General features: G+C 35.0%; 1 protein-coding gene across 2 annotated transcripts; it reads right to left on the reverse strand.

The window, feature by feature from the left end:
• Positions 1-5,761: 5,761 nt before the first annotated feature.
• On the reverse strand, positions 5,762-110,479 carry TUSC3 (tumor suppressor candidate 3). Of its 2 annotated transcripts, XM_056490127.1 has the most exons (10): positions 110,323-110,479; positions 75,688-75,857; positions 67,373-67,490; positions 65,338-65,478; positions 64,649-64,789; positions 55,402-55,491; positions 27,369-27,432; positions 15,623-15,697; positions 13,332-13,422; positions 5,762-6,046 (listed from the first exon to the last, which is right to left on the reverse strand). In XM_056490127.1, exons 1-10 carry the CDS (start codon positions 110,446-110,448, stop codon positions 6,031-6,033), a joined length of 1,032 nt encoding a protein of 343 aa, XP_056346102.1. In that variant the 5' UTR covers positions 110,449-110,479; the 3' UTR covers positions 5,762-6,030. The 2 variants fall into 2 exon arrangements, with proteins under 2 accessions (XP_056346102.1, XP_056346103.1); XM_056490128.1 differs by lacking the exon at positions 64,649-64,789 and having other exon boundaries at positions 110,323-110,469.
• Positions 110,480-144,179: the final 33,700 nt, after the last annotated feature.

A 144,179-nucleotide genomic window follows, 5' to 3' on the forward strand; every position in this document is an offset into this window, starting at 1 on the left:
ATTTTTATTTTTGCCAAGCTGTATCTATTATTCTTTAAGCCTGTCCTCCAGAAACAAATGGGCTGCTGACTGCAGGAAAGTCTCTGGACTGATGGGACTGTACAGCAGAGGCTGATTTTTAGCTTTTCTTCCACTTGGTATTTTATAATGTGCAAGCTGTGGTAAGGAAAGATGATTGTGCTTTGAAGTGCAGGGGGATTGGGCCAGCCCAGCCCTCTTCTGAGAGTGTCACCTTAGAAGGAGCCCAGCAGGGAGGCTGGTAAGGAAAAGAGGTTGTGTGGGTCAGGCAGCCATGGGATATGTGTGCACGAGAGCAGGGAGCTTTGGCCTGGGGCTGGACACCTCTGAGTTTATGGAATTCTCTGAGAAGTGACACAACAATCCAGCTGGGCTCTGTGGCTCTTGATTAAAAGTGGTGAGACAGATTCCAAAGCCTGGAGAAAACAGGGCATCTGAACAGCAATTTTCTGATGAGGGTTTTAAGTGCCATCAACCTGCCCTGGCTCTATCCAAGATGGAGGTGGAGGAAAGAATTGGTTAAACACAGCTGAGGGGAGTGAGAAATTATAGAAAAGGAAAGGCTAAAGGCTGTTCAGCACAGCCCTTACTCCCAGTTTCAAATGCCTTGACTAGGGAAGACTTTTTAAAGGCACAGATAGATGGTCACATCCAAACTTAGAATTGAGTTGATTTATTGGATGTGTTGGTGGTAGATAACCCTCCTGAGGGCAAAAACTGGCTACAACCTTCTTCTAATATTAAAAATAATTTCCACTACCTTTGACCAATGAAAATATTTTCAGAAAAAATACATTTATTTATCTAAATAATTAGATAAATAAATAAAAAAAGTAAATATTTTCATTAGCAATGGAGTCATTTAGTGGAATATTTACCTCCATTCTGCTAAATGACTCCATTGCTAATGAAAATATATACTATAACAAAACAAACTTAAACTGATTAGGACTCTGTCAGCTTTTTAAATACAATAGAAAGCTTCCTGTTGTCTGTTCTTAAAACCAAAGAATGAAACTCTTGCACCAAGTGCTACTGGAGGGGAAACAAATACTTACAGTAGTGTGTGCTCTCCAGCCTGTATAAACTCTTAGTTTGCACTGTTTTTGCCTGAAGCACTGCTTGGTAATGAGTTATCTTGAGGCTTTTTTTTCTCTCTAGAGTAAGACTCCTGGAACAAAAATGTAACTATTAGAAGATAAAACAAAGCTTTCCAACTTTGGAACTTCTAAGGCTTCTTCATTACTTTGTATACTTGTGATGCACTCTTAAAATGCAAGGCAGAAAGGCTAAATACAAACCAGAAAAATATTCCTTATTTCATTCTAGAGGGACCAGCACTGCCTAATGTTATGAAAGTTACTAATCTTAAAATATACAGACCTGTGTTAATGCACAGAAGAAACATCCCTTGAAAATACAGGATGATGCTTCTTTTTAGAAGCATTTATTGTGTTGCAAAAAGAAATGTGACATGAGTAAACAATGCCAAATTTCTATCTGGTGCACAGCAGTATAACTAACTGGGGTAAATGGAGGACATGGAATTTATGCATAAATAAAAACTTAGCATAGGTAACATAAAATGGAAAACAACTCCATAAAGCTCTGTTCCTGTGTCTCCACATGACAATGTCAAAGGAACTCAGACTCGAGATGCTTGATTGACTTTTATGAACGATGAGGGCTCAGTCTGCCACATGACAGACAACAAGCTCTGAAGATGCACAGCTCTCAGTGTATCCACACTTCAGAGAAAAACACAGCATTCCTGTTCATACATGGAGCTCAGGGGAATGTCTGCTCTTGGATTTGAGATGTTCTAACAGGAAGTCTTTTCTTTAAGAACTCATAATGAGGCATTCCTTTGTACATATGTGTGTGCATCTGGAAATGAAAGATATGATGGTCAAAATCCTCTAGGACAGGAATATAGAGGGGTAAATAAAACCTCCAAAGCCTCAACAAGAGTATATAACCTTCAGCTCACACTAGAGAATACATCTATATTACACTTTTTCTCTTTAATATAGTTATTCAGTACTACCAAACAGAGAGAGCAAAATCATACTCAGTTGTTCATGTATTAAAAAGAACTGGAATAATAACTGCCAGAGTTTCTCAAAGGACATCTTAAATCATTTAACTATGAAGTCCTGAATTTGTTTGTGACTCTGCCTGATGAGACACCTGCAATCATGTGGAGGTCATTTCTAGGACCTTAATATGACACTGAACCTTGTTAATGTCACTCAACATCACTGTGGAGAGAGGATTTATTTGGCTTTTCTGAAGAGTATCTGGAGTTAAATTTAATTCAAAAACGAATACTTTTTTTTTTTTTTATTTTTTTCATTTTCTTTGCAACTTCAATTGCGGGATTTTGCTTCTATGAATCTCCTACACTTTGATCCTCAAGCAGGGATTTCTTTTATTAAAAGTTTTTAGGTGTTCACTGCTGCAAACACAAACTAGTGAAAAGTACCTTTAAAAGTACCTTTTTTAGTACCATACTCCTGCTTATTTATTATCTAAGTTCTTTTAAGAGGCCTTGCTTGCTTATCTACACCTGTACCTTGAATAGCTCCATCTTTGGGATGTGTAGATTAGAATTATGTACAGAACTCAACAAGAATCCACAGATTTTGTGTAGTTGTAGTGCTGTCCCCTCTTGTTACCCAAGCTGATGACATCAAACATCTCTTTGGCTGTTAGTGCACACTGACAACTCTGCTAAAATATGTTTAGTTATGACTTTCTTTTTCCTGAGTGTTAGCTGAACAAGGTACGATTTTTTTTTTTTTCTCTAGATGTATTCCCAAGTTTTTACCCATCAAAACATCCTATCAAAGTTTTAGTGGACTTTTCTCCCATCTTTGTACCATAAGCTTATCTGTAATGCAGGTTGCACTGCACATGCATTTTCTACACATCGCTGATGAAGATGTATTCAAGTGGTCTCAACACCAGTTTTCAGGAAGGTTGTATTTCTGACTTTATTGCTGCAAAAAGTGATCCCTAAGCAATATCCTTCTCTTGGTATCTTTTAATTGGCTTTCAAGTCATGAGAAGGACATCTCTTCCAATTCCATCTTAGGTTCTTTAATAGATCCTTACCAAGTGATTTTTTTTTTATCCTTGGGCTTTTTAGACACTATTTTAGCCATCTACAAGCTTTGTGAACTTGAATTCTCCTTTATACAAGTCCTACACCTTTTTCAGATGACTATGTTTATCCTTTCTCTCAGTAAGCTTACTCTTTATTGCCAACTCAACCATCCTATCAGGATTGGAAATTGTTCACTGGTCTGTAGCTTAGCTTTCCCTCTTGACTCTCCTTTTTATAGGTGACAGCTGTGCTGGCAATCTGTCAGTCCTCTGACATAGAGGCAATCTGTAATGATAGGTGAAGGCACCTTGCTCAGCAGTTCTGCAATCTCACATGCCATTTCTTTCAGAGCTCTTTGATAAATGCCATTTGGTCTCAAGATCTTACCAGTACCTAGCTTATCTATTTAAAAGAATTACACAGAATGTGCCAGACCATATTGACCTAAATCTTCTGGCTTAGCTGCTGCAGAGAATTTGGCTTCTCTGTCAGTCTTTATCAATGGATACCTCTTCTAATATCTTTGTCATCAACTCTTGGGCTAGTTCCCTGCTTTGGGTTTACTTTAAGAAATTTGTCCTACCATGCTACCATGATAAGCATAATTTTCAGATAATTTTTTGAGCCTGTTGTTTTACACTTGACCTGTGAGCTGCTGTGTTTTTATTTATTTTTGAATTGTAGCACATATTTTATCGGTGCTTCTAATGAAGTATTAAACAGCCACCAGGGTGTTTGTAGGTGTCTTGCTTTTTGCCTATTGTTTGTTGTTGTTTGGAGGGGGGGAGCATGTAGGTTTGTGTTATTAGCTGCCTTTATTTCTAATATGTTCCAACTTATTTCAGATTTCACTTTGACTTTCCTGTCTTGCAACATTTACTCTACTGTAATGTGGTTGCTGTTATGGAAGTAGATATTCCATGAATACCTCTTACATATGATGTTATCTTCCATGCACTACTCAAGCTGCTGTTTTTGATTTGGATGCTATTTGAGATCTATTAGTTGTTACAGCAGTCATGTGTCACTGGAATGCTTTACCTTATCATAAGCTGAAATATTTAGCCTCATTAGCATGAGGTCTTGAGATCTTTCATTATTACTTCCAGTCTGAAACTTGCAGTTTTTTTCTTTCACTTTCCAGTCACTGTTTTTCCTGTAAGATGTTTGTGCTGTTGCAATTTATGTAATCTTTCCCATGCAGCCCCACTTTGCCACCTGCAAAGTGCCATCTCTAAGTCATGAGCCTGATAACTGTCCTACTGATTTGTTTATTTTCCTACCGGGTCGTTGAATGCTTGTTACACCAGGGCTGTTGTTCAATACTATACAATTTAATTTTTCCATCTCTTTCTCAAGCTTCTAGCATGGACATAAAGCTCTTGTAAATTCTGTCCTGGCATCCTTGCACTGGCAGGTGCCAGTCAACTGGAATCAGAGGCAAGCTGATCTGCCTTCCTGAACAACAGCTGAAGCAGCTCTGGAAAGGCTGCAACCCCCTTCACAGCCCACATCAGTCTGTGAACCAGGTGTTCTGAATTTCAGTTTTTACTTGGCTTCTAATTTTCATATTGCTCTACAACCTTCTAGGGCAACTGTTTTTGTGTATGATATAAGTTGTCTTTTCTCTTTCTTTTTTGTCCAAAAATGTTTCCCAGCTCTTAGCATACCAGTATTTCTGCAGAAGAGATGGGTAAAAGCATTAGATTAAGTGAGTTTTGTAAAGTCTAGACAATCTTATCCCCATATTTAGAGACATTTTTATATTATAAATGAAGAAATTCCTAATGCTACAGACAGTGAATTGGTACTTGGAAAAGCACCGTTTGGAAAACTACCATTAAGGAGGAAAAAAAAGTAGAACTGAGGGAGAGTATCTTGTGACGATTCTTGTTTCCTGAGTCACTGACAATATACTATGTTGGTATACAAGGATTTATGAGTAATTCACATAATGTGAGATGTGAATAGCTAAAAAATGGTATTTTTTAGAGGCATTACTAATTCCTATATAAGCTTTTAGCAAAGCTTGGTAGACACATAAAGCTGGAAACTACTGGAACTCCAGTTTCAACAGACTCACCTGTACCATGTTACAAGCTCATTCAGGATAATACCATCCTCCTGTTGCTACTTCAAAAAGTATTTTTTTGGGCTATGAAATATTGTTGCTCCCCACCCTCCCATTTTGTTACCATAGACTCAGCTTAAAAGGATCTGAATTCTGACTGATGCAAGCCTTCTTGCCTTCCAAATTCCACAACGAATTCCATATGAATTGCATCCCTTTGCATAAGAGAAAGATGAACTTGTAATGTATGTATTCTACACACTGCTGAGTCAGGAATAGGACTCCAAGATGAAAATGTGTACAATACAATTTCATGTTAATGGCTCAGCATGTCAGAGATTATCAGAGACTCTATATAAATGCTCTGTTACAAAGCAAAGTGAGGGTAAGGTGTAGTCATTTAATGATAGTTTCCACCAGGGTATATCTCCTATTAGCAGATAAAGAAGTGATGTTATTTTGCTCAGTTCAAAAACACATCTCAAAACAAACTTCAGGTGAAAAATCTCAGAAATAAGCTTTGAATCCATGTAGTACAGTTAATAAGAGACTTAAACAGAAGTCCATGATTCTGAAATTTATTTAAATTCTTGAGCACACAATATTCATAACATTTTAGCACTTCCCAATGAGATATTTACTATATGTTTCTACAAATTACGCATTCATTGCATAAAACTGCATTCATTTCTCTATCACCATACTATATAAATTATCACAAAAACAGATGAACCAACAAAAGATTCTTGAATACATGTAACATTGGTGGGCTGAAAATAGCAGTCATAGCTTATCTTCATGGTAAGCAGCTCTAAATGAATCCCGCTTGAATTCATTTAATTAAGAAGCTGAAAAGAAAGAAAACATGATTAAATGCTGAAAAATGCATATAAAACATAGCAACAAAATTATTTGAAAATAATAATAACTTCAAAACATTAATTTGAAAAGTCATTTGACATTTGTGTAACAATCTCTTAAGTTTTAATATTCTATTTAGTGATTACTAAGCAAGCATGAAAGTTATCAAATAAAACATAAGTGATTGAAACTTAAATTTGCCTATTTAAAAAATTAAAAAGCAAAACACTCTTCAAACATCTGTTCTCTTTAATCAAGTTCTGCATCTGCTTTTACTACTTGAAGTGAGAAATCTCTCCCAGGGGATGTTTCAGGTTTATTTAAAACCATCTTTTACTGCTGAAGTGGCTCTAGAGTTGGGAGAGTATAGAGCGATTGGCAAGGCTCTGCAGGGCTGCAGACTCTTAAATTCTTAGTATGTTAATAAATTAAGAAGTTTCCAATGATATTGCTGTTTCTTTACACCTGGAAAGAAACTTCGTATTTCTACAATGTAGATACAAATTATGTGTCACACCTTTCTAAGTACTTTGCCAAGTCCCATAGACTGGGAAATGGGAACACAGAAAGACTTGGGCATGACTATGGACTAACTTTACAAACACACAAGCAAGGAACTACTGAATGGAAGTACTGCCTCTAGCTTTGCCTGGTATGTCTTTCAGCTCCTAGATATGCTGTGTTCACTAGCATAGAGGTTGTAGTAATTTCACCAGCTTTTCCATTCATGGCATTAATTAATTAATCATTACAAAACATAAATACAAGTGCCACAAACTTAAACTGTAGCATAAAGATGTTTTACTGCTGCAAAAAGCTGACAATCTCGTTAGGCAAGACATGCAAACCAAGGCAGAACAGATGGCAACAGGCTGGGTGCTGGAGGGTGAAGGGATTAACAATAGGGAAAGCTAGCAAGAACAATTTCATGAAGAGATGAATTGTAGAGGGCTGAAGAGGGAACTAAGAGAATGCTGAGCACATGTGACTAAAAACATAACCCAGCTCTAGATGTACAAGACCATGTATAGGAAAGGATCTGAGAGGAGAAGAGAGAGGACTAATAGTAGTGAAAAAGTTTGGAGAGAAGAGTGGGAATGGATGAAGACTTCAAGAATCAGAGAGATAGCATTGACAGGCTTAAGAGGCATAAAAGACTCAATGATGTAACAGCAAAGAAATACCAATACAGCAGTTAGATCAAGATGCTACTACCACAGCTGTTGATCTTTACTTTTTGTCTGTAGGGGAGCTGCACCTTTAGCAGTTAAGAGACATGATACAGAATATAGGTAAGAGAAGCACTGAAAGTTCTAACACAAGTGTGAGAAAGAAAATTTAAGCAAAGAAAGAAAAATTCTAGGGCAGAAAGCTGAAACACATCAAGGGTGAGAGAGCAGTGGAACAGGCTATCCAGAGAGGTTGTGGAGGCTCCTTCTATAAAAAAAACTGCCTGGAAGTGATCTTGTTCAACTTGTTATAAGTGAACCTACTGTAGAAGAGTGATTCATCTCCAGGAGTCACTTCAACCCAAACCATTCCTTGACTCTATAGACTATAAAAAGCCAAAACACCATGAAAAATGCATAGAGTAGCCACAAAGAAGGAGATGGGAAACGGGCAGTTTCTCAAAAATGAACAGTAACAAACTGGACAGCATTTGTTCTGCAGACAGATCTATCTTTTGCACAACAGGGTGAAGCAGAACAGGAAAGCCTGGATAAACTGTGCCCCTCTAGACATAAACTAAATGAGAATGGATAGAAACAGGTAAAAGGCAAACTGTAAGGCTTACAGGGAAGGCATACATGCAAGAAGAGGCATTTTAAATGGTGATAATCACAGAAGGAAGGTCCTACTGGGAAAAGAGAATTCAAACTTTGCCACAATACGAAGCACATCCTTCTTATGAGACCTGCTATGGGTCCAGACATCTACAATTCAGATCTCCCATGTTTTAAAAGATTAGAAACCAGCACTGCTGTTGACACTTCCCATAAAGAATATAGAGGTTTGTGAATTTTCATGAATTCAGCATGCTGTTAGATAGTTTAGATGAACAGAGGGAGACTCTACTGTGTCGCCTTCCATTTCCATGGGCAGTTTCTTTCCTGAATGACATTATGTTTAGCCACATGAACAGTAGTAGTATATAAAATACTAAATGTAAGGGCTTTGTTTTGACAACTGTGTATTATTGTTTTCCTGTCTTTTAAAATAATCCTGATTTCTCCTGTTTGAAAGAAAGTAGCCAATTTTGCTGGGCACTGTAGATCAATTGTGAATCCTGGCATTTATCAGAAGTAGTTTTACTAATTCATAAACATAAGGTGAATCCATTTAATTGTGCATGAAATATCTAAAAAGCTGTTAGTAGTGCTCATGTTTGTTAATAAATTTAATTTCATATGTCTGTAAATACTATTTGTTCTACCTACTAATATTTTTCCAGTATATAACTATTCTATTTTATTCACTTGCATTTAATTTCAATTTCCATGTTATACAGAATTTCTTTACTGAAACTAATTTAATTACAAGGATAGATGTGTATACAGTGAATGTGAGGATTTTTCAAGCTCTGGGGCATCTTGCAATTTGTGTGTCCTGTTGCATTGACTATCCTTCCCCAAGCAATAAATGAATACTTTATGTATGACTTAACATTTATGGGTTTTTGATGAAAATAAGGCATCTTTTATTTATCATGCTTTGCACAGCTTAGCTCATTTTCTCTCCCAGCCAATAAAGAATATGTATTTTCCATTCCATCAATACATAGTTCAGAAGGCTGATTATTTTTTATGATTTAACTAAAAAAAATTATCACATTACTCTTGTAAATAATACTGAAATATAACGGCTATGAAGGACAATTGGATGATGAAACATTCAACTGCAGAATAGGTTCTAAAAAAATTCAAAAGCAACTTAATGAAAAATTATGAAAACAGAATTTTCAGGTGTTCATTTCATTTAAATTGAGATTAAAACAACAAAAGATAAAGTGTAGGCTTGAAAGAACAATTTAGAGTGTTAGGAGTAATGTGCTAGAAGTTTCATTCAGAAAACAAAGCATAAAAAACAATATAGGACAGTTAATTAGTTGCAGCCAAAGCTAAAAAAGAAAAAAACAAGTAATTTTTTAATATCAGTAAAATTATATTATATAATATAAAATTACATTAATTCTATTATATTAATTATACAATTATATAATTATAACATTCACTTTTCTCTGTGTTCTTTTGAAGCAGTGTTATAAATATATACAAGCCTAAAATTCCCATTAATACAATAGTGTGCTTGTGTACTGATATCTTCTGTTCTTAGAATCCTCCCTCATTCTTTCCCATATTCTGTATGCTTTTTGGGCTGAAACTGCCTAAGGTGTGGTTTCCAGAGATCCAAGCTCTTTCCTGACTAGCAAAGTCAACTTAGAATTCATGGTTTTGGCTCATAGTAAAGAATAGTCTCTGTGTCACTCCCAAGTGTATGAGTTGACAGATGAAATTCTGTGTTGATATAGTGAAATTTTACTGCTCAGTTACTGCGTATCTGGTATTTAATATATAATTTATTCACTTTAAATACTAAGGTGAGAAGGTGTCAAAAAAAATTTTCTAAGATCTACCAACACACTTGTCTTATCCAGAAGGAATTATAGAGAGAAAATGCTCAACAATATAAAATAAAATTATTACATAATCTTTCAATAGTTAATGATATAAATTAAAGTGAGTTTTAGCAAAATGAAAAATTTCATCTTGTTCCCATATAAAAGGTGGATTAGTACAGCCATGAAACAGTCCTGCCATGGCAATAATGGCTCTTGAAGAGAGATTTGCTGCAAGTGAGCTCATCCATCATGATTGTGTTCACTCAGTGAATAACCTTCATGATAACCCCCACTTTGCATCACCTTTCCCAGGTCAATGCTATACGGTATAAAAGTGTTTTACCAGCATATTAATCAAAAAATTTTTTGCCCAACACTAGCCTTCAAGAAGAAAATCCTGTGAAAGAATCAAATCAGAATTGGAAATGCCTGAAGTGGATCAAAACGAGTCTGTCAAAATTACTGTCCCTCCCTATATACATGCCCTCTAAAGAGCACCTTATAGACCACATTAGAAAAAGAAATAATGGTCTTTCTCCAGTTTTTGACTCTGGCTTTATGTTTATCCCCTCTGCTTTGATTTATCTTCACTACATGGAGGTCACTGCAGAAAAGAAGATGCACAGCAGGTTGTGTTACTGTTTTACTTTTTACCAATGCATTATGTTTTACAAAGGACTGAACTGCTTGCTCAGTGCCAGAGAATAGAAACAATTTAGGACATTTGAATTTTTTTTCTTTTTTAAGTAAGATAGTTGAAGTTGATGCTTGAGGTCATTCATATAGCATTAAAGCAACTTCAGTTTTCTTTAACTGTTGCTTTAGGCAGACCAACATAATGCTACTTTTTTTCTGACAGATCATTAGTATGCATTGTTGTTAGTAATGTTAAAGGCAAAGCTTCACTAGCCTGAGGACAATTTATACATAAAGACTGATAGTTTCAAGGTGAAATATACAACTACTGAAAGGAAAAGGATAGACATATTTCACATCTTAAGACATATCTGCACTGGGATCAATTGATGAGGCATGGAACTTCTTGGAAGATCCTAGGGAATTTAGACAAGAAGATTAATGTATTTTAGCATATATGACTGAAGTCAAAATGCACTATACTAAATTAAAAGGGGAAAGAGAAAATAATAGTTTATATACTTGATGCTAAAATTCGTAAGAACTATCCACAAAAAACAAAGAAGTTTATCTAAAAAACTCTATGGGATTGTGATGAAGATGACATGTTGAGACCACTGACATGTCAAAGAATCCAACAGTATGTTTACTTAAAATAACAGAAAATGGGGTCAGAGCTACCCAAGAGACCAACAGAAACATGAGAGATTTAACACTGGAAAAGACCCAATAAGTGAATTACACATCTGTGAAACTAGTAAATGGATTTTGATAATAGCAGAGCAAAAGGATCAGCTCTAGTGATGGTTTCCAATAATTCTGCATTGAGTGAGGATTTAAGATTGAATGATTAATTTATTACCATGAAAACTTGGAACAATCTAGGGCAGACCAACTAAGCCCAAAAGATACTGCTTAATCATGCACAAGCATTAATATATATTAAAAAAAAAAAAAAAAAAACAAACAACCAAAAAAACACTTAGTTAGCTATTAAATGTTTCCTATGTACTTAGGCATATACACTGTTCATTTCTTTATGAATTTACTTGATTTGTAAGTTGTGGTATTGAATTTACTTAGCTCTGTAAGACAGAATTTAGTTAATGGATCTAATAATTTCTTCACTGTAGCAACATGATGTGGCACTACTTCATTTTATCAGGATTGTGATGAATTATTCTTTTCAGCATTGTCCTGGATTTATTTATTTTTAAACCAGTTTTAGCATACTAACAGGTACACTTACTTTTCATAAGCATCATCTATCAAACAAGTTTTTTTTAAATTAAACTTTTAATAGAATTCTGCCCCAAGTCCCAAACCTTGCTGTCCTTCATTCTTAGCTTGCATAATAAGAGAAGTAGGAAATCTACATAGGCCTCCAAATTCTGCTAGACACTCCCGTTAAAAGATATCTGACATTTTAAAGAATTATAGATTAATTGAGCGGACAATAATATAAAATCCACCCCAACTAGTATTTACAGTGAACAGAGGGAAAAGAAAAGAGGGAAAAGTCCTACATTATTTAAATTACATCCCAAAGCTTATAATACCTGATACTGCAATATATACTCAGTGATTAAGTTTGCACTAACACCAATGGTATTGTGTTGGCATGCAAACTCACAGAGCATACTAATGCTCACAATGCTGTTCAGCACCAGACATCCTAGGTACCACAGCAGCCAAAAACCCCTACTACAAACATTCACAAAGGCAATGCAAGGCCTGGCACAGATATATAAGCATGTTGTTAATAGCTGATATGAACATTCCTAAGATGAACAAAAAATGAAACTAGTGCAGCTGTCAGGTTCTCTTTAGTAACTGATAAATTGCATGGCAAGGAACATGCCCTCACCACCTCCTTCTCCATTTAATAAACTTGTTATGAGGAAATGGAAGGGAGCTCAGACCATTGGTTGCCCATCTTTAGCAATGCTTCTCAAGTGAGCTTTGAGCTGCAGATTATACCCATAAATCCTGCTTCTTTAAAGTTTAAGACTTAAGCAGTTAATGGAAGGTAAGAATACCTTACCCTTAGGAAAACTGTATCCTCCCTTTCACCTCAACTCAGTCATGCTAGAAGTAATCTCCAGAGAGGATGCTGAGAGGCAAGACAGACTATGCCAAATGGCAAGCAATTAATTTCACACTGATGAAATTTTGCAGTATGATGCTACTTGGCCCTTTACAGACCTCTTTCCTTAGCAGAGATTACTAAAAAGCAGGAGCATACCTCGTGCATATATTGCAACAGGAAGAATTTCTTTCTTCAGTATAGTGTTATTAAATAATCAAACTAATCTGAAGCGACTTAAATGTCAATAAAACAGCTTAAAGAGACCAATCTCTGCAAAAATGAAAATAGTTCTGAAGTCTTAGAGCAAAAACTAACAGAAAAATTGTAAGGTAATAGCTGAAATGTTACATCTAAGTTGGTTTTACAAGGCTTTTTAGTGGAATATAACACAGAATACAAAACTGGCTGTTGTATTAATCATGTGACTTAATCAGAGAAATCTACTTTTCACTTGTCAGAAAAATTGCAACTGTTTAACTGACAGGTGTATGCATAGAAAAACTATAATCCTTTCTCTCCTTCCTGGTGTGGCTGGCAAAAGAAAAGGGTACTTTTAGTGAAGTCAAATCTTAGCACTGTACAGCGCTTTTGTTGTTTTGTGCCCTGTCTTATGTAAATCTTAGTTATACAAAAATAAGTATCCAATAAAGCCTTACAAACTAAAGCATGCTTTCTTTTTGCATGTTTCAGGGGGCACTGCTTATGTTGTGCATCTGTGCTCAAACTCTTTTAACTGGTCTGCTTTAACAGTCATGCCAATAGTTACATTCCAGACCTTTTTGGTTTGCTTCTTTCTTTCACTCTTTCTGCTTCTACCACCTTCCATTGACTTCAGTGGTAAAGATTAAAGACTGTTTAGCTGAAAGCAATTCTTAAACTTCTACAAAGCTATTACAGTCTATAGGATGAAAATTTAAAGACAGATTACCTGTATGGGTAGCCATGGTATTTGGAGCGAAATATTGACAGCAGGAAGCTGAAGAAAAAGACCACAAGACCAAGGCCTACCAGACATATTACTGGAAAAAAAAAAACAACAACTTTGTTTATTAGCACATAAAAGATTTAAAACTGCAATCCCTACAAATAATATTATTTATGTCAATCATTTATAGAGAATTTTGACACAGTTAAATACAAAATGTTACTGCCTTGACTATTGAAGCCCTATCTTCTGACAGGATTTCAAACAGATATAGAAATAATATTTATGGTTATTAGGAAAAAATAACCTGTCAGGGCAAATGCATTTTCAAGAAAAAAGCAGAAATTTGAAAGTCAAATGCGTGTGGATGCAAACACCTCACTGCTGATAATGGATTTAATAACCCATTAAATTATACATATCAAATATAATGTTATTTCAGGTATTTGCTTGTTCATTTTGGAAAAAAAAATTATATTTAGAAAAATGTCCTTTGACTAATCTTTTCTCTAGCCAACCATCTATGGCTGAAGTAGCAGTAAAGGCAGCTTAGTAACTACTTTATCTAGTTATTAATGGCTAAAAATTGTTCTAAATTCCAAGGCTGGCAGCCAAATCACTTTTTACTTTTTATATTTGCTCACTAGCAATATAAAACTTCAGGTTCTGAAGGTAAAAAACGATGTAGATCTTTTGATGTCTTCCAGGTGATCTTTTCAAAGAATGAACCAACAAACTAAATGCTAAAATTAAGAAACAATATTTGGAACATCTTTTGGCATCCTGTGGAATAAAAGCACAAAACTTTCTTGATTGTGATAGCCCACTCTTGCATAAATATTTTTTTTTAAAAGGGGGACATGTTACAAACTGAGATGCAGCTCATCTACATTAGATAATGTTTTGATTCTAGTGAGCTACATTGATTTTAAAAACTCTTCTTGTACTATTCCTACTTTAGCCAACCCTTTGCCATTTAATTGCAATATTCATGCTTCAAAAGTGTGCTGCCTTTGAGTGAAGGATGAGCAAACGTGAAGCCAAGGAAACTGACAATGATGCATTTTTTCATTAAAACTGACCAAGTGGAAAGTGACATATGTCAACTGGAATATAAAATTTCTACAGTTATTTTGAGAAAACTAGCCATGTACAAACCTAATAAACACACTTCATTATAAAGAAATCACCACTCACAAATATGATTTCCAAGCATGGATGAATAGATTGGAAGCATGAACAGTACAAGGCAGATAGACAGAAAACATTCACATAATGGCCACAAAGAGCCTGAATTTTTACTGCAGTCCACTGATATTTCACTGTGCCTAATTCACAGGCCCAGATCTAGATCATATTCCAGTTAAACTTATGTCACTGTATCCTCTGACACCACTGTTAAAGGTAGTTAATAGAGAAGATATTCAGAATTAATGACACATCTACAGATTGTGGAAGGAAGGAGACCCTCAAACCACTATAGATTAGAGAGATCTAGCTATATAACCAGCTATTATGAAGAGTTCTAGGATGCTTTTTAAGAAAATAATGTAGGAAATCTGGTATCTTCCAAAGACCTTCAATGTCTTATATGAGAAAAATATATTAGGGGATATAAAAGGTGCAAAGGTAGATGGGCATATTTATTTCAACTTATGTCATACTCAGTAAAACCTTGTTTGAGATAACAGTGAGGAAGTTTGATTCTGGATAAAACAGTTTCATATTGTGTGTTCATGTGATTCATTGACAAGAAAATCTCACAAATATTCTGAGTAACAACAAAATTCAGAAAAACATAAAAATTGTACTTCAAGCTAAGTATCTTTAGACATTACAATTAGGATATGTTCTGTATTATACCTACTGCTGGGCTTCCAACTTCCTCTGGAGACACTGGCAAGAGTTCCAAATAAAAGAGTTTTCACACTCTTTTGGATGCTGTCATGTTAAATGCCTAAATTCATTTTGAAAACAGTGTTTCAAAACTCTTGTTCTTTATATCGCTGACTTCTGATAAATTCAAGAGCTAAAAAGCATTTATGCAAGTAGTAGAAATACTGTGTCAAGCTGTAGCTTGGCTGAGAATGCTTAAAGCATATTTTTACAGTTACTACTTCATGTGAATGCAGTTTTACCAACAGAATTTTTATGCTTTCCTCTTTTCCAAACAACTAAAGGTAAACATTGGTTTAAGGTAAAGACCTTCTGAAAACTAAATCATATATTCACTTGTAATTTTGTAGTGTCTTCTAACTGTCTAAGCAGTAGCTTAGCTATAAAGTACAACTTACTTCTCCTTTTTCCAACATCCCCTTTGGAGGTAGCAGCTTCATTCAGGAGCACCATTCCCATGGTGATAGCAGCATCTGTATTATCATTGTCAAGGAAAGCAGCAGATGTGTGGATACCTCAGAAAGCCACAAATGTACATCTATGAACTACAACTTCAAGTTCATAAAACTAAACAAGGTATTGACATATAAATCTGCATATCACAATCTGTAATGTGCTGATACACTCACCTGTGGCAAAATTGCGTAGGATCTTTCTTCCTGCATTCTGGATTTTAAAAAAATGAAAGAACATTCAAGACACTTTAAAGGACAAGTCATCAAGTAGGATGCAAATTCTGGACAGTTATGGAAATAGTCATTCCCCAGCATTTTAAAATATTCTGTATCTTGGTAGCAAAGGATTTTTAAAAATGAAAACGGTAAGATCTAGAAATTATTCACTGCAATTGCACACAATTCACCGGTTATTGGACTCAAACTGAAGCAGTTTGACTGGTTTATCTTTCTCTGCATTTAGATAAGACATTAACTCCCTCTTTAGTGTCATATTGCTTAATAGTTTAGCAGAGAAACATCTCAGAGGCAAAGTCCTCAGTCGCTCTCAGTCTTTTGTTGTCTCATTATAACTGTTACAAATGTGAACGAGTACATAACAATAAAACAATTTCACTAGTCTAGCAAGCTCTTAAGCCATTCTCTTAATTGTTTATTTGAAACCATATAAACAAAAAGGAACGGTTACTACTGTGCATAACATCTGTTCTGAAGCAGAGGCAAGCCTGAATGGCACTCTGAAGCAGGTGTGAATCATGAGAGCCACAGGTCACAATAGCAGGAAACACAAACTTCAACACACTTTACAGATGATCAAATAAGGTTGGAGTTTTCAACATTACTTAACCCAGGACATAATGGCTACAAATTTCCAGAATAGGATGTTATTATTTATGCAGACAATTCAAGAAAATACTTCAAACATGCTAGATCCATAAGTAATAACTGCATCTTGTAACGTTACACTTATACTAATTGTAATATATTAATATTTTTTATTTTAGGAATGTTCAAAATTAGAACAAAATGCTCAAAGACATCTAAAATTTTCATTGTAAAATTTTAATTAAGGTGAGCTTGAGAAAAAGGGTTTAGAACTGTCAATGCTAACACAATTACACTTCATCAGAGATGAGCAGCTGATTCAGGTTTGACTTCCAAATTTTATATACACAAACTGAGAAAAGCCAAATTAAAAATAACAAGATTTTAAAAAGTAAACACCAATGGTTAAAGATGGCAGAAGCAAATAGGCAACATGAAGGAAATATAATTTTTAACATCACCTCTTTGATGCAGACATCTACCTACAGTCCAATATTATGCTCTAATTAAAAACATGCTAATGGTTAAATTCCTCACATATGTACAAGCTGCAAGGCACAGAGCCAGTCTATGAATAATTGGTTATGTTCTAGTCTTCCAAAAGCTGATGACTGCACTTGACAAAACATTTTTTTAAAAAAAGCAAATTATTGTGAAAAAATTAATCTTGGAATCCATGATACAAAAATTGCTTTCTAAAAATTTTACTTGTTAAGACTCAGATTCACGAGCATATAAGACTGGGAATCTCCAGTTCTACTGCTGTGCTTCCAGGAGGGAAAAGGAACTGGAGAGAATGTAATAAGAATCATTAAATTCTTTATTTTGCAATGCTACAAAAGCATAAAGATGAATTAATTTAGACAGCTGTCACAAAAAGGGCTGAGAAAAAAAAATTCAACATATATTTATTAAAGAAAAGTCCCTAAGACAGCATTATCTAGTAACTTTATTTTACTAATTCCTCATTTAGACTTACAGTAAGGTTCTTCTCCTGAGTTTAACAGTCACAGGAAAAAGAAAACAGTCCCAAGATGTAAAGGTAACTCACCAGATCCTCTTGGGGAAGTGTTACTTTTTGCAAAGGTTTTGAAACGACTTGTAAATGTTTTTTTGTTTGTTTGTTTGTTTGTTTGTTTTTTTTCTTCTAGATTATCTCATGCAGTATCAGTACATAATGTGGTTCTTTGCTATTTCCCTTACCTGGCTGCTTCTGAGAAACAAACCAACCACCCACACACTAAAAAGCCGTTTGGGAGACATCCCTTCCGTAACATAGTTCTTATTTTCTTAGCAGACCATGACTTTAATTCACTTTTCTTACCATCAGGAACAACAATCTCACAAAAGTAAGCTGTTTGCTCTGCAACTGAGAATTACAGATCTGTAACCACCTGAATTGTGCTGGGCTTTTTCCCCTCTCTTTTGGAGCTTCACATCATTACCCCTAAAGCTTCCCTCATGCTGTCATTATTTTTACTTCAGTTGTTGCTTTCTAACTTTAGTCATCATTGCTGAGCTTTCAGGCTCATTGGCTGCCTTTTACCTTCAATGGCACCAGCTTCATAGCCACACTCTAAAGCTGCATGGTACTTGCCTCAGCTCTCTGATGATAAAATAAAAATTCAACCTGAGTTGTCATTCCAATACAATAATTAGCTTTTTCCTACAGAATATATAGCTTGTTACAATTTTTCACTCATTTCTAATATTCTATGTTATTCCTTTGCACTACTTCAATATTCTACAATATAAAGCAACAGTCCCAGCTCTGAAAATAATCTTTTACAGTATCTCAATTCTTTAATAGTGCAGAATGTAAAATTTTACAAGTGGTGACTTGGACAGTTTTTCATTTGCAAAAAATGATGCATCGAAAGATGTACTTATTTTCCAATTCCTCTTTATCTGCCTCACTATGCATTATGAAACTATTTTGAAAAGATGAGGGGAATGTGGCACTCAGATAAGCCATGGCAAGCAAATGTTTTAAATTCAGATGCTCATGTTTTCTGATAAATGTATACCTCTACTGACTTTTTTTGGTGTAAATCCTGTTATACACCTTCTCAAATTATTACTGTTTTACATATGAAACTTCTGCCTTTCCTTTTCCCAGCTGATACATGCTGAAATCATATTATTTACATAGGGCTTTTGAAAAGGTGCTGAATTATGATACAGGAAAAACAACAGTTTTAAAGCAGGATGAAAACGACAGAGATTATCACAATTTATAAGCTTATACAGAAAATGATTAGCAGTAACAGAATAAATAATCACCCCCCAAAAAATCAAGATATTTTATCAGAAGTAGGGAAAAAAATAGATCAACAAATCCAAACAAAACAAAACAAAAAATATTGGATCAATAAAATCCAAAATTATAGATATCCTACAAAAATGAAACTAATTGCTAGTCAATTTGGGATACTTATTATTAGCAAAATTTAATTGAAAATTTTATCGCAGAATGCCCAAAAGGAAGAAAACCTGATCATTTCAAAGTTTATTAATGTAATACATAATTTATATCTTTACACCACAAATTTATTCATAATTAGTAGTAAGTGAGGAGTGAAAGAAGGAGAAAAAATAGCTTGGTTACTTTAGTGAAAAAAAGTTTGGTGGTCTCATTCATATTCAGTTGTATTTCTGCCAAGGGTGCAAAATCTGGCATTAGCATTACAAACACATAAAGAAACAACTACCTTTCAAAATGCAGATCACGCACTTGCTTAATAACACATGAGCAAGAAAAACTGGAGAACAAAATATTCATTCACTTGAGCCTGTGCTCAGTTTACTGTTAGCTAAAATGGGGATAGATTATCATGCAATCTTTAAAAATTGCTGGTTCAATTTATCAGACATGGAACAAATAAAAGCACATACTTTGTTGTCAAGGAGTAATATGATCAACAGAAAGATCTACAGTGGTTTTGTCTTCTTTTTTTTTTCTAGTTTTGGTGGGTTTTTTTGTTTTGGTTTTTTTTGTTTGGTTTAGTTTTTTGCTGGGGGGTGATGATTAGAAATTCTTTGCTGGACCCTTACAAGAGGGCTACTATACTGATCATCTCACTGAAGATGGATGATTCCTACATCAGAAGTTAAAAAAGTGGTGAACAGTCTGAAAATTATTTATTTGAATATGGATTTATGGATGAATTGTACACAATCAAACTATAATTAAGCATTTTTAATGGTCTGAAATCCAGTTGTAATGATACTAACAACAACACTGAATATAGTTTTTGTTTAAAACCTTCTGGCTTCAGCTACACTGACTGGTTTTTCAAGAATTTTAGGAAGTATTACACAAGTCTTAGCACCAGAGTTCTTCTCAATTCCTTGAAATATGCATCTCACAACAGTCAAAAAGTCTGCATTTCAACCATTGAAATACCAACTATACTATACCACTTTCCTTTTGATGCTTTTTCATAATTTTAACAGAGCACAGGATAGATTGCATACTAATGTAGAATTTCTTATAGTGAAAGAGTTTATTATTAATTTTATTAGTTTCAGCTTCAATTTATGAACCACAGATAATCTGATGCAACCGTTGCTCTTCTGGTGCTCTTAGACACCTGAGAATGGAAAGGACACATAAAAACATCAGAAGAATAAAAAGATTTGGGATCTGTTTTAATTCAGTCGCAAAATGAAGCACAGAGATACCTAATTAAGTTTGTGTTAAATCACTAATCAAACATTCCGAGTTTTTCAGCCTGATTTACATCCTAATTATTCACACTTAGGATCAGCTAAAACTAACGCTGGAGAAATGATTTTTACATTTATTATTTATTACCTTTTTGGTTGTATAGATTACATCTGATGAAAATTCAGGTTTAGTCCTGTCCATCTTGCAAAGTTTTATAGTGTGGTTTGACCCATACTATCTTTTTCTAGCTTTACTTATTTTTTTTAATCCACTTCTATAAATTTTCAAAGATATATTTCAAATAAATATTTAAATCATAAAACTATAAAAACCTCCAGAACAGGTAGATGTATAACAGTACTTTACTTTCATTAATGTTAAGCATACTAGAGAAACAATTAAATGAGGGAATTTCTTAACAGTTTAATTTAGCTTTTAAACACAGCTACAATTCCTAAAACAAACATAATTTCAGCTATTTTTAAGTATTTATGAGGCTATACAATTTTCTCTCAGTATTCTAACATTGTATTACAAACATCTACCTTATTTTCAAGCATTTTATTTCAAACACTAGACCTAGTATGTTTCATCTCTTTGTTAGCATGCAATTGATACTTGCATGCAGACACTTGCTTTCCCTAAATACCTGTAAATATTTTTGAGAATACCACACATTCTTTTTCTACATAGTAAGTCATTATCAATATGAGTCTATCATTACTCCATCATTACTAGGACCTAGGCAATATTTCTTATTTCTTCTTATTTCTTCTTATTTCTTAGCTGAATGTACTGGAGGACTACTCCATTCAGTAAAGGGTATCTGTGGATCCAAAAGGTAAACCATTTAACTTTGGACTACATTTCTTTTAGCCATTCAAGCAAATATGTTTCTTAACCATTAAAATGTCCATTAAAATAATTAACTGAAGCCTAAAGAAACTCTTAAAAATATCTTTAGCCCGTGGTGAGTGAATGCCTCTTGTGTGGACTAGTAGTCAGCTATTTGCAAAAGGCAAATAAAAATAGGGCAATTGCCAGAGCAGCTGACAGCTAAATTAGCTTTGCAGGGGTCTGTACTTCCATAGGAAAATTTTAACCAGAAATTGAAAATGGTTAAAAATCACTGAAATTCAGAGTTGGTAAGTTCATGCAGAGGACACATGCTATATGTGAAACTACTTCACCAATTGCAGGGTACTGTAATTAGCTGATGAAAGATTATAAATTACGTTCAATGTTGTGTTAACAAATACCCAACTGTAAATTTAAGATCTCTGCATAACTCCCTCACATTTAAGAGACCTTAATGTCTTTACTAAAGGGTCATATTGCAAATTGTTTTAAGGTCAAGCAGTAGGAGACTTAGGTAATATAAAACTGTCTTGATTTTTCTAGCTATGATCTCCTTATGTTTCATTACATTTTGGAGGAATCAGACAGCTTCCAGAGGAAACAGAATAAGTTACAAGGTTAACAGGCAGTACTGATGGCTAATGCAAGTAAATAATAGAAAATGTGCAGGATGTTCTGCTGCTTTGGATGTTGATTTCCAAAGTTAATTAGGAAGCATGCTTAAATATGCTGTAATGTTGCACTTTTAGTCCTAACTTTATCCACCATGGTCTTCTTTCTTTCCTATCCTTAAAATCAGGAATACAAGAATACAAAAATAATCCTGTCTCACTGCTTTATTTACCAACCTCATACACTTTACCACATAATTTCTGGGGAACACACAACTAGTTGTGCATATTGATGCACAAGTGACAGAATCTTACTACTGAGAGCTAAGTGAGTATTCTACTGACTTTTGACTCAAAATTAAAGATTTTTATGCTCAGTGACTCTGACATACAGAAAGTCATCTCTTTACATTCATCCTATGGAAAAGTTTCCTCATACCACAAAGGAACTTAAAACATTTAATTTAAATTCCCTCTGTAGGACAGGAAATCTCTTTCATAATAGATGTCATAATAATGCTACCAAAAATGATTTGGCCCTTTCCCTTTCAATCATTTTCCACTTATGCATCTGTCCCATTAAACTTTGACTTGGGAATTCAAATTAAGAAACTGAAAAGACATTTCCATTTTTTCTTATGTGCATGTGTTTAATCAGCTTCAATGCTAAGTTTAATAGTAACAATGAGAAAACGTACCAGGTTAACCATGACTACTAGTTCCTACAATAATGGTTTAAGTTTATCTCCTGTATAGGAGACAGAATAAATATATAAATAAATAGCTTGCTTAATAACTGAAACTTCTTCAATAATGAAAATATTTACTTTTAAATTTACCCCTTAAAGTAAGAATTCACTATCACTAAAAAAGGAAAAAAACTATGACATATTACATTCAAAGCAGCTGTATTTCTTCAGGGAATGACATAAAAACTTGATGAAAATTCATTAGAAATAATGAGCAGTGTCTACAAAAAGGAGGAATAAAAGAATTTAAGAAATCTTTCAAATACAACACAGCTTATCCAACATTATTATTCCCTATTTTTCTTGCTGTATCTTGACACCCAGAGCAATATTTACAGCAGAACACTGCACACTTCAATGCCTTTTTGGTTATAACAGTCATATACACTATCTGTATTCAACTGTAGTTAATTACAGCAGTAATACTGATTGGGCATTTTACTGCATGTCATTTCTCTTAGGCAATGACAGCTCTTCATTCCAAAGTTATCTCTCTTATGCCTTTATGTCTTAATAACTGTAGCAGCAGTACTTCAATATCCTTGTCTTTAGTTCCTCTTTCCTGTCTCTCCAAGAATGTCACACTACTCAGCATTTAAAAAAATTTTATTAGTACCCGATCATTTCTGCTGACTCCTTTTATCTGTGACCCAATTTCTGTCAGAAGACCTTGCAAGAATAGACACCACAAGACTGGAATGTCTTCTGTGTGGGGAAATATTAGAGTTTTTCAACTTGGAAAGGAGAAAAGAGAAGTATCTTTGGCAATCCCTATAAAGCTCCAAATAGAGTGGAAAAAAGAGAGAGAATGGACTATTTCCCATGACTTATATACTAAAGTCACAAGTACATTTATTGTGCAAATTATAGGCTAAAAATATCCTAAAGGAATAAATTCTGCATACTACATGAAGTTTACACTGAAAATTCATTGCTACAGATATTATCCGATATTTAATTCAAAAAAAGGATTAAAAAGAAGTAAGAATTTATTAATTGATGACTAGAAGCTATAACATTCCTTATGGCAAATCTGGCTCAAAAATCCCTGAATCATTTATTTCATTTGATTATTTTGTTTTGCACGATTTTTCCCTATGTTCTTAAAAATCATTGCTGCACTAATACCTGTGGATGCAAACTGATGATAACTTGAGAAGATGCTAAACTTTATTGCTAAATCAAAATGTGTTTAGATATGTGCTCTTTCTGCATGGTTGAATTGGTTTTCTAGCACACAATTAGACTGTCTTACCAGGACTGCAGCTGTGAATGGTTATTTCTCTGTCTAAACTACATAGTCGTATCTCCTAGGGTCCTTGGAGATGCTCAAATTCTTCAAAAGCAAAACCTTGAATTACAGACTGCACAATGCCTACCATGTTCAAAGCTCCACACAGGTTACTGCTTTTATATAATTTATCAAAACAAAAATTCACTTAAAAAATCTATTCCATGCTCTTATTTAAATAAGTTTTCTTTGTGTCATCTGCCATATTTATTCTACAGCAGTTATAATTCTATTTCTGTAATGACTTTTTGATAAAATTTTCTACTTCAATAGAAAGTCTCTATAGTGAAATAATTCTACAACCCCCCCAAAGTATTATGTATGTTAATTAAACCCAGTTGCTTGAAGCACTGATTTTCAAGCTGATGTGGGGATATTTATTACATAAAACTTCCTTCTCAATTTCATATGATAGCAAGGTTATGTTGTTTCTGGGGAGGATATAAAAATTGGCCAATTTTAAAGAAAACTGAAAGCAGACTGAAAAGACCAGCATATTTTTATGGATATAACCTCAAATTAAATTTATACCTAACTCTCACTCCATGTTACTTTTTCTCTGGAAACAATGATAAAAATATTTTATTTTTGAAAATTTTTTTGAACCTGATGACTTATGGTGAACAATGCAATATAATGTGGCATGTATAAAAGCAAAGCTTGGATTTTGTTTTATTCCTAGGCAATAAAAAGCTAAAATATAGTGGATCTCATACTTCTATTCTACAGTGTTCTGTTCATTTTTTAATGAAAGCTTCACTAAAGCTATTCCACCAATTCTATAAGGCTGGCAAAAGAAATCCAAAGGGAAGCCAAAATGTTATGTCAGACAAGATTGTAATTCATACCAGAATGCACCATGAACTGCAGTTTGGAAGGTTCAGACTGGATGAAAAACAACTTCACATTTGAAACTGCCCAGAGAGATTATGTGATCTCCATACCTGAAGTTTTAAAAAATTGCACCAGACAAAACCAAGACAGACAAGCTCCAGTGTTAGTGATAATTCTTCACTAAGTGGAAGATTGTAGCCTGTGGCCTTCTGAGACCCCTTTCAACCAACACTTACATGATTTCCATGATTATTTCCTGAAATTAACTCTACAAGACAAAAGAAGAGCCAAAGAACGAAACTGAGTAAGAGTCATCTTGTCAGAATAACACAAACTGCTCAAAGACACAGAAGTATATAATATACAAGCACCATGATATCTTGGAGGTATTTTCCAACCTTAATGATTCTCTGATTTCCAACCATGTCTTTTCACCGTTCTCTGCTACATGCTCATGAAGAACTGCAGCCCACAGGAAAGGCTCACACTGGAGAAGTTCATAGAGAACCTTGTCCCATAGGAGGAAGAAAGGGAAGAGTGTGATGACTCCTCATCTGAGGCAATTGTGATGAACTGGACACAACTTCTGTTCTTCATCCACTTGCACCACTGTGGGAGACCAGGCAGATAAATCAGGAGTAAAGTTAAGACTAGGAGGAAGGGAGGAGTGGGGTGAAAGTTGTTTTAAGATTTGTTTTTTATTTCTCTTTACCCTTCTCTGATTTGATTGGTAGTAAGCTCATATAATTTCCCTGAGTCTCTCTCTGTCCTTATCTTGACCCATGAGCCTTTTGCTACATTTTTTCTCCCCTGACCAGCTGAAGAGTGGCCTTGGTGGGCTTCTGTCCAGCCAGGGTCAGCCCACACCTAGTGCCAGTAAAGTTCACCCCCACTACCAGTCCTTGGTGAGTACACTGTACGTTGATATACATACCTGGTAAGTAATCAGTAACTTTGTATAGATTTTACTGAATTTAATTTTGCTTTATAAAACTACTTAAACTGAGTATCTGACATCTTCATAAGTCCTTCTTACTCAAGTCCTAATTATGTAGCTACAGCATGGAAAACCAGATCTTTATATAGAAATCGCCTAGTAGATGGGGTAGAATCACTGTTTAAAACAAAATACAGAAATTAAAAGGAAATTCATGTTTTTTCATCTTAGGTATTAAAAATTCACTTTATAGAGAAATACAACATTGCATTTCAACATCTGGCAAGAAGTGACAAGTTTACTACTACAAAATAAAAAGAAGCAACCAAATGAAACATGTTCATTACTGGAATACTAATGTCCTGTTTAAAATTCAATGCATCTTCTAAAGGATAAAATGAATCTGGCATATTTTTTTCTATTTCCCACATTTTCTAACATTTTCTGAATTTAAAAAAAAAATGAAGAAGCAATTGAGCAGCTCATAATTACTAGCAACATGAAAAGAATAAAGGAATATTAATTTTCATGAGTAACTCTTAAATTCTGTCAAGATTTCATGTGAAACATTTTGTGGAATTTGTGTGTGACCAAAAACTCATCTCAACAGTACTGAGCCATGAAATGAAACCTTAGAGAATTCTTTCTGCAAGTGGCAATGAACAACATCACTGAAAGGATTCTTTGAGACAGCTGCATTAATGTAGCCAGCCAACTTCCTGGTTTAAAGACAGTATCTGCCAACAAAAATATATCAATTTTGTGCCTGAGTCAGAGAAAATATGTCATCAATAAACTTTTTGTTTATTTTTAATATTCTCTAGTTTTGAGGTTTACTTTTCTCATTCTCAAGCAGTCAATGGGATTGTTTTAGAGAACAGATTTAAATTGTGGCAGTTCATGAAAAGCAGAAAACCATGAAAACATAAATTGCAGCTCTACAAAGGAAAGCATAAAGATGATACCAGTAAGATGCACACTCTATCTAATAAATAAGAAAGTTTTCATATGAAATTTGATAGCTGTCTCTGTGTACTTTTTGAAAAACGTGGCATTTAAAGCAATAATCACTGAGTTTTGACTTGGCAGTTTTCAAGTGGAAACTCTACACAGATGGACACTCTACAGCCCCTCCAGGCAACCTGCTTCCAATTTACACTCTTACAGTAAGAAGCATCTTCTTGTCCTCAGACTGATTTTCCTGGTTTTCAATTTTAGTGCCTCTTGTCCTCTCAAAGGGCACTACTGAGAAAGTCTGTCTCCTTTCTCTTCATTCCTTCCAATCAGGTATCTATACACATTGATGAGATCTCCCTGAGAGTCTTCTCCAAGTTAAACAGTTCCAGCTCTTCCAGCCCTTTCTCACAGGATAATCCCCTAATCCTCTTTGTGGCTCTTTTTGAGGTGATGTCAGAAAAAATGTGATTGAGTTATTTGTTTCAAGAAGTAGTAGTAAACTGTTTAGATTAAGTGGGGGAAAAAAATCCAAGGACTATTGGAGGACACATCATCTTCATGCACCACTGGTAAATTTCTGTAAGCCTTTCTTGGAAGTAAAAAAAAAAATAATTATTCTTTCATTGAATTTTTAATTATTCTAAGCAAAAATTAAATAATAAGAAAATTAGTTGTTGCCACTGGAAAGGTAACACTGAAAAGAAAAAGAAATTAAGAATAGCAACCAGGCACAAAACTAACAAAGGAGATAACAAGGTGCACATAGGTGAAAAGCAATGCCAATGTTACTTGGCAGTAAATAGCAACAACAATGAATATTTATTTCAACATATAATAAGTAAGCCAAAATATACCTGCTTAAATGTTCAGTGATATTCACTGCAAGAGCAATTTTATTTAACAGCACACTGTGCCTCATCTTGTTTTTTTAATACTTATCACCAGTTTGAAGGATACTCAGGAGAAGTATAATATGTGACTCTGCCACAAACTGAGCTTGGCTGCTTCCATGTATGTAACTCTGTAAAACAAAAATGAAAAACATTCCTCTTTAAGAAATCCATTGAAAATGGCAAGCCAGATATGTGAGAATAAAACCTGTTTTGCAGAAAAATGCAGACAGCAACAGCTAGAAATTAATAACACAGTTTATGTATGTAGCTTTAGTAAAAAGGAATGCTAAAAACTTAGGCAAAGCACATATATACAGTAAATGTAATGTTTCACAAAAGAAAGCATTGTGCTGGGCTCTTTTTCACACTGCTGCTACTGTGGAATAAGAACATGCATTTATTTACTCAGGTGATACCATTTTTCAGACGGGCGGTGATAAAATCAAGGGCATGCCACAGCATGGTTTTTATAAAAGTGAAAACTGAAGCCTTAAACAAATCATTCTACTTCAGTCTTTCTCAGATTGAGTGAAGTTTCTTCACACAGAATCTATTTTGTCATTCTCCAGTAAGGTACAATTGTGTCCATCAAAGTTCCTAATGCATAAACTACCTTATTTATATGGAAGTGTTGTAAAATAAATGTTAATACTAAAACTAAGTCTACTGCCCTCTATCCCAAATAACTATTATTAATGGGCTCCCTTTGTGCATTTATTTTAAGACTCTGTAGTGTATTAAAGCTGTTAGTTTTTATTTTTAACTACCTATGACAGCAATAAAGGAAGCAATAACCTGAAGGTCAGTCAACATGCACAAAATGAGGGAGATTCTCTGTCTTCCTCTCCTGTATCAACTACAAACACTGAGTACAGTCTTTCATAGCATGCCAAGTGAAATTAAATATATCCATGTTCTGCAAGAATTATTTATATATATTCTTCTTAAGCATAGATAAAATTCTCACCCTAACTAAATGTAAAGAAAAATGGTCACTACTAAGGTAAAGAAACAGAAAACTTTTTGCTCTCAGTCTGAATGCAGGATTTTGTTTATTTTTTTAACTCATCCGTGTTGCTTTAATTCAGTTTATTCTGAATAATTCTGGCTTAACAACATCTTTGTCATGATTCAGAAAACTCAGATTTGAATAACTGGATGTTTCAGCATACAAAAGAATTCCTTCATCCATACTAGCTAAAATCTGGTTGATGTTGTGTCAGATCATGTAATTTATATTTACTTAGTATATTGTTATTTATTGCTTTCAAAATTCAATCATATTATCCTCATTCAAATAACCAATTCAAATCTAAACCAGGGACATCTTCACATAGCTAAAGCTTCCATTTCTCTCTTTCTTCAAAGAGATAAAAATCACTGATCTCACAAGTATATCTCATTGAAGTCTGATATGACAGTGAGCCAAACTGTATTTCTTGATTTTTTATTTTTTTTTTGTAAATTTCAATAAGGCTGCATATACATACACACACACACATACATACACAAATATACATAACAGAATGGAAGGAAATATGAAAATTTCACATTAATAAAAATTAGTGACAAAGTTAAAATACTTGATAGATTGTGCATTCTGATTCAGTTGTGATCATTGCCCTGTGAATAGAGACCTTCTGTCATTATTTCAACATTACACTGTTTAGTTTTCCTCCTAATAGGAATGAAGAGAGTCACTTCCAAAAATTTTATGCTACTCTTTCTGATGACAAAAACCTGTTCCATGCTGGGAAGGAATCACATTTTAAGTGCTGGTCTTTATTGCCCCTCATAGTAACTTTATTTAAAAGTATCACTCAAGCTTGTGTGACTTCTGGTTTCACTTGGGAATTTAAAGTAACTACACAATTTTATTAATGAAATAAGACAGTTTCATAACCATGGAGCTGTCAAACTGTACAGTAATGATGGTTTTAAAAATGGCACTAAATATGCTCTCATCTCTGAAAATTTCAAACATATTTTTTCAGTGGCTACTCACACTTGAAGAATTGACTAAAAAATTATCATCTAAGGATGATAGGAGTTTGCAGGAAACCCAGTTTGCCATACTGTCCATGTGAACTACTTACAATGCAAAGCTGAAACACCACAAAGAGAATACTTAAAACTTTAAAAAAACTAATTAGATGGTTACTGCTTTTAAAATAATATTCTGATTTTAAAAAGAAGAAAAAGAAGAAATTATGATTTTAAAAATTTTATGGCAAGTTTTTGAATGTTAATGAAGTTGTATAGTGGTTTAATGTAATGCAGTAGAAGGCTTGGTATCACAATAATATAAGGATGCAGCTGTTGGAAAGACATTTTCAGAAATCTCTCATCAGAATAATAGAATAAAGGAATGGTCTGTGTTGGAAGGGACCTTTAGAGGTCATCTAGTTCAATCCCCCTGCAGTGAGAAGGACCACAAACTAGATTAGGTTGCTCCTGTTCAACCTGAATGTTTTCAGGGATGGGGCATCTATCACCTCTCTGGGCAACCTACACCAGTGTCTCACTACTCTGATAAAAAGTTCTTATTTGTATCTTGCCTAAATCTACCCTTTTTTAGTTTATAAGTATTACCCTTGTCCTATTGCAACAGGTCTAAAACATCTGTCTCCATATTTCTTAAAAGATCCCTTTAAGTATTGAAAGAATGCAGTTAGGTGTCCCCAGAGCCTTCTCTTCTGATCCACTGTAAATCACTGTGATAAAATCCAAATAACAACAAAGAATTTAGAGCAGAATATCTTTCCCTGCCTGTTGGTTAAATTAACAGAGCAATTAGTTTTATTATGTGATGCAAAATATGCATATTTATATCAGAATTCGAAAAGTGTCTCAAAAGATAAAAGTCTTTAGGAAACAAAATCATGAAAACAAAGATATACTCATTATCAATATTAATTAGGTGAAAGATAAGAGTCATAGCTGCCATCTGATACTCAGTATAAAGAAAAAAACATGAACTAGCTAACAGTGTATTTTCAAATGTGATGCTTGAATGAACCAAACAAAAATCTCAAAAAAAACCCAAAAACAAAGCAACCTGACAAAAAACCTAGAATATTAATTTCTGGCTAAATGTCTCATTGGGATCCATGTTATAACTGCACTTCTGTAAGTGTGAGTTGCTAAAGGCATAGCCTTGCTTACAAGGAAGTGGAGGTTCTTTGATTTAGCTCTGGAAATCTTATGTATATATTAAAAAGCTAGTAGGAGAATTGTTACATTTCCAGAGAGGGGGAAAAAAAGGATAAAAGCAAAGGGAGTAGCCACCTTGAACACAAAAGGGAAGTTTCATCTTTGAGAGGGAAAGAGACTTCAGGTCAACAGAGAGAGTTGAAGTAATTGAAAGCAGTAGTTGAAACCGACTCTGTTAAAGTATTAAATAAGGCAGATGTTTACAGTACAGTATTGCCTTTAAAAAAAGAAAAAAGGCAAATCATAATTTTAACTATCAACTTCTTTGTTCTATTACAAACATTCTTAGGTAGATTATTCTTAACAATTACTTATCAATAGATCTGTGTGTGATCAATAGGGTCCTCAAATTGCTTCCCCAAGACATTGTTCTCCAAGTACTCAAAACAATAGCATGGCACATCTCTATAGCTATGGGTCAACCAGAGCAATGCTTGAAGTGTGGGAGTCCAGAGTATTCCTCTGGCTTCCCTGGAAGGTTTAAGACCCCCCTGGCGGGGTCCCCAGAGACCCTCGAATGAGACCCAGGTGTCTCAGGGGCTGGATTTGGCTCCTTGGAACAATTTACCCACATTGAGAGAAGAAATGCAAGCCACAAAAATAAATAGAGTGTAAATTAGACTGTTAGAATGTAGAATTAGCAGATTTCTAGAATGTTTGTGATAAGGGACACGTGGCCAAGATGGAGAATTGGGGGTGTGGATACCTCTTCCTCCGCCTTCTCCGTGTCATCCATGCTGGGTGACACGCTGGCACTTTTAGATTGGATGAGAACAGAGCTGCACCATGTAACAAGATTGTATTGTATTGGGGGTCATTTGTAAATACCTAGTAGGTAATTTAGAGTGTAAAAGATAAGTCCTGCCTCTGCCAGGCAGATTCTGCCCTGGACGTCTAGCGAGCAAACCGCTGTTCGCTGGACAAAGCATTCCTGAGATAAGGAAGAATAAACAACCATGAAAACCTCTAAGAACAGCCTCCTGCAGTCTCTCATTGATGGGCATTGGAAAGAGCTGAGTTCCAGACCACCTGCATGTCCTCCAGAGGTGATCTCAGGTCTAAGGAGACACCTCGGGATGTGACATTGAAGTACAGAAAGTGACAGACTATTCTAGGGATGAAGATTAACCAAAATAATTTGCATTCAACAATGCATTGTGAATCATCTGAATTTAAGACAGTACCTCATCCCATTTCTTATGAGGAATGGATATTAACCACATCAGAAAAGTAAAACAGGGTGTGTTTTTTTCCTCAATGAACCTTCAGACCTACTTTCTGAGACAAAAAAAAAAAAACAAAAAACAATGAGTAAAAGTTTTCAGAAGACAGAAGAACAATATTTAATGTAAAAAATTATGGCAAACAGTTTGAAGAGCAAATGGTGAGAACTGTATGGCATTTGTCTTTGTGTCCTTCCCTACAAGCATATGACAATACTTTGAGGCCACTTGAAGCATGGATTATATGTGTATTGATACATATTTATGCAAATGTAACTCCCCTCCCACCAGTTCTGTATACTGCAATGGCCACTGACTCATCAGGTTTTGAAATTCATGGCCATCTGTGGCTCATACTTACCTAAAATAGAATGTATTTAAAGAAACATTTTTAAAGGACTATTGAAGAATTACCTATTTATCAATTCTCAAACTAAAGAGAAGAACTGGCCACATGTGAGGTTTCTTTATTCTCATACTACTTCTTTCCTTCTACAATAAGATTGCTGAATGACCCACATGCAAAGCATACATTCTCATGAAATTTTATTTTAAGCTACAAACCATTAAAACATTGAGAAATACGATTTCTGGTTTTGCTATCTTTTCTGCTTTTTGACGCTGAATCTACTTAAGGTTTGGAAACTCTGAAGTCTATCTGGCTGCAAATGCTTGAGCCAAATGTTTTAAATAAATTCATTAATAAACTCAGATTTTCTCTTTCACTTTAAAGGCAACAAGAGGTAGGACCAGGTGAGATGTAAAGATAAAGTCTTTCAGAAGAGAGGCAACCATAGCTTTAGCAGAAAACTGGACAGAAGCTGCTACACAACAGCAAATGTCATGGTGGTAGGACTAATAGGAGAACCAGAGACTGAGTAACTTACACTTTGAATAACCAGTCCTTTTCCAAATTCAACATTCTCCCATCTCAGGTCTTATTTCAAAGAAGCTACTTGAATTTTGAACTGAAATAAACATATCCCTAAATCAGGCCATTTTCTTTGGCAGTTACAAACAATTGTTAAATGCATGCATATTTTTACAAAACCGTGTTAAATGTTTATCTACTATTCATAAACTCATTAAGTATTTAGTGTTATTGAACTGCAGATGGTACACACACACACATATACATATATATATATATATATATATATATATATATATATATATATATAAAATCCCACACCAGAATACTCAAGGATAACAGCAATGTGATACCTTTTATATTTCTCTACATGCACCATATGTTTGTGATTTCCCTTCAGGAGTGATAGTTGTCATGGTTCAGTAATATACTTAAGGATAATCTGTGCTCTTTTATTGCTTTCTGTTAATACAATGTTAAAAAAACCATAAACAAAGCAAGAAGAAATAAGGCCTCTGCAAGTCACATGCCAATACTTAAGGCAAGAAGAATTTGTGGACTACCCAAAATTAAAACATGATCTCAGGTGCTTCAGTCATCTGTCTAAAACCAAACACCACAATGTTTATTTTCCATTAGTATGCACAGGAAGGATGCTAGCGTGAAGGGAGCTGATTAAACTGAGCTGGATTTAGTAATAGCCTAAAATACAAAGCTACTTCATGAAGTTTAATTTGGGATATCTGAGAAATAACTCATCCTGAGTTTATGAGATATGACACACATCTAATTTAAAAGTGTATTGAAAACTGATCAAAAGCAGACCATTTTCCTAACAACTATTCTTGAAAATGATGAGCTGAATTTGGATTGTATGTTGAAGAAATCCCTAGATGCAGACTCTGCCCCGAAGGAGACAACAGGCCAAGTTCAAGCTAATATATGCAGAAAGCAATGAAGCAACAGAGTAGTTAACTGCCCCAAAGAGAGAGTTATGAATTCCACACCATTAGGATAAGCACTATTAATCTGTCTTCTTTCCCTACATTAACATTCAGGGTGAAATTCATCAGAGAAAGGAACATTACAGAAGGCCATGGATTACTTAATTATGATTGAGCCTTTGGAATGGCGTATTTTAATTAAAGACCACCAATTTTGCCAAGAACATGCATTAGATACAAGTAGTTGTTATTTTCTCTTAATCTGGAGGGAAAAAGAACTGTGCAACATTCTCTATCAATTCAGATTTTACATATTTTCCAAGTCCAGGAATAGCAGGACTTTCAGCAGTATTTAAATGTTTAAAGAGCGGAAGTTCTAAAACATTGTCTCACAATACCATTTCAAGACCTTTTAATTTTAAGTATGAATGCAGGAAAAGCTTAAACATTTTATGGAGGACAAATGATTCATTCAGTAAACACTTTGAAACCAAACATCAAGGTATATAAATAAATGTTTTACAGTGTGATTTCATGATCACACTGCATTTCTCCAGACAGGTTTTCTTCTAAGCAAACTATGGAACACTTCAAAAGCAGCTTAAATGACCCAGCAAGATTAAGAATAAAATCTTACACAGCTCAAAACCCAAGCTTTGTGACTCTGTTACTGCAGCCACCTATTTAAATAAAATGCTTTCTAGAACCAGTACAGTTTCACACAGCTTCCCTTGAAGCGTGCACTCCAAATATGCTTTTTAAACTCCTACATAGTAATATTTGTTCAGTTCATACAGGCAAATCAGTTTTAACTAACTTACGAACCCAAAAGGGTTTCTACAAAGTTATTGGCCTAGTCAGGTCTGTGAAAATCTCTGAAAAGAAGCCTAATCTAATTTCCTGCTATGTAATCCCTGTATGTAATACAGATACACACAACAATCTTATACAGACTCTTTTTAAAATTCAATGAATTTTCCAGCCTGAGCTCATTTCTGTGTTCACCATTGCTCAAACCAAAACTGAGTCAAGAGATAGCAACTAGTTTTCATAGGACTGGCTGGCTGAAACAGCCTGTGCTGGCTGCCTTCCACAAAGTCCATCTGGCACCAAGCACAGAATATGATCTGGGTTTCCAGCCCTAGAACAAAAGTGGAGAAATGCTGCCTTACTTTTGAAGACTAGCAGGCTGGAAAGGGTAGCTATACTGCATTATTTGGGGTTTCTAGAAGTACTATCAAAGGAGTACACTAGTAGAGATTATTTCACAATTCTAGAAAATGTAAACACTCCACTCAGATATAAAGAGGCTTTGATACAACTTGCTGAATAAGAATTAATTCTGAGGGACTTTTTCCATATTTACTAATCACAAAATAATAAGAGAACAAAAGATGCAGCAAGCCTTCAAAGAATCATACTTCGTGGATTTCAGAAAGAACCCGGAACTTAAACCTCTCGCTAGGAATTGCTACCCTTACAGCCTTAATTGCCATGTTACATAATGGATGGAACAAATGCAGCAAATGTCTTCCCTCTAAATGTGCAATACGACACACAGTACCCAGGTGAGACACTTCAACAGAGATGGACCTCTGAAACAGCATATTGGTAGGTTGGGGAAGTTTGAGAGGCATGGATTAGCCTACTTGCCTAAGGAAATGAAATTTTCTGCAATTGTGATGCCTTGCTTAACAATTTGACTACTTTTTAATCAACTTCAGAAAAATGGCAAAAAAATCTCAGAGGAAAGTGATGCTCCTGCATATTTCATTACAGCTGGACAACCAAAGCAGTTACTCAACTGAAAGAAAAGCTGTGACTGAAGTTCAACTGTTAACAGTTGTTCTGGAATATGGACTGCTTGCATAATACATGGAAGCAAAACCATGATACTTCTAATTAGGAAACAAAAGAAATTGAGATGTTCTTCATGAACAGTATTTCTTTAAAATCACAAACATATGGGTAATAACAAATATTTTTTGAACTCACAAGTATCTCTTTACTTTTTGCCCTCTGATGCTCAGCACAATATGGGATAAATCTCCTTGGTCTCAAAAAAATAGCTAAAGGCACACTATGTGTTGGGTTTTCCTGGGATAATTTTTCCCTTTTTTATATTTACATATATCTATGTACACTAATAACAGGATGAGAATGCTGGAGCAGCTGTCTCAAAGCTTTATTCCATCACAATCATCAGTCTCATTTTACAGAACCAAACAAGGGAGATGGAACAGCTTCAGCTGTTAGCACAGCAGATGAAGTTCTCTTTGTTACAGTCTCTTAACTTTCTAGCCAATAGCATAATATCAATTACAAGCATTTGCTTAGGCCAGTTAATAAAGCTACATATACTTCTTGCTTTGCACAAGGTAAAAGTAATGGATAAATCTTCATCTTCAGCACTCTTGCATTTCTCCATCCTGAGATTTGTTTCACACAGCTTGCTGAGAGTTCTGTAGCTTTTCTATTTCCCACAGTATGCACCTAGATTCTGCCATATATCTATTCCACAGCATGGAAGTGTGATGATCTTTCACAAAATTGATGTTCTGACAAAGAATGGTCACGGCAAAACAGGAAGAAGAGCTACAATATAGTAGAACAGAAGGTTTCCTTACAAACTACAGAGATGGAAGAGCTGAAAATGCCATTCATCTAAGCGCACGTTGTTGGTGTTATTTAAATTATGGTTTAGAACTGAAGACCAGTGGAAAAAAAATTGTACCTTTAAGTTTCTATTTTCCTGGGTCGGTAATAATATTTTCTTTTGACAAACAAATTACAGCCATTTTGGATAAAGCCTTTGGCATAACCTCATATGTCTTTTCATAGTATTTATGACTCAAACGAGGTTTTTAATTTCCTAGTCAGGACCTGCAATATTTTCTCTTTTGAAATTTCAAAATGTTATTTCAATTGGATTTCAAGCTGTGAGGAATAGAAGGTAGTTTCACTTAAATACTGAAGTGCTGCAAGCAGAAATCAAGACAGATTACTGTAACACTAGTTCCAAAATATGCTGAAAGCAAAGGGCTGTGAAAAACACAAACAAAAAAGAACTTTACTTTGTAGCAGAAGCAAGAGCAGGTGTAAATGCCAAATTACTTCAAAGCTACAATCCAATTAACAACAGTGGATGGAGACGTTGGGAGACAGTGAATAAAGAACTTAACATTTGCATTGCCATCTGATGATAAGGACATAACATTACAGCCCTTAACTACAACTGAAACCACAGATGATTGTCAGGGTCAGCAAAATGTTACTAAAACAGTGCTGAATACAGCTACAGAGATATCAAAATCTGGCCACAAATCAGGTGGGACTGAAATCCAGCAAGGTGAATCCTATCAATGCAAGCCATACATTCATACTCCAGTTATGTCTTGTCACCCATCAATAAAGTTTCTAATAGATATGAGAGCACAACATCCAATATTAATGCAGTGGGATGTTGAGAAGCTGGGCATAAAATACAGATTGCAAAGAGTTAAAAATCGCTGGAGTAAATGCAGTAAGAATTGCTACTGCCAAACTGCTAAGGTTAATTTGTGACTCCTGGGAAAGAAATAAAAGTCTTCTCATTTTAACCCTAGAAGAAATCCAGTGACTGAAGTGCACTCGTTCTGTGCAGAGCCTGCACTCTCTAATTCAAGAACTGCTGGTGTATCACAGTGCTGTATTTTTGCTGCAGCACAAAATGAATGCATGAAGTTATATAGTTGTTTTGGGGCCACTAACAGCTTCAATACCAAATAGAGGAAACCTCACAGCCACAATACAGGCACTTGGGGTGGTTTCACATTCTCCTAATTCGAACGTCAATGCTGCGGAACATGACAAGGCTCAACTGGCGCTTATCTGGAAGGGAGGACAATACACCTTTAATAGCTCCTGCACAGGTATAAACATTCACCCATGATTGCACAAGCTGTGCTTGCCCAACTTTTACAAGCTACCTCACTCCTTCCAGACATGAAATTAAAGAAGGAAGACCCTCCTGAAAAGATGGGAGATGCAATACCAGCAGTGTAGCAAGCATTTAATGAAATAAAAGTGGTAACTCCACCCTGAGAGATATCAAGTTCAGGCAGCTAAACAACTTGAAACACTGAAAGACAACCTATCAGGACAAACCCCTCTGAGACTTGTTGTTTTCCTATTCCAGGAATAAAGCCAGAACACCCTCACTGAAGACCAAAGGAATGAGTTTCAAGTTACAGAACTGCCATTCTCTCCATTTACATGATAAAGCTCACAAAAAAAACAGCCAAGATGATGCAATAAACATTTTATTTAGGCCCTTTTAACTTTTTGGTTACTTTTTTGGTAGACACATCGAAGAATCATTCCTTTTTTTAATAATCAGTCTACAGTAGGCCAAATGGTCATCTTTTTTTTACAGGAACCTGCTAAGCGATGAAATCCAGCTGTGATGAATGGATGAAACTTTCAGTTGCCACCATAACTGCCTATATTTTCAGTTTATTAATTTCATTGTGATTTGTGTTTTCATCAAAAGCAACTTTTGTTGGGAGTCAAAAATATTAGTAGGACTGCACATTTTATGTATTATTAGTTTGATTTTTGCTAACTTTGTCTTTTTACTGAAAAAAATGGTGTGAGGAAGAACTTTTACGTTTATGTTATGGATGTGTAATTTTGTCTCAACCAAATTCAGCCTGGGAGCTGGTACAAGAATTCATATTTGGAATCAAGTAAAATGCATTAAGCTTTCTAGTTCTTTCTTGGAAGATTTATTATGGTTTGACTAAATTTTTCAGAGATATTAACAAGTGAACTAAATAATCTTAACGGAACAAAATGCTCCATATAAAATGGTTGACCAGAAGGGGGGACAGACATGGATTACAAATGGGATATGGATAAAATACAGGAATGCCTTTTACCAGCTCTCAAGCAACTCCACTTGTAGTCATTTTTGCAACTAAATGCATTAGCAATCATTAGATATTCCAAAGTATATCAGAGTTGTATTTCCGCTTGAACATGCCTGATGTACTGCTGGGTTTTCTGCCATGTGTTCCAGAAGGGTTTTTTAACTTGACCTCACTTCTTTTATTTATGCCAATCAATATGGCAACTACAGACATTCTGCATCACACAGGTTTCTCAGCTGTAGGTGCAACTTACTGTGGCAGCAATTGTAAAAGAATGTGATCAAGGTGATTTGCTCACTGAAATGAAAAGAAAATAAAAAAAAAGAAAAAGCAAGCTGGTAAACTGGGATAATACAGCTAAACTTAAAAACTATAATAATTTCATTTATTACCCCACCAATAGTAAAGCCAGAGTTTCTGTTTTGTGTCAGGATTAAATTACATGGAGCTGTACTTGATATCCTGGAGGATATAGTATAGGTCCAATGTAAAGATGTGTTTGCATGAAAACATCTTACATGGGAACTTTTTTGCATTTTGTATGAAAGCTTTGTAAGCATAAGCAGTCTTGTTGAAGGCACACTATTACCAGTAATGTATCGAATTACAAAATCCCTAACTAGTAGGGCTCCTTGTCAATTTTCCCCTTTTGATCACTGCAAACCAAAGATTGCCTTGAGCAGTTAACCCCAATTCCTGGCCTCTCTCCTGCTCTCATCTCTTTTCTATTTCTTTCTAATCTCTCTACCTCTCATATTACTGGTAAATAAAATCCCTACTATTGACTTTGGCACATGGTGTCATTTGCACCTCAATTCTAGAAGTAGAGGCATCTCTCAATAACTGGATGTTAACAGCTTATTATCTTCTTCCCAGTACAATCTCTCTCATTTGCTCTTCGTTTTGCTAATTACCTCTTAAGATCACAAAGAAGCAGTCATTTGGAGAAAAGAACTAAGGAAAAATACAGGCTTAGCATGATCGTAAAAAAATTCAAAATAGAACTGAATGCCTAAACAAAGGGGTCAAAGCCAAATTCCTAATAAGTTTTGCTGCACTTTATCTTAAAATTTCTATCAGTATGCTGGAATAAGCCTATACTAATCTGAATTGTACAGCTGAGTTATTTTTTAAAAAATATTCAGTGTTGCCCAGAGCAATTTTTTGCATGGTATATTAGGTCTAGTTAGCAAATTGGAAGAAGTACTGCTGACATGACATAGCAACTGAGTAAAATGAAGCCTTTAGCAGGACAAATTGAGAGTACAGGAATCACTCCATGTTTAGATTATAAAGTTTGAGAGCAGGCACACCTTAATTTCATAATAACAAACTCTGAATCTATGATTTATGAGGGCAGTTATAAGAGTCACTTATTTAAAGTCATTGCTTAATGCACTGGCAGATGCTTCCTAATTATTAGAATAAAGAGAACAGTTTTTTCAAAGGATGTGCATGCCATTAAACATCTTGTACTTCAGCAACTATCACATTTGTGATGATGCCTTTTATAAAGTTCTGTTTATGATGTCAGGCAATCACTGAATATAACATTAAACACCAGTAACTAAAATTTTTATGTTATGACACAAAACCTCAGATCTATTTGCTGTATTATCCTTAGCAAGCATTCCAGCCTGAAATGAATATAAATCAAATATTGCTGTCAGCAAGGCAAGCTGCATTTCAAGTTTCTTCCATCCGCTGTTGCCAAGAAAAACACCCAAATAGTCAAGCACTGAAAAGTTCCAAGATTGCAAAAAGCAACACAAGTTTTATAGACATTCAGAATTATCATTACATTCCAGCTTATACTGAATTTTTTAAATGCTAGTTTTACTAAAGAAGTAACATTAACACATTAATACCTAGAAGAGGAGAAAAAAAATTACTTGAACAGTGAATGTGTATGTATTTGGGACAAGGAAAACTAGGAATTATTTGTATGAAATTAAAAAATCTCTTAAGATATTTTAAGGGCTTATTCATGTGAGACTTTGATACTTGGACTACAGTTTGCAAGAAAGTCGAGAATATTACAAGTATTTCATTGTGATACTGCAGTATGTTTCCAGCTCAGAAAGGAGAGAAAAAGCTTAGTCATATTCTACAAATATCAGAGTCAGAGTTATTTAATGTTCAATTATTGTGCCTCAATTTTTAAAATAACAAAGTTGTACTTTTCAACAATGTTTTAAAATAAATAAACAGGTGACTGTGGACAATGAAGTTTTTAGGCTAAAGGCAATGATTATGTAATGAATTTCATTAACAAATATTGAAATGCTAAGCAGAATTTTGAGAGCAAACACAATACCTCATGATAAACAATTCTCTTTCTCTGCAGTAAGAGAAGTTACACTGCTTTAGTAGATTGTGGCTTGCAACTTGGGCAAAGTTGTTGAAAAACAAAGAATTTAAGATGGTTCAGTTATAAGAACAGCATATTAATTAACCAGATAAAGGCAAAACGCTGATGTCAATAATACAAAAAAATGCTTCAACACACACCTCTTTAGTTTATACAAGGTATGAAGCTCTAGTTAAAACAGCTCAAGGTGACTTTGACCTAAGCAAATTCTCAGTCCCATATATTTGTAGAAGAGCAAAGAAATTTCTTTGTACCTGAAATAATTTGGATGAAATAAAAATTCAAAAGAAGTCAATAAGCACTTTGCTATTGATTTCAACGAGCCAATATTTCATTCTGATGGTTTACTGCTGATAGAATTTCAGAACATTAATATTTAGAAAGATATATAATATTGAGTAAGCCACTTAATTGCATAGAACAAACTATAAAGTAATACCATTTACTCTATATTAAAGAATTTCAATATAGCATTTATTTCTACATAACATTTAGCTGCAGAAGGATAAACTGGCTGTCGCAAGAAAAATCAAGCTTTCAATATAGAAGAATAGATCTTGCAAATAACCTTGGGCAAGAGATTCAGCAGGTAAACTGTCAGCCACAATTTTGGTGGTTAGAAATGCCTCTCTCCCAGGTTTCTTCTAAACCTGGAGATTAATTATTTAGTGAACCAAAATATGACTTACATTGAGCAACTGAACAAGAAAAAACATGCAAGAAAAGTTAAATGGCATCCTCCTAATGTTCCACATTCAATCTAATGTCACACACTTAGCAGTTGAAGTTTCTCTGAGGTGAGCTTTTTTCCTCTGCTTGTTATGAGAATCTTTTTTTTTAACACGAGTGAATATAATTTGCTTACTCCAAAAGCAACTAACAGATGGAGCTCTGACTTTTATGGCAGTGTCTATCTCAACAAGGAAAAGTGATGGCTAGAAGCTTCTGTATGTAATGTATGTAATGTGCTCATCCTTCTCAAAGATTATGAAGGGAAGGTCTGATCACACATCAGGAGGAAAATAGTCACAGTCCTCTAAGTACTGCTACTATCTCTCAACTCCTGCTAGTAGGAGGCAAGTTTCTGCCAATTCCATCTGAGCATCTTTTACATGTCCTAAAACTTCTTCAAGTGATATGGAACGCAGCATCTGCTTTGATAAAGTACTCCAAAATATAAGCTATTTTCAGCACTAGAAAGTACATATTTATGTCTTTACTTCAGCAGTTTAAGAGCCCCCTATTAGTGAACACATTTTTTTCTTTTAAGTATTTGTCTCCAGTGATCTGTATTACCTCAAAAATTCATCTGAACAGCTGGCACACACTGCTACTACCGTGTATTTCTCCCTACCAGTCCACATCTCTTCTTCCCTTTCTTTTTACACTTTGCTAACTCCAAAGAACATGAATTAGGATAAATATCATGTAAACGATTTAGGGCTGTCCTTTGAAAAAGGCAAGCTGGTTAACAAAAAGCTAAGAACAGCTTCAAATATGGATGCCAATTGTTTAGCTATCTTAAAGACATGATCACTTTATTTTTGAAAGTTAGTCACTGATATCATAAGCAAAACACTACCAGTAAGCCTGTGCTGTTATCAGAATATTTTGAATAAAATTTCCGTTGGTTCCCTATATACCTTCAACTGTGACGAGTCTTCTGCATACACATTGGAAAAAAAACAAACAAACAAACAAAAAAAAAAAAAAACCAACAAAACAAAAACAACTACTTTCTATATCAGAAAAACTTAACCACTGCTATCCGAATTACTCTGGTAGATGAGAGTCTTCAGAAGCTTTTTCAAAGAATACTGTTCTTTATCATTATATGAACTAAATATAAAAGTTGGATAATAAATGAAGTATTTTTCATCTCATATTAATTTCATCTCATTTTAATTTCTTTCAATTGTCTTTACTTTCTTTTTACATTTCAGAACCTTCTAGAACTACAAAATCTACTAAGATTCAACCTGTTATGGTATGAAGAGAAATATGAAAATATACACTTGAAACTAATACCAGTTTAGGTATAGGATTTTAACATTATATATTTCTATTTTTTTTAGGGCAATTAACTACTCCATCAGGAACAGGAAAATTGAGAAAGAATGCACTTAATCACTGCTTCAACTATTTTTGCTTTCCTGAAGGTAGCTAGATTGGCAGAAGAGATAAGGTAACTAAGAAAAGCAAAGCTAAAGTAACCCCAAATTTAGCTGCATTCTGTAGGATGAATATTATAGCCCAGCCTTTCATGTAGTATATAATATGTATTATCAATCATGTACCTTGCCAAAATCATTAGTACTCTGACAGAAGTTTCCAACTTGCAGAGTTCTTAGCACAACATCCAAAGTTATCTAAAGGCCATTGTATGAATTAATTTGGAATCTTCCTGTCAAAAACAATATGTTTGTTATCAGCCTGTTGAATGATGCTAACAGGGAAAACAAGCAAGTTTGTAAAATTTGGAATAATGCTAACACACCAAAAGAACTATCTTCAGTAATAAAAGTTCCAACCATCACAAAATACAGTCAATTTTGTGTGATATTAACAAGGTCTAGCATTCAGCAGAGCCACAATTCTGCCTACACAGAATTTTCCAGGCACTTAACATATTTGATGAGCTTTTGTTTCTCTAAGAATTACTTAGTAAATCTTAAGTTATTTTCATCCACTTGAAATATTTGAGATTTCCAGTGAAACCTTGAGTTCTGTTGATCTTTATTTGCTAATCTAGACATAACATCAGAATTTCATTTAAGTAAATCCAATATTTCTTGAGAATATCTAAATCCAGTACTTATTCATTAGACTACCTATATCTTTTGAGATAACACATCACTCCTGTAGAAATTATCTCAATGAGTAAAATATTGCTAACAATGACCAATAAGTCAATGGAAATGAAAACAGTCTTCAAAGCTATCTACAATACATCAGTAGTGGTTAAGGCCTTGATTAATTTTAGTGTAAATACTAAGAGTATTGAAGTGGGCCACATGAAAGTTTAGCATGATTTTATTACCATGCAAAATTTGCACAGTACTTTTGAATGCACTGGTATTTTGTGCCTTAGCTAGCCCATTAAAAAATATAGTATTTAAGAAATAAAAGTAACAAGCCCTTCAAGAGTGGCTTAAACCAATTCTCAAAGACAGGGCTTGAATGTCTAATTAAAAAAAAAAAAGAATATTCCTATGATGGTGATCAAAAATGGCCTGTAATGGTATTTGTATATTGCATAGTGTGGTAGTTTTTATTCTGTATTTCACATTCCATAGCTAAACTTTGAAGTTCCAAGTGTTTGGTAATTCAACACATCCCATATTTAATGTCAATTTACTAAAGAGGAGGTTAGAAATGTGTTTGAAAATTACTTTTTTTTCCCCCAAGAAATGCTCATAAACGTCTCTGAAAGACACCAGAGTGTTATTTCATACTGTATCAGGACTGACAGAAACATTCAGAATTTATTTTAACAGTCTGACATATTTATCATTACATTAATATCAAAACTGTATTAAAAAGTGAATTTCAGTACATGCAATGAGAAATTGGCTACACTACAAAAGCACTGATAATAGTGTTATCTCTTCTGTTCCAGCAAATATAACCTCAAAGAAGAAGCTTCCCTCTATTGACAATTCAAAGCCTTCTTGAGTATTCACATTATGACTCTGACACTTGCATGACTGATAAGAGACAAAGTCAGAAAAAGTTTGAAGGTCATTCTTTTGTCTCCCTTGAAACTGGTGTTTTTAATACCATCTAGCAAGCCTTTTCTGGGAAACTCTTTCTTTGGAAATGCACTTTTTTTTGGGTAGATATTAAAAGGCAACTACTTCATGATGGAAAGTATTTTACTCACTTTTTTTTTTTTTTTAACTTTCCATATTAAAATAAAAACTTCAGGAATAATAGAACTGACCTTTAAAATTAAAAGAAGTAGCACTGTGATTAGGAAATATGCCTACACACACACACAATGTTTGCTAGTTATGCTAAAGGATTAAGCTTTTAAAACTGATTATATATAGGGTCTAAGTAGCAACTTGAATATGTATTTTCACTCAAATTTCCATAGAATTTTAGAGCATTATAAAAATATTAAAGGAATGAAAATTATGTCAGAAAGTCAGGGGCAATAGGATAAAAAAACATTTATATGGTGTGACCTGTTAAATACAGAAAAATTGTATTCGTAGCATGTTAAAAAAGCAAATTATCCTCATAGTATATTAAAAATGAATATATGACAAAGGGGCCAGGGTTCAACCACTGTAATACTTCAAAAAATTACAGATAATCCACACTGAAATGTATTTTTACACACAAAGGAAACAACATATTTTAAAATTTTATTTAATTAATTTAAAATTATATTTAAAATATACTCATTTTCCAAACATTTGTTTGAGGAGGCATTTTTACTGTCAGTAAAAAATTACAAGACTGAAGAGAAAGGATCTTCAACCTTAGTAGACAATATATTTTCATATCAATGTACAGTCTAACAAAGCCCTTAACTCAGGAAAGCAAAGCATTTAAGTCAAGATTCTGAGGAGCCTGCATACATTTGGTCTTTTCAAGAAATAGAGAAAAGAGCAGTACAGTGCTACTAAGATAGGACTCAGAGCTCTATCTTCACTTTTGTTCATATATACATATATCAGCAAGAAATGGACATATATTTATCACACACAATATCGTATTCATTTAATGATCTTTTACCAGAATATGCTTAAATATAAGACACACCTTCTCTTAGGAACAGGCATATCTGATACAAATATGTGTTTAAAATGATCTTCAAGCAACTAGAGCCTCTTGCACAAAATCACTCTTCGTATCAGAACGGATTTCAAAATTTAACTAGAAGAACACCACAATTACTTATATAAAGATGCTTATGTTGAGCTGCTGTGGACCCAAAGACTATGTTTAAATTAGCAAGTAGTGCATATTCATTCTTCAAACCCAATGTACATACTACACACATCTCAAATCCTTCTACTTCACACTAGTTTCTCTTTGGTCCAACAGACTGAGCATGACTGAGTAAGAGTGGTTTGAAAGTGTCTTTAACCTGCTCCTTCAAAAATTTTTTCCTCAGCTTTAAAGAAGCTTGTGTGGAGGGATTTCAATTGTTTGTTCTTCACTAAATTAAACTTTCCAATATTTTAGCAGAGATAGGAAATTTGCAAATAAACAAACAGGAGAAGAAATACAAATTAAAGTCTTTGTACTGTTTTCACTTTTCAAGTTAGTCAAGTTTGGCAAAACATTTGTAGCCTTGAATTTGATCTAGTGGGTTTTAAACATAAGAGCAATAACAGTAGACCACAGGTGAGTAATACCTGAAGTGGCATATACATTTACATCATAGTTTTGTGGTTCTGTGGTTCTGTATTTTCCAGAGCTAATGAATAATAATGTAAGCGAATAATTATTGAGATTTTAAGCATAATTTTAATTCAACTTTGATCTTAATTAGATTCTTAAAATCTATTATTAAACTGTGCAGCTGATCCAGTGCTTGCATTATCTCCATTTACTGTAGCACACTTCTAGCTAAATATTCATCGAGTTCTTTACATGGCCCTACAAAAGGGCTGTGGGTACTACCATGCTGTATTGGTTTTAACACCAGCAGGCAAATTACACTCCAAATAAGCCACTTCCCTCCCTGTCCAACTTTTGGTAATTTCCTCATTTCCAGCATTAAGAATATGTTAAATCACAGTACTGGACAAGACCAGGTAGCATTTATTAAGTCATTATACTACTGATTGAAGTGTTCTCTGTCTATAAACAAATAAAACATTAATAATAGACTTACTCTGATTTTTTTTTCCAATTACTCTGCTATTTAGCTACACAGAAAACTATGGAAAAATTTCTACTTTTATCCATCTAACAGGGTTAATATGAACTATGCAATAATTTTTTTTTCTTTGAAATGTTTTTAAGGACATTGACTATAAAAAAAAAATCATGAACCAAATTTTTCTTTCATTCCATTGACCCATATTAGAAGTGCGAGAGACTGGTAAATGCAGACAACTTCCTTCTTTTAAATGGTAGTGCTATTTTTATTTCATGTAAAGCATTTTGCTATGCTAAGTGACCCCAGGATCCGTAAACACAAAATACATTATTTCATGTTTTTGTTTACTGCTCAGAAGCTAGACTTGCAAGACTGTCAGTAACGAGCTATTTTTAATTACCACTGTACCTGAAGTTAAAGCACCACAGCCTTTTACAGCTTAAATATTAATGACAGACTTCTATGGGGAACAGTGAAAAACACCTCCTTTTTGCTGTACAAACATATACAGAAGAACTACAGACTAAAATAAATATGAAAGTTTGATTCTGTGAGTACTGAATACAAAGAGTAGGTGATGCACACATAACCTGCTCCTCAACCCACTTCTGTACATAATATTAGCTTGACACACGAAAAATCTTTGAAGAGCAGATGAATCACAGCTGTTATGCACAAGTAAACTCTGCTAAGATGGGCTATAATTCTGCAATGTCATTTTAAGTGACAGACAGAAGTGCATGTGTCTAAAGGCTAGTGCGAAACAAAAATAATTCCTTGTTGTAAAGCTTGTGTAAAGCCTGCTCCTTTTGTGAACTTGCTTCTCAACAATGTGGACATTAAAAAAGTTTGAATGCTGTCCAGAAATCAGGGTAGATTAAATTATGTCCCCCTCATAGAATAAGGACAAAGCATATTTCCCTTTCAAACATTTTGGTGACTTTTTTGAGAAACGCTGCTTGATGCTTACATAGCAAGACTATTGACTTAGAAATGTCTGTTTCTAAATATAAGCATTTATAATGTACCAGCCATATAAGCTGTTCTTGAGCAAGATCTAATTAGAACTAATATAAATCAAACTTTTCACCCAATAGTTTAAAATAGAATTCCAAAAGTTTAGCTTGAATTTGTCCTTTGGACATAACAGAAGAGCAGAAAGCTTTAATATTACTAAAACACGTTGTATGGTATTTCTGATAACGTGAGCTTAATAGAATCTGCAAAATTGTTTTCAGATTTCCAGATTATTTTACAGTGACTACTGACATTCAAATTATTTTATAGTTACAATCATTACAATAAACAGAAGCAAAACAACAACCAGTGAACATTAGATAAAGAAATTATTAATCTGAGAAATGCAAAAAAGGAAATGAGGTCCTGAATTTATTGAAAGATTCTCATTGTTTGTTTTAAAGCTAGAAAAAAAATTCTGCTATTGAAGCATTTCTGTGCCAAAAGAAAAATGAATACACACATGTTCCTCCTTCAAGTTGATTTTCACAGCTGCATTGAATAGGTCTACTGTTATAAAAGTCACGAACACCACCAACTCCTCCTCTGCTCCAACTAACTACAAAACCAGTTGAACCCAACAGTCAACTTCTGCCTTTACCAGAGCACCTACTTCATATTCTGTTCATATGTATAACCCTGCCAAGTGCCAGCTTATTCTATTTTAATTTTAGTATAGGAATAGGTTTTGCCTATCTGAGCACACCAGCTGAGTCAAAACTGATTCCTCAGCTACCAGGGTTCAGACTGTTTAATCTTAATGCAGTTTTGCTTCTACGAAGTGAGGGGGGAAAAAAGGGAAACCATCAGAAACAGGAATCTTAAGACCCAAATCCAATGGAAAAAACCCCAGTAGTTGCAGCATCATTAACCTTGAGAATATTTATAATGTTTCAAAATAATATGCAAGGAAAATAACAAAAGCAGGTATGTGTGTCTATGCCTGACCATAACATATCTACAAGATTCGTGTGGCAACATCTATAAACTAAAAAAAAATTTAAAATCTTATAAATTATTCAGAGAACAGAAAAACAAAAAACATTAACTGCCACTTAATATCCAGGAACTCAGAAATATTCGGTATCTAATAGGTGAGGTATATAGTACCACCCTAACTGCCTTTGAAAGCTCAGAAGAACAGACTGCATGTAAAATAAAACCTTTCAGTTTACCTTTTAATTTAGTCCTTATGTCTTCTTCTACTGTATCTTCCTTCAGGAACAGTCAGTTAACATGAAAGGTTAGACAAAGAAAGGAATTAATGCTGGCACCAGAGCTAGACAAGAAAAAATGTCAGAATAATTTTTGCTTCCATGAAAACATACAAAAAGCATTTTAAATTTAATAAAATATGAAATAGCAAATAATTATTGCCTTGCAGAAAAAATCCCAAAAACTAAACATAAATCCAATCAAAAGTTCCTTATGTCCAATTACAAAAAAAAATTATGAAAAAATGAGTATTGACAATAAAAAGGTATCTTTTTAAACCAGAGATTATAGGTGAATTAGTCCATGAAGGACCATCTGAAGTAGGCTGCTTCATTTACATTAACACACTCAAATGCATGCTCCTTCTCTTGACATAGTTCACAGGCATAAGAGAAGGGAATCTGTTACATTGAAATGATGGCATTGGAGCTAACTAGCAGAATAGCTATAAGGAAAGGCAAGAGCTCGCCAACATAAAAGCACACTAGCTCAAGAAGGATCTGCTGCATAGGAAATATTTTGAGACTTTCCTAGTAGTTCATAAGACAATTCCCAACTGCTGAAATTTTATTTCAGGAAAAAGAACATCTGCACCCTTGTATCACAGACTGTTTCTACAGGGAATAGGTAAGATTCACAAAATAATCCATCAAAAAGAGTGAAAGATGCTGTTGCACAATATGGAAAATATGTTTCTTTCCTCTCCTCTGCCTTCCCCAGTCTCCAAGCTGTAGGATTTTAGAAGAAAACAATTGTTCAATAGGTACAAGAAGAACATCCACATGGCTCTATTGAGAGATCAGAATCTATACAGAGAAAAATCTCTGACTACCCCAGTAGTATAATATTTTCTTGTTTTCAGTGTGGATTTTGTAGTGATATCATAGTGTCACTTAAGCAAAAGTATGCTGTCAGAAGTTCTGAATAGCTATACCACTGGTATAAATCCAAATTTTGTGTTAAATTCTAATTAAGAACTCAGCTAAATCAGCTTTACTGAAGAGAAGGATAAAATTTATCTTGACTGTTCCTGAGGGAAATTAAAAACAAAAGATACAAATAAATTAAAAGGTAAAATTAAAAGAATTTTGTGGATGGTTAAACACTGGAATAGGTTGGGAAATCTCTATCCATGGCAACATTCAAAATTCTCTTAGATAAGCCCTGAGCAACCTTTGAGCAAGCAGCTGGACTACACAATCTTCAATGTTACCTTCCAGCTAAAATTATTTTAATAGATAAGGCCGTTACCCTATACATCTCCACAACCAGTAAAGTCCAGGAAGACAGAAAAAACTAGATTCCTGCCTGGCATTTAAGCTGGCTTTACAAAAATGGCTCTTGTTCTATTAGTAACAGAAGAACATGAACCAGTTATTCCCATGTGCCATTCTGGTTTTCTGCCTTAGAGGATATTTTACTGTACTGCATTATCATTCTATCTTCAGATACCTCAAAAATTCATGAATTTGAGTCCTCCCTGACTTCTGACATGAGAGCTGCTCTGCAGAAAATAGTTCTTCCAAATGAAAGTAAATGGCTTCTAGGAGCCCATTCACACCTAGCAAAAGGACAGCAAAGAGTGAGGACAAGGGGTGTTTATTGTGGTAGTTGAAAGTGGTATCAGTCAATTGTGGTAGTTGAAAGTGGTATCAGTCAATTAAAATTTCTGTTCTTACAAGAAGCAATTAAAACCTGGCATGCTTTTTAAACTTTTATTTTATTTTATTGAACGTTATCATGATGGATTACTTACTGCATGATTACTTGTATGAAATCTGGCTTTACTTCACGAGAAAGTGTTCCATCTTGAATCAGAAGAAACATCAGTAGAATGGTACTATGTGAACTTCTACAGTATATATGTGTCCAGAATTGACCATTTAAGAACACAGAGATCCTCATTCCTCATCTCAGCACCACTTCTGTCCTGACCATCTTCCCACAATAAAAAAATAGTACCAAATATTGTGTAAGGTTTTCTTCTTCTAATGTCCAGGTAGAAACAGGTTATACAGAATGCCAGATACAATCGCCCTTGTGATCTCAAAACCTTATGCTGTCAAATGATAACTTTTTTGACTATATAATGACAGAAATTTAAATTAAAAGCTTTAGAAACCCTTTACTTTTTGTAGCTTCAGAACAGACTCACTGTTTTGATAACCATAGGAAAGCTATTTAATTAAAAACACTCACAAGTAATGAACTACTCATTTCAATCCAGAATGCCCTTATAAATAATTGGCTATTCCAGTAAAATATTAAGATGTATTTTCAACAGTATTATGGCTGTGATTAGTGGCAACAGATGCACCAAAATATTGCAGCGGTAAAAGTCAGACCAATCTGGATACCTTTTGTTAGGTACTGATAATAACCTGTTATGAACCCTTTTTTTATCCAACAGCAAGACAAGCAAAATAAAATATCAAACAGTAAAGTGATATTTTTTATGGATTGCACTACTACCATTAATACAGATACTCTCAGAAAAGTCAGGCATAACAAGACAATCTTGGCAAACTGTACTTCAAACATGCTTCCAGTTACACTGAAGGCCAATGGATAATGAATCTAATGTGACTTAAGGTTGAGTTTTTCTTTTAAAATGTTTCAAGAAACAATTCCATATATTTTAATTAGATTTGTATCAGAAACCACAGAAGAATTAACCTTGGTAAGTGACATTTTATCCTGCTTAGCAGTAGAGGATTGGTGCAAATTAAAAATTCTAATATTCTTAGCATTAATTTTTCAGAGTACCTTTGTTTTGTATTGATAAATGGAAAAATTATACCACCACTCAAACATATTCTTCACTTAACTTCAGAAACATACAGATTACTACATAACTGTATCAGCAAGAAAAGTGAGTAAAGATCAATGGTTAAAAAAGTAAAAAACGTAAGTAGGGGAAACACCTTCTGATATCACATTAAATATAAATATTTGTTTATCTAAAAATTCTCTTAATACACAAACTGCTTCCTAAGGACACAACTTATATTATACTTAAGGAATTTTAACAACCTTTTAAATACAAGACAATAAAAATTCCAGTTAATACAGTGGCAAATAATACCATTGTCCATTTTACAAAGCATCAATTTACATAGGAAAACCACCTAATATCTGCTAATAAAATACCATATTTTTCTCTTCACACGAAAACTTTTCTAACTTCTAATACTTTCTTTTAAGAGAAGAAAATTAAGAGCCTTGGAAACCATGTTAATTCAGCATTTTAGATCAGTCCCTGTTCTCATTTAGAGAAAACTTCCAACCATTTAAAAGACACAATCTTGAGCATTTTGCACAATAAAAATTGTAGAATTTGTATGCATAATAATAATAATACTAATAAAGGCAGCTAACTCATGGACAGATATACCTAAATGCTCTCTTAGCCATTGCTGCTATTTGTTTAAAACCTGATGAAGATCTAGTGAGAATTGCTTGCTATTAGGTCAATTAAATAGCAGCAGAGCTACCTCTACAGAAGGCTCAAACCCATGTAATTGCTTTCTCCATTTCTACTTCTTTCACCACCAGCTCTATACAGATCAAGCTCTGAATAAAAATCAGAAGTCTCACAAGACTTTACCCACAAACACCAACAGAATGTTTAATCGTCACTCTCAATCCTAGTAAAACAAATTCAGATTTTAGCATAACACAATCAGTAAGGGCCCAATCCTAAAAAAATTATTTGTCAAAAGATGGAGAACTGTAAAATCAAAACAGAACTATAGTATGTGTCAAGAAAGAAGACTAACAAAGTTCCACAAACCTAAACCAGAACTGAAATAGCAAACACAGTTACTGTGTTATTCAGCTTTCTACATAAAAATGGATGCTCTTCTGTGTGTACCCAAAACCTGAAATTAGTTGGTAACAGTAGGGAATAAAGGAACTACCTACAACAACCACAATAAGAGACAGCACCAGATTTATAGAACAGACCAGAAAGAAATATAAAAATATGGTTTCAAAGCTTCAAAGTATGCAATCATGCAGTTAAAGTAGCTTAGGTAATCATAAAACAATGCGAAAGCCAGAAGTTTTAAAAACTGGTGATGTTATGTGCACAAGATACTGGCAAGAGTAAGTAGTGTTGTCTAAGGAAAGGAAAAAGATGTCCTTTCATCTTCTGAAAAACCCCCAGGAATTTAAGAATAAATTAAGTGTCATCTAAAATTACAGCAAGAACAAAGCATATAATAGGAGTTATTTAGGCAAAGAACAGTTTATGAAGACAGAGTATTACCATTTTCAAAGTCTGCTGTCATATCTAGGCTAGTATAGAATTGAACCACTAACTTCTGTGAAATAAGACATACTAAGAATCCATAATTTTGAACCTAATAATAAAAATATTAAGCTTGGTGAACTATTCTATGCATACTCTTAAAACCAAAAATTTCCATGGTAAGACTGTCAACAAAGTTTTAGAGTATTACATACAAGTAATCCTTGCATACAAATTTGGAATTGTTACTAAACACTAGGCATTGGAAAGAGAGTGATGAGTTAAATTTCATCCACATGTAAAGACAGTAGTTGCTGACAATTCATGAAGTGTTACAGTGAATTACTATGGTTGAATAAATCTCATAGAAGGTTAGATAAGAACATTTATTGCTTCGAATTCACAGAAATATAGATAAGTGTTAGAAAAATGAAAAAGGAGAATATTCAAGTATTATTTAAAGGAAAAACCCCAAACCACAATGTAAAATCGGTAAAGATCTATAGCCTACTTATTAAGCTTCTAACAATTCTAAAGCTAGAGCTTTAAATGACAGGTATACTGGTCAGTCACAGCTTAATTAAAGCAGGATCTTGGTAATCTTGCATTTATTCTTTTAATTCTTAGAATCTAAAACTGGTTTTACTTAGTGTCACATCCAAAGCTCCAAAGAGGTCTGACATATATGAACAAGGAGAGACAGGTGAATCAGAGGAACAAACAACTTACCTGAAGTCATAAAATGCATCAAAGGCAGAAAAGAATGTATGTTGACCAGTACAGTAGATTAGTATCTAGAATTTAAAACCATCTTTACCATTAATTCCATTACTTAGTTGTGTGTACTAACATTCCCAAAGTAGTAGCATTTCAGACACACAGGATATGAGTTCACTCTCTGAAAACTCAGACAAGCCAGCACAAATTCAGGAATATTTCAAAATTATTAACTGTAAGGTATACTTCCAAAACAGGGGTTTAAGACAGGCAATGTGTGTAAAATTCGATAGGGTAAACACTAATTTGTCACAGTGCTTTTCGTATACAGTATTTTTTCTGTCACTCCATAGAAAAGTGTCATAAATTTAATATTGTAAGGCAGTAATGAAAAATTCCGAATTTTCTTAAACAGCATTTTATTGAGATTATTTATGTATCACCAAATCTATTTATAAATAAAAAAGTTCACAGATGAAATCCTGTCATATTATGACATCAATATTCTGCTTCATTCCTGATAAAACACAGATAATTAATTAACTTCAAACCATCATTTTTTGCTACTCTGATTAAGATGTGACACAAAGAGAGCTTAAAACAGGTCTTTTCTTTAAGATTTAATACAGTTTCCTTTAACTAGTGATTGACAAAACTGCAAATAGCTCAATGGGCTGTGAGTTATAAAAAATAAAAGCTTCCTGGTCATTGCAAGTTTTGTAGATTCCATCTCAAGAAATGGCTTTAAAAGTAGTAAATAACAAGAAGCGATAAGGAACTAGCCAAGGTCATTTTTACTTTCCTAACAGGCAAGGAGAGTTTATTCTTCTGAGATCTGACGAACATTTGCTAACTTGTTAGCAAGAAAATCAAATAAGGTAATCCTTTAAAGGCAGTAGCAGGACATAAAAGCAATTTTGGCAACAGTCAATGGTAACTACTTAGTAAAGCTGATAAAGAGTTTAAATTGAAGGATCACAGAGATACAGGAAAAAGCATTCTGTAAAGTTTAGTGGAAGAGTTACAGACATGATGGAAAATGGTACAAAGCACATGAACATACTTGGAATTCCCTTTTTTAACTAAAATGACTGGGAGAGAAGGCAAGAGGTTACAAACCACAAAGGTTTGTGTAAAAGAGGGTTTGTGTAGCCTATAAGGAGGAAACAAAACATTTGTCTTCCACTATGTGAGGAAGCACATCCCTACAAAAAGACACAATATCTACTTTTATCTTTGGGCAGTGGGAATTGTGTGACATGGAACAATTTCTAACACATTCACTACAGCTGCAGAGAGCAAAGTTTGAACACAACCATCCATTTCACTGCTCAAATCAGAGATGGTGGCACCTTCTAAAGATCTGAAATTCCCAAACAGACTCTGCTTGCAACTGGATTTAAGACTCTGACAGACTTTCATAAAGACCTATGTAACTGCAATTATATATGTAGGCTCACTGTAGCCAGCAACTGTCTAGACATTGTTTCCCCTCAAAATAAAATTAAAATAACCAACTCACCACTTGTCCATTCTGTGGATTTTTATGTGCATATGGTGGTCCACGGATATGATTCCACATCTGACCAGATGTCATAGCAAATACAACACACTAGAAAAAAACAGAGAAACAATATATTCATTAATTTACTGCGAGGGACTGAACAGAAAACCATTCTGCTGGTTATTCTTGCTTTAGATATGTAATTTTTTTTCACTAACTAGACACAGTATCTACCTCTATTTGAGTTTTAGGATAGTATCTTCAGATGCATTGCTTTCATAAAATTCTTAATGACTTCTACCATTCTGAAAATGAGCTAGCTCAAGCCAAATTTTTCCAAATCTTACTTGAAGTAATCCTAAATTTATGCGCCACATTTACACATCGACATGACAAGTACTTGCAGCAGTAGAAGGCATTCATTGCAAATATTCTGGAAGCTTGTACTCAAGATTTATACAACCTTCCATGAAAATATTTCTGCCTCTAAATCCTACACAAATATTTAGCTTACCTTTCTGCTTTCATATGTCTGAAATTATATGTAAAGTAATAGAAAAAATCTAGTTATTAAAAAAAAAATTTTTCCTATTTTATAAAATTCTCACAATGTGTCCTATATGACTGCAATTCATTTTATCTATGACAAAAAACAATGGTTGATTTGTTGGAAACGTTGAAAATTCCCTACAGAAAAAAGTGTGAAGTTAGGTTAGGGGTACGTGTCAACTGTAAAATCAGGCCTTAATTCTTGTAGAAGTTCATTCTGTAGAATACACATGACAAACACCACTCATACCAAGAGTCATTAAGACTATTTTAAAGAGGAAAACATAGTATTTTTGATTACCAAGTGAGAGAAATAGGAAACATGTATCATCTAAATATGTCTTTTGTTTTATCAGTATAGATAATCCTTACAAAAGCTAAAATTTAAATACAGTTAGTACATGCTCGTTTTTACTGTACATCAATATTCCCAATAGCATCATAAAGTCATAGAAATATAGGCAGATGGATTATTAATTTAAAAATTCATACCATAGTAACTAACTAAACTGGGACTTACTAAAACCATTTAGAGTGTTTAAAGAACGTTAAGTAACAAGTCTGTGAAGTAAATATAAGCGAGTGTAGCTCTATAGTCCTGTAAATGCAGCACTACCAACTCTAGAAATATGAACAAGACCTTACTGTTTAATTATGTCAAGGTTTATCCAAATCTGCCATGCCTCTCCTGGCTTTGGGTTTTGTTTTCAGTTGGGGTCTGGGCTTTTTTTTTTCCTTTTCTTTTGTTTGGTTGGGTTTTTTTGATGCTGTTTGGTAGTTGTTGGGGGAGGTTTACCCATTTAGCTGAAACAGCAATTTTTCCAAAGACCATGTTTACATTATATTGGCATATTATTTTTCCCCCCTATTCTGTTTAGGATGAAATAGATAGGACCAAAATATTGATGTGATACAGCGGTGATGAGATGACAGCAGAGACAGCAAAAGTGTAAACGTGGGCTACAATGTGTCAGTATGGAATGACAAGAAAGGATGCACAGGATTACACTGGAGATCCCAAGCCTACAAATAGTACAAGATTGAATAAAGAAACACAGACATGGGAGCTTGTCAAAAACAGTTTTAATGCTAACAAAGAAAACAAAGGACAAGCATCCAACATATTTAAGACCACTTGATTTACTCTGTAAATTCTGATGTAGAAGTTTGTTGCAGATCACTGAAGAAGCACAAAGCATGAAATAGCCCCAAGTGGACCCTAAATCATGGAGGAAGAAAGCAGTAGCATCATACTCCTCCCAGCAAAGGTCATGGAATGCTGACAACTCACCACAATACCACATCAGCCCAAAGCAAAAGAATGATCTCCAGATCCAGAGAGAAGCAGTGGAAGAGTAACCATGACATAAGAGAAAGGCAAAGATACCAAGAAGTGAATGCAGAGTGATTTAATCATGGTATTATTATTGCGACTTCTCTTTAATAGAAAGAAAAGATACATTTTCAAATATGGTTTAATTACAACTTTATTTTAGTGTTTTTATTTCAACTACAATAAGAAGAGATTCTTATTTTTAATATAAAATGTGTTTCATTTTGCTTTTAACAGGATATGGAATGTAACAGCGTAATAATTAACATGGCAGTTGAAGACATACTGGTAGTGATTGCTAGCAAATGGATCATGTATTAATTAATAATATGCAACAAAATGAAAGAGTGTACTGTGACATTACCGGGAGAAGGGTAACACAGTAATTTCTATACCTTACAGATTCTTTTAGCAGGGAAATTTATACTGCAATTTTGGTGATGAATCACATAACAGATGTGAAAGCACTAAAGTGTAGAAATTGAAAATATGGATAACAAAAGTGAGGTCAAAGATATTTAGAATGGCAAAAATTAGCTGAAAAGTCAAACACTGAAAGATAATGGATGCATAGAGTACACAAACTGTGCCTCTCTGAAAGTATGTTTTCCATGAGAGGCAATTTTTCTCATTTTTAAATTACTGTTTGTAATTTATATTCTCTAGGGCCAAATCTGCTTCTCTATGGAAAGATGAAAAAGACTTTACCCCATTTTATATATAGTAATATATTTTACAAATTATAAATCTCCCAAATTACCGAAGATCTTTAATGCTTTAAATACCACACAGTGAGGCAGTATAATATCTAACAAAAAACTAACTAGGAGACACAATAGCGGGGAGAAGAAAATGTCAAGTACAAACATAACTGAAAAGAAAGGACTCAACAATATGGTTATTTAACCTGAAAGCATTTTTCATATTCTTTCAGTTCAGGCTGTTAGTGAGCAAAAAAAATTATTTGATCTACCACACACTGGATCTGCCATGATTTCCTTCCATCGTGCTCCTTTTTAGGGTGTTTTTCAAAATTACTTTTGTAGCAGCCAAAACACATTTTCCAGGCTCTCCCTTGCCCTTTTCCTACATCATCTATTTTAAGTACCCTAAGAACAGAGCATTTTCATCATATTCCTTATGCAAGAATTTAGTATGCTACATATAGTGCTTGACATTAAAGCTCATTTCGCTGTGCTCTGTATTCTCCCACTGCAATCATCTGTGTAAAAACATCAACATTGGAAACGACAGACTTGTACTGTTTGTAAAATACACACCATTATTTGTAGAACAGATGCATGTATCTGTAATTCATCACACTGATACACATTCCAAATGGCATTGTTTCCATAGGACGCCACGCTTTGGGATCCAAAAGTTTCCAAACTAACCACTACTGTGAGTTGGTTTTTCCCGGTAAGAAACTTTGCCAAATTAATTCCTACAAATGATCAACTTGTTAATGAGTTCATATTTACTCTCATATGCAGAGAGATCGCACCTTTCTGCAATTTTCTTGAATCTTGTCAATGTTCAAAGGATAAAATTGGAGTAAAGAAGATTCAAGTTGAGTACTTATCTCTGATCACAATACCACTTTTCCATAGTAGAATCTGTATTTCAGCAGCTCTACAGAGAGGAATACTACAGACACACCTTTCATCCATCTGCTCTGTCTTTCCCTTTGTCAGACTCCAAGAACAGCAATAATTGCTGCATGACACGTGATTAATCAATGGAGTTCAGGGGTTTTTTCAGGGTTTAAGGTATTTTAAGAGCTTCCAGATTTAGGTAGCTTATTCTGCATCTAAAGGATAAAAGCAAGCAGAGTATTTGGGTATGTAGCTAAATACTGGTGTATTGGATGGTGTAGTACAAAGGGAAAGAAGAACTTCCTGCCAGTGAGTATGGTTCCAAGACCAAATGCCCATAGGATTTCTTCAGTGGCAATTCAGCCCAGCCCTATTACGGGTCCTAGGTGAGTGCACTTTATGTGTAGATGGATCTCCTGCAGGTCCTTGTTAACAAATTACAAGTGATGCTTCCTGGATGGTATCCATCCTTAGTCTCACTAAGGAGAGTGCTCTAAGCTCACCTGTGCTGCATCTGTGTGTAAATCACAAGGTTTCTTAGAATAGATATGCAATAAATTAAGCACCAAGAGTCCCAGCAGAACACTGAATTGTGAACAAGACACAACTTCACAGATATATAAGCAGAATTTCTCAACTGTTCTTGGCCTTGCAAACTTAGCAAATTATTTATTTGGGTTTAATACATCCCCTTCTCAGAGGCCTAAGTTTTGTTTAACACTGTCTGCTAGTTCATTAAACAAAACTGCAAGAGACTTAAAAAGTCATTTAGTATGCATTTTGAATAGAAGCTTTCTATTTTCAGATACTACAAAAAGCAAATAATCAGATTTCTTTGCAAGTTTAGATCCAAAAACATGGAAAATACTTTGTAATGTAAGAAAAATAATGAAATTTTAGATTAATTTATGAATATAGTTAAATTCAAGCATAGGTTCAATAAAAAGTTGACACATGACAGCTAGTTCTATGCTTTATTTCTATATTGTTCTGTATATGTAAATTCTAACCATTTCAGAATTATTGCTTTAAAAAAATGTCATCCTTTCTTATCCAGTTTAGCCTTGCTTTTGCACTCAATGAAGGCTCTCATGCTATGAGATCTGTCCTCCATTTCTAAATCCATCACCAGACTCTCCAATAAGAGATATACAATCAAAGGACAGAGTACAACACAGAAGCAAAGAGAATGGATTTCTGTACCTTTAAATGTGTATCTCTAAAACCTCTAACTATAGGAAGAAAAGGAAATTAACAATCAGAATTTATTGACATTCTTTTTGAGATGCCTACCTAGTCATACAAAGAAACCTTAGTTTTTCTGTGTATCTTTGAATAAAGCACATTAATTTTTTTTATTCTCATTTCCAGAAAGGGGTGAAAAAGTCAGCAGTAGCCATAAGACCCTCCAAGCTCCTTTGGACCAATAACTGCTGGTGAATGTAGTATGTGGTGTAAGTACTGGGGAGTGTATCTGCACAGCACACACTTTTCATACCCATTAACTATTATGAAAACAGTAAACAAACATTTTGTCTCCTCATTCAAGTGACCTGTCATATTCTGCCCCATAGAGTTAACTCCTAGGCAGCTGACTTCTAATCTCAGAACAGACTTTGTCTTCCCTGATTCCACAGGTATATATGCAAATCTGAAATATACACATAAAGTAAAACTGAAAATTCCACGCAGAAAACAACAGCCTAGTAAAGAAAATGCTGTCAAAAGACAGTCTAGCCAACAGAACAGAAACTCTCAGCATATTCACTGTTGTCTAAAATGAAGTAATCCCTTATTTAAACTGTTAGAACCTAGCCTAGTTTATACCACCTGACCTCCTCTTCTCTCTCCTTAAGAAATGAAGAGTCTGAATTGCTTCTTGTTATCAGCATAAAAGGACAGGAGTCTGCAAATATCTAAGGACTGAAGTCCATCATCTTTGTGTTGGCATGTCAGAAAGAAAAATATCCATAGATGAATAGCAGAATTGGAATTAAAGCCCAAGATAATCCAGGGGATAAATTTTGCATGTGATTTCAAAAGATACCTTTTCAGATATTATGTACTGGGACTCAGTCATGCTGGTTTGCCATCCTGAAAGTCTTCTGGGTAATGTTGCAAGTGAAAATGCCTAAGGCATACAAGATACTACCAGAGCCTGCAGTGCTTCAATGAGGGAATGAAACCACAAATATTGCTGTTGTGCAATCTAATGCTGAGGGCAAAACCAATTCAATGGTCCTATGTGAGCTGGCATTGGAATCAAAGTGTGAGATGAAACATGTGGTCTTGCTTCTGCAAGTCTATCAAAACTATTAGATGCATCATTAAAAATTGCATTCCTAAATATTCTTCTAAAACATCACTGGAAATTTTGTTTATGAGACACAGCATTTTGATATCAATGGAGTTATCAAATTAACATTTCTGGGATTCTCTGTCAAAACAGCACAGACTCTCTATGCTGAGAATTTTCTTCTAATTTTTAGCAACAGATCATTCAATCAGGCTGAGTGACACTATCCATTTTGAATTTAAATAAAAAGTATCCAACTTATTTTTCTTATTTTTTTTTTTTAAGATTTGGGAACATAAAAACTGTTCAAAGCAAACAGAGAAGTACTAAAAAAAAAGAAAAATAAAACAAGAGAGTCCTCTGTTTGTAATGATACAGTTTTCAGCCACCAAATGCCATCATCTCAGTGGAAATTAAAAAATGTTATTTTTGTATGTTTAATGAATACTACCTACCTTGCAGTACACCCAAAAAGCATTTAAACTCCAAACCTACAGCTCTTAGAAAAGTGCTTTTGAGTTTCTCAGCTCTATACCATCTGAAAAAACAACTGTCAATAAGAAACAAAATAATATGTCAATACTTCTTTTGAAAAAGTGGGCTTTCTGTAGCTTTTATACATCTTGCCAGGATTTCTCCGTTTAATTTGGTTTTGAAAGTTAAAAAAGGAAAAAATATTCATGAAAACATAATAATTAAGTATTAAATATTTATTACTTATTTATGTCCTTCATAACAAGCATTTTCCTAGGCATTACTCTCTCTCCTTAACAAGACACCATCTTATCAATTCTTCCTTTTAATGAGGTTTTATTAAAAAAATATCTAAGTTTTATTGTTAGAAAAAAAAAGCACTACATGAGAGAATCATTGCTATACAATATTAAATAGAATGATTATATTAGTGATTGTCCATTTTCTTTTATGTATCATAACAAATGTTAGTCATTAACTGAGGTTATCTGTCCAAAAGCCTACAATCTGAGTCCCTGCTGATTCCACCTAAAAGAAGTTATAAAATTAACTCCTGTGCCTGTGCAGGTCTGAATAAAACCAAAAGGGCTCCTGATAACTGTATGATCTTTGCTAAACCATAACTTTACAGGGTATGGGGCTTTTACTACATTGTGAAGTCAGAACAATAGGAATTAAAATAGTGAAGCATTGGCTCAATGCCATGATTAATTATGATATACTTTCAGATATAAGACCATTTTCTAAAACATCCTTTAAGTGTTATTAATTTTTGAAGTAACAGAATTTTACAGGAAAAAGTATTAGCAACAATATATGGCATTAATGCCATTTTAGTTACTTGCTTGTCAAAACAATTGGCAGGATGACAATTACTGAATGACATTAATATGTTTCTTAAAATATTTGACTACATTTGGACCTTTCCTCAGGAGTTCAGTTGAATGTCATTGTAGGTTTACTACACAGCAATTTACAGTTATGTTTAGATGGAAACTGTGGAGCTTCTGCTAAAAAGAACAGCAACCATCTAAGAAAAAATAATGTATTAATTTTCTCAATTTAATTAGGAATTTAATTACATCTTCAACTATTTATTGCAGCTTGTAGTAGAATGATTCTACAATTTGAAGAACAACTCATTTTTAACCTCTGAAAGACAAAAAAAATACAATTCCACAAAACAATTAACACAAACTTTTCATCTGAGGTATGAAATTGAGATGAAATTGCTGTCTCCAGAGATAGAGTGCATGGTTAAACAAAGGAAATACCACTGATTACATATCTTTATTTGATTTTTTGACACAAGTATCTATTTTTGTGTGATTGTTTTAGTCAGCTTATTGCTAAAGATTAGAAATCCAAAAAAAGGGGGACTGATACATATCAAATGAGAGATTTCTGATGGTAGAGCACCCTTAGAAAGTATTATCATTGAAAAATAATGGTAATCTAGAAAAATATATCGAACTAATAATGAATTACTTTGGGATAGAAATGTCAAAACTCTGTGCTAAATCTCAGGATATTCCAAATGACATCCTGGATCGGAGAAGACATTCTGATCCTGGCTCTCTAGATCAAAAGGCAACTTCATTTTACTTAAAATCTAGTCTTAGTGGTGGTTTATTTGAAAATTTGCTCTGTATTCTTTCCTCAATGTATACTGTAGATAAACTGCTTAAATAAAGGTGTGTACCACAAAAAGAAGACATCTTCTCATATTGTTGAATCAGAGCAGAATAGCAAACCAGTAATACAATAATTAAAAAGGAAAAACGAGTTGCAGGATGACCTAAGTCTAGAAGAACTAAACCACACAGAAGTATAAAATAGCCCAGGTTGAAAGAGACCTCAGAAGAGGCAAGCTTTCTTGGGAAAGGAAGCCTAGATGAGAAATAAAATATGAATGCTGATGTACAAACAAAATTCATATTTCATCTACAATCCTAGCCATGTCCTTTCAAGAAAGGTTAATTCATATTGATACAAGTTGAGGAAAAGTCTTTAAAATGATCAAGGGAAAAAATAACCATTTAAATGGCAAAATAATAAAAGCTTTGTTTATTTTATAAAAAACATACGGACAAATTTCTAAAAAGGACTGTTGTTCTACATTAATATAACTACAAGTGCAGTAAAACAATGGATTGGACTCAATAATTACAGATACTATTTAATGTTGAAACCTGTGCTTTTCATGCCATGTCTCTGAAAATTAATCCTTTGATGCTGCTCCTCAGATTTTTCCTCTTCTGTCAGTCACAATGATGTCAGAGAAATGAGTGCTTATTGATATACTATAACAATATCTACCATCCCTGAATACTATTTCCTGTTTACAACTGAGACAGCTAAGTTTCACATCCCAGCTTTTCTATCAGTCTACTCAGTAATTTGAAAAACAAATTAAAGCTTCATTCATTATTTATGGATTTAGTTGACTAATATTTCAAACAGACTTGGCTTGATCTAGTCTTGCCTCAGAGCTAACAACAATATCATCTTACTTTCATTTAGGTTAACAGTACAATGTTAAGGTCAGTATTACTGAAACCAGTTTTGGAAACAATTCCCTCTTCTTCTTTGTTTCTCAGATCTTTTATCACTGTCTTACAAACATATAAGCCTTTGTTTTTTTCTCAGCCTTTCATTACTCCAGTGGTATAGTCTGACATCAATATCTACACTAAACCAACATTTTGGATTTTATCAAAAAGGGCAAGTTGAACCAAAGCCATGAGAATCAGTAACAATTATTGGAATTATTTCCATATTAAAGTTCAAATAAAAAACTGCAGCTATCAAAGAATTTGCTAAATTTCAGTGAGTCAGTCATAGTAACTGATATTTCTTATGAAAATTAGACCCAAACTCTGGATTATTAATCTTTTTCTGACAGTTTCATTCTGAACAATGTACTACTGCAATCGTCTTTAATTTACCATGTAAATAATGAAAACATATATGATAAGAAATTAATAAAAAGCATATTAGTAAGGAAAATCTGCATACCAGAGCTGCCATGGCCCAGCCAGTTTTGTTATAGATGAACTCTAGGTTATTTCTTCGCAGATATAACAAGCCACCAACAAGAGATACCAGGAGAGCCAGTGCAATTGTACCAGAATAGTTAGGAGGCCTGAACACTCTAATCTGGAAGGAAAAATGCAAACACAGATTGTAATAAATGCTTACATTTACATCTTCCATGTAAACATAATGGAGCACCCGAAATCTGGTTTTGCAGTCAGCAAGACTAGTGTCTAAATATACTTTAATAAGAAAAAATAGTACTTTCTTTAATTAGCACATACTATGAAAAAATTAATGTTTAATTTTGGACTGTGCAACTCTGAAACATTATTTGACAGATTTGCAGGTTGTGTCTGAACTAAAAGCTGCTACCTTTGAGTCTAAGTGTTTTGTATACAGTTTTGTAAAGCACATTTTATTTCTTAACAACTAATTATTACTGCTTGTTTTTATCCAGAATTAGACTACATAAAATTTATAAAGCAAAAATGGAATATAACCTGCAGACTGCAGAAGTTCTCACAAGTACCAAAAATGTTATTTTTTTAATGTGTTGTAGAACCCTCACTTGACAAAGAGAATTAAGGAAAGATGGAATTTATCATCAACCTGTCTCAAACCACAGGGATACATTTGCCTTCAACTTTTAAAATTGCTGAAAGACTTACATGAACATCTGTTCTGTCAGCTATCCATTTAGCTAGCTGTTCAGCTGCAAATCCGATTCGCTGCAGGTCAAACGTGTCAGCTCTCTTGGGTTTGCCCTTCGGAGGAAAATGCATGAAAGTCGGAGCAGAGTTCATATTCAGCTGCAAAACCAGGAAAAACAGCAGGAAAAAAATTACTAACTCTATCCTCAAAATGTAACACCACAATATCCTCAATAACACAAATCTAATTAGCATTAAAATATCACTTGCCTCAATAGATTATATTTTTTGAAACATCCTCATATACAGTCCTCCAAGAGTGCTCAGAATATTTCTTCTAGTAGATTCTCCAGGATGTTTAATTATTTAGACTGTTTCTCCCACAAGTTTTTCTATATAAGAATATCTTATGCTTTAAAGTTCTCATACACTGTAAGACCTTCCCTGTAATTGGTAAAACAGAGACTCTGCACACAACCAATCTATTAAAATATATTAAATTATAATTCTAAAGGGAGGAAAGTAGCTTGACAGTGTTTGGCTACAAGAGCCTAACCACTAGAGACCAGGTTTTTTTGAATCCAAAAAGGACTGGATAATTAGCTTAAACTATGCAACTTGCCCTAGAAATTACTGTTAATTCATGTTTTTATGCCATTTGAACTATTCACAGTATATTAAAAAATCCTCAGAAGTGCTAAACAAATAGATCTACATATATATTTTCTACCTGAAATTTTGACTTCAGCTTTGCAAGGTGGTGTAGGAAAATGTAATTTCGCTCTAGGAAATTCCTCTGTATTCAGGCCACCTCCAAAATCATGCAATAAAGCACTTGAAAAAATGAAAATTAACATGAACAAAATCAGGGGTAATACTTAAAGGTGATGCAATATGGAGCTCTTTAAATAAATAAAGAAGTAAGCATGTTTAATTCCTGAAAAATGAATTTCACACCACATTAGCAAAAAATTTTTATTGAATCAAGTATAAAACTGGATTTATCAATAGAAATTACCAACTATTAAATTATTTTCTATCTAAGCAAAAAAATAGCCCTCTTCTTTACTGAAATTATTTGGAAATAAAAAAATATTCCAAGATAGGCTGAGACACACATTGTGAAATAGTTAAATGAAATATTTTATAAGATACATAATAATTCAGAGTTTGGAGGCAGCTGATCTGGTACTGCTTTAGCACTTCTCTATAAACATGGCAAAAACTGTCAAAATAAAAATCACATTACTTTTGGGAGGATTTGCTATGGCATCAGTATTACATGACTTACATGAAACTTTTGAAAGCAAATATTTTAAAAAGACATAATAATCTTTTCCTCTGAACATTTTAAGTCACACACTTCACCATAAGGTATCTAAAATATACAGATAACTTCAAAGTTTTTCACTTCTCCTAATCTGCATTTTTAGCCACAATCAAGGGATAAATATCAAAGATAAGCATGTCAGTATTTAGTATTCATTTTCAAAAGGATGCCTTTTTCCTTGACTTCTCAATTTCAGAGCAGACCTTAAACTATTCTCCTACTTTGACTCTTCATAGCCAACAAATAAAATGTAAAACAATCACTTCTCTTTTCCCTGAAGCTCTTTCAGACTAAATATTACTGAAGCTGAAGAGTATTTTATTACATAAAAGCAATTAAAAGACTCTTTTACTAAAGAACTCCTTTTTTCTCTAAAGAGAAAAATAAAAGAAATCTTTAAATGAAAATGTTACTTACAATGTGTTTAATTCTAAAAAATGGCCGAAACAATTGCTTAGAAAAAAAGTTGCAAATACATATATAAATAAATATATATATGTATGTATAGTGCAATCTATAAACAAAGATTATAAACTACACTTGGAAAATACTAAAAGTGGTTATTACTGATGTCACAAAAAATGCTGGTTTTTTAACCTGAAGGAAATTGTATACAAAACAGGGGTACACACCTACATATAGAAAAAAATTTATCTTGTATTACATGACAAATTGACATGTAGTTCTAAAGATCAACAATGCTTTACAGTATTCAACATTTACCTGCTGAAAAACATCTGCCCCTTCATCATAATCCACTATTGTGAAAAACAGTTTGTTGGAAAAAGCAGATGAATAGCGCCATGAATTAGCCAGCACTTGATATTCCTCATTAGCTTGCCTGTTAAGGAAAAGAAACAAATGTATATCCATATGCCATTCACTTGCAAAAAAAATCCTATAATCAGCTGCAATGGTTAGATGAATTACATTTGCAGTATCATTCTCAACATCCATATAACCAATTAAAAAAGTTTCAGCTCATTATGCAAGTTTTTGCTTCAAACTTGTCATTTCCAAAATTAGAAATGTTTTAAGTTAAACTATACAAGAGAAATCTCAAGATGATATTAAGAAAAAGAGATGTGTCCCATATTTAAAAGTCTCAGTAAACAGGACTGGTCTGAGTGGCAAATATCAAATAAATCTGCTAACAGATCCACGCAAGGAGATGCTTATGTGGCCCTTGAGTGTGCTATCAGGATATACTTGCTAGAAACAGCTATGCATAAGGAATTCTGAAACTAGGGGACAAATAACACACAACTGTGAAAGTAGTGTGTTCCTAAAATAGCAGAGCCATAGGAGAGCCAAAGAAACTGCTAAGCACTGGGGAAATGATCCTAACTGAATAAAAAGTAGGCTTGTAAGCAGTATAATAAACTCCCAATTATTTCTCTAAAAGTTGTTTTAAATGTGGTAATTTTGTACAACATATAATCTTTTCTACCAGCACTTGAAGGTGCTTTGCTACTAAATATCCTCCTAAATAAAATAACAAACACAAACAAAAAGCAATCCACCACCAGACCAAAAAACCCAAACAGAACACAAACCACAACAAACAACTTTGCCCTTACTTCACTAAAACAAAGTAAAAGACAAAGGGAATTCCAGGAGAATAATATTAGCAGAGACATCCTCTAAACAGAGTGCCATAAAACCATAGGTTATTCCACAGGAAAAATATATACCAAGAAAAATTCAGGGGAAAAAAAAAATAAGGAATGCTTGCAGTACTTTCTGTTACTGTTTAATCACATCAACTGCAGAGTCCAAACCAGGATTTTACCACTTGACAACTCATCTTTGCATATGGTAAGATACAGAAGTAGTATAAATAAATGTGTTCTGCTGCTTTTTTCAAAACAGTGTTTCTAGAAAAACAGTTCAATGTTTTTCATGGTGCAGAACTATTTAAAAGTTGTAAATGCAAAAATCTGCTGCAAGAGAAACTCTGCACTGAACATATTTAAGAGAGAACAAAGAAGGGGAAGAGCATTACAAGATCACAGATATCATGAGACCTTCCCCATTTCTCCATAACTGAGACCAATCTTAGACATGAAATATATTACACATAAACTTCAGCACAGTTGTGGAGTATTAAGTAAAATGAAAAAAAAAAATCTTAAAATACTAAGAGTTAAAATGAAAACTGATGATCTCTGACTCCCAAAAAGAATTAAATAACATGAAGCACAAATAAAACTCAACTTTCACCCTTACTACCTGACTTGGCAAAATTTGCTACTTAACACTCTACTCAATGGGCAGTTTGCAATTAAAAAAAGAAAAGAAGCAATTGGGACATTAGATTGGTTACTTCTAGAAACAGATATCATCACTAAGCAGACCAGCATATTCATTGTTATCCTGAAGAGGGCAGTCAGACAACATCAAAGGAATACTGTGAAATCTTAAGCAATATCCATAGTGCACTGTTCTGTTAAACCTGCTATATTTAAGCTGAACCATTTTTATTTTAAGAACAAGATGAAAATCAGTTCATATTGATGCCACCATTCTTCTTTATCTACCTTTCACTTGTCATGAAACTATTTCTAGGAAATTCAGAGACTCCACTTATGGCCCCACTATTTGAGAGGACTCTTGTTCCCATTGATCTCCATGTATTTTGCATCTTTAAACTATTTTGAATTAATGGGTAACATTTAAAGTATTATTTTGCAAAAGGCTGCATTTTTTGTAACAGACTCAAAGCACAATTGCATCCTCACTCTGAAAACAGCAAACCATTCTATGATGCATCCTCAAAGCAGCTCTGGAAGGGTGTGGAGAAGAAGGAAACAAGAAGCAGCAGGAATAGTTAAAGAATTACCACACACACAGAACTGAAGATCATCCTACACACCACTATACAATTTCCAATTGATAAATTTCTGATAGAATAACATTAATAACTCTGTAGCACTGGTTCATTCCTTTTCAGACACAATGACAGTAAAAATCATAAGCATTTGACTGAAAAAATTGTCTTCAATTATCAACTTGACAATATCAACTGTCCAGTTTTTATCTACCTATCTCTACCATTAGTTCACACCCATTCTATCAGCTTGTTTCTATGATGTTAATTATACAAAATTACTATAATAGTTATGTGAAAATCTATAGACATAAAAGCAAAGAATTACACTTCTGAACTCAACAGAATATAATGTTAGCACTGCTCATTTGCTTGACAGGATTTTTTTGATAGATGGAGAAGATTTGAATGTTATTGCTGTTACAGTCACCTTTAGAATTTCACCATAATAGCAACACAGGAGCTAGCAACAACAACAGTAATATTGACCAGCTGTCAGAATATAGTGGCCAGATCAAAAGGGAATGCTACTATTAGATTTACTCAGAAAATTCAATATACTGGAAAGTAAGCTGCTAAGCAAATGCTCTACAGAAATTCTTCCATTATGCAAGAGGTGCTCATGAAATATTAAAATTAAAACTTTTATTTAAAAAGATTAATTATGTGTGTGTCTATAGCAGTTAATCAGATTTGTATAACTTGGGCTATATTTAATGGGATTAATTTTATTCTATTGGTCTGACATTATAGTAATCAAAACACAAACTATTAGGAAAAGAACAAAAGAGCATGGAATTATTTGAGAAAGAAAGGAGTAAAGAATTATTTTCTGGCACACTATGCACAATGCTTTAAAATGTACTGCTGTCACAGAATGTACTACCAGGTTACTTATATATTTTATACACCTGTTTAAAGTAAACTGAGATCAGTGCTGCAATTTACTTCCAATACAACTTTTGGCTTTTATTTGGAATGGTGTTCCCCAAAACTAAAGGAACAAGGGGCTAAATGCATATTTTGACATCTTCTCAGAGTCAAGAAGACAATAAATTCAGAAAGCTTGTTTGATTTTGTTTAGGATGAGTCATAATGTATTGATGAAAAGCACTGAAAAATCTACAAATGTGTCCAGAAATTCACTGAATTCAACAGAGAGTATAAACACTCATTGAAAACCATACAGGTTAAGCAACCTAGGTATCTATAAAAGGGAGAGCAAGCTAAAATCCATGCTATTCTATTTACAGCATCCCATGAAATTTTCAATATTCTGTAGATGCAAAGAAGCTATGAGGTCCTCTTTTGTAGAGGTTGCAAAGTAAAAGAATAAAAAACTGTGATCTCAGGAAGAATAAGGAGTCCCTTAGGATCCAAGTATAAAATTACTGCCTTTTAAAGCAGGACTCATCAATGCTTCTATCAAGGTCCTGAAGTGCACAGGAAAAGCAATTGCAGAACTTTCAACAGCTCCTTCCAAATTTCCTGTTCCTTCTTTAACAAAAGTTCAAATGGTAATTCCCTCTCACTACAAGTCAACAATTTTCTCACTATCTGCTCTTTACCAGCCAGCAAAAAACTGAAAGACATTGGATCCTGTTTCTTCTTTCTGACGATGGTCCTTGACTGTCACAATTCTTTTTGCTGTTGACCTATTCTTGCATCAGCTACTTGAAAACATCTCTCTTCTGAGACTTTTTTTTTTTGGAGGGAAACAAAATTCCTCTTTTTTCAGAATTTACAAACCTCTTCTTGGAGGTCTCATTGATTGGGTAGATATTAATAAAAGTATTTGAAATCTCTTCTTACGTATTTTGCCATTTACTTCTACGCATAGAGTCAACAGAAGTCACATTCACAGCCCTTTAAAAAACAACATACTACAACATTAAGCTGAAAACTTAAAAATACACAAACTGAATGTTGTATTATAAATTACCATAAAGATAATCCTGCAAGGAAGAATAGCTTCAAAAAGAGTTTACATTGAGCTCATTCTGAAGCATGCTTTCTGCAGTAACTACAAGTTTGTTCCGAAAGATGTTATTAATAATTTCTAACAGAGTTCAGTCTTGTCACTCAAATTAAACCAAAGCAGTCTTTAAAAGACATGTGCCATGCCTAAAAAATGAACCCATCTCCCTGATGTCTTACATATAATTTTTTCTATATATCTTACATATACATTTATACACATACACGTATTTATACACATACTTCAGCTTATCAGTGTTTGTTTCAGTATAACAAAACTTATGACACTTTTAAAAATGCAATAGTCTCATCAACACAGGGTTGATGAAAATTACAGGCTACTCAAACTCCTCTCCATTACCAGCCACTTCTCTTTTCTTCATAAATCCTCTTGCTTGTTTCAAGTAGCTGTAAATTCACAGAGAGACATATATGTCTAATTTACATGTTTTAACCATTATCTTATAACAAACTAGTGGCACAGGTCAAAATATAGAGCCTACCCACTAAAACTCAGCATCTTTAGTCTCTGAAAGTACTCTCATCTTTTCAAGGAACACTAAGAAAAAAATCAACACAAAATATGCATCTTTTGATGAGTTTCAGCTGTTGGGGAAATCCTCAAGTGACCAGTCTCATTCCTCTAACCCAGATATCCTTTTCTAGATGAAAATATCCCAGGAATGAATTTGAAAAACGAACCAGACAAAAAATGTGAACATGTATTCAAAGCAGAGATGGTTGCTTCTCCCAGTCAGATGAGAGAAGCAGAGCTTAGAAAGCAAACTAAAAGACTTCATATAATGTGTTTATGGACTGGTCAGATGGTACAGCAGCAAACAAAAAAGGAGGAGTTAATCACAACAACGGAACATGCAGAGGAGCAGTTAGCACCAGCAGGATTGAGCTAAAGCCCTTTTGCAGCTGAAAATCAAAACATTAATAATCAAGTGAGGCAGGGGGGGTCACTGAATTCTGGCTGGTAAAAAGGTGCTGATCACTGTAGAAAAATGTAGTGATAATAAAATGAGGGAACAAATTGTGAGATGCAAGAAGATGAAAGGCACAGAAGCTGACAGCAAATTTTCACCCAAAAATGCATTCAAGTTAGTTCAGTAGCTACCATTTGCCTGTATGCAATACAAAGTACAGGCTGAGGAACAGTCCCCTGATCTCTGTAATGGTATTCCCATTGGAGTTACCGTGGTTTTTTCTCCTTTTTACATACCTTAGTTATTTTTTTCAGTGGTGTGATTGATATTGGTTACAGAGATAAACTACCTAGCTGAGTGAGGACAGGGAAAAAGGAAGCTAGTCTTACATCCCAAGGAGTCACTATTTAGAGTGAGATTATTTCTGACTGCTCATTCAAACCGATTCATCATCACAGCGCATCAAAGAGCCTTTTTGTATCTGCTTCCAATGTGCTGCTGAAGAATATATAAACCAGGAACAGCAGTAACATGTAAATCAATTAAAACTAACTAAGTTTAATTTCCTGGAACTAGAACAGTTTAATCAAACAGATTTCTAAACATGCATTGAAAAAACACCATCCTAAGCCATTAGAAACACATTCCATGCCCATTCAAGACCACGTTGAATATCTAATCAGTTATTCTTACTTAATTTCCCAACACCAGCTATGTCATATTGTACTTAAATAACTGGGACAACAGGAAAACCAACATTTATGCTACCACTAATATAGTTGTGAAGGCATCAGATGGCTTTCAAAACTCTTTTAGATCAGAAAATTGGAACTTGTTTGTCCACAAAGCTAGATGAAAGAGCTCCAAATTCTGCTTTTGAATAAAGACAAAATTTCTTTGGAAAAAATCTAGAAGCATGACTAGAGGCTTTACTAATATCTATACACAGCTGCTGTTTTTCAGAAGCCTTCATGTGTTAGGACTAGATTGATTCAGACAGGATTGAGTGAAAGGCTATTTTTACATACAAAACCTTTAAATATCTAGAGTCCCAAGGACTTCTTTGTATGTGGCATTTTAACACTAAGTTGATAAGAAATGCATACACTTGCACAAATCGTGATTTGTGTGACTGATGTTGTAACATAAATTGTCTGAGACAAATTTGGTCAGCTTTCCACATATATGACAGAAAGATAAAATACAGAAGTGTAAAATCTAGACACCAAAAGGAAAAGACGAGTTTTTTTTTAATAGTCTTGTTGTGCATAAACCAACCACACTCCATTTTTAAGGAGGGAAAAAAGGTCTCATTCTTGTGACAAAGTTAATCAAAAATTTCAGATTTCAGACTAGATGATTTTTCATATTTGAAATATGACATTAATTTTTTAATGCAATTATTCCAAAAATATTTTGACAAGTAACAGTAAACTTAAATCTTGGACAAGAGCATCTTCACAGAACATTACAGATTAAGTTAAAAAAATCTGTTTTTCCTTTAGGCAAAGCAGCTAGTGAATAGCTAACAATCAAGTAATGCATGCATTTCAGTTCTATATATCCTCTCAGCACTCCTGTCCATTAATTAGCCATTGATTTGAAAATGTCGATTTTCCTGAAAATGGTTTTATGTGCAGTATGATCAACCTCACTAAATTCCTTTTATTTCACATGAACAAGTGGATTGCAACTTCACATTTATTTAAACAAACCCAGCTGAAAATAGTATACTGATTTTTTCTTCATTTTATGCCTGAAGATTTTCAGTTGTTTCTGTACAAGATATCTAGTCTGATCTTTCCTAAGATGAAGTTTACAAGCTCCTTTTCAGTACAGTAAACAGTATACAGTTGCAAGCAAAATTAACTTCCTTAATAACAGCAATATTTATTTTGTTTAACTTGCCCCACAAAAGACCTGTACATATAACAGGGGAAGAATTTGCCACGGCCATTTTAATGATAAATACCACAAGCCTTATAAAGCTGAACTTAGTGCATCTCCTGTAGCTTTACCCACTCAGTAAATAAGGAATGATATAAAACAATATAGTAAACTTTCATCTCCTGTATCATCTCCTGAAGCTGAACTCTGGCAACATAAAGAAGAAACAACAGCAAAGAAAGCGCTGAACTTAAAATTAATTTCACTTAAGAATGTGGGAGAACTTCTGTACCTAATTCTTCAGCTTCATAGTTCATACATGGAGGGTGAAGTGCTAAGACAATTTATATACTCTCCCTCAAAACTGATCTACTGACTTCAATGACAGAAAATTAATATATAAAAAAAAAATCCTAATAAAAACCTTATACAATTGCAGATACCCAAATTAAAGTTTTAGTTGTAAATGTCACATTCCACCACATTAGAAATCTAACATGCTGCTACATTTACCAATTTCATAAATAGTTTAAATACACGTATTTTAAAACAAGAAATTGTATTACCTCCTATACAGCCTATGTTTTTCATAGTTCTACAAAATAATTTTGCTGCCTATTTAAACAGTGTTTAGAGCTCCCTGCTCAATAATCCCATTTATTGCTAAACACAGTAATTTCTAATGCAGATTTTGGCTGAAGGAGGTTTTATTAGCACAGTTTCTGATTTAGTGAGGTAATTAAGTGCATGACTACCTTTCAGTGCCTTGGCCCTACTTCCCTATCATTACTCATTTTTGGATTAACTTATTGCACTAGGAACTTGTAGAGAGAGATCCTGAACTTAGAAGACTACCAGAAGCACTCTAATACATGTTCAGAATGGAGCTACCAGAACACACCAAATTGCTGTGACAGACATTATTCCACAAAACCTATGACCTCATGGAAAAATGTGCTTGCATGTAAGAACTGTTCAAAGATGTGAAATCAGAGGGTAAGTCACATCTGCATGAGCACCTTGGGCATCTCTTAACTGAAGAAATCAGTGAAGTGTCATATTATTAAATGGTAATGAATCACTTTTGTCACAAAATGTCTTTGGAAAGATCATGGTTAACTGATAATAAAATAAAGCTGATATAGAGGAAGTCTTCCTCAGTTGTGTACATTTTATTCAAATGTAATTTAACAAAACAAAACCTGGAAGAATTCTAAAATGTAGAATTCTTATAGATTAGATTAATATAGATTAAATGCAGCTGAAAAGATGCTGTAATATGCACACCAGCCTGTTGACTAGTGAGCATCTATCCCATGCAAAGAACAACCCAGTGTATTGCACCTTGATTCCAACATTCACTTGAAAAGTGAGGTAAGGAAGATGAGAAAGGTCACTAAGGTATAAATTACCTGCAAACAGAGCACTGCCTCTGTGGCTGGAGAGCAGTGAACATCACTATCACAGAGTAGTTCCGAGGTGGAGCCTTCACAAATCTTCGGAATTTATCTCCATTCATGCGGATGACCGAACGCCTTGAGCTCCACTCCATCAGCTGTTCCACTTTCTCAGCCAAAAGATTCTATAATTGAGGACAAGCATGAGGAATGTTTAAACTTAAATTTTAAGTGCTTTGTACCTATATTCTGTGTTTGCAACCGCCAAACTCCTCTGGACTCAAGACAGAAGTTATATATAGCTGCACATAGCAGAGTTTAGCTTACAGCATAATTTAGTCTTTCTTTAGACAATGAGATTTTAAGTATTTGAAAGAATAACTCAATGTGGTCTTCAACAGAAAGAATACATAAAATAAAATCAAACAGGTTGCTACCAAAGGCAAAGGAATCGAGTAAGAATCACTGCCTAAATACAAGTTACCAGTACAGCAATCATTTATTCCATTTAAAAAACTGAAGTTTTAGAAAATGCAGCCTTATATTGTACTTATTCTATTTAGTAAAACATCACAGTAGGGTATTTTCAGTCACTTGAGTATAAAGATGAAAGAAAAATATCTACAGAAAAACATCTACAGAAAGAAAATAATCTACAGAAAGAAACAGTTACTATATTTAGAATATCTTACAAATGTATCCTACTGAATTTAAATCCATGCAAGTTTCATATTTTGCTACAGACAGGACTGCACTGTCATATGAACTCATCTAGGTACATTCCATTATGAGACCAAAGTTTCAAGCTGATCTCAAGACTAAGAAGCTCAAAATATTTTGATTGAACTACCATTGTATAAGAAAAATCTGCTTATGTATTGTCTTTTGCTTGAAAGCATTCCATCACATGAATGATTTAAAACCAAGCTATGAGACATACTAAAAGACAGCCCTCTTTATCTAAATACTCCTATGAAAACCTATTTAGGGTTCGTTTCTTATCAAGTAAGCCTGATTCCACACATGCTCAGCAGAAAGTGTTTAGTTTCCCAAGTTACCTAGGTTCAGCAAGGTTGTACTGACCATGTGGATTGCTGCATACAGCTTATCAGGATTAATGTATCTATCTTGGTTTAAGTCTTCAGCTCCCTGCTCACTGGCCCTATGGAAGCTGCCTATATCAAATAAAAACTGAAAAAAGAGTGGACAAAACTGGAATATTACAACTCAGAAGCTGAGCATTGAGGAAGACACACCAAACAAAAGGAAACTAACTTCAGAAAACTTGAATATGTGAAACCTCTGTTAAAATACACATAAATTAGTGAAAGGGTTTACAAATTGGTCAGGCTCCACTGTGGAAGGGTAGAACAAACTGGCTTAAAAAACATATTGAAATAGGGACACACTCAGAAAAGAGAGCATGATGACAAGTGAAGCAAGGATAAAAAACCAAACACTGTGCAACAACAACTGAGCAAGGAGGCAAGGTAGCTTTTCTGAGAGTTTTTTATAAAACTGAATGAAGTAGAAAAATTAGGTCATCTAGTTACATTCTGAAAAATCAGTAAAACTATGAATGAGAGTAGAGAGAGAGATATGAGGGGAAGGAAGGAATGAACTGCAAAGTTAAATAAAAATTTTATTTTGCCTGTCAGAACTTCCACCTTCAAAATTATCAGAGCCCCTTTCAGCACAGGTCATCAGAAGGCTTGAGTCCAAAAGAAACTTTGATGAATATGGATCATGAACAGTTCTGAAATACTCGCATTTACTTGACCCTATTAAAAAAAATCCTTTAGGTTTTTGTTCCTGTTCTCAGAGTTTAGCTGGTATTTGTAATCATAAATGAGAAAGAGAAATTACAACTCTGTTTTTCATGGGAATATCAATGATTTGATTAAAACTATAATTTTTCTTCTTCTGAAAGATGTATGTTTCTGGTGGTTTTGCTTCAAGAAGGTTTTATGTAAGTTCTTTTCTTTAAAAGGAATCACAAAGCAGATTACATAAAAACAAAGCCTACACATTGTAAGATTTCCTTCAATTAGCAGTGCCAAGATTAAATCTTTGTTCATTTCAAAGGATTCACTTGTTTTACATCAGGCACTCTAGCTCATAATGCAGAATAAAATACAAGGAGCTAAACAGGATGATAACTAGTAATCCAAAAGCTTTAATTATTCAAGCAAAAAGATAAACCAAAGAGAACTAATAAAAAGACGTAACTTATATTAGCACAGGAATGATGCATAATATCCTACTTGGTACAGAAAAACAAATACCTTTTAGATTAGACCTTATTCTAAGAAAAGAAACCCATGAAATAGCATTAAGGGCATGAAAGCAAAAGCATGATCTTGACAGAAAGAAGAAAAAAAGGAGAGGGAAAAAATCCAGCTCTATTAGTGCTACATAATTTGCTTCTATAAAATACAGTTATATGGAAGAATCTTACTTAGAGAAGTCGCAATTCTAGTTTTACTTGGAAGCTAGTTGCCAATAAAAAATAGTCTTGATTCCTTTTGATCCAGCCATGAGTAACACCACCTTTATATGGCTCTTCTGCAATATTCACTATAATGTTCTCAACCAATTTTATCACTTGTTGCTGGTTGGTTTTTCCTATATGCACAAGTGAACTAACTTTGTGTATGTACTATACTAGGTAAAACCAAGCTAATATTTCAGGAGTGCAGTCATTAGGTACAATGTACGTATTTGTTTCACTGCATTGAAGAAATCTTTTCAAATAGAAAGTTATTAAATAGACTGCAGATAGTGGCTTGCATCATAAAACATTCTACTATAGGCTATACTTAGGTAACTGACTGCACTTCAATATTCTACCAAATTTTTTTGTACATTTTATTTCAGAAGACTTCTTTTGCAGAGTAATTGATAGAAGAGACCTAGGGACTGACATCTCTAGAATTCACAGTGCAGTCTTTCTGACTTGTAAGTCTTTAGAAAAAGAAAAAGGTATGATATTGGTTTTGTCATTTAGAAAATATTTTCACAATATATGCTCCTAAGTATGTTAGCAATCTTCTCCTCATTTCATTTAATAATAAATTAAATTTAAGAAATAAATCTGAGAAATAAAAGTTTCCATTTTAGCCATTCATTTGACTTTAAAGCTGAGTCTTAAGGAAATATGGCACATTTCAAAATTACAACTGTCTAATCAGCTTTGAATCAAAAAGGCACCCATTTAACAGATACTACACTCAGAAAACTGGTTTGTGTGCTAATAAGCAGGGGGAAGGGGAAAATGTGTTTTAAGTATACTGAAGCCAGCAGACCAGTCTTAAGGATTTCATAATTCAGAATCTAATTTGGATACTTTTGTAAGAATTTTTTTTTAAAATAGAAGGGTAGAAAACAGAAAAACATACTGTTGAATAAAAGCATGAGCTCTACCTCAAAAAAAAATTTCCTGTGCAAAAGGAGAGTGTTAAAAAGTGAAGAAAAATTAACAGAAAAACATGTAGAAGCAAAAGGCAAAATTTTTCATATTACCCTAATAAAACTAATATCCTAGAAAACACTGTTAGAAAAAAAAAAAAAAGTGAATTCCCATTAGGATTCTAGACACTTACACAAATTTTATTAACTTGTCTCTTTCCACCCCCTGGGAAAAGTCTTCTGACAGAGAAAATATGGAAGTAGGAGAGAATGACTAAATCTAACTAAACACATCTTGTGACGACAGAGTCAACAACTGTTACTCAAATCCAGAAAACAAGAGACACCATTTCATTTTCCAGATTTCTTATAGGTTTAAACCTGTTCATTTACAGAATTCCTCTGAGAGCTTACCAGACTTATGCTGATACCTGAAAGAGTTTTAATAGAAACACCAGGGGGGAAAAACCTCCAAAAACTAACAAACAAAAAAACCACCCCCAACCAAACCCTAAGTATGAGAAAGGAAATTCTTCCTGTATACAGAAAACTCCGGGTTTGATGTTGCAAATAACTACAAAAGAATCAACAGAGAACAGTCTGTAAAAGCACTGAGAACATTAAATCAATGGATGAAGAAGTAGACATGTATCATTTACTTATTTTCATTAGCTGATGCCCCAAGCAGAATATAAGAACATATATGATCTATGTGTGGGAACCAAATGAATGCTAATTTCTGTAAGGAAACAGAACTATAACATTACTTGCTGCTCCTACACTATTTTGCAACAAGTGAAAATATATGGCACATCAACATTTTTATAAAACTAAACAATCCTTACAAATCTGAGAATCCAAAATCCAGGAATTTTCTTACACAACAAGTAAAGCTGCTCATTTTTTGAAAATGGGATTACTTCAGAAGTGACCACCTGCTAGAGAAAACAATTCTAAAAAATATTTCTTTTAACCCTAAGGCTAATAAAATATTTTTCCATTTGCAGTTGTCCCTATTACTGAGTCATGAAGAAAGCAAAAGAAAAAAGGTAAATTTCATCTATTATAGATCTTGGTTTCCAGTGATGTGATGAAACAACCAAGCTACCCGCCAAAAAGCAAAGTGTGACAAGTTATGAAACTAAAGATGCTGGTAGGCCAAGCTTCTGGCATCTGCACCTGAAGCAATTCCCTATTAGGGACTGCTTCCCAGTGATCCCCCATATCTCCTCTCTGCTTCTTAACCCAATAGAGCTTTACATCTACAAGCCTTCCCTTTCATACTCTGTGACTAGCAGATTAGCTGCTGAAAGCACAGCTTTATTTATTCACTCTCCCAAGACACAGTGCCTACAAGACAAAGCATAAACAACAAGAATTACCTTGTATACACGTGTTGCCTCATGTGACTGTTAATCTTTCTTGCCCAGATTTTCTAAATTTCTTTTGGCCCAAATAAGACTCTCTTTTGGGCAGGAAGTACCAAATAAAAAAACAAAACACCACACATATTTTCCTAAGTGCTGCTTGCTCTGTCTGTCCCTCATCTTTTCAAGACTTCTTCTTCAGACTTCCTTTCATTTACTTTGCTTTCCTTTAGAATAATCTGACACAAGTAACTTAAGGCATAAGGAAAAAGCATAAGGCATAAAAAAAGCAAAGAACTAAGTCCCAATGATATTATTCGATTCAGTGCTCAAACTACATTTCTTCCATTTTAAACACACCAGCTCTAACACTTGTTTCAGAAGAGGTTTCAGGTCTTCCTGATGCAATAGGGTCCCAAATACTGCACAACATGTGAATCTGGAAGACTAAGACCTCAGCTCTAGAAAGACTGGGTAAAAAGCAGCAACATGAGATACCTATACTAGGAAAAGTATAAATTATCCAGGGACCCAATTGACTAAAAAGGCAGAAGCATTGGTTATTACTGAGCCATTCCTCTTTCTTGATAAAAAATTCAAATTCACGCCAGTACCTCAAATTTCAGTTTCTGTGGTGAAAGAAATAAAGTAGAGAGTTTCTAATAAATGATTTGATACCACATTTGCTACTGGAGATGAGTTAACTACAGATTTTGTTAGTATTTCTGAAATTATGTTCCAAATTTAAAAAAAAAAAAATAAGATGGCTTGACTTCCATGTTTCCTTTATGTGCATTTTACCAACACTAGCTAAGGCAGATTGAAAATCCAGCCTTGATGAAAATTCTGCTTTGTCCACTCAGGTACATCAAATCCCCAAGAAATGCGAGCTCTGTGCACAATTACTTCAGGACAACACTCTTGTTAAAAAAAAAAACAAAACAAAAACAAAAAAAAAAAAAAAACCAAAACAAAAAAACCACAACAAACCAAAACAACCAAAATAAACCACAAAACAAGGTTGCATTGAAACTGCATGTAAAGTATCTCATAAATCTATCTAAAGCATGTAGCTTAAATTCCAATTTATTTTAACAGTCTCCATTTTAGTCTTTAATTACACTAAGAATAACAGTACAGAAAACTAATTGCACTAATAAATACATTTCAGCAGTATGTTGTAAGAACAGTTAACTTCTCTAAAAATGTGTCTGATAAACATTCACAAATATGCAATTACTGACCCCATTAAACTGGTGGCAGAAAGATTATGGATTCAATATTCAAAGTGTTCTTACAGGCATTCATTCTTCTGTTGTCCCTTGCTCACCTGATGCCTGCATAAAAATGTCATTTATGCTACCAACATATCAGTATCCTTGAACATATAAAAATATTTTTATAATTTTTAAAATTCAGCACATAGGAACAGCATATATTTAGTTAACCTCATATAATATTTTCTACACACTAAAAAGGGAAGGCTACTTTCCTGCCTAAGTCTTCTAAACAAGATTTCAAACAGTTCACAGACTTGAAAATGCTAAGAAAGGTAATTTCTTTGTTCTGTCTACAACTTCACTCTTCTCTCTAATATTTTCTAAGCTATTCTAAAACCTGGAGAAAAAGAAATTAAATATATTTCACTTTTATCAAAATTTATTCTCCTTCAAATTAAGGCAAGCAGCACCAATAGCTTTATCAAAAATACTTAGTCCCTATTTTGAACATATCTTTAAACAGGAATAGAAACCATGGGTCATGTCAAAATTACAAACTGGGCCTAATGGAGAGCTCCAGGATTAAGTATCTGAATATTCCAGTGAGCAACACATTATTCTGCAGGTATACACTCATAAATTAATTCTTCTGTTGAGAAGGACTATCAGTACAGCAAATGTTTTCTTCTCTGATTTCTCCTCTGCCGGAAAAGAGCATGAGTTAATGAAAACATTACTAACCACTAAGATATACAGAAATCTGTTTGGATACTTTTTTTCCTTCTCAGATTATTTATTTATTTACAAAAAACCATTGCCCAAACATAATTGAGAAGCCATGTAAGCTGGCACAGTATGACTGACTTAATATTATGCTCCATTGACTCAAAGTCTTTTAGCTGTGACTGAGGATTTGCCTTTTGGAATGAGACACAGATTTTCATCTTTATGTAAAATGCCTGCATTTTGTGGCATTATACTTAAAAATATCCCCTTAAGGCTGAGTAGATAAATGAACAGAGAACCAAAACTACTGTGCTTTTTGTGGCTTTTTTTTTTTGTTTGTTTGTTTGTTTTTGCATTTTTTGTCTATTTTATTTTATTTTATTTTAGCCCATAAATTGTTCTATTAGCAGTTCCAGAAAAATCTGGTTGATTTCCTGTTACATGTAGCTATCATTTTCTGAACGTTATAAAAGTATTAACAAAATTTTTTACACTGTTTAAGATGCAACATTGAAAATAACTTGCATAATGGTTTACATGGTTTTACAAAGATTGTCAATTTCCATTGAATAAAATCAAAACTTGACAATTGATTTTGAAATACAAGAAATTCAAACTGTTTTGTATTTAATATTTTTCAAAATTTTCACAATTTGTCACAAACTTTACAGTAACTTGCATTCATTAAAAAATAAAGTTCATCTGATTTAAATAAAGCCTGTAAGATCAGCAATATAAATTAAGAGTGTAAGAGCAGCACTGTAAACAAACAGCTTATTTCAGAAATGGTAATACCTACTGCATGGTGTTAAATAAGCACAAGTTAAACCATTTAAGTTTTATGAAAATAAGCCTAGGTAAGATGCACTTTATAGGCTTTTCCCCTATATTTTACTTTTTTTTTTTTTCTTTGTTACCATGGAAGTATTAATTATATAATGAGGAATATCAAAAGGTTGAATTATGAATTAGAGAAAAGATTCTACAACAAAAGCACCAGCTAAACCTCAAAGAACATTTTGCTTAGGTCACCTTTATACTGGAAGGATATTAGTCTCAGGAGAGCGTAATATAGGACATCCAGGATGATTCCAAGAGTACTTGTTATATACAAAAGCTAAAAAAGCTCCATTTACTCTCAGAGGAAAACAATTCAGGGTGACCTAGCAAAAATATTGCAGAAGTTCTTAATTAAAGATGCGAATAAATCTTTAGCTAAATATTAAAGTTATGCACAAAAAAGTTAAAACTAATTCTGCACATATATTTCAATTCATTAAGATCAAATTCTTAATTCTGAATTACTATAATTGTTTTCAATATTCAGAACTTTCAGATTCCTTGGAATTTCATTCAGCCATACCTTTCAGAGTGCTAACTTTATGATTTTAAGCAGATACTTCAAGTCAACTCTATGCACAATTATTATTCCACAAATCAAAACTCCTTCTAAATCCAGGAACACATCTCAAAGATACAGATTATCAAGATGTTTAATATCAATTTATTTGGCCTGCCATTTTCAAATATTTCTGATTTTTAGGTAAAATTAAACGTAGCTAAGCCAGCATTTTAAACTTGTTGCTATTTATATTGCTATTAGGAGTTTCTGGACCCCGGGAGGGTTTTTTTGCTAAGTTCAGCTTTCTGCAAGAATCATCTCAGAGCATTCAGCAGCCTGGTTCAATTTACAGCACAGAATTATGAATTAACTAGTGAATGCCATTCAGCAACTAATATATACTTTGTGTACCTCTCCCTTGCTACAAGGAGTATTGACTTTTAAGCACATTGTTAACATGGTGTTTACATTTAAGAGTAAGTAACTCTTCACTTCTTCATTGTTTTCTGAAATCAGCAGGCAGCCTTATTCAATGTAGGTCACTTGAAGAAATAGTATTTCTCTGCAAAAAGCAAAAGTTTGGCACTACAGGAAGACACAAGGTATTTCTCCTCCTTTCTCTTCATTCTAAAACTAGAGTCCACAGTGTCTTTGAAAATCTGAAAATTATCTCACGCACTGTATGAGATGATACAGTGCCATAACCAGCTGTTCCCTCTCAACTCTGCTACAAAATATTTTTTCCAGCTGAATCTTATTAACGGTTAAAAAAGGAAATGTTACAAAATAAGCCATAAGAACCTGGTAATCCAGGATCAGGTTGCTCATGTACTAGTTCTGTACATACCAGAGCACATAGCTCTAGTATCCCATATACCCCAAATGAGGACATACTGCACTGGGAAAATTTAAACAACTTATGTTGTTTACTAATGTTCCTTGGGGAAAACAAGCAAACAAACAATAAAACAAAAACAAATAAAAACCAGACAAAAAACAAATATAACCCCAGAACAGGTAACAACAAAACTCAAACAAAACAACCACTCACTGCTAACCTCTGGCCAATGACAATGCTCAGTCATCTTCACAGTACAGAAGTGTTCACTGATGTTCAGATGAAACTTCTGCTGTTTCATTTTGTGCCTCCAGTCCTGGGCACCAATGTTTCTGGCTGTCATCTTTCCACTTTACCCTTCAGGCATTTATTTACATTGATACAACACCTCCTGAACCTCTGCTTTTCCAGGATAAACATTCCCAACCCTCTCAGTCCTTCCTCAGAATATTTTCAATTTCATAACATTAGGTGGAAAGCATGATATTTAAAGGATGTGCATCACTTTACTGAAGAGTGGTTCCATCCTATTTTTTTGGTTTTTCATGAATGTAAAGCAAGTGCTACTTTACAGAGCAAGTAGCATCTAGAGAAAAGGTGCTTTGGACAGACACCAACAAAACTGTTCCTTTGTTCAAAGTGCATTTGTTCCCTGTTTCACAAAAAAGTAATTCACAAACTGAATTGCTGAATTGAAATACTGCCAATCATCTTTCCTTTCTATCCCTTACTGCCCATTTCTCTGCATATTTATGGAATGACAAGATTTTATGTTGAAAGCTGTTAAAGTACTGATGATAGTAACTTCACAAAGAGGTAACTCACCTCAGAATTTGAGGTTGCTTTGACTTTGGTGGAATGCTACCAATAAATCATAGTTTGAAAGGGGTCAAAAAACCAAAAGAGCAACAAAAGTTCAAAGTGTTACTGGATTTTCTCCCTGAAAAATTAAAAACTGAAATAGAATCTGGATTGTATTTGCTCTCTGTAAACAAGCATGCTAGAGAGACATTCTACAAAACCATTGATAACTCGGCTCTCTTCTCTGTGGAATCACCACATAGAGAGTAATCCCTCAAAGCCCTTAAGCACTGTGCTACATTGAAGAATTACCCAGACAACCAAACTATGGCTAAAGCTAAAAAAAAAAAAGCTTTCTTCCTCTTCTTCAATTTTTTATATTATTCCAAACACCAAGTTAAAATACAGATGCTGTATTTCCAATCCCTTGAAGTAGAGAACAGATGATTAAACTACAACAATACTACAACAATAAGAAGCTTTATTACAAAAAAATTATGAAAGGCTAGTTAGGGAAAGCATCAAGAATTTAAAGTGAATTACATTATAAGGGAGACTGGGAAGGAGTAGTAGAATCTACTGTTAAAAGAAAGTAAGTTAAGAACAAATCAATTCAACAATCATTTAAAATGTAAAATGCAGAGTAAATACTGAAGAAATCAGAGAAGATTTGGTACTGTGAGTGAAGACATACCAGAATGAAGGGGCAGAAACTAAATTGTTCCAAGGCACATAAGCACTGTTCAGTATAACTACTTGAACAGGAAAACAATGAGACCTCAATCAAGCGTACTGAGAATTTTGACAGCATTTCCTTAAGAATAACTCTTGCTTTTTTTTTTCAATTGCTCCAACAAGGAACACAAGAGTACTTCAATTTTCTTTGTTTTTATAGAATAGGCATTTGAAATATAATAGAATTTTAAAGGAAGCTAAATGACCTTTAACAAAATCAACAAATCAGAGGAGTTTTCAATATAAGCAAAGAACAACTAGTGAAATTCATAGAGAGTATTCATAGAGCATCTAGCTGAAAAATATTCTGGGTATGAGTACTCTGGCTTCTTCTTCTTCCAAAACATTAAATAAAAAAAAAAAAAATAAAAAATAAAAACAAAAAAAACTCAAACCTCACAATCAAACAAAACAAAACAAAACAAAACAAAACAACCACAAAAACAATGACGCCCAAACCCCAAAATCAACACAATTTCTCTTTTTGGTATTTCTGAGAGAATTTTCAATAACTTATTTCTTATTGGTACCTTAATGTTTATACAAAAGGTTATCTTGCTGATTAGTATGCCGGTAAGCAAAAAAAACAGAATTTAATTTTTCACTTGCCTCTTCCCAGCAAGTGAATCAAGAGAGTAATGTCAGAGGACAGATGTGGTGATAAGTAATTAACACTTTCTATCTTGTGACAAGGCATTTAAGTACTTTCTGATATATCTAACTATGTCTAGTCTGTGTAAAATTTAAGAATTTAAAAAATTATAATAAAAAACTGCAGACAAAATAATTAATCTTTAGAGTGGAAAATGTTGTTATATTACCAAAGGCACGGAAACATAACTATCTACGACAGACACAAGTTTTACTTCTTCCTTTAAATTCCACATGTTCTTTATGTTTTACCCATTAGCCCAAGTACCCATAGGATTAAACCTCCTGTGGTAGAAAAGAAAGAAATCTTATGCAAAATATCATTACTATTCTCTATAAAAAAAAACAAAAAGATAACTCCAGACATGGCTGATATAAGACCTATCACAGTTAAAAACAACTGCAGCTTTATAACAAAGCAAAGTAAAAAACAACAAAAACTCCACTACCCAAACAAAAAAGAAAAAAAAACCTTTAGATTATTATTTTGCTAAAGAGGAACATAATTTCAAGACCTAAACAAGTCAATAAATAATAAGCTTAAATTTTGTAACAGATCAAGTAGAAACCTATGATTATTTTGCATCTAAAGGTAAACAAAAATACTTGCACTTTTGAAATGTATGTGATCAAGGACAGAGAAAAAACAGAGTGAAAAAAATTATTTGGCGACCTGTTTTCTATGGCTGATTTTAAGGAATCTGTTAATATAGAATAATGAAAAATATTAAAGGGGAAAGGAAGCATGACTATAAAATTTGACATTCCACAGACCTTTCCTAGAGCTTTGCTTTGAAAACAATTAGAAGAATAAATCAGAGAAGCACTTCCCCTATTTTTTTTTCTCAGTTGAAAAAGAGACACTTCTAATTTTCCCGAGAATCACTTCTCCTGACCACCTAAATGCACACAGATATATTCTCAAGTCCTCTTTAGATCCCAAGTCCATCATTATAAGAACATAACAGAGGCAGAACCAGCTCAGGCCACAAGTCAGCCTAGTCTACATGCAATAGTGGATTCCCACAGAACGCTGCAGGTACTAAGCAAGCATATTAAATACACTAGTATATATCTTTCCAGTCCTCACCATTTGCATCTCAGGGACATCCTGAAGTAGAAAAAGCTATCTTTGTATTTAAAATAACTCCACAAAGAATTAAGACTGAACAATTACTGAAGCTAAAGGTTACATAACCTATAAAAGGCAAACAATCCATATGTGAATAAAATTTACACGCATTCTTGTCCTGTCTTGGCTTGAAGCTAGCTGAAAAAGATTCAACATAGCTAGCTCAATATATTACCCTATGTTTAAATATTCTAGTTTTGGTATCTGCATTCTTTAAGGTCAATATTAAACACTAGTTAAGCACGCCACCTTCCAGCACCCCCCATTTCAACTCCCATTCAACCTAGATTTTGAAGTCAGTTCGTCAAATAAAAAATGCACCACAGAAATGCTTATTTATTGCCTGAGGAATCAATAGAAATTGTTTCTTTACAAAAAGTTTTCCTTTTTGAGTGTGAAGGTCTTCAATACTGCACTTTTTCCCATGGAACTCTAAGAGAGCCACTTCCCTAGTTCCCTTACAAATGCTACAACAGTAGCCACAATAAAGAATTAATGAAGTTTTCCAGTTAGAAGACAGGATACATTGTAAATGGTATTTTTACAGTAGCAGATTGCTCTTTGCTAAAGAAGGTGCTACTGGAAGTAAAATCCCGGAAAACTGAAATAGTAACTGACCCAAAAGCACAGAATGGTTCTGATCTGTTCACTTCTCAATTTAACAAGACAAAATCATTTACAGAGAGGCGAGTTAACTTGAAAGATCAAATGAGAAAAAATCTTTGATAAACTCACTCCCCTCCTGCTCCCTGAAGTAGAATAAGAGGGTGGATCTTCTGATACATAAAGAATAATTGCTATAGAGAGGAAGATTAGATAGCCCTGAAACCAATTACAAGTGATAAGTAAGCGCAAAGCACATCAATGTGCTTAGCAACAAAATCGGTGAATATTCATAGAACATGCAAGAACAAACTAAATCACCTCATCACATGGAAAAATGCCGATCAGGAATACTGACATTGGTTGCACCACTTTAAATATAGTCAGTCTAGATTTTCATCACAGAAACTTCTTGCAGTCTTAAAAACATGCCAGAGGAAAAGGAGATAGTACTTGTCAGCTCATTCCAGTTTTCATCTGGCACAATTTACACTCCATGTTGTTCAAGGGAGTCACGGTTTCAGAGCTCAAGAACTGGACATTAAAAAAAAAAATAAATAAAAAAAAATACAGAACTGTACTATTCATTCTGCCCAAATTTCCTTTTCCCTGCATTAAATATGTGCATGTCCCTAACTAAAATTCTCAGTTTACACAATTAGTTTGCCCTCTCCATATTTAGAAGAGAACAGTTACGAAAAACTCTCATTCTGACAAGCCTAGAGATGAGTAAAGTAATACGAATTGCATTCAGGTTCAAGAAATCCACTGCAGACATTTCAACTCCTCCCTGAACATTTTCTGAGAAATAATACATCAGTGACCACAGGGAGGAGAAAGCATCACCAGAAATTAGATGCAATTACTGCCCTAATCCCTACAGACACAAAGACTGAGAATACACTTTATCTCCATTTTACAGAAACCTATCCTTTTACAAGAACACAACATGATTTGCTATAAAGTTTTAGGTCTGAATCACATTTAAAAATAAGTATGAGGCATTACTTTCCAATTTATTTTGCTGGTACACAAGTCCTTATCTCCCACTCCAAGAATGCAGCTAAACTGAATTGAATTTACTCTGCAAAACAATGTATATAGGACACAATAAATACAAAAAAATAAGAATAATATAGTTCAATATTCTGCACTATGTAACATGGTGTTACATGTGCAAGACTGAAACTGGATGATTATTAACCAAGAACACATTTGTGTTAAAATCACACTCCAATTTAATTGAAATAAGCTGACTGCCTAAGCGACTTACTATTAGTTTGACTCATTGGCTTTGGCCAAAATATCCAATAATTTATTTTTGGGGTACAAAGTTAGAAGAGACCATATTTTTCTTAAAAAGTACTGCTTTGTCAAAAACTATGTAAATGAATGGTTCAAAAGACAAATAAGAGTGCAGAAAGGCAAGTACTTAAAAGATTTCATAATATAGAACAGACATGGCTAGAGAGCCAAATGGCTTTTTACCAGCTGCTTGTAAAAGGGGCTGGGAGAAATAATCTGTAGCATGACTAAGTTAATTTGCAGATACACAGCTCTGTCTTCAGGATAAGTTACAAGAATTTGTAACACTAAAGTAAAGCTTCCTATTTATACAAAATCAAATACCCTATTTGAGGCACATTAACAGTTCCCATTTAGAACAGAGCTAACCAATGAGAAAAATTTACTCTCCTGGTACTTCTAAAAGACATTTAAACAGACCATCAGGGAGGAGTAGTAATACACAAATAAAGCAGTTTTCAGACAATTAAAACTCAAAATTTCAATGAATACAAGAAGTTTCAGGAAAGGGTATATTTTTAAAACATTAATGCAAAAAGGCAATGATTTCAGAGAAGCTGGTTTTAAAGGAAAATTATCCTAGAGAGAATTCACTTGCTCAATAAAACGTAGAAACCCCTTTTTCATTACCCATTGTCAGGAAAATACCCACTTTTCCCATAGATATTAATGAGAAGAAAGAGAGGTAAGTACTATTGACTTATTGATGGCAGATTGGGCCACCAGAACACTTAGAGGAGAATAGAGAATGGAAAGGAAATTGAATTTCTTCTTCTAGGAAGATTTACAGGAGATACTCTAAAAGCAGCACAGGATCAACAATGATAGGGGGAGAAAAGCAGACCTGGAAAATGGCTGAGAGTTATAAGGATAAAGGATGCAAGCTTTCTGCCATATGTATAACATATGGCTGAACACCAATATGTGCTACAAAGCTGAAAGAAGCAAGAAGTTACTTGCAAGGTGTTAAACAAAAGCCTATTACAGAATCCATGACAACTGTACTGAACTCATAACTGAATACAACCTTTGAACTGCAGAACAATGAATTTCCTTGACATTACATTGACATATAATTTATAGGCCAAATTACGTTGTTCAGCATTCAAGTATAATATTGTAGTTTTATTTACACTGAACTAGTTTTGCAAAGGAATTATGCTTTTGGTATTTTGTTATTTATGTAATCAGAGCACTAAGAAATCCTAATTGAGGAGCAGAATTTGTATGTTACTGGAGAAGCACATTAGAAACAGCTGTGGTCCCCAAGAGTTTGGAAGCTACAAGTCAAAGAAGACAAAACACGCCATTTGCTTATTTATTTCAACACACAGAATACAAGAGATCAATGAAGACCATGGACTTACATGGTCTACAGTTGCTTTACCACATTTTTTGTCTAGAGACTGACAATAGTTTAGAACCTTGACAACAAAATTGACTGAAAGAGAGACTTTTAAGAAACAATTTTTGCAGTGTGTTGTATGTGCTGTTTCAATAGGAAAATATTAATAAAATTAATCCAGAGATACTTGTTTTCAAGATTTAAATGAAGGGACAACAAAGAAGATGCAGGATAATGAAGAGCAAGAAGTTGGTAAAAAAACTGCTTACACACAAAAAGAGAAAAGCAGAGCATCTTCTGTAACTTTTGTTTACTATTCATATTTGCAGAAGTAAATGATATATAATCTGTCACATATGTTGATGGACTAGGGCTAGAAAACAAACAGAAGACAGATGTGGTAAGTAAAACACTGTCATTTTTGCAAGTTTTCAAAGCAGCCATTGCCTTAATATTCATTAACTGTAGAGAATCTTTATTTTATCCCTGAAGCCCTAATTATTGCGAACCCACACTGTCATCTACACTTTTTTGCAAGACTGCATCCTCTCTCTTTTCAGAAAACTTAATTAAATCTTTAATAAGCTAGTATAAATGTAAAGGATGTGGAAAACAAAATATCACCTTATGCATATTTATTAAATTTCTTCAAACCCTAAAGCATTTCTCCCTAAATTAATGGTATGGAAAAAATTGATTTCAGTTTACCTACTATTATTTCTTGCAATAATTCCATCTGTTAGTTCTCATGGCAGAGACCTTGGTACTACAGAGCATCTGAATATGAATATAGTCTGCAGAACTTGGTATCAACCCCACAGCTGATCATTTCCTCAGGTAATTGATTAAAATGCTGTTTTAATCATTGTGTGAAATTAAGCATGAAATCTACCCACCCTCAGCAAGTGGACAGCCTTATTTTCATATTCTTGCACAAACTGTAGCATATAATGCAGCTTAAGATCATCGAGGAAGTTACCAATGACATTCTAGTGGTGTTACTACTATATATAAATATGAATTCTGGTGTTAAAACTGGTGATAGTATAAGTGCAATTTCTGGAAATATTTATTCCAATACAGCTACTTCAGGTAATTCATTAGACCTCTTCGACAAGCAAAGATCATAATATAGATATGACAGATCACTGAACTGAATATTAATGGCTGCATGCATGCAAATAATGTTATTCTAAAAACAAATACTACTTTCAAATAATATTAGCATATTTAATTCATCCAGGGGCCCAAGGAGGACAAAACAATGTTCAATTGTTCCAAAGAATTGAAAAACTGCACTAGTTTTGAAGAAATTACATGAGCTCTAAAAAAACCCACTAAAATTAATCTTAATTCCAACTTTGAGGCTTGAGATGAAAACCCTATAAATTAATTGATTGATTAGACATCTGCACACTGTTGATTTCCTCAGGTTGTGGAAAATGTAACAGCTATGACAGCACGACTTGCATTATTCATCTGGTCTAACTCTGAGATCTACAAGTGGCATTTATAACGTCAGCACCAACCTTCAGTGCTGAGCACTCTGATAAAACATTTGGCTAATATTCTAAAAACCTGTATCCAACCACCTTTCAAATACCCAAAACCCAATGAGTAACAAGATAGCAGATCTAGTCTATCACTCTGTTTTGCTCTTCAGCAGTGATATAAGAAATGGTTACCATCACCTATCGATGGTCTATCCCGTGCTACTATAAGCATGAGTAATAACATAATCGGCTAATTATTTCCTCATTTCTTTGTTCAAAGATTGCCCTCTCCTCATCAACTTAGAATTGGCATTCATTTTCAAATGGCTGCCATTCTTCCCTCATCCCCTCTCACTGCAGTATTCCAGGATGGTCTTGTAGAAGTGACCTTCACACTTTGTTCCCAAGAACACAGAGCAATCAGGTGGGTGAGTACAACATAGAGAAATACTGCACCATTAGTTTTTAATCACAGGAAATAACCCATGTCATGCATAAACCTACTTGTCTCTCTCCAAATGACTGATGGAAGATGACCAATACATTAGACTGAAAAAAGACTTCTAGAATCATCTCATTCAAAACAGTCATGTGAAACGAGCATCTCTCATTAGTTACTTCAAAATCTAATGACTAGTCACTGCAGCACCATTCCTTTTATCAAGATGTAATGTAGTTTCAATTAAAACGTTTTTAAAAATCATACATTCTTGATAGTTATTGTTTTTACAATTTTAAATGTTGTCCCATTCAATGTTCACCTCAAATCCTGGTTAAATTCAGGAGTTCCACTGGGCTGCTAAGGGCATTGTCCAGTAGAGTTTTTAGAGTCTACAAGGATGGAGATTCTGCAACTTCTATAGGCATTTCTCTTCATTATTAATTTTTTTTTCTGTTTAATTACCACTGAAAATTTCCTTCTTCCTGCACCTTCCAGCTCTCTCTGTCATTTCACTATGCAAAGTACTAGATTGTGAACAGCACATCCATTCCTTATGTTTCTTGGAAAAAAAATTAAGAAAAAAATGAAGAGCTCTGATCTTTCACCAATTCAGAAACTGCGTGATTTGCATAGTGACAGTTATCCACAGAAGGGAAGAATCCCTGCTCAAAACATGTACAATATAAAACTTATATGATCTGAAAAACTGGTCAAGTCTGATATGCCATATCAGCTATTTGTATGCACAGAAAGAACCAAATGTGTTTATCATCATAGTAACATACAAGTCCAGTTCAGCAAATTTGAAATCTCTTCTAACTCAAACAGGTAATGTCCAATTTAAAGGCCAAACAATCACAGATTTACTCCTAAGTCAATGTTACTTAATTACTCTCAGTCCCAGAAAGCTAAAACTGCATTCACAGTCTAAGACCATCATCAATAAAGGGTCCAGATATCAACCCAATTATCATTAAAGAAGTATGTGCTACAGTAAGAGAATGGGCTCTTAAGCATCTGCAGAACAGAGGCCAAGATTTGGTAGAGTCTTAGTGCAGTGGGAAAACGAGAATGTTACTCTTAAGAATGTTGACCCCCTGTGAAGAACATGCTTCCATACTACACTGGTTAAGATGTAAACAAAACTCCTCAACAGACAGTAAAATCATCATTGCAATCCAATTTGTGCATGGCAAAATATAGGTCTGATGAAATAATAAGTTTGAATATAACTGATTTGGCAGTTTCACTTCATTCACTATTCATGGTTAAGAGACAGAAAAAAAAAATCTACTTCAGGCCAGAAGCAGCTCTTGTAAAAGAACAAATTAACTATGAAGCAAGGTAGCTTTTGAACAGTAACTCTACTCAGTAAATGTAGAAGTATGTCAAATGGACAATACCACTTTAGATAGTAGGAGAGATGAAAAGCACTTGCTTTCTTTGACAGCAAAATCCTTAGCAAAGAAGATTAATAAAATGACAAAGCATGAGCTGTAAGACTTGTCAATCTTCTCCCAATGCAGTTGTAACTACAGATGTATATTCCTTAACAGCATCATTCTGTAAAGCATGGAAGGAGGGGTGCAAGACCTAGGACTGATGAACCACTCACAACTGAGCATTCCTCATGAAGAGATCCATTAGTGGAAAACAGCTCAAGAAAACCAAAGGTGAAAACATTAGAAGGTTGGAAGATTACAGGCTAGTGAGGGACAATGCTTCCCCTCTCTGGGTATCCGTTTGCAGATGCTGTTAGAAAAAAAACCCACTGGATTAGGTGAACTCAGACTAAATGAGTTAAGCCATTCTTACCCATCTTATATTGAGATATTAGATGATTTGATGTCATAAAATATGCAAAGCACAAAGTAGTTTTTAAACCACTGCTCAGAAAGGAATTAATAAAGAAAATATGTCTTCTGATTGTCACAATATCGCACACAGTTTCCTGTTTTGGGAAGAGATATCATCTGAACCATTTACACACAACAGAACACAGCAACAGGACAGAAACCACTTCCACAAGGGCTCCTGTCAATAGACGGATAACAAGACAGGCAATGATTAGAGCTTAATGAATGAGAATCATTCTTTTATAGATTAGAGCAGAGAGTGATCATGATGAGATCAGAGTCCATTACTAGCCTTATGTATTTCAGGGAATTGCAATAAGGACTGAAACAGGAAAAATAAAAGCATTTAAAAGAGATCATATCTGTTTTGATAGCATTTCACACCATGTCATCCCATTTTTCTTCTCCAAGTGTAGCAAAGTACGAAGAGTTTATAGAGCTAATTCATGCAGACTAGTTTGAATTTTCAGGGAAGAAATGCAAACTCAAAACCTACAAGTCACAATGAAGACCTCCAAGCCAAAAGCAAGGAACTTATTAAATCCCAAAGACAAAAGGAGGTCACAGAGAAAAAGAAATTGCACTGAGTCTCTGAGAACTTTAGGCCATGATTAGACAAGTCAGGTCCAACAGAATAACAATCCGTGTTGAATATCTGTAGAACTGAATGCCCTTCAGTATCTTATGGTTAGAAATAGTAATTGGGGTATCTGAAGAATTTATCCTTATTGTAACTTTGCAGTGTTTGGCAACACGAGAAGAGCACATCACACTTAAGTATATGCTAACAATCAGAACAGTATCAGTAGGAATTTTCATAAAGAACACCTGAATCACATGAAATAGCAACTGAGTATTTCCTTCCGCAGTGTGAGCTGCAAGATAACTTACTACAACAAAGATTTATCAACCTGAAAACAAATGAATGATTGATTTGAGGGCAAGTTTAAAAAGTTAAAAGCTGAAAAATAAATAAAAAAGGAAATTCATAAATTTCTATCTTTACTTGCCAGGTTTATAGACCTGGAATGAAAGCTGACATGAGGCAAATAACTGAATTAAAAAATGAATACAGCATTCAGTAAACTCAGGAGTGGGGAGGTACTCAAATAGTGGCTGAAATAGGCTGATGACAACTAGGAGGAAGAAGAAAATAGTATGATCTAGTCTTTCTTGAACGCTGTCAACTGAGCCCATTTGAGTCCTGACAGGATATATTTGTATAAACACCAGCATTTAGAATAAATCATACAAATCAGAAGGCAAAAGAAAAGATGAGTACCAAATAATGAAATCAAACCCTTGATTCCTTTCCACATTTGTCACCAGATATCATAATGATTAGAGGTGTGCTTTCCTCTCCCACGCCAAAGAAATCCAGAGGGTTTTACAGAAAAGAACAAAAGAAAAATTTCTAAACAATACAGATCTCTTCAGAGACATCAAAATTTTACTCAACCTATTTTTGCATTTCATTCATCTCTCTCCTTAGTGGAGAGCAAAACTTGACAATCTATCTTAGAACAACAGATAAAACAGATTGTGGGAATACTTTTAAAATCCATCTGTACATACAAGAAGAGTAGAATATCAAAAAGAAGGAAAAAATAAAAAATACGAAAATTCTTGAGAAGAATGTTGCAAATATTGTAGAAAAGATGAAACTAAAAGCTATAAGGAAAAACACCTAGATAATCACAGAAGTGTGACACTGTGCAAGAAGTATGATGAAAAAACATATGAAGGAAAACCATTATATGAAGAAAAAGTAGAATCACAGGGAGTTACAATATGAATAAACAGATTGGACGAAAAATAATGCAGTATTACACTGAGGGCAAGAGACATACAACCTAATACAGGAAGTGAATGTAGGCAGTCTGAAATTTGACTTTGAACAGACTAGAGAACTATTTTTGGCAAAAAATACATCCATAACTTTCCCCAGGGCAGCCACAAATGTTCCAGGATGAAGTCTGCTCTCTGAGTTGAAGAGGCTTTAAGTATGCATCAATATATGTGAAAATTCTATTTCTAGAGCAAACAGAAAAAGCTAAGATAATAATAAAAACTAAAATAATAGGAACTAAATTATAAGAATCAATTAACATACAAACAAAAAACCCCCACCATCTGGGGTACAGGAAGGAAATAAAGAGACTTTTATGTTAAACAGAATATGAGTGTAGTCAAAACAAGAAAAAAGAGTAACTTTTCCTGTACCAACTTGAGTTTGCAGCTGGTGAATCTGCATTTTGTAAAAACCCAGAGGGTTTGGAAAACATGCTATACTTTGAAAAACAAAAGAAAAAAAATAGCTGGAAAAGGCAATGAAAAACTGTATGAAGATGACTACAAACGTCAAAAATCTGCAGAATCCCTATCATAGGAAGGAAATAAGACTGTAAGAGACAGACCTACTATTATGCTTTTACTTTATGAGTATTATGGCTAGAGTTGCATAAAATTAGAAAAATATGCACCCTTGCATCCACACTTTTTTAAGACCATATGATGCTGGCATTGTCAAAGTTTCAAAAGACACCAGGGGAACTGTTTTTTTTTTGACCATGTGCAAGCATAAATATTTGATGGATTTCTATTATACATTCAGTTTGTTCTGCTTTCAGAAAATATCATAACATACAGAACTAAATTTCATAAATCCTTTTAAGTCTAACAGACTTTTGCAGATTGAGAAAACCTATCATGAGCACTCACAGCAAATTTTTTCCAAAATTAAGCTTATTAAATTTGACACATTATTTGCTATTAACACAAGCACAGAGCACATAAAGACTTTTTCCAAAAAAAATTGAAAAGAATTTATGCTGCCATACCTCAAAAATAACAACAAGGAAAAAAAGAGAGAAAAAAAGCAATGTATAACCCTTTCCTTTCTATGAAATGGAAAAAGCAAGAAAAAAGGGACGTACCAACCTTTACAGTTTATAAAATGCACAACCAACCAAAGAAGTTACACAGGAAACCAGTTACATACCTAACAACTGAATTCAAATTCCTGAAGTCTGCAGATGACTTTAGCATTAGGGACAGTCCTACCAATGTCTCTGTCTCTCAAACTGATAAGGTAAGACAGCAAATTTATTTCTTCCACAAGGATTTCACAAAGTACTACCTTGTTTAATTGCTTTACATGAAATTAATGAAAACCCACTTTGGTTTCAAGGTCGACTCTTCCAAGATGAATAAATTATTAGAATTTTTTTTTCTCCAAATATCAGTCAGTCTACCTCTCTAAAGAGAGATAAAATTTTAGGATATTAACAGTAGTTATCAAGGACAAACAAAAATATATACAGCATTTTACATGGTTAACAGTAGCAACATGATCCAGTCAGTTTAATGGACAACCAACTATCACACCAGAAAAGTCCAAAGCAAAGCATGGAAACTAATAAAAACCCTACTTCATATTAAGGAAAATTCACATTTTCTCTTCTTGCCAGAAATGACAAATTTTAACACAGAAATGCTCTTATGACACAACTTTTTAATCACTAACATTTGGATGCAAGCTCAAACTGTTGATCCTTCCTTCTTTCTTTTCAGGATATGCAAAACCATCCTTTTCCTTCTTTTTCTTATGATAAAGCATTTCAGTAAAGAGATTTTACAAGAAATTTTTAAAAGTTAGAAAAGTAGGCAGTAGAGAAACTTTTGAAGGCATCACAATTAATTGAGTGCAAACTTTACTTTTAAAAACTAGGTAATTTGTATATTACAGCCATTACACCTATTTTAATGTATGTTTCAGAGCACTATGTCTCCTAATACTTTCTTCAAACTTTTCATCACGACTCATGGTCATTTATAGAGAAATCTTCATCTACTCTCACATTATTTCACTGTCATTTGATTGCTAATGATTATTCATAAATTCTTTGCCACCTCTGACATTCACTCTCCTGACACTTTATTGTCAGTTTCCTAGCAAATTCTGTTTCTCAGGAGGCAAAAGCACACAAATAAATATGACAGAAAGACTAAGTTTAGCATTTTTCCTCATGCCTAGTACCTCAGCATTTTCAAACAACAAAACCTTTTACCTCTCTCAGCCATCCACATGAGACTCTGGCACACTTGCCACTTACCCATACATTAAGAAAGAGAAGCACAACAGCTTCCTGAGCAGGAATTCCTTTAACCAGAATACCACCTTCCCAGTAAGCTCATTGGAAGAGAAAGGACATAGCATGGTCCTAAGTTAATGAATGGATTCCGTGGTTCAACAGGAGGTAGACAATCTCCAGTGGCAGATAAAACACTTAATCCTTTTAATATAAAATAATTACTTTGCAATTTAGATCAGTTTCTGAGTAGTTTAAGGAAAAAAACTATTCAAAGATACCAGCACATAATTTTTATCTAAATAAAAAAAAAAAAAATGTGATTAGTAAGACTAAAGCAGAAGTTCATTGTGGAATATTAAATCATGACAGCACAAGTAGCCAGGAAGCTTTAATGTAAAACCTAATGGTTTAAATATGTTAAGAAAGTGCTATTTAAACACTAATACTCAGCATTCTTTTCTAAGCTGAATATTAAAAATTCAGGTACCTTACAGCGAATAACTCAATAACGCACACTGAGGAAATTGGAGGTGGAATTGATGGCTATGTTAGAAAAATTAAAATATGATGCGCATACCAAAATTACATTTACGCTCATAATATCATGAAGTCTAAATTTTTACCTTCTGCAATTAGCTTCTAAAATCCACAAGAAATCAAATTTCTAATTCTATGCATTTTTCATTCCTAGAAAAAGTGACTATAGTTCGAATAATGGAAACCAGATAAAAGTGTCTCTCTAAGCCCATTTTAAAGCACATTTTAAAAATTTTTTGTAGAGTCAAGATTCAGTGTAAAGACTTGAGTAAAAATGTGTTTCCTCCAGAACATTTTTACTATAAAAACAATTCGTTAGATGCAGGGAAAGTTCCATTTTCACTTGGGAGAAGTACAGACAAGGAATTACTTTCGAAAACAAAGCTGCTGTATCAGCTAATTAACTCATAATTTTGTCCCGCACAGACAAGCAAGCATGAGCTCTGCATGACAGACAATGCATTCATTGCTCAAAAAACATGATGTCATTATAACTGAACAGCCCCAGCTAGATTTTTCAATCACTGAAGACACATGCCAATAGAGAAATACATTAACACAACCATAGCTATATCACTTTAATAAGGTGGCACAAAAAAAATGCAATGAAAGATTGAAGTTCTATTTGTCATAATTCTACGTGTCATCTGAATGTGCAATGTCCACCTGAATTTACAACCTGATATAACTTGAGGCTCTTGTAAATTGAACACACCTAAGGTGTGACCTATCCTAACTTTATGAAGGTGATTAGGAGGGAAATATTCAGTTCTTACACAGGTGGGACCATCTTCATCAGTACTGCTACTGATGGCCCTACAGGTGGCTAAAGCACCAACACTAACATAACAGAATTCTAGAGTGGGGTGACTTTAGGCTTCATTGCTTTCTGGTGTAGCTCACTTGCTAATATGTTTTCTACCCTATAAAAATTTTGCACTACAATGAATCAGCTTTAGTGCCTCTCCTCATTTATAACTTCATTAAAATGAAGTGAAATAACATGGTATTCAACCACTTATAGATGAAATCATTACAATCTTGTGCTAAACTCTCTTTTGCTTCGTATCTGTAGAAGTAATGAGGTACTTAGATTAATCCACACAGAGCAGGCAATCGAGGAAATTTGGATCTACAGAAAACAAATAGAAACCAGAGTGGGTAATTTTAAAACTGAACAAGCTCTTCCTTTCTGCCATCAGGTACTTACAAAACATACATAGATTTTGTGTAATCTCCCTTTGCTTGGATATTACATTTTTGTAATATCCAAATGATGTGGAATACTGAAAGAAAAACGCAGATTTGAGGACTTTTATGTTCCCACCACGATCTCTTACCTTCAAATTTTTCAGGGCTGGCTTTTTGAGTGCTGGGCGTAGTGCACTCTGTACTCCAGCCACCTCTGCTGTCACAGAAAGTTACAATTGAGAAGGTGACAGCTGCTTAAATGGAGAAAGCAAGTGTACAGAGGTTATCCTAAGAACCCCTCACTACTTTAAAGTAACCTTGATTTCTTTACTGCCCTCCCTACTGGTTTGGCAGGCAGTATCATGTCCAGATGGTGGACAAGTAAACCTATTTGAACAGATTGTATTACAATGTTTTACACTGAACAGTTATTGGATTAAATGTATAAATAGCTGTGGGAACCCAGGACTTTCCTCTTTCAAATGATCATCATTCAGCTAGAAAATTATCTTCCCTCTTGTCACTCCTCTGTGGCCCAGTGAATTCTGCAACATTCTCCAAATCTGTGTGGGTGTAAGAGGACAGCTCAGAGTGCAAACAATGCTCTAGAGGGGGAAAACAACGGATACACTTCAGAGCAGGAACTTTTTGAATTAATACAATAATGAAAATCATCTTAAGAGTATCCAAGCAAGTGTTCAGGATACTTAATGTAAGACAGCATAAAATTTCCCAAAAATCAAATTAATATCAACTGTTCCCACTGTATCAGTTTCCCAGACATGCTTTAACCATAATTCTACTGTAGAAAAGGCTGAGATGTCACATTTAATTGAAAATTTAACTTTTGTTGTGAATGTTACAAGTTCATAGCACACAACGACTTAAAGAAGCTTAGTTTTTGTGCACAGGATGGGATAAAATACAAAATGTCAAATCAGATGAGGACTGTCCTTCTTTATGAACTAAAGTAGAACTTCAGGGAACTATTACTTTTAAATAAATTGCATTATGTTAGCAGCCTCATGAACCAATATGCAGTTACATGAGGATATTTCAGTCAAAAGTTTTAGTCTGAAAGCTACATTCTCCATGAAGTCTGGTTAAAGCACTTTGATCATTTATAGCACAAAAGTTACAGGACAAAAACCCACAGATATCAACACCAAGTCAAATGCTATTTCATCTAGACCAGGGCAAACCAATGTGCATGAATATACAGGCATATACCCCCACATTGTTGATTTATTCAGCTTACAGGAAACAGAAAAATGAGAAAGCCTACGATGCATTTGAAATGGAAAATTATTAGCAATGCCCTTGACAGACTATAGGGAGAAGAGAAATTTTCAGATCCCTTGAAGTTGCAAAATAGAGCTTAAAAAGTAGCTAGGAAATTAGGTTAAAAGAATGTAAAAGTAGACAGTAGATTGTAAATGTAGCTGGAACCAGCGCATAAACAGATAATGAGGAACCCAAGTGATTTTGTGGCAGTAGTGTATCAAGAAGAAACAATGTATGCCCTAAGAGAAGTTCAAGGCAAGGTCACAATTTCTGAGGCTCTCAGTGAATACCACCTTTAGATGATCCTCTAAGACCATAAAACGACTTCCAGTAAGGGGCAGAGACATGTAAATTCATCTTAGGAAAAATCATGTTTATATATTAGCTTGGAAATATGTTGTAGTGTCTATGTATGGTCATAATGGAATAAATACCCCGTTATAAAATTCCATGATACACATTCAATAAAGGAAAAATCCTCTGAATGTGGGCAGCACTGTAATAAAAAATGCCTGCTTTCTAATACTTCAAAATTTGCTAGAAAGATTATTCTCTGGCTGATTTCAGTATCAACCCAAAACCAAATAAAAGCATAAAGGAAATAAAAAGCAATTATAATATCTACAGTCTGTCCAGCAGGTATCAATAACTTTATCTTTTCTTCTAATAAATCGCCCACTAAAGAAGTTAGTGCACTGCTATCAATAAATAAGAGAAGTAAAAATAACAAAATATTTTAAGGTACAATTTGAACCACTGAAGCAAAAGACAAAGCAGCTACAATTACCGAGGAAAGTTTAGCAGTATCAACAAAAACACCTCACCTACTTTATAGTTAAAGTAACCATATTCCTCAGCTTAGTGCAGAAAAACCACTGCAATATAACAATTCATTATACTAAACAGACACTTGCAGGAGAGCAGAGTTCTGAGTTAAAGGCCTAACTTTAGATTCAATGCACCCCAGCCACTGACAAGATCTGAGAAAAAATGTGTGAAAAAGCATGAATGTGTATGTAAGACCTGAAAACAGGAAAATATAAAGGGAATTAGTTAATTAATTACCTGAACAACTGTCAATTACTTTTCATTAAAAACAGGCTAAGTATCAAAAGACTTCCCAAAAAAATCAAGCTGACAAAAATACTTAGTATAAATTATTTTAAAAAAGCCCCAGAAATAAATCTTAAACTAAAAATGGGATTTTTTCAGTATTACCTAAACTTTTGCTTTATAAGCTTAAAAATCTACATTGAAGAGATATTTACATGGTTCAGACATGAATACATACACAGTGAAATCTCAAAAAGCTAAACAGAAACATCAATATCCAAGATTCAGTAGACTGTCATAATTGGCCTTTTTATGGCAATTGGATAACGAAAGCAGCTGAACAAGTTAATTTTGTAATAGTAGACAGCAACAGTGATTTGAAATTATTAAAAAGCCAAAGTAAAAGCAGAGTAGAAAATGGTTTCTATCCTTCAACCAGCAGATGCTACAGCCTGTAACCTTGAGCAGCTCTGTGAACTCAAAATGTCATTCCGGAGGGACTGCATAACTGTAATTACCACTTATGTTATGAACTTGATATACAAAATGTTCTGTGCCACACAGCCACACTCTGCAAAGCTTAATGACCAGCTCATCTGAAATTCAAAAATTAGTTGCTTTAGATTCAGCAGCAAAGAATGAGAAAAATTAATGGAATGGCATAGTTAGATTAAGGACTGCAACTGCTTAAGAAGAGATTATGAACTTGGGGTATTCCAGAATGGTATTATCAGATACAATCGTGAGAAGAAATAAAATCCTAATAGTAAATCCTATTAGGTGGGAGAAGAGTCTGTCCAGAGAAATGCTTCAAGTCCTGCCACTGCTTTAGAAATCAGGAAGAAGAGCGTTTTCATGAAGAAGCCTGCAATTGCAAGGGTACAAACCTTTTCCATGTCACAGAACTATTTTCTGTAACCAAATTATTGCCAGCCTTTGTTTTAATTTTGTCAGAAGCAATCCACTCAATGCATGTATGAATTTGTTTATCTGCCTTAGAATATGAAGGACTTGTGATAATCACACATAAAAATATGAGTTTCCCTGTCTGAAGTGTAGCTTTCAGGTTCAGTATAAAATACCTTTCCATTTGGTTAATGGCAAGCCCTCATTATTAAAAGTTGTAACAAAAGAAAGCTATTACATTTCATATGTACAAAAAATGAAGAAGATATTATTATATAATTTTATAAAACCTCATAGCATTAGACAAAAAGAAAACACTGGGGTTTTTTGTAATTTTAGCGGCTCTCAGATTTATCAGGGCAAGAGAACAAGGCCTAAACCAAATACCAGGCAAAGGACCTTTAGTTTTGACCGTTATCTTCACCAATAAAATGTGACCTTGAAAACACTTTTAAAAATTAAGAGAATAAATCTGAAGACCCAAACCAATATCCAAAAAACCCAGTGCTTTCCTATTCCAATTTTACTGACTGATTTGACCAGACCATGTAGAACTCAAGCAGATACAATCTGTATTTTCCATGTGGTTGCACAGGATGTGCTGTATAAATGGTTATAGAACAGAACAGGGGGAAAGATCAATTATGTCACTGATCTGTCTTATGACAGCAAGGATGCCAAACAGAGACATCTGGGACAGAAAAGTTTCAGGAATCTAATCACAAAATGCTATCAGGCCACAATAAGCATCCTTTATTTCATTTATTGTATGCAGTTACTGCAGTTTTTTATACAGATTGGTTAAAGCCAGAATTCCTCATCAATATTGCCAAGTTTTTGCAAAAACTTTATTTAATTAGAAATAAAGGAGAGAGGGATATGGATGTTTTATGGGGTTGTAAGAAAACAGCAGAAAATGAGGAATTCTTGCAATTTTTTTTCCTCTACAGTATCCCCATTCTTTTTAGGACAGAGTAGAGAAGAGCATTTAGAATTGCATTTAATGAATTTTACATTTTCAGGCATGGCTTAGAACTGTTATTTCATTTCAACTCTAGAACACTTATTTTAAAGCTTTAAGCATTACTCGAAAGAACCTCTCTCTACTGTAACAATAGTTAAAATGTCCAATTACACAAAGGCATATCAAATCTACATTTAAAATATATCTTTAAAATGGCTTGAAGGCAAATCTACAGTCAGGCCTGGGTCTCCCTCCACAGTTTCAACCTTTGCCACATCTCAATTTTTAATAAAGTTTTTAAAGAGGAGTCTGTAACTGGTATAACTGCCAACTGTTTTCATGCATCTTGTGTCAAAAGCAAAAACATGCAGTGCTCTACAGTCTGGAGAACCCAAAATGTTCCCAATTACAAGACCAAGAAGGCTTTATATTCAAGTTTAATGTTGAACAGAACTTCAACAAACCAAGAGAAGAAACTTAAGTTTTAATTATCATTATGTTTTTAATTAGTATCAGGGATCCCTAAAAGGAAGAATTTTTTTCTTAAGCTGTATGAGAAATTGAATATATGCTAAACACTCCCCATTCATCACAAATCTTTCTTCCTCTTTTCTTTTTCTCTGCTCGCTCTACCATGTTTCTTAATATTTCTTTTGATTAAGTATGCATGCAGAACATTGATCAGAAGAATGTTACAGATCATTGAAAACAGCACCAAGAGATAGAGCAAGAAACTAAGTACTATTCTTTTAATTTTGAAGCAAGACTAAGGACAGCAGGTTTTGCTGGCTCTAGCTCTAAATGGGTTAGAATTGCTACCTTTATGGTGAACCACTACCAGAAATTAGATGGGAAAGACATTTTAAAGTGGAAGACGCCATTCTGTCTGAAACATGGTAATAGCAACTGTGAATAAACACAATGGGCTCACTATGAAAACCTAAAGGAAAACAAAAACACATGGTGCAGAAACAAGGGGATAGTGCCAATCTATCCCAGTTAATTTCAAACAAAACAGAAAAGTATATTCAGATTTTCTGAATATTCTCCCAGAAAAATTATCATATTTAATATTTTAAGCCTTAAAAAATGCACAATTGCTTCTATTTATTTTTTTAAAACCAACCAACCAACCAATAACCTCTTCCTTATAGTCATGATGAGGACAAGAAATAACAGGTTCAAAAATGTAGGCCTTGAACACACAGGAATTTAGGTTAGATCTTTAGGGGGAAAGAAAAAGCCAGAAGTTGTAGAGTCACCACCACTAAAGACTTCTGCAGGCACATCACATACATATTTGTCAGGAATAATAAAGTATGGCTGAGCTTTGGGATAAACTATCAATTAGATTGTCCTTCCAACTCTATCTCCCACAATTTCTCAGAACTGCCATAACTTCTACACTCAGCTGAGGAAATGAGATAGGAAGAAAAAAGTAAAGAGATATTATATGAGCCTTGAAATCCTTTAAAAATAATCAGGGCAAACTAAGACATCACAGAACCTTGCCTTACAGAAGAGTAAAATTACTACAATATTTTTATATGTCTTCTGCATCTTTTTTAGTAGACTCAAGCTCAACAAAATACTTCCACCTGAAGAAGGCTTCTAAGTTGATCTAAACAGATACCTTCCCTGTGTCAGATTTAGCAGTAATGACAAACTACCTACAGAAAAAGTTACTCCAATTGCATATCAGTGGTTTAACTAAGCTTCTGAGCCACCCACCTGAAAACTCAAAAATAAACATTAACCTCTATGACAAATGCTTTTAATACTGCAAACCAAATGTTCTCTTTCTATGTGTTTCAGCCACAAAAAATCTATAATAGAAAGCCAAGCAGTATCTTTCAAAGAGAATAACTGTTTCCTTTTATTTTTTTAATAGTTTAACCCACCTCAAATTTGTATAAGATACATAAAAAGCATTGAAAGGGTTGGGAACAGAAAATGCATGTGTGTTAATACAATTATATTATCTCAAATACTGTGAAAAGAGTCAATAATTATTTTCTCTTCTAATGCATACAGTTTCCAAAAGAATAGACCTTCTCCAGTCTCTTGTTGCTACTTCACAATTGAGAACTTTTTACTTCACTTTAAGTAAAGGCACTCTTCAGCACCAGAACTGAAATCATAAAAGCAGGCTTTTCAAATCTAGATAGCTTCTAAGTGTGAGCTATGGGGGAAAGTTGCAGTGCTGTTCTTCATCTCATTTTCAACTCAGACATTACAATGTTTCCTGTTTATCTCCTCATTTGTGAAGGCTGTCATGGATGTCCATCATATGGAAAAGGTATAGAAAGATTAAAGCAAAGCAATAGGATTGTTTGTGTACTTATAAATTCATTAAGTCATTCTAAAAATAGCTTCCATGAAATCAGATGGCTAATAATCTACTATTTCAAATCTATTTTCAAATAGCTCTTTAAATTCTTGCAGATTTAATCAAATTTAAAACCAACCTTAGCACTTCTCAATAATGTGCCAGAGAAGACAGTTTCTTTAGTTATTATTAAGAATATTTTACTATATAGGACTATGCATTTTAGCAATTTAAGACCATGCATACTTTCTAAATATAGCTTTAATATAGTATTTCACAACCAACACAGAAATTTATAACTTTTCCAGTTTCCCTGGTTATTTTCTCTGCTAGCATCAAAGTCCTTCAGAAACATCTAATATCTTAACTCAGTCTTCTCTTTCCTGCAAAGTCATCTCCACCTCTTCCAGGATCATACAACTGATCCAATCCTTCAGACTTTATGCATACTTTTCTATGTAGTCAACACTTAAAAAGATAAATTAATAAAAAATTTAAATAATTGTCTTCATCAAGAATACTTTCCTTCCTTAAGATTTCAACATCTCAAGTTCTTGCAATTTTGAAGTGCTTTTCAATTAACCAAGTTTTTTAAAGTAAAATTGACTGGGAAAGCAGTTTCTTCTCTCTAGTTCTTTACCTCTCCTGAACAACCATGTCAACAAAGACACACACAAAGCACAGAGAAAAAACTGAGACATGAGTTGGTTTTATCCCATGAGATACACATTTCAACCCTACTACATTAGCTTTTCTTTTGCACTGTTCAGTTTGAAACAATTCTCTGTGTGTTCAACCATTTTTCCAACTTTCAAAAAAAAAAGCTATGTCAATCTTACCAGTCTTTGTATAGAAAATCTTCAGTTCACTTTACAAATTTAACTTCCATCACCTTTACCTGTTACCACTGTCCTTCTGGACAGTGGTGTGATGCACTCTTTCAATTCACATAATTTTCCTCAGAACAGTTTTAAAATGTTATTTTCAAACTTCTTACTGTAAGTACATATTTCATTTTTCACATAGAAATGTTTTCCTCATTATATATATTGGGTAAGCTACTACAGGTTTTAACATGAAGGTTATAGGCAAGAAGAGTCAGACTTTAGCTCTAACATAGACAACACAAACACAAACAACATATAAAACCCTGGAAAAAAAAACCATTTCCATCCTTTTATGTACAATCTCTACAGCAGAACTGGGAAACTTTCTAAAAAGCAGTGGTAGATGTCCATTTTAATTATTTACTTGTTAGGAAAAGAATTTCACTTAAAAGAAAGATTTCAGCTATCTTGGTAGCACAGCTGGCACTCCACATGAAAGTGTCAACAAAAGTTGCAGTGCCAGCACATCACAGCAAGAGAGAATCAAGTGTCAAAGATTAAACTCATTTTATTAAGAAAACCTAATAAGTTAAAGTTTTGAAAAGAAGTTAAAATACAGCAGCAGAAGGGCAACACATTTACTGCTTACTCATTCCAGAAGGAGTGGAAAAGACAATGCGTGCCTAGAGAGAAAGTGTTCACTTTTCACAATGATGCCCAAGGGATTTATTCCAATGATCAGATTACTTATTTTGGTAAGACCACAGTCAGACCATTATTTAGATACTTAAATAAGAATTTTACATACTAACTTTGGCCTTGTAAAATCATAGAATACTGTGAGTTGGAAGGGACATCGTGATTTGGAAGGGACATTGAGTCCAACTCCCTCCTCCACACAGGGCAATGTAGAAGTCAAACCATATACACAAAAACATTGTCCATCCATCTCCTGAACACCTCCAGGCTTGGGGCAATGAACTCTTCCTGGGTACCTTGTTGTGTGCCCAAGCACTCTCTCAATTAGGATCTCTTTCCTAATAGCACATCTGAATTCCCCCCTGAAGTAGATTTAAGCCATTCCTTCTACTCTTGTCACTGGATACCAGTGGAAAGACATCCCTGTTGTTTTCCATTTTTGGCCTATAAGCCTTAATAACCTACATAGTTCTTTAAAGACAAATAAAACAAGCAAAACCCAAAAAGTTTGCCCATCCTTCTCTTTGCCTGAGCTGCTAGTTCAGAGAAAGAATCAGGTATATAAAGTGCTCCTTTCTCCTCCTCCACCACCACAAAACCAAGTCCTCCCCAAAACACTAACAGATGGGGAGAAAAAAAAAAAAAAAAAAAAAAAAAAAAAAAAAAGCCAAAACTCTACAATTTAGTTAACAGCTAAGTCCTCCCATAAACGAAGTTATAGTGAAACGGTGAGGAGACACTACTGGGTGTCCTAGCACTTGGTATGCAAAAGCCTGGCCTGAAATCTAGGGCAACCTAGGAAGAGAAGTGTAGCCAGCTCTAGTAGCATTGAGATCTGGAAAAGGCAAGTATGTACACTACACATTTTTGCACATTTCCCTATTTAAATACAAAAGTTGGTGAAGATAAGCTGCTGATAGACATGAATCTGAGTTAAAACTGCTCCTTCCTCCAGGTTTCTCTTACCCAGAGGACACCTCGAAGAGAGGACCATCACCCACACCTGCACTCACACACACACCTGCTGCCATCGCTGGGATGCTAGTTATTAACTCTGGGCATTTCATTCCCTTGGCACCACAAACACGGGGTCTAACTTCCATCTCCCGCGGGCTGCTCGCCCCGTTTGTCCGCCAGGCCCCCTTGGCAGCGCAGCCGGGAGGGCGGCCCGCGCCCCTCGGTGCTCGGAGCCGCTGGTTTCAAGGCCCAGGACAGCGCAGGCACGGGCCTGGGCAGGGACAGCGCGCCGGGACCGCGATGCCGCTGCCCTGGAGACGCCGCCGCCGGCCATCACCTCCCGGGCAGGGCAGGGAACGAGCAGCGGCTGCCCCACCGCCCCACCGGAGCCCCGCTCGGGGCCTGGAGGGAGAGGGGCCGGCGGGGCGGTGGGGAGGCCGGGCGGGGGCGCCGGGCGGACGGGGGCACGGGGACTCCGGGGAGGGAGGCAGCGCGACAGGGCACCGCCGGCCGGCCGCGATGGCGAAAGAAGCGAACGTCTCTACCTCCTTCTTTTTCTGTCCTCCCCCGAGCTGTCCGCAGAGGAGGAGCAGGAGCAGCAGCAGCAGGGGGAGGCAGCCCCCGCCCGGCAGGTGCGGCAGCCGCCGCGCTGCCCCGGCACCCAGCGCCATGTTCCGCCCCCGCCGGCGGCACCTGCCGCACCGCCACGCCGAGCCGGCCCGCTCCCGGCCAATCGCAGCGCCCCGCGGCGCGGCGCCGCCTGGGAAATGTAGTTCTGCGGGGCAGGGTCGCGCGCGGGTGCCGCGGGCAGCGATGGCGCTCGGCTCGGCTCGGCTCGGCTCGGCTCGGCTCGGCTCGGCTCGGCTCGGCTCGGCTCGGCTCGGCTCGGTTCGGTTTGGCTCGGCTCGGCTCGGTTCGGTTTGGCTCGGTTCGGTTCGATTCGGTTCGGTTTGGCTCGGTTCGGCCCGGCCCGGAAGGTTCTGCACACCCGGGCTCGCAGCTGCACTGCTGCTCCCAGCTCCCGGCTGCCTGCAGCGCATAGTGCGATCCTGAATCCGGACTGTAAAACAAGAAAAACACCAAAAAACCCCAAAGGGAAACCTATAAAGGTTTCTTTCTTACACGTTTATGCGCGCACGCTCTTCGGATTTCATTATGCACACACAAAGTCATCTTTGCAGAAAATAATATTAATGCAATATGCTGATACAATTATTTCCTGTTTAATTCCCAGAGCATTAACTGTGCAGCTCTAAATTGATAGTCTGATTCATGATACAGTCCTAAAATAAGTGATTGTATATTTCTTGAAAGTGCACACTGCAGCGCACAGGATAGGTGATGTTAAATTAATGAGTACATACTTCTTTTTTCCCTAGAATTCCAAGTACACTCTCTATGCTTCATCAGTTATTTACTCACAGCTGTGCTGAAGATTCAGAAAGCAGAACTATTCATTTATTTAGCGATCTTGCTGTATCATTAGAAAGTTTTATGCATTTTATAACAATTGAACATATTCAAATAATCTACCAAACACTTAATAAGTTCAAGAGAGTTCAGTTGTTGTCCACATCCATCAGATTTTAACTATTGTTGGGCAATAGTAGCAACCGTAAAATGGTATGCAGCCATGACATTGGATTACAGAGATTTCTAAGGCCTCTGCTCTAAAGAGACAGGATGTATGTATCGATCAGCCCCATGTGTTTGAAAAACACTTTTTTCCTTGTCTTTATTTAGGTAAGAGATAAAATTTCAATGGAAACTTTGCACCGGAACAAGAGAGGCCTATGTTAATTAGTGCACTAAAAAATAACATTTCATTAGAAAAATCTCAGGCCACTCTTGCTAAATCCAGAAGGCGATTTCACTAATAAACTATGGACCTTTCACATTGTCACTGTATGAAAAGAGCATTAAAACTACTGAGAACATGAAAACGACTCAGAGCTCTTAATTCCATGAAAAGACTACAAAACTCATTTGACAAAACTCTAACTGTCAAATTTCTTATATTTATTTTCAACCAATAATCCCAATTTTCAATCACCTGAAGTCCGTACCTTAAGCGGGATGCAGCAACATGGCCATTTTTGTTTTATTTCTTTTCTGCTCAGAGTTTCATATAGACCACAACTTTCATAGCCTGGCTGTTTTGGATTAAGAAGACTTCATACAATTGATGCAGTAACCAGGATGTACTTGGATACCAAAAGTGACCCAGGTAACCTGTAACTGCAAAGTGTTTTCCCACATATGTGATGCTCTGGGGCTGTCTGGAGTTTATGCCAATAGAATGAACCTCACAGATTCTGTGTGCAGCTCAGCTGCTGCAGCATGGTGTGCGTGAATATGGACCTGGTAAGGAAAGCCTTAAGTGAAAGGAAGATATCTCTCTATTCTTACCTCAGGGAATGACAGAGGAGGGAATATAAGCTTGGAAAGAGGTACAGTTCTAGAGAAGGTGAGATTAATGTGAGGAATTACATGAACCCTGACTGCTTTACATTTGCTGTGTTATTGGTTTTGAGAATTAGCTCTGTTAACAGAGAAATGAGGGGAATGGGCATTCTTACCTTAGAAAATAACATTTTTGGGTGTTGAAATGCAAATGCAATGCAAATGACATTGGGACAGCAAAGAAAGTACAGTTTGGGTCAAAGTCTTCTAAAGGCTTAATAAAGAAAAAAATGTGGCCTACACATGTCTTGTGAAACTTAAATTTTCCTCTAAGATGTGTTAAATAAAAGTGTTTAAAAGCTTCCTGTGAGGTGGAATACTGCCTTTCTTAGTATTACACAGCCCTCCTAAAATGTGATGGAATAACCAGAGAAGAGCTGTGGGGATTGCCTACAGGGGTTATCAGAGCAAAAACAAAAGCAATGTGAGGCTCAGGTAGCAGAGAAGGGATGAATGAAGGAGCAGGCAATGGAGTGAGGGTACCTGAAACAACAGCAAATGAAAAGAAGGTGCAGTAGTAATCAGGTGCCCAATACGTGGCTCTGGAGACAAGGAGTGTTGTGAAGCTTGGCTGGAGAGAATGAAATGAGAAGCAGCTAACATGAACATGGCAAGTCAACAGATAACTAACTCAGATCAGACTTGCAATCCAGAAACATTTAAAAAAATTTAAAGACTGAAGATAGCTGCATGAAAGGGAAATATTAGCCTAACATTTCCCTAGGAGAAAAAAATAAAAAGCATGAACTGTTTAAAAGCATTTTAGCAAGGCTTTGAAAATTAGTTATTCCTATCTTGTGTGTATAATTTTTTGTCTTTTTTTTTTTTAATAAGAATATTTATTGATTTATGAGTGAAGACAATCAACTCTCACAGAACTGGAAAGTTTAATATAAAGATCCAAAGGTTTATAGGTGGAACTCAAGCTAGTATTATTTTTCTTTTAAAGTAGCCTCCTTAAATTTAATTCTGACCTTTGTTATAGCAAATCAAGTCCTGACAGAAGATTTAAAGGAATTAGAGTTAGTCATATTCAGACATATTAAAAAAAAGTTACTGCTCTGATTGTCAGGTGTCATCATTTTACAAATGTAATTGGAAAAATTTTCACAACCCTACAAATATTTTCTGCACCAATACAGCATTATAAGCTCCAAACATCAAACTTATTCAGACATTTTGATTTTTATGAAGCCCATCTATGGAGTATTTACTTACAGTAGCAGCCTGGCCCAATGAGAGAAATGCCACATTAAACTTACATGCTGCAGCTTCATGGAAAGAAGATTTGCATTTGTCAAGTACAAGTTAACATTTAACTGACATGAAATGATACAATTTGATCATTTTACTGAACTATGATGAACCATATTAGCTCTGGGAGTGCTTATGTGTTTCCTTAAAACTAACGATGCTAAAATGTTTTTATGCTTTTCATTGAGACTTCAAGGATGTGAAAAGAGAAATGATGAATTTCATCGTGGCCTGGGATCAAAATAATGTGTCAGAACTTTCTGCAAGAAATTCAGACTTCTGTTCTATCCCTGCATCTGAAATTTGTAGAGATAATAGACTTGCAAAGTGCACCAAGTTAGTATAATCCTGCTCCTAAGGAGATAAGTGTGGGGTGTAGGTGATGGTACAGACGAAGTGTAAGAGGTGGTAGGAAGGGCTTCTTCAGGAGAACACACTGCAAACTACTGGACAAACACAGTTTCTTAAGGAAAATCTTTTACTACTTTTATATGGTCATTTAACAATCACAAGTCAGAAGCTGCAAACTTTAATGTTGAAAAATGGATTTACTCTTACAATAAAATGTAAAGCTATCCTCTTTTGGCTTTCAGCCGTCAACCTTCAGAGAGCCCTTTTTCATTCAAGCCCCATTGATCTCTCCCTACCCAATGAGCCACATCACATCCAATTCAGGTCTGAAGGGTGGTGTACTGAGTTATATATTCCCTTTCTGCTGTTGAAGATGAAGCATGCAAAACAAAACTTAGGAGTTGCTGAGAGAAGCTGCCTCCCAGAGAGACAAGTTGCCATTAATCAATGGCTGTCGTTAACGGGACTATTGCTTCTCACAGATGTGCTTTTCAAGATACTGAGGCTCTAGGGTTTTGGCATTGCACAGATCTTGATGCATGCCATTGGAAAAAAACCTGCTCATGCATATGGTTGGCAGTAGTGTAGCAGTTGCTGATTTCTGTTCTGAACTTTGTTTACTCTCAATAAATAAGATAAAACTGCCTAGCTACGTGTCAGCCATCCCAGCTTATCAATTTATGGTGTGACCTATTTCAACCTTCCGTTTTGTTTTTTTTTTGCGGGGTGGGTGGGGGGAGTGGGGAGGGAAGAAAAAGAAAAGAGAAAAGAGAAAGGAAACAGGAGAAAAAAAAAAAAAAAAGTCCTGGTTTGAAGGACAGGTGTCTGCCAATAAAGGCAGAAGCTTCTCTTTTGAATGGAGAATGTAAATCCCCTCCCTCCAAATTATTGTAATTTTGAAATTAAGGGGCTCTCAGGCAAAGATATGGGAATTAGGAATAACAGTTCTTTACTAGGAAAATTAAAATAGAAATGCAGTATTACAAAGAACAATCCCAAAGCACTGACAGAGTCAGAATCCAAGCTGACACCCGTCAGTCAGTCAGGGTGTTGGTAGCAGTCCCATTAAATGGTGGCTGCATCCTCCTGCAGTGGCAGATGTGGTTCAGCTGGAGCAGTGCTCCTGTAGAAGGTGCAGTTTTCCTCTGAAGGTCCAGAGATGATGTGGAAAGGTCTGGTTTTTCCCTGGAATCCAGTGGAAAGAAGGTACCTTGCTGTCCAAAATCTCAGTTTTTATCCAGGTAGGAAATGTTTGGCTCCTCCCCCTGGCTGGAGCATCTCCCAGTGGGATGATGTAATTTTATCAGTGGGACTGAATGGGCCAGCAGCAGATGATGTCCTCTTGGAGGGAGGATGGTTTTGTAAAAGATAAAGATGATTGTTGCCCCACCTGGTTTTAAAGATGGCCCATTAGCAGATGGTGTGTGCCACAGAGATAAGGATCACTGCCCCAACAATCTGCTTCAACAGGTGGTGGATAGAATATACAATTCCGGCCACTTACTGTATTGCAAGCCAAGACAAAAAGGAAAAAAACAAAAAAAAACAAAAACAAAAAAAACAAAAAAAAAAAAAAAAAACAAAAAAAAAAAAAAAAAATAAATAAATAAAAAAAAAAGTTGAACTAAAAGAAAGGCAACAGTTGTCCAGGCTGGTAATACTGAAAAATGCCATCCTAGACTGAAGCCAGAGAACACATTCTTTCGTAATATTTTGTTCTTGAAAAAGACACACAAATCTCTTCCTTGGGAATACAGCTGTAGTATTTGCAACAAAGCACACTGTGTTTATTTTGCAAATAAATTTAATAGCATGCTTTATACCCCTCATATAAAAGATAAGTACTATGAAGCCAGATTGACTAGAAAAGCTTGTAGCAACATTGCTTCGGTATTTTCCATTACATGTAGTTTTAGTAAACTTCTTATTTGTGTATATATTTCTATCATCCTATTTCACTGATTTTAACAAAGATTCCAAGAAATATTATACAAGGAATTAATAGTTGGAATTGGATATTCAACATGAAATAATTTACATCTACACCAACACATCATACATTAGATTTTTTTTTGTTTGTTTGTTTGTAAACTTTCCTTTTGCTTTTTCATAAATGAATTTCAGAATATTATGATGAATGCATTGCATGTTATCTTGGATAAACAGACACATACAGAATAGAATAATCCATATATTCAGGGAAACTAAAACGGCAATCTAAGCATAACCAAGAATTTTCTTAGGATATATATTACATTTAAAGATTTAAACCTTTACGTGGGTGTGTACCTAAGGTACCTATCATGTCATGCTTTTACCATTATCACAGCAAATGAAAAAAATTTGCACTCTTTATTAAGTGCTTTAATGGGAATTTTAGATTTAATCAGCTCTCCCAATTAGGGGGTATTCAAAATTTGCAATGCAAGTATTCTTTAGCTCTGTATTAATATGATCACTTAATCACAAATTAGGATTTATAAGCATGAAAAGGATAGAATATCTTGAAAAATTAATCCCGGCAGTCTAATTAATCTAATCATCACAAATTATATTCTCAATCAGTACTATATTTTCTAGTACACATAGAAATATAAAAAGTGTAATTTATAGCTAGTCTAATAAACAATCTGCTTTCTATGTCACTGTGGCATTACTGCCTCAAGTATAAAGAGGTGTGTTAGTGTCTATTGACCTTTTTGGACAATTTTTTTTGAAAAGACACTTATAATAGCCAAATCAGCATTGTAGTGTAAGAACATATCCAGGCTGAAAATGTGAAATATTTTAAGCTTTTGGTGGGTTGACCTTGGCTAGATGCCACTGTTATTGCCCTCCACAGCTATAGCAAATGACTCAGGGGTCAAAATAAGAGCAGGAAGAGATCATTCACCAGTTGCTGTCATAGGCAAAACAGTCTAGACTTAGGGAAATTAGTTCAATTTATTACCAATCCAATCAGAGCACAGTAATGAGAAATAAAACCAACTCTTAGAAATACTGCGCTGCCATCCCTCCCTTCTTCCTGTGCTCAACTTCACTCCTGAATTCTCTGCCTCTTCCCTGCAGTGTCACAGGGGGACAGGGAATGGGGTCAGATCCTCCCATGCTGTCCCTGCTGCTCCTTCCTCCCCAGCGGGAGAGCCTCTCACTATTCCTCTGCTTCAGCATGGGGACTCTCCCGTAGGAGACCATCTTCCACCAACTTCTCCAACCTGAATCCTTCCCACAGGCTGCAGTTATTCACAAACGGCTCCAGGGTGGGTCCTTCCCATGTGGTCACAGGGTCCTGGCAGCAAACCTGCTCAGCTACAGGCTCCTCTCCCCATGGGTCCACAGGTCCTGCCAGGATCTTGCTCCTTTGGGCATCCACCTGCTCTGGCAAGGGGCTGCAGGTGGATCTCTGCTCCACTATGGGTTTCCATGGGCTGTGGAGGCACAGCTGTCTCACCATGGTTTGTCTGTTCCCAGATGAAAAGATAAATCAGAAAAAAAAAAGTCATATTTGATTTGAAAACCGTTTAAACATCAGCTTACACAAAATGACTTCAATCTGCGTTAGGTTCTATGGGGACAATCCTTCAGCTAATTATTTAATACATATCCATATAAATGTAAGTACCCAGAGCAAAGAGATTCAGCTCTGGATTAGGAAATGCAAATCAGCTTCAGGAATACCAGCAGCAAAGCTAACAAGAGATTAGCATAGAAGCTGCAAAGCTAACAGGGGATTACCTTTCAGAAGAGCTTACTAGTTTATCGTCATGAACAAAATTGTAACAAAAAAGATGAGAGCAAGAATAACTATGAAGAAAGACATTCAGGGTAAAATTACTAAACTGCTCCTGCAGTGAATATATGGCATCATATTTCTAAGCACAGGCCTGAACATGCACTTCACACTAGACTCCAGCCAGGTGCAAGTCAAGGGTGCTTTTTAAAACAAGGTACTTTTATTTAATTTGCATCTCACCCATTGAGCAGCTGGGTTTCAAGCATGTTTCTGTGCAGAGATTCTTGGACTCCCATTGTAAATAGGTAAAATTGGTTTGCCTTAGAAAATATAAGGACAGTAGGGCAGAGACCTTGGCTGATACTACTTCTGTTTCCAACACACACACAAACACTCATACACATACATGGGTACAAACCTAAGTGACACATCACTCAAAAGAAGGGTGTACTGTTGAGAGGCACTAAGTACAAGAAGTTAGAAGGTTTGTAGAAATAACAGACCATATAAATAAAATGTTAAAGCAGCGATGTCTTAGGGAATACTGGAAATTGTATTAGTGCAACTGAAAGTTGTCCTGAAATGTGGAAAATAGCGCCCAAAGTTTATTTGGTCCACAGAATAGTAGAGCTGCATTGGTCATTTCACATTATTCAGTCCTATTTTAGTATGTTTATATCATAATTATGTCTCTCTTAAGAAACCCCATCTCAATATAGTGAACTGTACTATCTGCATGGCAAGTTTGAAAAGACTGAGAAAGGAATTCAGTTCAGATGGGGTCTCACCTGAAATCATTATTAAGGTTTTTCTTGTAAGTTGAATGCATCAACTCTGTGTTTTGCTTCAATGGGAGAAAGCATTTGCTTTTCATTAGCTTTGTTCCACAGACTGGGCAACAGACAGCTTCCTGAAAAGAAGCTTGGAATTCATTGGTTTTGAGAATATCAGACATACCCAACCTAATTCTCATACTCTTACCTGCTCTGGTTTTCTATTGAGTTGTTGATTTGGGCTGCTTTCTAAAATTTTAACTGTCAATAATTACATGGTTTATGTTCTGGAAGTAACAGGAAAGTTATAAGACATAAGGGAACTGAAAAATAATTGCAGTCAACTTCAGGTCCTTTCCTAACCAACAATAAAACTGCAGTCCCTTAGAAAGTTAAAGATTGCAAGAAATACCTCCACATGCTAGCAAATTAATTAGGAAGCCAACTCTTGGTGTAGCTGGGAGTATAGCTAAAGCATAATAAAAAAATATTAATATCCTAATTTGTTACAGCCTGTCCCTACCATAGTGAATACATATGAAACATTTTACATATTCATTTCTGTCTAAACCAACTATTTTGTTCTTAGCTGTATGAGGAATTAACTTACTTGATATGTGTAATGAAAGGCAAATTAATTTTTAAACACTTTAAGTATTTAAATTTCAAGGTCTTGATCCCAGGCTTGTCTTTAGGCTACTGACAAAGCAGGTAGAGCACCATGCTGTAGCCCATTCAGTAAAGTTCATGTACACATCTCTGATCATCTGGACTAAATCCACCTTGAAGCAATTGCTCTTCACAAATATTTCAATGAATCATACCTGTTACAGATGAATTAGCAGCAGCATTAAAGGATATTGAAGTAAATCTGTGAGTAATCTGTCCAAAGGCCTTTAAACCAATGTGAAAGGCAAATAGTTTACCATTCCTATTTAGTAGGCTGTTGTTACATTGAAATTGGACAGGTGTAAATTAAAATTATCCACTCAGATTTACTTGAGATGCTAGATTAATTAAATTTTCCAATTTAATTATGCTGACATAATATTTGTGACATGCATATTGCACATTATTTCACTTTTGGGTAAGTCAGTCTCAAACCATTCATTCTTGAAACCCTAACATTATTATGCCTGCTTTAAGCTGAAGAGTGTATTTGTGGTGGTGTCACACCTGAATGATGCAGGTTAAGGAGGAGATGGATCTGTTCTTCAACCTATCTTCCCCTCTGCTGCTATAGCCTTCAAGACAAGTGTGACTGCATATTTTACCCAGAATTCTGTGCTTATTACTACTAAAACACAAAATAATACTTGCAACTTTTGAACTGCATCACTACCTTTAACATGTAAAAATATATTCTTTAATCTAAAAAAAATGACATTGAATTTCCTGTGGGACATATGAAGTTGCTGCAACTGTCCTTATAGCAGTTCTGTGGGATGTAAGCATCTTAATACTGTAGGCTTTACTGAGAGTCTCCTAAGATTCTGGGAAAACAATTTCAGGCTGATGGCAATTAAGCCTCCAATACCAAAATCACTCGTTCAGTATAACTATGATGTATCTGCTACAGGTGCAAATCTCTACTAGGACAGTCACAGAATATGGTATCAGCAATACCAGAAAACAGCAATTATTTAAGAGAAAGCTGAAGATTTGGCTTTTTAATTCCCTTAACATATGGTTAGTGAAGATTTCAGAGCCTATTTTCAGAGTTTGAAGTCTCCTATATGCTACTAAATAGTCTTGACTTAAATAAAGCTGTGAGTACTTTGCATGTTATGCTCTGAGTGTTCAAATTCATCTTCCTCCCACCTTTTTGCCCTCCCCCATGACACTCCTGAAAGATAGAGTCAATAATGCCACTGATTGTATGTTCTGGAAAGTTCTTCCACCTACACAATGTTTGTAACAGACTCACAATTTTTTTTCATTAACTAAAAATGCAATAAGCACTTGTGTTGGAAAGACTATAATTTCTGCCTGAATGTTCAGGTTCAACTGGGTAGTTTAGATTCCTTCTTGGGAAAGAACAGAGGCACTTATGGTCTTACTACTTTTGACAAGTAACTTTGACATACTACTTACTAAGTCTCAGTACCTTACTGCAATATAAGCAGTCGGATGGCCAGATTCAGAAATAGCCTTTAAAAATGTCATTCTAGCTAGTTTGTGGAGCAAGATAAAATACTGATCCTAAAGACTTGACCAGATTGAATGCTGCATTTTTCTTTTTCTTTAGACAGAGTAAAATTCTCTTAAATTACTCTCAAATCAGTTTGAACTAAAAATTCTGACCTTTAACAAATCCAAATGTATATGCAAGAAAAAAGGAACATGTACGAGTTCTCCCTAGTGGCAACTTGGACAGTGCTTACTAGTGTCTTCAACAGGAGCAGCTCTTGTAGATATTAGCAATGCTTGATACAAATCCCCTACATACACATGATCTCAGTTGACTAACTACACATAATGGATTTAGGAAGTGTTTTTACTATGCTTATTTTTTTCCCTTGCAGGTGATTGAAGGCAAGTGATTTTTGTTTGTTTATTGTTTATTTGTTGGATTTGGTTTCCAGTTTGTTTGTTTTACCACACATGACAATGGAGTTTAAATCTTTGTGTTAGATTGTAATCTGTGCATGATGTTCACCAGTTTCCTGACCCCTGAGGTCAGACTCTCAGACAGTGTAAAACTTCTGCTCTGGAAGGTTTTCTCCCCACTTATTTTAGCTTAGTTTTCAACTCCTGATTGCTATGTTTAGATTTCCTCCCTGGTTGTTAATTTCTTGTTTTCAGAGAGCAAAGCCCACTTAGATGCCTTAGGAACTTATAAGGGATCAGAAAAAAGACAAACTTCTGTGCCCTCTGCAAATATGTTCTTCACCTGTTAGTTATGTTGCTAATAATGGAGTTATTTTTATTTTCCCAGCTTTTGTTTTTTTTCCTGTGATTCATGTTGCACATCAGCTGATGACTGCTGTCACTTGCCCAGGTCAGCATCCTGGTTAAACCACCACAGCCAGGCAGCTGCATGGATGCTTTGCCCACTTGGTTAGTAAAATTAAAGTGAGGAAGAATTGCTCTTCCAGCTTTCTGTGATACCTTGAACTGCAAATGCTACCTTGCCAGCCAAGTGTAACATTACTAACAGCAACAACACCACAGCTCTTGGGCTCACAGCATGTGCATTACCTACATGCAAAGCAGTGGCTGAGAGTTTACCTGGTGCCCAGGGTAGTCTGATTTCTAGTTGTGCTTCACCTCGGGTCCTTGTCCTTCTCCTTGGTAATGTCAGGCCAAGACCATTTCCACTGCTTCATCACCAGCACCCTATCATGCCAGACACTCACAGAGGTTGTGCAGAGCTAATCTCTTCTGCCAAATCATGAACTGAGCAGTTCATCCACTCTGCTTGTTGTATTCATGGTAGAAGTATCTTGATCTATTTTATGTTAGCACTTCTTCCAAGAGAGGTAACACATTGTTATGAGATCAGCTCTTCATCAATTCCTCTGTGACCATTTTATTTATCCAGGTGATTCCAGGGGATTTCCAATACTCTGGGATTTACAATGACTCCCACTGATTCTTCTTCTGGTGCAAATGCTTCTAGGATTGTCCACCAGAAGTGGTACAGCCTGAGCTCACCAGATCAAGTACATGGTACAGTTCCAGGTACACAGAGCAGTGAAGGCATTTTAATTCATTGGTGACACTGACAGTTCCTCCTGAGACCACTGCCACCTCTGCTTTGAGAAAGTCAGAGGTACCTCATTACTCAAAAATAACACATTGGCAAGGCAGCATATTTAAGGTGTATATCTATTATCATCCACATAGATACATATCTTAATCTGCCCTTGCATCATGGTGTGGGTTTGGTTCTTCATTACCTGTGTGATAACTGAACAGAGTCTGGCCATGACTGAGATGCTGATGGTGAAAGTTATCTTTGCTATAGACTTTTTATACAATTTCTTGCTATGCAATCTAAATCTCAGTGTGCTGGGATTCTGCAAGCATGAGGCCTTTCTGCTGGTATTTCCCAATTTCTATGCTTACTTCAATTTGCAGTCCCAGTGATCTCTTGATATGTTTTTATTTGAGTGTTTCACATTAAAAAAAAAAAAAAATAAGAAAGTACAACCAGCTGCTTTCTAAATCTATTTAGTTACTTCTTCAACACATTTGACTAAAACTTGTGGTTATACAGGAACACACATGCTACATTTGCACATTAGTTTTGTTGATAAGTTTTTAAATTTTTTTCCCTGATTACTGAAATTCTCTCTTATAAATATTGCAATTCAGAGCATAATACAAGAGAAAAAGGCAGCACTGTGTATTTTTCTGTGTTCAGTAACTATTGAAAAGAATGTATAAAGAATGAAAAATCGGCAATTTTCATCCCAAAGATTAAAAAAAAAACCCCGCATTAAAAAAATCTGGGATGACAACCTTAAAATTATAAATATTCTAGTGATATCAAGGCAAGTGACAATGACAGCAATTCCAAAATTCATCAAAATGATACAAATGTTTGTGGTTTTTATTTGTGATATTATGTATCTACATTGATTATATTCAGTTTTTGATGAAATTATTTTAGGTGAATAAAGGTTAAGTGTAAATCTAAAAAAAATTTGGCCTTTTGACAGTTTTTTTATACAACTACATGTTTAACAATTTAAGTAGCTTTAACAAAGTAGATTTAGAACAGCTACATCTCATTTATCAGAATAATAGAGAGTCATCAAATTGGAATGCTTCCAGTGGTGCTCTGCTGAGAGCAGCTGAATGCTACTATTGAACATTTTTGCTACTGTTCTAGCACAAAAAACTCCCCAGACATACTGCTGACAAAACTTGGAGACTGTTTTATTGCTGTCTGTTATCATCACCAATCTTGTTGAATCACTTAGATCACATAGCAGGCCTAAGATATTCAAGAACACAATGTTTTATACATTATTAAAAAATAATTTCAGTCCTTGGTCATGGACAGGGGAATCCTGAGAAGGATTTACAAGAGAAAAACAATTCACAGTAACCTCAGTGTAACATGATCCTTGGCTGCAAACAAAGTGGGGACTTAATCTCTCAGGGTGATGTGGCTGACTGCATTGCTGGAATACTGCATATTCTACTGCTGTTCATGTTTAACAAATTGGAGAAGGCAGAGAAAAGAATCAAAAACCACTAAGTACTGAGAAAATGCCTTAGAGGAAGAGACTTAAAAACTTAATCTGTTTAGCATGTCAAAAAGAAGATTGAAGGATGGCTTGACACAATGCATAAGTATTTCCTTGAGGAGGAGATACCTGGCATTAAAGATCTTTCCATTTTTGCAAAGAAAGGCTTTAATAAACCATAATAACTAGAATCCAGACACAGTCAAGGTAAAAAGAGGACATGAATTTTTTAAAAGAAGGATGTTTTTGCACTGACTCAAACGGATGGAAAGAGACAGAATCTAACAGCTGATTTTTGGTGCAAGACCATATGTCCTTTTAAAATATAAACAATTGTCTCAACTGGCTGAAATGCAGTGGCAGATACCATACATAAGGTCACAGTAGATGACATAATGCTCCCTTCTGGCCTTAAACACAAGTAAAAAATACCTGTATGAATATTAAGTATCAGAACTACAAAGCAGAACCACATTTGCATTCACTAGAGTGTTTCAGGGTAGACACTAATAATTAGTTTCATTAGTAGATGCTAACAATATCTTTGAGAGTTGAACTCTACAATCAGACATCTGAGTAGAGCATTATTGCAAACAAAGCTACTTAATTCATGTAGTATAATCAACTCAAACAATGGTGTACATATTAAGTTGGAGTCTTGATGTAGTGAGGACAAAATCTGAGCAGCAAGAGGAAAATCTAGTTTTGCTTCTGTCCCAACAAGGGCAATTTACTTGTATCCTTCATCAAGGCAGATAACCAGTAGGTGAGGTTTTAGCACACATGTTCTGTCTAGGGATATGGTTTCTCCTACTCCTTATGCCCATCCCACCTGCTAAAGAACTTTTTTCAGCAGGAGAATCTAGTGTATGTAAAGGGACAAGTCCTTTGAAAAGGAACTTCATGGAGTTATTTGAGGGCCCAGAAATACTTGACAGATTATGAGTGACTGTACTACAGTGTGGACAGATCTTCTGCATCAGGAGGGGGCTGGCATCAGCAATGCCTGGCTCCCACCTAACACACGACCCTTCACCACAAGAGCATGCCAAACTAATCAATGGTAATCAGTCTAAACTGTCCAAAACCTTAGTTTAAGGGCTGCATATTAATTTCAGTCGTTCTTCTTGCTTGGATAAATCAACTCTGTGCTGTTCTTTTGCCTCTAATTTTCATTAATGTGTTAAAATGTAAGAATTGGTCCAACTACTTTTGTAGTTGTAGTTATTCATATAAACCATAAGAAAATCAAAATCCTAAGCAAAACTTTTTAGTTTTTGGGGTTTTTTTGTTTTTTTTTATTTTTTTTTTTTTGGTAGTAGACAAGCCTTGACTGGGTATCATACCTTATAGTATCCTATAATACTAGTACATATAGACTAGGAAAGAATAGCTGGAAATATTTGGCAACTATAAGAAAACTATGGTGGTTTTGATTCCAATTGTAATTAATGCAAAGCAATCTTAAGCTTATTTACATATTTTCTTAACGAATAAAGGTTAATTTCATTAATAGATTGCACTATACTTTGCAGAGAAAAGAATTAGTGCAACAAATTAGCAAAGTCAAAATTCATATGGTAATATTTTTATCTATGGCCAATCCTAAAACCTCAAGTGGTCTTAAGTCCTAATACCTAGAAAAAGATTTTTCATTAATAGATTTGTCTGATTTAAAGTTGGATCTTCCAGGCCCACAAAAATATCTTGCTAGTGGTTATAATAGATTTTAAACCCTGTGAAATTAACAGGAATATTTTTTGGCAACTATTTATTGCTACATCAAAGTAATCCTGAATGAAGAATAGAGCTGGTAACCATCTAGTTAAGAAATCCTGTACAGAAAAAAGAAATTTAAAAAAATCACAGTGTCAATATCTCCAAAGCAAAACATGAAGGTAAGAACATAGTATCTTTTATTAGAAGTGTGTTACATAATGCTTTAATGGGAATTGAGTTTATTTGAATGACTTATACAGCATTTCATTGAAGTATTTGATGTGGGCAAGTTTAAAGCACAAGCTGAGCACAATTTTTAGAGGAATTATTTGAAAGTACATAGAATAAATTCCTAATGAATACCATAGGGTATTCCTATGTCTGCATGGTGAGGTCCAGAACATTTTGATATCAGGAGGAAGTGGAAGACTTCATAAGTAGATTTTGATGAGACACCTCATGACCAGAATTAAAGGGCTCATAATCAATATCTAAATTACATGTTAATGACTAAGCTTAAAGACTTCACAGTTCAGAAACTGATGGAAGGAATTTGCCCTTGGAAATAACTTGAGACATTACTTAGTTTGTTTCTAGAGGTAATTACTATTAATTTGGGGTTTTTCTCAGCAATGCCTCAAGGGCAAATGAGTAAATCAAGTCTGTTTTGATAATTTGCATACAAGGTACCTTCTTAATTGTATTTAACCATAAAGCCAGGGCACTTGAATGCTGCTTGGGTAATTGATTTCCAAAGTGCATCACCTATGTTCTCTCCTCTACATATTTCAAGTTGACATAGGTGGCTTGCAAGAAGCATTCTTTTCTCACTTAATTTTTTGGCAGTCTCAGAATTCTTGAAATATAGAAAAGGAGAAATCCTTGTGATCCACCAAGTCCAAAAGCTACAAGCCTCACTGGGTATGGTTGAAGAGAAAAAGTTGATTCCCTTTTCTCTCTGCATATATCTGCATAATTTCTGGGTACAGTATGGCCCCTTGTGAGATAGTATACATCTTTTTTTTTTGCAAGAAAGCCATCCTTCATGGCTTAGTAGCATCTTTGAAGGTAGTTGCCAATGGCAAAAGGAGTTGAAGCTCTTAAAGAATGATTGGAGTGATCACTGTAATTACCAGTGAGCTTGCTGGGCCCCTAACAAGACTGATTCTGGATTGTCAAGCCTTCACTGTAAAGTTGTATAATCCCTATTTCTACCTTAATAAAGATACTTCTGACTCAGGATGTTACAACATTGCTTGTGAAACAAAGCACAGACACTGTGATGGTTGAATGGTTGCTGTATTACAGAAGTTAACATGGAAATCACTTGTTTTCTCCTCTAAAACCAATGGATTGATCTCTTTGAATGCACACTACAAAAGGCACATGTCAAGTGTAATTGAATAAGACAAAAAAAATCTTGAAAGACATCTAAAGATGCAGGTTTTGCTTTACAGCTGTTTAATACTGTTGTCTAAGTGCCCAAACTTTAGCACTATATTGAATTTTCCCTTTATGTAGGCACAACACAAATAATAATCATTTTGATGTAATTCTGTCTTAATAAAAGTGTAATCATGTGTATGTAATTAAATGAGACTTTCTTTAGCTCCTTTCTTTTATGATTACTATGGTAGATACTATAATTGGTTGATGATAAAATGAAAAATTTTTACCTTTCTTGCAAGGATCAGTGATAGGGAAACCAGTGCTTTTAATGGCTTACTGATCATACAAATACTTCTCTAAATTTCTAAAACGAGCCCTACTAAAGAGAAAATAAAAAAGGTTTGTTTAGCTTACATCTCCAAATATGACAAGGTAATCCTTTTAAGATTAATATGAAGTTAATTTCAATTAAATAGGTTTTGAGTTTAAAGTTCCTCTAACAAAATCATTATTATTTGTTGCTAGGCTGCATACCCAGAATATATGCTGAAGGCAGACAGATATCATAACATGACTTAGAGAAGTGATCTGAGCAAGAGATGCCTAGGGTACTAAGGCCACAGGGTATTAGCTCATGTCTAGGTGAAGTGTAGTTTGCCAATCTGTTGCATTAAGTAGAAAAACTAAAACAAGCCTGACCACTGCATCCAGAGATGAGCCTTTCAAGTGGAGTGGCTCTATTACCTTGCTCTTCTGCTTTCAGACAGCATAGCCAGAGCTGTCTGCCTTCACCTGCTGCCTTATACACCTAGGGCAGGGAAACTTTGAATCTATACAAGCTTGTGAGTAACTAATGGTCGTTATGAGTGCCAATGTGTAGAAGCAGTATCAAGCAGCTAGTGCTGTAAATCACAGCCCTGAATGCTGTGTACTAACACCTACGTGCAGGCAAGCTTTGATAAATCTTTTAATATGACTGCTAGGGCAAAAATGTGTTCAGCTGCTGCCTTGTTTAAAATGTCTTTAGACAGGACTTTGCACTGACCAGAATTGTTAGTGGAAGAACACAAAAGAACACAAATACCTTCACCTTTGAGGTCAGTACATGGATACTCGTTGAATAACATCTTTGATAGCTCAAATGGGTGGGGAAAGCTCTTTCTTTACAAGGATGGGCTGCCAGTCTGCTAAGCACCTTCTTCTGTTACACACCATTGCCCAATAAATCCTTAATATTCTTGAAACAACATAAGAGCTTCCATGGAGGTTCCATAGACAAAGTTTCAGTCTCAAATAGACTTTTATCTGCTTTGCCCGACTTTTTTGGCAAGTTTCAAAACTTTTACAGCAACAAGCAATTCCTCCTAGACTTAGGACCTATTTTTTTTTCTGCTTTTTTTCTCTTCCATTTTTGTCCTTAGTTTTTGCATTCTAGGTAAGATGATCAGAGGTTTCTCTGCACTCCAGACTTTGATTTTCTCACTCAGCCCTATGATAGCATGGTGCTACCAAGAAAAGGTTTCTTCAAATTTACAGAAATACAAACTATGTCTGTTTCATCTAAACACAGGTATCTAATTATGTCAAATACATATTTTTTTAATGTATATATAATATATCTTGTTTACAACTTAAAATGGATTACTATATTCTTAAAAATAATTATTTTTAAGCCATTCACAGCGTTGTTCCTACTTAATGCTGCTGTTGTCATTATTTCTCTAACTTGTATTTTTTTGGGTTAGCCCCCATAGGCAGCTCAGTACCACACAGCTGCTTGCTCATCTTCCCCATCCCAGTGAGACGGGAGAGAGAATCAGAAGTGCAAAAGTGAGAAAAGCCGTGGGTTGAGATAGAGACAGTTTAATAAGTAAAGCAAAAGCTGTGTGCTGAGAAAAGTAAAATAAGGAATTAATGCACTTCACCAGGCAGATATTTATTCATTCATGGGGCACAGGATATTCCTTTCATCATCTGGGTATAGCTTCTTGAGCACTCCCAGCCTGCAGAGCACCATGAGAAGCAGAAAAGGCCTTGGCACTCTTCATCCCCATTCAGGAATCAACTAAATGACCCTGTGTTACCAAAACTGTTTTGATCACTGTATCAGTAACTATGTAGAAAATTATTTCAGACAAAACCAGTACGAACTCTACTTCTTATTCCACACCTTTTAGGTCATTCACAGGCCCCAGTCTATTCTGTAAGTTTTCATGAACCATCAATCCCCTTGCCATCCTTTGATTTCTGTAGACATCAATCACTTTGTCTTTGATCCACTCCTGAAACATGTCCACTGAGCTCTTTTAGCCTGCGGCTTGGGTCTCCATGTGTTCTGGTGGTCACTTGGGACAGGAGAGGTGATGTGCTGTGTCATGTTCCTGGACATCAAAGCCAGCTCTGTCCAGGTCACTGCAGGACTTTTCTTCTTGTAAGTCTTTTCCTCCTACTGTGGTGCATGGCATCTGTTACCCTGATGGAAGCTAGAGCACAGGCATACCTTGAACTGTTTACAAAACCTGTGTTAGTGATCTGGCTGACATTTCTAAGCAAGTTATAAAGACTGCAAATTTCTCATGGGTAATGAGAAAATGCCAAATTTAGTTTCTTCCATTTCTATGAAACTGCAAACAGCCCTGTAGAGAGCATTCTAAGCAGATGACTGTTCATGTGAAGAGTTTTTGACTAGTCTTAAATGCTCCCAATAAACCAGGTAAAAAGTAATCATGTGCTATGATAGCAAGTGAAATGAGTATTATTTTAAAAATACTTCATTTTATGAAGAAACATGGAAAACTATAGAATGTCCTCATCACTGGTAGTGAGCATTTCTAACAAAACTTAAGAAGTCCATGTGAATCCCCTATACCAGGCATTACAGGAATTTAGAGAGGAGTGCAGGGGATGAAAGGTACCAGATGTTACATTAGTATGTTTTTTTGAAAACAAGAAGTTTTATTTATCCTTACTTGGTAAAACTATACAAACTGCCAATGAGGTTGCTAAATTGGTTGACAACACTCAAGGTTTGATGGAAGAGAATGAATTTGAAACTGTTAGTTGACTTTTTAAATTATTTAATGACAGAAAATCTCTGATTAGTCATCCCTCTTCTCCTTCTTAGTCTTTTATCCTTCTTCCAAAAAAAACCAAAAACCAATTGCCCTGTAGAAAGTAAATGTTCCTCATTGTCACTGTGACCACATCTCCATTTTTTAAGTATAATGCTTATAAATAATTTGTAACACCTTTTTAAAGGGCAATTAAGCTCTATTTTTTATGATCTATATCAATATCATTTTCAGCCCTTAAATGTGCACCTTAATGTAACCAGAAGAGAAATTTCTGATTCACCAAATAACCATGATATTAAACCAGAAATTTTGTTCACAGTTTAACAATTTCTTAACATGTATTCTACAATAAATTAATCAATCAATTAAATGACTGAGTTCTTCCTAAAAATATCTTTGCCTTTACCAATTCTGAACAAGACTTATAGTGTTGAAGTTTAATACCCAAACCATATTTTAGATATGTTTCTTTTTTTGCTTATTAATTGAATTCTTTCCCCCACCCCAAAAAAAAAAAAAAAAAATTCAGAGTAATAGTAATTTCAGGTACAGCTAACCTGGCATTATAGTTTACAGGGAAAATGACACTAATTACATGTTGGCTTTATGGTCCATATCAGTCATTTTTGATATACATGCCTGCTAATTGCCAAGGAAAAGCTTTCTTATTTCTGGCCTGGACCCTTCTGAGTAGGGGTATGCACACAGGTGCTGTTTGGTATGTGTGCAGTCACTCATACTTCCTCTTAGAGTCAGACCAGCTAGGCATTAACTGCAAATGGGCAGAGAATTTCTATCCCATGCTCCCACCCTGAGCAAGTGACATCATTTGTGCAACACCCACGCAGCTGGTGCAACACTGGCCTTGCTGTAGCTGCACTGTGTGACTAAGCTGGTTATATTCCATAGACATGATCAGGTGTCTGCAAATGCAACAGCAGAAAAACCCATGTGTCAGTGCTTCACATTCCCTCCTTGGCCCATACTAAAATTGAAAGTTCAGGTGTCAAGTTTGAGCAGTAAAAGCGAAGAAATCTGATTTCCAGATTCCAGATCAAGTTCATTTCCCTACTGGCTGACTCTCACCTCTAGTAATACAGCTTCAGCCTAAAAAGGTCATAAAACAAAATTAAATTGCTAGAAAAATGTAGTGTTCTTAGTTTAAAAAAAATCACTGTTAATGTCATCTATTTTATGTGGGCAGGGCTGCTATAAACTCAACATATTTGGAACCACAGTTTGATGAAGAATCCTTGCTCTATGAAGTTATAAACCCAAGATGGTTTCTGAGCATGATCTACAGTTTCCATAGGTTATATTTAAGTGCTTACAACTTTTGGGAAAAAACAGAATTCAGCAACAGATCAGGATAAGCTGCACTGGAATTGAGGCAGAAATAGTATATTCTGGATATAAATAATGGCCTGAATATTGCCTGAGATCTCAGACAAAAAACACCAACACCTGAACAAAGAGCTCATCTAGAGGAACCAAGATGCTGGTAAAGTTGTTTTATTTGTTCTCCTTGGAACAGAAGGCTTCAACCTTGTTCAACCTTGGTAGGATGGAAAGCTTTTCTAGTAGCAGGTCTCTGCTTCTTCATCTGCAGACTCAAGAGCAGCTCTAAGAATGTGGAGTAAAACACAAAGCTCATGAATGTCTGAGCAGATAAATAGATGCAAATTAGACCTTGCTGTCAGACAAATACCCACTGCATCACTTAATAAAATCTGGGTTCTTGACTGCTCTACATAAAACTAGGAAATTACTGCACACAACCAACTTACCTGACTAATTTAAAATGAAAACTGCACACTATATTTGAAAGGCCTTAATAAATTAAATAAAAAAAAAATCTGCATGTGATATGAACTGGGAAGCTGCTGAGCTGTATGAGGCAAAACTATCAGTTTGCACCTTCTCAAACAAGTTAAAACAGTATTTTCTAACTATCTAAATTGGAACCTGTAAGTGTAACCTCTATCATCAGAAGAGAAATAAGAGCTGCTGAGCCTTTCCCTGAGCAGGGACATATCACAATGCATGTCAGATCATTATATATAAGCAATGAAACTTTTTTCCTGTCTCTCTGGAAAAATCCAGTCTTGTAAATAGCTTCTCTAACAGACAGAAGCCTCAATTTTAAGATGAAGGGTTTGTGGAAACAGTATGGCTTAAGAAGTTCCTGCCTTGGCAAGCTGTCACAGCTCACTGTCCTCTCTTCAGCTATTTGCTGGATTCCCCTGTGGACTGAGGGCAGCTTAAAATATAAGAGTACAGAGACAAAAAAAGGAAGGGAGGGAGGAAGAGGCACCAGTGTTTAAAGAGAATATTTTGGTCCAGGTTGAACCTGGCCATGCAGTCATTTGGTTTGAAACAAAGCTGACAACCTACCAAGTTGCAGGAGAAATAACAAGAGCAGGCACAGTGAGGGTTTGAAAGGTGACTGGAGCTTTTGGAATCAGCATTGCCACCAGAGCCATTCATCCAAAACTAAAATAATTATTTTCATACCACAAGATGTGAATGACAAAATGAGAATCAAGTGTTATGGCCCAAGAGAAAAACTTCCTGCCACTTAAAGATACACATCTAAAGAAATGAAAGAAGGATAAAAACAATTTCTACAGTTACTTTAGAGAAAATTAAAACAACCCATTGATATTTTTATGCTTCAGGACATATGCAAGGACTGACTGAGGGGAACTGAAAAAAAGCTTCTAAAAATAGGTTGTTTTTTATTGAAAAATACCACATTGTTCTTGCATTTTTCTCAAATTTGCATGATTGTTGTCATGCAGAATATATTAGGTTAGAATGATCAGCATCCTCATCTATAGCACTACTGTGAACCCACCCATAAATGTCATACAATGATTTTCTATGTGGCTTCTTATATGACTTATTTTGCTTATAAAATATATGGATCTTCTTACCTCTAAATCTAAAGAGATGATTTAAATACCATGAAAATCTGTGCAAGTCAGACTGTTGCTCATCCAGAGCCATAATTAAGTCAAGAAAAACAGGTTCTGTAGTGGTTGGGGAGCAAAAGTTTGCATAATGTCAGTTTCCTGTAGGTTTTCCTAAGAACATAATCTGCTGTGATTTCTACCAATGTTATAGGCTACTTGTCTTGAAAGAGACTTAACAACCCTGAGTTACTTCTTTAGAGAAATGTGTTTAAAACCTGGCATAATCTTAAATTATAGGTTATAAAGAGCTGCCATTGGTAAGTATCAAGTTTTTGAAAAGTGCTAAAACTAAATTAAGGGCATAAATGTGTGAACAAAAATCCAAATTTGGAGGAAAATATGTTGAACAATATAGGGGACATGCAAAGTAAAATATTCCAAACAATCAACAAGTCTAAGTTTCAGTGCAAGATATGTTGAAGATACTGCCAGACAATGTCATTTGGTTAAAGATTAAAAAAAAAAATGCTATCTTTAATGAATTGCACTGATCTCATCTGACTGTTGAAGGATCTTATGCAAGCCAAAAGAAATCTTACTGGCTTAGAGATTGTCTAAGAAATGTTTCATCTGGTAGTTTGTAGTGATGTATAGTTACATGTCAGCATATGGGTATAAAAAGCCATGTGTGAGCACAGATATTTCTTAGCAAAATAATTTAATTTTTCATCCCTGCTGCTGAAATTTCCTAAGTCTAACAAAGATAGGTTAAAAAAAAAAAAAAACAAAAAAACCAGATTATAACTTAGAGGCAGAAAAACTTTACTTCTATACTCTACCTGAGATTTGAAACTTAAATAACTAAAATACTTTGAGAGAGATTTTATTGGATTTCTTTAGCTCTTTTTTTCTCCCCTATGTAGACTGAACTGGAATTTCAGGACTGCTGAGTGATGTCATTTTACTTAATAAAACTAGCTGGAGGGTCTTTGAAATTTTATGGCTTCTGCAGCATAAAAAAAATCAAAATCATGCAATATTCCCAGTCCTTGGCAGGAGTTCCCAGAGGAAGGAATTAGTTTTAGCTTAACCACAAGAGTGCTTAGGTTGTGGGCAGAAAGACACAGGGAGCATCAAACTAAAATTTGTTTCTGAAAATGCTGAGACTCGTTTGATGTTTCCTACTTTGAAGAGGAGCTTAGCTTTGCTGAAAGCTGCAATGAAGGATGACAACGTGTTCAGAGGTGCTTTGAACAGAACTTTAGCACTAATTACAGCAAAGGCCAGGCAGACACCAAGGCACTAACATTTTTGCTAAAGATGCACAGCAGGAACTAAGGATGTTTTGAAACAAAACTCATTTCTAGAGCAAAGAATTTAGTCTTCATGTTATGTAGCTTCTGTTCTTCTTCTTGTTAGGATTTTTGCTTTGTTTTTACTGTGCTGATGGCTTGAATGGCTCTATATGTTTCTGAAATAATCTCAAGTAATATATCCTGAAAATTATGGGAAAAAAAATAAATAAACTCTGTAACTTGGATTTTAAAACATTTAAGCTATATGTCCAATTCAGATAAATTTTTCTGTTTCCAGTTTCTCTTGATTTTTGCTTTGAGTGTTTGAATAATTGTATTAAAAATATTAAAATTTTAATAAAATATAAAAATATATTTTTAAGAAAGTTTAATTTCGCAAGAAAATTCCATCTAAGATAAAAGGCAGAAGTCTGTAAAAATTAAGGGAGCAACTGAGAACTCTATTGCACAATTCATTTTGACATCAACACTGAAATACCATGGAGTAGAAGAATGGAGGGAAGAATCTTGTAAGAAAAAATGACTGAAAAAATTAGAAGTAGTTACTGCAATAATCAGAAATTAGAAGGGGCCTCTTGGGATATGACAGCTCAGTAAAGCCCTTTTTATATTGACTTGCAGCAGTTTTGATGGCTCTTTATACTGCAGTTGGTGGCTTCATTCATTCAGACTACCACTCCAGCAGTACTTAAACCTCTTAATTTTAGATGAATTTTTTTTGTGATCTGTTCTAAATGATGATCCACGAGCACCATCATTGAGTTCAAACAGCTCTCCCTCCCAGAACATGGTGACCTACTAAAAATCCTTACTACCAAATCAGACATGTCATTTGTTCATTATTGTTGTGGGGTTTTCTTCATTGAATTTCCTAGTAAGGATTAATTGGCCCTCAAAATCTTGAGGATTATTTCAACATGAATTTGCAATGGAAATATCTCTATCCTCATTTCTAATGGTCTGGTACTCCAGTTTATTCACCATTTTCCCTTGTTAGGATAAAAGGAGATAAAGGTTTCATTTTGTGTTTTGGACTGTATCAGTATCATCTGAACTGCTAATGACAACTTTTTCTCTATTCTGCTTTTATTTGTGTAGTTTGTTTTTTGTATGTAGAGTGTTTAATGTTTACTCTTGATTTTAATATTGTACAATCAGTTCTACTTTAGGCTATGTTTATTTTCTCTCTGCCGTTTTTGATCTATAACATTCAACTTTTTTCTTTAAAAATGAAGCTCTTTATCCTCCTTTTTCTACATTTATTCTTTAATCCTGTCATGCCCTGAAGAAGGATCTGGAATCTATTTAAATTTCAGATAGCATTTTTACTCTGCTAAGACATCAGATTTCTTTGATTTCAAGAAATTCTGAACTACTTCTAAATTCAAGTTCTTCAGGCCTTATTTCCTGTATATTTAATAACCAGCTCTCTTCACTGATGAAATGTGAGCATCTGAAATTCCAAAATTTATCACAGAACTCTAACATTCTCCTATTTAACAGGATGTTGAGGGTTGAGTGTTTTTCTATTACCGTGTCAATTTAAAGAATTTTTCCCATTATCATGCCAATGGAGCTGGCTGGGTTGCACCCAGGACCTTTTGATGACTCCAGACAAAAGGGGTAGGTGGGAGCTGGGCTTCAGGAGGGGACTCGTGTTTCCTACCCCCTTATCTCTGCCTCAGAGTCCTTGATTCAAGCAATTATAATACTTGAGGGGAGTTGAATTAAAGTCTCTGTTTCAAAGGAAAACTTTTGCCTTCATCAGCAGACCCCTGTCCTTCAAACCAGGACACAGAAATAAAGTTTTAATAGCTGATACCGCTTTCCCCCCATCCCTCTTTCACGCCCATGATCACCAGTGTTGATCACACTTTAAGATCTTACTGAAATTACTTCTGGCATTATTTTTCATTATTCATCAACAGATGAAAAACTTCATTACCTGTGATGCTCCAGATTATAGTGACCTGTTTTACATATTCCAGAACACAGAGACCTGGCACTGTCAAGTCTATCATTAGGAGATTAAGGTCATCATACTAATGTATTGTATTCTCCTGCTTTATTTCTGCATATTTTTTTCCTATCCAAATTCAATCCAGGGTCTCTATTACAGTACTATACAAACATTCTGGTTTATAAACCGCTCCTAAATTTTTCTTGAAGCAGATTTTAGTTTTTTTCTTGGCTATCACTTAATTCTTTGCATCTGATACCAAAACACTTGCAGTAGTATTCATCACCTTTACTCCTTTACTCTGTCTTTCCACAATGATTTGTGCCAGGCAGTAGCTATGCTAGGTCATGATTGCCACATTAATAAATGCTTTCAATAATTCTGGTGGCAGTATTTGATATCTGAAGCCCTGAACAGAGCACAAACCATTCAAGTACTGCTTGCTCTTTTGGTGTTCCATCCAAGCTTTCACTATTTACATTACTTACCTGCAGTTCTCACCTGTTACTACACATCTTTCAGATGTCTAATCCTGTTTTATTTGCTGCCATAGCTTTATTTATCTGCTCTTCTCTGCATGTTTTATGGTCATATATAAAGTTACACACATACCTCTCAACATTCTTAAATTTTTAAGCTTTTTTTTTGCCAGTATGGACTCAGCTCAGCCCAAATAATATTATTTCTTTAGACTATGAGGTAAACAATACCTTCTCCAGTCACACTTCCAAATTTTTAAGCTTCCTTCTAACTTCCATGAAGATTTTTTAATGTTTGAACCATTTGTTCATCTTCCTTGTTGCATTTCCCTTTGCTCTCACAGGTCAAAAAAATTTCACCTAAGATAGAAAGTTTCCTGCTTTAACTATCTTCCCTGCCTTACCCAATGGACATTTTCCATCTGATCAGGCAAGTTCTAAAAAGCATTATTTTCTGAAATCTGCTGGATTTGCAAAAAAATTCTGGTGCTGTGTCTTCTATCTAATCTTGGCATTCAAGCTGGTGACAAACAGACCTGTGTTCTGGTAGGAATCTAGAAATCTCTCTCCCTTCACTGTTATATTTGAAGAGAGGGAGTTTCTCTCCAGCTCTCAGCTGAGAAAATGCAAAGCCTTACATTGGCAGAAATACAGCAAAAATAAACTCTGGTGGAACAAGGTGTGCTCTTCCCTTACTAGGCACAAGTCTCTTTCATATTCCCACTTTCAGCTTTCAAATTCATACCGCAAGAGACTAAAGCTCATTAAAGCCAATGAGAAACTTTGTGATATTTTCAGTAAGGGATCACATCCATGCCATCTGTAGAGCTTAGCCTTCTCCTGGAAATATACTTCATTTACAATGTATTGTCTTCCAGATTATTTTAATGTTTTTTTATGAATGAGGGTTTAACTATACAATTTATATCTCCATTTTCTTTTTTATTCAGCCTACTTCTTACATGCCCTTTGGTCCACCTCTTGTCTAAAGTAACTCATCCTATGAAATAAATTTTAAAAGAAAATTAAAAAGTCCGATCATTTCTTTTCAGCTATCACAGAATAACAGGATGAAAGCAAAGTTGATGAAAGCATCTAACAGACATTTGTAACAGCTGTTATGACTGGCAGAGACATACATATTGTTCACTGCATCCTTAATCTTTCTTTTTATTCCTCCAGATTTGTCTAGCTTGATTACCAGTTTGCAGTAACTAATGTCATCCTAAAATAGGCAGTTCCTGAACAGACCAAATACTTCAATCATACATAGGAGTGACACAGCTTTTTCATCTGGCTATTTTAAGTTTATTAACTGCAACTACCTAATTTTGGCTTGCCAGTACAAAACCAACAGCAGCAGCAGCAAAAACAACAACAACAACAACCAACAAAAAACAAAAACTAACCCAACCAACCAAAAAAATCCCCAAAAACCAAAAAAGAACCCAAAAAACCCCAACAAAATACCACTTAAAGCCAACAAAAAACCCCTAAACTTTAACTTCACAATTGAAAAATATCAAGAGATATATATATATATATCCCACTAAGACCAGTGGTTAAGTTGTAATTCATCAACACTCAGTATATTGAACAAAGAGTCTCAATATTTACACTACATTAGAGGAATCAGTGGACTCTGTAACTAAGGACAACACAGGGTACAGAGCTCAGTACCATTCAATGGATATAAATTTCTCTCCTCCTTTATCCAAACTGAGTTATCTAAAAGAGATTATATTAAGGAATTATCCTACCACTGAATATTCAAGTAATGTTCTTTCTCTGAAGTCGTGGAACTGTTACTGAAGACAATGTCAGACCCCTTCTGTGGTAGGATAAAAGTTATTTAGTGGAACTAAATAGGGTCTAAGAACTGGCCCCTGAGATTGCAAATTTATTCTGCCTAAGAGTAGATTCTGTTCTTATCACCATCCTTTGTGTCATGTCTTTTGGCCAGGTATTTTTGATCTACAGGGACAGTTAAAATATTTTTGTGTCATCCTTGCTCTAAATTGGAAGGTACAAAAACTTCATATAAGTCAAAAATGTTCAGCTGTTCTCATAATTAAGTAAATGATGTCACTTCACCAATTAAAGCAAAGCCAAAACAGATTTTTTTAAAAAACCAAAGAAAGAAAACCAAAACCAAAACCAAAACAAAACCAAAACAACAACCATAAAACCCCACCCCAAATTTACCTTAGGTAATGCCTCTAAATTTTACCAGGGGATAGAGAAAAATAAAAGGTCTTTTCTCAATGAAACAGTTGCAAGAATTCTTATTAACCTCAGCACCTGTTTTAGAGAGCTTAAATTTCAACACAGAGCCTGAGGCAATTCAGAGCCCTGGGATGGGATAAGGCTCCCCAGCAAGCTGAATAGAAATCCACTGAGTTAATAAGAGATACCAAGCACAAGAACTGTTCTTCGATTTCCCTCAGGCAACACTCTATCCATCACCTCAATCCCCTAAAAAAGATTCCTTGCCCTTCCTCCTCCCCTGCACTGATTTGACCAGAGTGGTGTTTTTCACCTCCATTTCCCCAGTGCCTGTGTCACTGGAGAGGCTTCTACTCCCTCTCCTAATAGTCCCTGGAAGAAAAAGATTAAGTTTCAGCTTTTATCCACTGCAGGGACCAGAGCCACTTTCCCAGGAGTGCTTTAGATGCCAGATGAAAGTCTCAGGATGCAGAAGGAAAAAAGGTGTTAGCTTATTACAAGTCCTCACCAGCTTTCCCAATTTCTTTTTCAACTGAGGACAATGTGCTGGTTTTGCACCCCTTAGGAGCTGTCAGTGGCTGCAATCTTCTGTCTTCAGCCTTAAGTGCATGAGTCACTAAGCATTTCTGCTAGATGAGCAGGACTTGTACTCACCAGCTTTTGTCTCTTGATCCTGATGTCTAATGGCTCCAGCTTGTTCCTTGTATTTTTTCCAGGATCTCTTACTGGCTTCAATCTATTGTTTGGATCCATCTGTCCCTCACATTCTTCTGCACATCTGCTTTCTTCGTTTTTTCTGATCCAGGTGTCTTAGAAGCTGAATGTAGATGTATGGTAATATTCTTGACCTTCTCAAAAAGATGCTATTAACCCATGCCAATTTTAGTCTTTTACCCTTCCTTTACTTCATTTACACCCAGACTTTCCCATCCATATCTCAACCTTTTGATCTTTCTCTGTCTTCTTGTGTAGAGGGAACAGACATTTAAAATTTGTCATTATGTTACTTAAAATGTTAATTATTTAAAAGCAGCACATTTTAAAATTGTGTTGAATTTAAAAAAAAATAGTTCTAGCTTATTAAATAAAATTTTGGATCATACCTATGCATCAAAAGCTTACACTAAACATTTAGTTTAGAAAACTTGATTCTCAGCCTATTTATGTGAATAGAACTCTGCATCCCCCAAGGGCTGAAGGATAAATCTGATATCCTTTAGGCTTTTAATGAAACTCAGATATTATTTTGGAATTTTGCTAGCTTTCTTTCTGTGTATGTTGATTCATCAGAGCCCAATTTATAATGTGGAACTTTATAACAAGATAAGCTGTAACTATAAAACAAAACCAATGTCAGGTGGCTTAGGCAAACTTTCCCCTGCCTATTCTTTCTCTATGTATCATTCACCTTTTTTTGGCTCATTCTTTTGAGCTCAAAATCTATTCTAAACTCTCCCCAGTTCCTAACTTACATTATCACAGTTCTTCTCATTTACAAAGAGAGAAGTTCCAAGACTGCCAAATTCATTGCAGCATTAACACCAGACAGGACACATTTTTTTTTTGTGTCTCTGAGCTTACCCCACACCTAATCAGTACCACCAACTACTATCAAGAAAGAACAGCAGCAATAGCAACAAACAAGGGAAAAAGACAGTGAGAGATATCTTCATACACTTTCTTCAGTTCTTCATGTTAAGAAGATTGAGCTGTTTTACCAAATTCCACTCTTTGACTAGACAGGTGGCTATGTTAACTATAAATTAAAATTTTAGCAAATAGACTTTAAAGATCTTTATTTGATATATATTGATAAGCATTATTCATGTATCTGTATGAACCCCAAAACTATTATAATATGAATGGCTATAAGAATAATGCAATTCTGAAGAAATAAAATAAACAGAGGCATGATTATCACTTCAAGAAAATTTCAAAAGTGGTCTTGATTGATTTAATATTTGATTCACTGGCTCTTAAATGTCCATAATAGCACTGTCTTTGCCCATATAGCCTTCCATTATAAGTGGTTTCCAGGAACAATTTTCCCTTTAACCTCATGATTTTGAAGCTGAGGAATTTCAAAACAGTAAAATACTTTGATTCCAACCATTGAATTCAGCTGTTTGCAAATGACTACCTATCATGTTAAAACTGCAGTTAAAGACAGCTTGGAAAATACCATCTATTACTATTGCAATTCAGTTTTAGATTTGTTCTTTCCTTCTCTGAGGAAATGCTTAAAGAAATTGATTTGTCACATTTCCTAAAAAGGACTAGCTGCTTCAGTACAGTATGTACCTAGTATTGTTATGGACTTGATCCTAAAAACTCATTAAAATACTGCTTTACCATAAGATATTTAATTTTTTGTAAGATATAGGGATAAAACTTGCTATGTCCATGTGCTTTACAGGTTTAATTAAGGTGAATCTTTTCCTTTATGATTGCATGGAATGGGATCCTATGGTAGTTTTGAAGAAAATGGCTACACATTAACACTTGCAGCATGTTAGGCATCTTCAGCATATACTGTTCTTGGGACAGTCAGGCATTATTTAAATTAAACAGGAGATGCTAAATAAATAAAGAAAACATTTTTTTGATTAGTGTTTCTATCAGAATTTTTGCCCATTGACTCTGGACAGACATTAGTATAAATGGATGTAACTGTTATGCTTCTGTTTCAGTAAGTAAAATGCTTCCAGGAAGCATCAGGCATATTGAGATTGTTTTGCACAGATGGTCTGTTCATGCACTGTAATTGGAAACCTTTGGGATATGTCAGAATTATTGTGCATACAATCATAAGAAAATAAAACTAGGAGGAACCTGGGAAGATCATCTAAGCTAGTGTCATTTGTAAAGCAGGATCTATTTCCTGACAGGTGCCTGTTTAACTTGTAATCAAGTATTGCCAGTAATGAAGATTCCATCTCCCTAAGACACACTTTTCAGTGCTGTGCAAAACTGATACATAAGAAAACATAACCAGTGTCTGACTGAAAACCTTCTGCTGCCCCTTAAGGCCATTCCTTTTCATCCTGTTTACCACAGACATGAAGAACAGCTCATTCTTTCTCCTCTGTGTTAGCCTTTACATGCCAAAAATGGTTTAACCCCTTCTCACTTTTGCCAGTACATATTGCCATTATCCTTAGTGCAGTCAGGCCAGGGCTTCAGACTGTAATCTCACTGCACATGTGCAGCACATCTGGGTTTCCTTCCACTCTTCTGACCCTTGCTGTGTCTGCTGAGCTGGGTCAGCTACTCTTCTGCAGTGTTGCAGGCAGTGTCAGTGCTCTGCAGAGCGTTGCCTGTGTGGTGTATGTGCCCTCAAACTCAGAATGTGTGCAGGGTTCCATGAATCCACAGAAGCTGCCTGAGGACTTTGAGCTAAATACATCTGGAAATCCCAAGCACACACTTCCAGCTCATTCCTGCCTAGGAAAACCCACATGGTAGGGCCCAGATGTGTGGCACTTCTGTCAATGGGGTAGCAGGCTAACACTGGCTTAAGTTCTAGTGATTTAAACATGCAGACACATCAGCTGCCCTGTTTGTGGTGTTCTACTCTCAGTACCCAGCCAAAGTTAACAAGGGAAAAAAATGTCCATGTACATTATGCTGTAGAGAGATGCTGGCTTGAATATAGAGTCTCAGAAATTCATTTGCAGCTTTGCCAGTAACATTTAATTAATGCACTCACTAAGGACCTATATTCAGCTCCTGGAAATTCCAGGATTTTCAGCTGTATGGATTTTATCTCTTTGATCTCAAGAGTGAAACTTCTCCTTTCTTCTGTGTGTCTTGCCCAGGTAGCTGAAATTTAAAATGAAACTCTTTTGCACTTGTAAGATATAGGAATGAAACTTGCTATGTCCATGTGCTAACAAACACTGTGGTAGTTTTCAGTAGTACAGATTCTTGCAATTCCACTGCTATTTCCCAGCATCTCAAGCTGAAGGAGAATAAGTAGGAACTTTTAATTCAGGAAAAATAATTTTGGTTTGAAATCAACGTGTTACAGAGGGCATTTACAACTAAGTGAAGTGCAATGGTTTAAAATGTTTTATAAAAATAGGGGGGGAGGTTTTTTCAGTCTTGTTAGGATTTTTTTTTCTTCAGAGTAATCATGTTTATGTGTGAAACTTTTGAGATGAAATGATTTTTCATTTTAGCAGAGAAAGTATATTTGGAATCCTAGAATTTGGAGCATATGGAAATGAAGCTTCCCAAGTAGACAGCTGAAAATGGCACATCCAGAGAGCAGCAGAGATCTATAGGAGGTGCTTAGCTGCCAGACTCTTGGGAATGTTTCAAGATAATCACTGGAGACCCGAAAGTACCTGTCAGCATTTGCTGAAAGTATGGGATATGAAAGAAACAAAATATTATGAAACAGCATTCTACACAACTTATTTCGTCCAAGTAAAATTTCTCCACCTAGGATTCATTGTTCTATATCAAGGATATCATTTCTCCAAAAAAGTTACTGAAGTTCTAGTTTTATGGGACAGAAATAAAACAGCAGAAGTGTGATGTGTTCTCTGCAATCCATAGGCTATATCACCACTAAACATGTGTCTAGCACTGAAATTGTGCAACAAGATATAAAAGAGTTACTCAAGGCTCCTGGCTAAGTACCACACAAATCAGTGAAGGAAGATCTATATATAGAAATCCATTTGATGCTTCGTAAAAGTATGCTGGCAGGGAATAACACTTTGAAATGGCAAGTGAGACTTTGGAGTTTCTTGGTTGAAGTTCATCCTTTTCCTTTCCATCCACCCCCTTACTCTTCTTCTCAAACATTCTCTCCTCCAGTCCTTCCCTAAACCACTGTTAAAGCCTTCAGTTTTACAAGGTTGTTAACAACCATTTTATACAAATCTTCTTCTTGAGACTGACTTTGGTATAACATTTAGTATTTACATAATTCTTTTTCAGTTCTCCCAAATTAAAAACAATAAAACTTACCAAACTCATCTAATATTCAGTGATGTGATATGAGATAATCTTTCTGTCTTTATCTGTATTCAGGTCAGTTCAGATCATACTTTGTTCCTCATTGAACCAAGTCTTAGCTTATTTTGATTTCTCCTACAGAAATAAAGATAGTGGGTGTCGTCTCCAGGTTTTATTTGGTTCTGAGCTAAAGCTGGGTATTTGGTGGAGTTGGAGGATATGGTTCCTAACAGCTCTTGGTGTCACAGCTTGGCCAAGATCTGGGATCAGAGGGAATTTGAAGAGCCCTGTAGCTATGAGTTTAGTGGCAGTAGAGTACTGAGGAGAGAGTACAGAGCACTGAGGCTACCCCACCTTTTGCAGGGGAGGTGACCATAATTTTCTCACACACAATGACAACAGTGTCTTTTAACTCAGCTGGAGAAGGTTCTAGTCATATCGATCCACTTGGGTGCCTAAAATAAATATTATCTTGGCACAGTTCTCTCTCAAAGGAAAGAAGATAAATACTCTCAAAATAGAAGAGCAGAAATCCAAAGGCAAGGATACCCTGCCTCACACCACATGACCTGTGGTGTTGG

This window comes from Oenanthe melanoleuca, chromosome 4 (assembly GCF_029582105.1).
Source record: "Oenanthe melanoleuca isolate GR-GAL-2019-014 chromosome 4, OMel1.0, whole genome shotgun sequence".
Taxonomy (NCBI): domain Eukaryota; kingdom Metazoa; phylum Chordata; class Aves; order Passeriformes; family Muscicapidae; genus Oenanthe; species Oenanthe melanoleuca.

Bases quoted from the DNA above. Each gene is read 5' to 3' on its own strand.
- TUSC3 (XM_056490127.1), bottom strand. From the start codon at position 110,448: ATGGCGCTGGGTGCCGGGGCAGCGCGGCGGCTGCCGCACCTGCCGGGC. The intron at 64,790-65,337 runs GTAAGTCTTTCA...TTTTCCTTCCAG, and splicing joins CTGACAGAACAGATGTTCAT to ATTAGAGTGTTCAGGCCTCC. The intron at 13,423-15,622 runs GTAAGTTGTACT...TTTTTTTTCCAG, and splicing joins GGATGTTGGAAAAAGGAGAA to TAATATGTCTGGTAGGCCTT.